The 144,179-nt window shown below is 39.5% G+C and overlaps 2 protein-coding genes, 1 non-coding gene and 1 pseudogene across 13 annotated transcripts; 2 read left to right on the forward strand and 2 right to left on the reverse strand.

The window, feature by feature from the left end:
- Positions 1-17,837: 17,837 nt before the first annotated feature.
- ATAD2 (ATPase family AAA domain containing 2) lies at positions 17,838-85,616 on the reverse strand. 4 transcript variants are annotated; one of them, XR_006212811.1, is made up of 29 exons: positions 85,055-85,616; positions 74,173-74,321; positions 69,691-69,740; positions 68,181-68,346; positions 67,740-67,842; positions 67,317-67,404; positions 65,684-65,869; positions 64,950-65,067; positions 59,063-59,170; positions 56,312-56,420; positions 55,973-56,088; positions 47,555-47,729; positions 46,629-46,717; positions 40,488-40,647; positions 39,652-39,742; positions 38,649-38,963; positions 38,139-38,271; positions 37,607-37,793; positions 36,462-36,647; positions 29,729-29,864; positions 28,359-28,555; positions 27,652-27,811; positions 24,858-24,980; positions 24,589-24,732; positions 21,923-22,318; positions 20,203-20,336; positions 19,229-19,357; positions 18,327-18,483; positions 17,838-17,988 (listed from the first exon to the last, which is right to left on the reverse strand). XR_006212811.1 is itself a non-coding variant. In XM_042972737.1 (29 exons), the coding sequence occupies exons 1-28, from the start codon at positions 85,220-85,222 to the stop codon at positions 18,439-18,441; spliced, it is 4,161 nt and encodes a 1,386-aa protein (XP_042828671.1). In that variant the 5' UTR covers positions 85,223-85,616; the 3' UTR covers positions 17,838-17,988; positions 18,432-18,438. The 4 variants fall into 4 exon arrangements, 3 of the variants coding, with proteins under 3 accessions (XP_042828671.1, XP_042828670.1, XP_042828672.1); XM_042972737.1 differs by having other exon boundaries at positions 18,432-18,483; XM_042972736.1 differs by having other exon boundaries at positions 17,838-18,483.
- LOC122235191 lies at positions 29,511-29,618 on the forward strand. Its single transcript, XR_006213317.1, has one exon. It is a non-coding gene; the product is annotated as a U6 spliceosomal RNA (small nuclear RNA).
- Positions 52,347-52,855, reverse strand: LOC107179120 (annotated as a pseudogene).
- A 10,199-nt stretch (positions 85,617-95,815) lies between the features above and the next one.
- NTAQ1 (N-terminal glutamine amidase 1) lies at positions 95,816-115,654 on the forward strand. Of its 8 annotated transcripts, none has more exons than XM_042972740.1 (8): positions 95,816-96,111; positions 97,597-97,668; positions 101,448-101,547; positions 102,631-102,681; positions 108,618-108,766; positions 109,414-109,538; positions 110,034-110,128; positions 114,126-114,214. In XM_042972740.1, exons 1-7 carry the CDS (start codon positions 96,023-96,025, stop codon positions 110,120-110,122), a joined length of 675 nt encoding a protein of 224 aa, XP_042828674.1. In that variant the 5' UTR covers positions 95,816-96,022; the 3' UTR covers positions 110,123-110,128; positions 114,126-114,214. The 8 variants fall into 8 exon arrangements, 7 of the variants coding, with proteins under 7 accessions (XP_042828674.1, XP_042828673.1, XP_042828675.1 ...); XR_006212812.1 differs by lacking the exon at positions 110,034-110,128 and adding an exon at positions 115,385-115,654 and having other exon boundaries at positions 95,829-96,111; positions 114,126-114,321; XM_042972744.1 differs by lacking the exons at positions 95,816-96,111; positions 110,034-110,128 and adding exons at positions 98,585-98,661; positions 98,842-98,915 and having other exon boundaries at positions 97,596-97,668; positions 114,126-114,409.
- The last annotated feature ends 28,525 nt before the right edge of the window (positions 115,655-144,179 follow it).

The following is a 144,179-nucleotide window of genomic DNA, read 5'->3' on the forward strand; positions in this document are numbered from 1 at the left end:
TCCTAAGAAACGCCCCTTGTCATCTTAAGCCCCATCTCCTGGTGGCAGTCCATCCAAGCCCCGCCCCCTTCATCGGAATCCCCGCCTACTGTCAAAAGAAGCCCCGCCTTGCTGAGACCAGTCTGGATTCCAGCCCGAAACCCCACTTTCTGTCAACCGCCGGCCCGCCTCTTCTCGCCTGCGGGTGCCTACCCCAGCACAAACCGCAGCTCCACCCGCTGACACCGAAAGTTCAGTTCAGCCTCACTTCGAACTGCAGTTGAAGACGGAACCACCCTTTGCTTCCCAAAGTCCTCCTTTCCCCCCATGCCTGCCCCCCTCCCCCCTCTCCCCCCACCCGCCGCCCCGCTCACGAGCCTCTCCGCTGAAGGGCTTTCTTTTAAAGATATGGTCTTCACCGGACAGCTTCAGTGGGAGCTAGTCCCGAAGAAGATGCCAGCCAAGGACCCAGGCTTTGGGGAAAACCGGACGGCGTCACCGCCCCTCCTCACCTCCGCTTCCCTTCCCCCCACCCCCCCATCCTTTTTAAAATTATGAAACGTGCAAACCAAAGCGGAGAGAAACGTCTCACCTTCCAAGCTGCTCTGCACAGATTCATGGGCCTGGACGCTCAACCCTCTGTGCTTTGACAGTAGTACTCCACTGAGCCACATTAATCCTAAAATGTGCAGTTGCTTAAAGTACAACCCTGATTGTTGAAATCGATATGCAGCAGTTTCTTTTTATTTATATGTTTTGTCTTGGAATCCTAGAACTTGGGGAAACAGAAGCAAGTAAAGCTTAATGATCTTATAAACAGAGGTACTCAACCCTACCATACTCAACATCCTGTATTTACAACAAAAATGTACCACCACTTTGCTCTCCTGGAATTAAATTCGCAGATAATGTAAACTACACAAATAAGTTCAATAAACCAGTGTATGTTATAAAGGTGGAAAAAGAGAAAGTAGTTTATTCTAAAATACTATACTAATATCTATAAAAATAATATGTGTTGCACTATGTAAATACTTTAGCCCCAGTGAGAACTACGGAACAAAAACTGCCCCCACAAAATCTCAAGACGCCCCCTAGGGGGCAGTACTGTGCCCACTGAGAAACTGCTTAGGACTTCTTTCTGAGGAAAGGAAATGCTTGAGCTACAGAAATTCATTCTTTTGTTCATACATTAAACAGCTAGGTTTTTGAGCACCAGCATATGCCAGGCACTGTGGGAGATGAAAACTGAGTCCGGCAATATTTTTGTCTTCAAGAAGACTACAGTCTAGTAACCCAGCAAAAAACATGAGCATGAAAACATCAACCAAGGTGAGAAGTGAGAAGAGATCAAGGTGGGATTCAAAAAGAGATCCCTTTAAGGGTACGGGGTGATGAACAGAAATCTCACCTTCGCTATGTCCCTCTCTTCTCTTTTCCTCTTTCTCCTCCCTTCTTCTCTCCCTCCTTCCCTTCCTTCCTTTTCTCCTCCTCCTCATCTTCTTTAGCATCAGTTTATAGAGTCACCTCCTTCTCACTAGAAGCTGTCTGCCTGGTTCGCTGCCCAGTGCCAGCAGCCCAGAGTCCTCTCAGTTTAGGGCCATGCCCACAGGGCAATTCTGTCCAGGAAAACAACTTCAATAGCACGGTGCTTAGAACAGTGTCCTTGGCTGAATTGCTGCCAATTATTTGGTATCCTTGAACAAAGCAAGACTGTTATCACCCTCAAACACACACACACACACACACACACACACACACACACACACACACACACACAAAACTGGTTGCAGTCCTAAGCAATATGAATATATGTTTAACATAGCAGATTGTGCCAGCCCACATAAATCTGTTTAGAGATCATGCTCAGAGTAACTTGTTTTTATTAAAATAAACTCATTTGTAAAAATTGTAAATATGACTGATTTCAACAGCTGTGTGGCTCCAGAAGTAAGTTTTTAGCCATGGATTGGCACAGTTAGAAGAGTCTAGATTTTTTTATGCATATGTTTTGCAGTTTGTCACACACAGTCTGCTATGGCAAAACTTCAGTACTGCTAGAGATGAAAAGTTGTCCAGCAGGTTTTAAAAAGCACAGCACTTTTGCTATTCAGAGTCTCTTCCATATTTGGAACAGTGAAAAAAATATTTGTAGGAAATGAAGAGCTTTGAATCAAAAGTTCTCAGCACTGGTGTCATCTAAAGAGGAATAGGCTTCCAACAGCACTTTTGGTAGTAGTTTCCTTCTGTTATTATTTTTCTCCTTTTTCTTCTTTTGGTGAGCAAGTCTTCTAAAAAACATATCATGAAAACAGATCAGCCTAAAAGACATCAAACAAAGACGCTTTAAGCTTTTAATTACAGGTAGGTGAACTCAAGAATTTTGACCTAGTGAAATGCTCCCACAATTCTCTCCAATGGCTAGTTCAGAAGGTAAACAAAAACGTTCTTGCTAAAGCTAGCTCAGACTTAACAAACTTCCTTTCTTTTTTTAATGTTTATTTTTGAGAGAGACAGAGCATGAGCGGGGGAGGGGCAAAGAGAGAGGGAGACACAGAATCCGAAGGAGGCTTCAGGCTCTGAGCTGTCAGCACGGAGTCTGGCAAGGGCTCGAGCCCATGAACTGGGAGATCATGACCTGAGCCGAAGTCAGACGCTTAACCGACTGAGCCACCCAGGCGCCCAAGACTTAACAAACTTTTAAAGTTAATTTAGGGTCAAGTCATTTCTTATTCCTCTCAATGCTTGCCTTGTAAAAACGGGAATGTTGTTGATAATAACAACAGTAAAAACAAGGTAGTATTCTAAATAATGCCCTCCCCATTCCACTCCTCCCCGGTTTCTGTATCTAGCATAAGACTGCATGTAGGACTATGGGACCACAGATGCAAAACAAGAAAAGCAGGAAAAACTGACTTTCCAGTATTTATTCAAGGAATAACATGCTGTTACACTTTAGTGGCTCTGTCAACGCTATCTCTGAAAAAAAAAAATGGTGCCAGTGTTACCTTTTTTGACCTAAAGTCTTAGGACACAAGTAACTCTAGAGGAACACCCAACTAAAAAGCTACAGTGGGAAGATGCAACCCTTCACTGGTTTTCAAAGACTTAGTGGAGGAGTCTAGGGCTGCGATTCCTAAACTTTAATGGGCGTGGAGATTCCCTGTGAACTTTAAAATGTAGCTTCTCAGGGGCACCTGGGTGGCTCAGTTGTTTGAGTGACTGACTCTTGATTTCAGCTCTAGTCATGATCCCAGAGTCATGGGATTGAGCCCCACATCAGGCTCTGTGCTGAGTGTAGAACCTGCTTAAGATTCTCTCTCCCTCTGCCCTTCTCCCCAACTCACCCACTCTCTCTCTATATAAGTAAGTAAATACATATATACATACATACATACATACATACATACATACATACGATACAATATAATACAATACAATACAATACAATACAATACAATACAATACAATACAATGTAGCTTCTCAGACTCTGCTCCTGGGAGAGTCTAATTCAGTAGGTCTGGGGTGAGGTCATGAATCTACCTTTGGCAGGCAGCTGGTGACCCTCACCTAGGTGACCCGTAGGCTTCACTTTGAGAAATAGTGATCTAGCAAAATGCTTATAATTGAGGAAAAACTTACTGCATTCTTGTAGAACTAAGGGTTATAAACTACCAAGTCATTATCTCTAAGAAGAGATATTCTAAAGCTGTCAGCTGGTTGGACATCAGCACTGGAAGGGAAATTCTACTTCAGTCTTCAAGAACCTTTAAATCCATTACAGACGTCCATCTTCCAGGCAAACTCATGCGACTCAGTAAACCCTGGGCACTTTAGATAGACTATTTCACCTTCCTGGTGTCTCTGTGAAGTAGTTGGTTTTGCTTGAAGTTAACATAATGAGGATGCCAAGGTTTGGAGAGGTTAAGCTGCCAGTCGGTTGCCCAGTTACCTACAAGGTAAAGGGTTTTGAACCCACCTTGACCCTTCCTAAAGTCTAATGAAGATGCTCCATAAACCCTTTCTCAGAAAGAGGGTATTGCATTAGCCAGGCTACAGTGTGCACAGAATTTGAAGGCCTTCCCTCGTGTTGAAGTCAGACAGTCTTCTTTCTGTTCAAGTCCCAAATCCTCTGCATCAGCAACTGTTGCTTCATAACAGACCACACAAACTTAGCGGCTTGAAAGCCCAAGCAGTTATTTAGCCCATAAGTCTGTGGGTCAGCTGGGTGGTTCTGCTGATCTGCGCCAGGTTTGGCTGATCTTGACTGGCCTCACTCATGCATCGTGGTCAGCAGGTGGGTCGTCTGGAGGCTGCCTGGTCCAGGATAGACTCATTCATGTAGCTGGAAGTTGGCTGATGATCAGTGGATCATCTAGGTGCTGGCCATCTAGGATGGCCTCAGTCAATACCTCCAGTGGGTGTCTGGCTATTGATCATAGGGGTGACTGAGCCACATGTGTCTCATCTTCCAGGAGAAAATAGCCTGGATTCCTTCACGTGCAAAAAGTTATAAGAAACTGAGAAGCAGTGTTTGAGACTTCTTAAGGCTAGCCTCAGAACTGACACACTGTCATTTCTGCCATAGTCTGCTAGTCAAAGCATCACAGGGCCAGCCCAGATTCCACCTCTTGAGGGGAACAGATGCAAAGTCACACTGCAAAGCCTGAAGATACAGGAGGGGCAAACAGTTGTGGCCATTTTTATAATCGATTTACCACAATAACTATATGACTCAAGGCACGTTTCTCAACTTCTATTTCTACTCATCTGCAAAATGAAGATATTACAATTGTTGTGCCCTATCTCAAAGGGTTGATAGCTCACGCAAGAGGCCTGGCTTGCGTTAATTTTTCAGACAATATTGGCCACGAGAATGCTGATGCTGTCCTCTGGGGCCTTTCTAGCCTGAAAGTCTTAGGAGTCTGCATGGCAGAGAGAGTAGGCTGATTTTTTGATGACCTCGCAGGGCAGGACTTTGGACCTGATTTTTTCTGTTGGTTTCATGCTGCCCCACTTAGTACTCTTCTGGTTGTGGTACAGAAACCCATTCAAGCTAGCTCAATTAAAGAAGCCACAGCTCCCGTTTGTCCCCCGCATGTTCACTCCATCTTTTCCTCCCTCGACTCTCCTTTTAAGACTCCTCTAGAACATGCCTCAGCCAAGTAGCCTTAGCCCTGGAATCCGATATGACTGTTCAGCTTTGTTCATTAGAGCTCAATGGCCCGGTTCTCAGTGTCCCGATTCCAAAATCTAAAGAGAGGAACTGCTTGGTCCAGCACTTCTCTTCGCAAAAGGTCGGTTTAGTCTACTCTGCCATGGCAGGAGGGGTGGGCAGTCTTGGGAGAAGGGGCAGCTTTATGTGGGCAGCAGAGGCTGTGAGCAAGAGCAGTTCCTTCAGGAGATGGCTGTGAGCCAGCAGACACAGTGATTCACATTTCCTGGACACAGGCAGCCTTCTCTAGTATTTTCAATTACCTTCCCATCAAACAGCTGAAGTACACAATTTCAAGGACTTGATAAAGATCCATCTCCTCTCTGAATAGCTCTTAATGAAGTGGAGGTAGGTGGCTCTTTCTCCCACTCACTCACCAAAAACCTACCACATGCTTTCGCGGTAAGCAGAGGTGTATTCCTTTTTTTAGGGCTGCTGTAACAAAGTGCCACAGACGAGGTAGCTTAAACAACGGAAATTTATTTTTCTCACAGTTGCAGAGGCCATAAATCTGGAGGCCAAGGTGTCAGCAGGATTAGTTTCTTCTGAAGGTTTTAACAGAGAGAGATGTTTCATGGTGGGGTTTTTTTTTTTATATGTTTATTTTTGAGAGAAAGTGTGAATGGGGGAGGGGTAGAGAGAGAGGGAGACACATGGATGCAGGGCTTGAACTCGAGAACTGTGAGATTATGACCCAGGCCAAAATTGGATGCTTAACCAACTGAGCCACCCAGGTACCCCAGACCTATTCCATGTTTCTCTCTTTGACTTGTAGATGGGGGTCTTTTTCCAGGGTGTTCTTATCATCTTCCCTTCGTACATGTCTGTGTTCAAATTCCTCTTTAAAATTAAAAAAAATTTTTTTTTTTAACGTTTATTTATTTTTGAGACAGAGAGAGACAGAACATGAATGGGGGAGGGTCAGAGAGAGAGGGAGACACAGAATCTGAAACAGGCTCCAGGCTCTGAGCTGTCAGCACAGAGCCCGACGCGGGGCTCGAACTCATGGACCGTGAGGCCATGACCTGAGCCAAAGTCGGACGCTTAACCAACTGAGCCACCCAGGCACCTCCAAATTCCTCCCTTATAAGAATACCAATCATATAGGATTAGGTGGGTTTGAGCCCTCATTTTACCTAATTACCTCTGCAAAGATCTATCTCCAAATATAGTCACATTCTGACTAGGTTAGAACTTCACCTTATAAATTCTGAGGGAGACACAATAATTGAGCCCATGACAGCATGAAAACAGTCATTACTATAAACAATGTCAATGGTAGCTGAGCCTGTTCCATTGCAACATCCCTGGTCTTATCTACAGTTCTGCTTATCGGAATGCCCTTCAGCCCCTGAGAGCATCCAGTAACTACTTATTGACTCTTTTCGTCTGTCATTTATAAATAAGCCTTCTTTAAAGCTCCAAGTCTGTGAAAAAGTGGTCATACTGTGTACTTTTGAAGTCACTTTTGAAAAAAAAACTCTGTCATCAAATAGCATTTTGTTTATACATTGCCTAAGAAAATGGTTCTCAACTCTGGTTAGACAATAGAATCATCTGGTGCTTTTAAAAAACAGTCTCCACCTCCCACCCCTGTACCCCTCACCAGTCCTATCTCCAAAGATTCTGATGATTTGGTTTAGGTTGGGATACAGGCACTAATTAAAAAAAAAAAAAAGAAGATTCCCAAATGATTCTAAAATAAAGTCAGTGTTAAGAACCATTGGCTTCAGATAAAGCTTAGGGGAGGCAAACAACTCTTAGAAAGCACCTCTGCCTGTCCGGCCCTGAGCTAGGTGCTTTGCTCTGTAATTTAATTTTCAAAATAATCCTAGGAGTATTAATGCTACATCCTCAATTGTATAGACAAGAAAACTAGGCTCAAGAAGATTGCCTTACTCAAGTCCCACAAGCTGTGGAGGCAAAGGGTTATTCAGGTTTAAATACTGGGTAGCAGGAGCCTAGATAGGCCTAGAGGCTGGTCAGGGCTTTTACACTGGAGAGACAATCAGCACAGAGTGGGTTTGAGCCCTCATTTTACCTAATTACCTCTGCAAAGATCTATCTCCAAATATAGTCACATTCTGACTAGGTTAGAACTTCACCTTATAAATTCTGAGGGAGACACAATAATTGAGCCCAAATTTTTGGCCATTTTTTTTCTAAGTTTATTTATTTTGAGAGAGAGAGAGACAACACAAGCAGGGGTGGGGGAGAGAGAGAGAGAGTGAGAGAGAGAGAGAGAGAGAGAGAGAGAGAGAGAGAGAGAGAGAATCTCAAGCAGGCTCCAAGCTGCCAGCACAGAGCCTGATGCAGGGCTTGATCCCACTAACCTCGAGATCATGACCTGAGCTCAAGTCAGACGCTTAACCGACTGAGCCACCCAGGCATCGCAACAATTTTTGGCCACTTTTTAAAAACAGGTCTGTTTTACCCTCACATTGATTCTTCCACCACAGGCTCAACAACCATCAAGGGAATATAGTATCTGTTTGTCAGAACAGACAAGGCTGTGCTGCTGTTAACAAACCCAAATAAACCTTGGTTTATTGAACACATCATGATTTATTTCTCATTCATCAAGTTTTCTTATAGCTCTCAGTGACCTCTGGGTCACCTCCTGCCAAGCGGTGGCTCAGGGATCCAGGCTAACCCCTCTTTTTGGCTGTGCCTTTTGGAATACATGTCTTCTAGTTTGCCGACGTAGGAGGAAAAGGGATTTCCACGACTTATGCAACAAGTGTTGCTGCCATGTTACCTTAACAAAAGGCATCTCTTTTTTTGGAGAACATGTTCAAGAAGATTGGAACCCATGTCTGACTCCACAGGCCCTCCTTTTCCACTGCACAGTCCATTCTTCGGTGCCATGGATGGTAAAGAAAGTAAAAGCAAACCTAAATTCTTTACTGAGGTAGGGGGCACTTTAGGCGTGTTGACATGTGATTTTGTCGTATTATACCTTTCTTGTGAGGCAGAGACCACACATCATTTTTCTCTCCTCTAATGCATTGTATGCAGTAAGTCCTTAAAAATAGTATGTATGTGCACATAAACATAAATTCAGCAAATATTAATTGGACAAGACAGACCGAGTCTCTGCCCTCATGACTACAATTAAGATACCCTAATAATAATATACTGGTTTTGTGTCTTGTCATTTGTAATGTACTTTAACTATCCCATTATCTCATTTTATTTGTGAATGTCATAAATTGAACACATCCACCAATCAGCTTGGGCTTCTCATTAATTTCTCGGCTGGTTTGTAGGTCAGATATTTTATAATCTACCTCCTCCTTACACTTCTTTCCTTCCTGTTTCATAGCTGGGTGAGAGGAATGCCTTTTATAGCCAGCAAGGTGATACACTGCCATGCTTATATTATGCACATACCCAGAGGTTCAACACCTCTTTTCTGATCATGCAGAGATATGCTGACTTTTAGCAACTTTTTGAGAAATACTTGCCCAAAGACCGTTGAGGAACAATATAAAAATATAAGAAATACGCATTTTTTCAGTTTAGACACACAAGATTTTTTCTGATTTTTGCCTCCCTTTAGATTTTGCCTTCACGTTTCATAATCAAGAATTATGAAAACAACTTTTAAATTTTTATATTTTCACTACCAAAGGAATATAATAACTTTGCAAACACTTCAAAAAAGAAAAAACAGAGGTAAGAACCCATCTACAGTTCTCCCTAACTACTATTAGCATTTTGGTGTATTTCCAGATTAGCTATTTTTAGATGAGAGAAAATGTTATCTTTGTTTCTTCTGCAAGGTTATTTCATGTAATAATATTAGAAAACTGTCATTTTGGATAGACATTTTCATTTAGCTAGTATTTCAGTGATTATATTTCATGCAACAGCTGTGAGGTGAAGGTTCGGAAGAAACCAGGGAATTCATTTGAGTGATGATGGTAAATTACATTTTCTCCCTGGTGGGGTGGGGAAGGAGACTTAGGAAAAATTTAAGTAAGAAACAGAAAAGAGACATATGCTCTGGTCCTAAATATAAAACATGTAAATTGAATGAAAAAAGTAATTACAGAACATAAGATTGGGGTAACTTATTTTTCTTCCTAAATAATTAAAGCAAAAGCTTGTGTCTTTTTTTAAGACCCTGATTTTCCTAAACATTCACCACAGTAAATAGCTATAATTAAGATTCATCACACGTAATCAGTTTCCAAATTATTTCATGAATACATTATCTATTGCAACAGGCCCCCCTCCTTCCCCCCCAAGTCAATCTTTAAGCAAGCTGAAGTTTCACAATGGTCTTTTAAACCAATATTTGTAGCTCACAGCGTCCTCATGTCCAGGGTGCCCATGTTTGGCACTCTTCGATCCAGTAAATGTTTTAGTCCCATATATTTTGGATGTTTAAATCATTTCGATTTGGCATGTGGTCTGAAGGTAGTGGTATTCCAAGAGCCCTCTCACTGCATGTTAAGTGCTGTTCTCTGACTCCCAGCCAGAGCTTGGATGTTGGCAGGGTTGATTGCTCAAATGTAATGATTTCATTTCCAACCTTTGCATACTAAAATTACATAGCCCAAACATGAAGCTTCCAGATTTTTCCTCTTGAAAACAGAATAGGGACATAATTTAACATGACTACAAAACAATTATGACAATCTTTGAAATGGGAATAAATTTGAAAATTGTTAAGCTGTCACAATACTGAGGAAATGAATGCTGATTTGTAAGGTTCAATAACAGCTGAGAAACATAAAAAACTTATAGTCGTTGTTTAGGGAATTTTCATATTTTTCTTTCACTTTATATATAAAGGGAGTGTCATAGATTCAGTTCTCCTTAAAGGAGACCCTGAATAAAGAAATGTGAGAGTAAATGGTTATGTGGAAGGCGATGCCAAGAAGTACGGGCAGGGGAGAGAAATGAGACAGGGAAGGAAGCTACAAGGATAGAGTGCAGTTTTAAGCAGTCTGGGGCTTGAATAGCCCTCAGTTTCAGGATCTAGGGCTCAACCCCAGTGGAGACTAGAGACAGTGTAGAAGACACCTCAGGAGCAAGGGAGCCGGGGTGTTATTATTCATCAGTTTCTACCTATGTCTTGTTGGCAGCTGATCCCAGGGATGTTATACTTTCTGTCACTTTCAGCCTACATCCAGCATGGATCACGAAAACACCCTTGGGTGGGGTTACAGATGTTTGCAGGAGGTTGCCAATGGCACATGCCAGAATGTTGAATGCCAAGAGCATAGGCGTAGGGCACCACAGTGTCTGTTTAGGGGAGGTAGTTAAGAACATAGGTTTCAACCATACACACCTAATAGAATCCTGCTTTTGCCACTAATGTGTGAAATTGAATAAATTACCTATCTACCCATTAAACTTGTAAAATGAAAATAACATAGAATATACCTCCTAAGGTCATTCTAAGGATTAAATAAAATACTGCATGTACATTACATACAAGGTGAGAGTTAACCATATGTATTAACTGGCTCAAATGCGCATTAGAAATTATGTCAGTAAATTGTGACTTTGTTAAGCTTTATGACAGCCTCTTGGGGTGGCTTCTGGGTTGGCACTTCCTTGTAATGGCGATTTTCTTTAACAGTGTCAAAATTATGTGACCCTGGCTTCTGGCCATAGTTAGGGGGAACATTAAGACCAATCCAATTCTTTGGTGGGGGGAACTCTGAAATCTAAAATGGAATCAATGAGGGGCACCTGGGTGGCTCAGTCGATTGAGCGTCCGTCTGGTTCAGGTCATGATCTCATGGACTGTGAGTTTGAGCCCCATATCAGGTTCACTGCCATCAGCGCAGAGCCCGCATCAGGTCCTCTGTCTCCCTGTCCCTCCCCCACTTGCGCTCTCTCAAAAATAAATTTAAAAAACACATTAAAGTGGAATCAATAAGTGTGGGTGTCTTTGTTGAATTATATTAATAGCAACTATTTTAAAAATTCCTGCAAGAGCTTGGAACAGCCCTGGTTCTCTCCACTGACTTGGTTAAGACCACCCGTGAGGTAACTTACATCTTTTCAAAAATATATGCCTTTTTTTTTTTTTAAAGTTTAGTTATTTATTTTGAGGGAGAGAGCAAGCAGGGTAGGGGCAGAGAAAGAGGGGAGAGGGACAATCCTAAACCTTCTCCACACTGTCAGTGCAGAGCCCGATGCAGGGCTTGAACTCACAAACTGAGATCATGACCTAAGCTGAAATCAAGAGTCGGACGCTTAACTAACTGAGCCACCCAGGCACCGCAAAAATATATGCCTTTTTGCTAAAGTTAGCCAAAGAGAATTTCTGTTGCTTGCAATCAAAAGAATCTTAACCAGTAAAAACCATCTGTTTTTTAAATTTAAATTTTAGTTAACATATAGTGCAATATTGGTTTCAGGAGTAGAATTCAGTGATTCAACACTTACAACACTCAATGCTCATCACAAGTGCCCTCCTTAATACCCATCACCCATTTACTCCATCTCCCACCCACATCCCTCCATCAACCCTCAGTTTGTTCTCTATCATTAAGAGTGTTATTTGTTTCCCTCTTTTCTTCCCCCTCCCTTCCATATGTTCATCTGTTTTCTTAAATTCCACATAAGTGAAATCATATGGTATTTGTCTTTGATTGACTTATTTCACTTAGCATAATATATTCTAGCTCCGTCATTGCAAGTGGCAGATTTCATTCTTTTTGATGGCCGAGTAATATCCATTGTGTGTATGTGTGTATATGTATGTATGTATGTGTGTGTGTGTGTGTGTGTATATATATATATATATATATATATATATATATACACACATCTACCACATCTAATTTATCCATTTATCAGTCAATGGACATTTGGGCTCTTTCCATAATTTGGCTATTTTTGACAGTGCTGCTATAAACATTGGGGTGCATGTAGCCTTTCAAATCTGTATTTTTGTATCCTTTGGGTAAATACCTAATAGGGCATTTGTCGGGTCATAGGGTAGTTCTATTTTTAGTTTTTTGAGGAACCTCCATATTGTTCTCCAGAGTGGCTGCACCACTTTGCATTCAACCAAGCGCAAGAGGGTTCCCTTTTCTTTGCATCCTCACCAACTTGTATTGTTTTTTCGTGTTATTAATTTTAGCCATTCTGACAGGTATGAGATGGTATCTCCTGATTTTGATTTGTATTTTCCTGATGATGAGTGATGTTGAACATCTTTTCATGTGTCTGTTAGAAAAGTGTCTATTCATGTCTTTTGCCCATTTCTTTTTGTTTTTAATGATTTTTATTTTATTGTATTTTACTTTATTTTATTTTGAGAGAGTGCAAGCAGGGGAGGGGGCAGAGGGAGAGAATCTTAAGCAGGCTCCATGCTCAGCACGGAGCTTGACATGGGGATTGATCCCACTACCCTGGGATCATGACTTAAGCCAAAAATCAAGAGTCAGATACTGAACCAAATGGGTCACCCAGGCGCTCCTCTTCTGTCCATTTCTTAACTGGGTTTATTATTTTTGGGTGTTGAGTTTGATAAGTTCTTTATAGATTTTGGATACGAACCGTTTACTAGATATGCCATTTGCAAATATCTTCTCCCATTCCGTAGGCTGCCTTTTAGTTTTGTTGGTTGTTTCCTTTGTCGTGCAGAAGCTTTTTATCTGATGAAGTCCCAATAGTTCATGTTTGCTTTTGTTTCCCTTCCCTCCGTGATGTGTCTAGCAATAAGCTGTTCCAGCTGAGGTCAAAGATGTTGCTGCCTGTGTTCTCCTCCAGGATTTTGATGGTTTTCTGTCTCACATTCAGGTCTTTCATCCATTTTGAATTTACTTTTGTGTATGGTGTAAGAAAGTGGTCTAGTTTCATTCTTCTGCATGTCACCGTCCAGTTTTCCGAAAACCCATCTGTTAATTCAACACTTTAACTGGTTTAACTGCTCTCTCTCATCAATATTTATATATAAACATAATTTTTAAATACATATACAACAATTTAATTACATGTGAATTCTGGTGTATGCATAAACATATTAAATGTGAATATTATTTTAAATATGTAAATATTCTAGAGCTAGTGAAAAACAAAATGAAAATCCCCACAATCTTCCTTTCAGTCTTTCCAGTCATTGTACCGATGAACTGTTATCATCAGTTGCAAAGCTAAGATAGAATCATTAGTTAGATGGGTTTCAATCTCATGAGAATGCCCAATATGTGAACAATTAACTGTTAGCAAACTGAAGTGAAAAATCTGTTCTTTTACAGCCTTGGAGCTGGATAAATCTAACAGATGCAACTTCTAAAAATATAATGAAGATGATTCTGTATCTTTTTGAAAATTAGATGCTATTAGCTACATCCTACTCTTTGTCTGAGGTATGGGCTTCCCTTCTCTATAACCCCCAAGGACCTCTATTTTCTGTCAGCTTTGTTATCTTCCTATCCTGCTCCTTAATGTCCTGCTTTCCTTATCCATTACCCAGTCATTAGGTCAGTTGATTCTTATTTAGTGGCATATATGGACATTATGTAAGTTCTGGATCTATAATCATAAAACAAAAATAGTTCCTGACTTAAAAAGTCAGGATGAGTTTTCCTCAGAAAATGAGGAGGTTGGGGCACCTGGCTACCTGAGTTGGTTAAGTGTCTGACTTTGGCTCAGGTCATGATCTCACGGTTCGTGAGTTCAAGTCCCACATTGGGTAGCTCAAGCTCCGCTTCAGGTAAAAACGTGAGCCCCACTTTGAGTAAAAACACGAGCCCCCACTTCAGGTGAGTCCCGCTTCTCTTTCTCTCTGCCACTCACGTTTTTTCTCTCTCTAAAAAAAAAAAAAAAAGAAAGAAAAAAAAAAGAAAAAAGAAAAAAGATAAACAAGAATTTCTCTCTCAAGAAGTCCAGATTGGAAAAAAAAAAAAAAAAAAGCCCAGACGTAGTTAAGGACTTGAATAGCAATCCCCTAAAGTTATTATGAGCAAGGTTCTTTCATCTTCTACTTCTCTGAAGCAGGGCATGGGTTCCATCTTTAAGGTCACCTCATGGTCCAAGATAGCTTTTGGAGTTCTAGCCATTTTATGTATATATTCTAGGCAGCAGGTAAAATGAAGCACAGGTCAGGAAGTGTTCTCGGGGTACCCCCTCCCTTCCTAGCAGCTCTCCTAGAAATCGTGCACACTTCCCTTTGTATCTCATGTGGTCACATGGCCACATTTTGCTTCAGCGTTAGCAAACATAATCTCCCAGGACAGATTGCTCTGGGTATTGCGATAAGCAGAGAGAATGGATATTAGGAGGCAAAATGCCTATCATTTCCTCTATGTCCTAATATAGAGGTACTTTTTATCCCCACAGTATCCCTCAGCAAGAGGTGGTTCCTCAGGTCCTAACAAAGTTAGGGGCAATCTCTCAATTGCAAAGAAGTAATGTACATGTGTGGGTGGGAGGGTAGCAGGGAGAAGACAAGTAAATCTGAAATAACATCAACTAATCCTACAGTGCATACCAATCGGGATCCCTGAAAAGATCAGTTTTAAGAAAGGCAAAAGGGGAGACAGGCCCCCAATCCTTAGGAGTGGGCTGTGCACGGTGATCTTCCAGAGTACAGTACTGAAAGGGAAAGAAGTTACTTTACAATGGAGAAACCCGAGAAACACAATTTCTGCCAGGTGGTCAAGGCCAATCAACAGCCATAAATCACATTGATAGTGTGTAACCTGATATAATCACTTTACTTTTGTGATCTTCCTCCCCCAAATCTGTAATCCCAGTCTAATCATGAGAAAAACAGGCTAATTCCAGCAGAGGGGCATCTTCCAAATATTTGACCAGGACACTCCTCAAAATCGTTAAGTCATCAAAAACATCCCCATCTATTACCGAATTGTCTTTTGGTTGGTGAGCTTTAATAATCCTTTGAGATGATAGTATTTGTACAAGAGACATGAAGGTTTTCATTTTGATGAAGTCTGATTTTTCTAATTTTCTTTTTGTTGCTAATGTTTTTTGCCACATTTAAGAAATCATTGCCAAATTCAAGGTCATAAAGATTTGTCCTCGTTTTCTTCTATGAGTTTTATGTTTTATAATTTTTTTTAATGTTTATTTATTTTTGAGACAGAGAGAGACACAGCATGAACGGGGGAGGGGCAGAGAGAGAAGACACAGAATCGGAAGCAAGCTCCAGGCTCTGAGCTGTCAGCACAGAGCCCGACGCGGGGCTTGAACTCGCGGACCGCAAGATCGTGACCTGAGCTGAAGTCGGACGCTTAACCGACTGAGCCACCCAGGCGCCCCAATGAGTTTTATGTTTTAGCTATTAAATTCAGGTCTCTGATCCATTTGTGTTCATTTTTGTACATGGTGTGATGTAGGGGTCCAAACTCATTCTTTTGCATGTGGATATCCAGCTTTCCCAGCACACCATTTGTTGAAGGGACTATTCTTCCCCTATTGAATGGTCTTAGACATCATTTTCAAAAATCAATTGACCATAGATTAATGGATTTATTTCTGGACTCTCAATTCTATCCCATTGATCTTATAGTTATCCTGTATGCTAGCATCACCTGTTTTATATATAAAACTTTGTGTTAAGTTTTGGAATTGGGAGGTGTGAGTCTCCCAACTTTCTCTACTTTTTTCAAGATTGTTTTGGCTATTCAGGGTCCCTTGCAATTATATTATGAATATAGGACTGACTTTCCTATCTCTGCAAAAAACCATTGGCATTTTGATAGGTATTAAACTGAATCTGTAGATTCTTTTGGTGAATACTGCCATTTTGACATTAAGTCTTCCAATACTTGAATACAGGATGTCTTTCCATTTATGTAGGTCTTATTCAATTTCTTTCATCAAAATTTTGTACTGTAAGTGTACAAGTCTTGTATTTCCTTGGTTAAACTTATTCCAAGGGGTTTTATTATCTCAGACGCTATTGTAAATGGAATTGCTTTCTTAATTTTCTTTTCGGACTGTTCATTGCTAGTATATCAAAATACTACTGATTTTTATGTTGACCTATTCTGCCACTTTGCGGAATTTATTAGTTCTAACAGATATTTTGTGAATTCTTTAGAAATTTGTACATACAAAATCATGCCATTTATGAATAGCTTTACTTCTTCCTCTCCCATTTGGATGCCTTTTATTTCTTTTTCTTGTCCTAATTACTACAGATTGCACTTTTAAGCAAAAAAAACCCCACAGAAAACAAAAAACAAAAACAAAACAAAAAAGATAAAATATCCTAGGCTTGCAATTTCAGCATGGTTTTGAAAGTCTGAATAGGAAACATAGACAAATTATTTCCCTGTCCATAGACAGTGTGTCATGAAAAGGACAGGAAGTATGTTCATCTTTGTAGCTAAAGTACAAAGATCATATCAACATTCCAGTGTGAACAGCATTTTAAACTATGCACAGTAATAGATTTTGTACTTGTTTACACTGGATTATCTTTAGGATATTTTGAAATAATGAAGAAATAGAAGCAAGTCTGAGAAGCAATTTTCACCTTTAAAATTTACTACAGAAGCTACACATAAAAAATGATGCATCTGGAGTTACAGAAGATGCATCTGGAGTAAGTTATAATAAGCTTTAATAAAAATGAGTATATGTGTATGCGTGTATACTTAAGTCCAGAAATACATGCTACTTTACATTTTTTCAGTGACTGGCATTGTGTTATGCATTATATAGACAGTATCTATTAATTAAGGTATCTAAATTACTGGGTTTTAAAAGGCTTAATTTAAATACAGTATGCTGATAAATCAACAAAAGGCAACTCACCTCTGAAACTTTTATTTAAAAAAAATTTTTTTTACATGGTCATTTATTCTTGGGAGAGAGAGAAAGACAGAGCATGAGCGGGGGGGGGGGGGTAGAGGGGAGGGCAGAAAGAGAGGGAGACACAGAATCTGAAGCAGGCTCCAGGCTCTGGGCTATCAGCACAGCCCGATGCAGGGCTTGAACTCCCAAACTATGAGATCATGACCTGAGCCAAAGTCGGACGCTTAACTGACTGAGCCACCCAGGCACCACCGACCCCCCTTTTAAAAAATGTTTATTTTGAGAGAAAGAGAGCAAGAATATGTGTGTGCGTGTGTGGGCACGCGTGCAAGCTGAGGGAGGGAGAGAGAAAGAGATAGAGAAAGAGGGAGGGAGGAGGGTCTGCAATATCCCAAGCACGGTCTGCACTGACAGGGCAGAACCTGACGCGAGGCTTGATCTCACAAACCATGAGATCATAACCTGAGCCAAAATCAAGAGTCGAACGCTGAACCAACTGAACCACCCAGGTGCCCCTGAAACTGTTTTAGAATTCAGAATCTCTCATAGGAGATCATTATCTCCTATTCGCCTCTAAAGAAGTTTCCAACTATTTTTACAAACTAGAATGTCTCTTTAAAAGAACAAAACAAAAGAATATGCACGGTAGTGAATAGTTTTATTGCTTTAAGGAAGAAATTTATTTTTGGTATCATTAATACAAAATTTATAATATTTATCTTTATATAATTGTATATAAAAGCTATCTATAGAATACAACCTAAACACAAACTTAGAAGGATATAAAGAGTTTTCAAATATAAAACTTTTGTTCTATTAAAAAGATATTCAACAAAGTAATTATTAATACATTTGTGTGTATAATCATAAAAATAAACCAAAAATATTTAAAATCTTTATTAACCCAAATTAGAATTATAAAAATGTTTATCTAAAAAGCATCAATTTTGACATTCATGTACAGAAGTTGTTCAAGGACCTTCCCACAAATCATGACTTGAATCCTGGCTTTTAAGTAACTGGGCAAAGAAAGCTAAAGGAAAACGAGAGATGGGAATTAAAAAAAAAAAAAAAGAATGGCAAAGACACAATGACTAAGTTTCTAGTCTGATACAAGAAACTATTTTTAGGAAGGAAAAAACTTAAAAGTGCTCAAAACAAAAAATATCAATGTCACTAATTACTCTTAAGTGCCATAAAACATTAGTTATCAAAATTACTTTTATTAAGAGTGGCCACACTTCATATGCTACAGAATTACTATTACTACAGTGCCTTTTTCAATCAAACTTTCAATATTTATCAGTTATCTCTGTAATTTATCTTACACATGTACATAAATACCAAGAAAGCTTAAATATTTTTATTTACTATTTTAATCTTTTCCTTAAAGATGCAGGATTTCATCTCGCACCAGTTATACGGACACAACAAAGGTGAATTAAATAGGAACTGAATATAAAGAATATTTGATACCAAGACATCATGATCTGGAACAACTGAAGTTTTCTACCTCTTGCTCCATTTTCTAGATAAAGAGTAAGAAGGAAAAATAGTAACTTTCAACATGAAAAAAGCTAAAGAAACATTACATCTATTTTGTCAACAACCTCAAGAATATTATTAACCCATATATGATAGTGAAAATAGAAATTTAGTTCAGTATTTAGGACTATCACACAAACTGATATCACCAATGGGACTTCATTTAAATCCCTTTGAAATGAGTCTGAGATGCATTCGTCTTATGTTAAGTTCAAATAGTTATAATCAAGGCACTAGTGTATTTCTAGGTATTAATATTTCATATTTTGTAGGTACTAACGTTACATACATATTATGCTATTTAGGTACCATGTTATACTTAGTAGATATACTAATTACTAAGTATATTATATACTAGTAGCTATACTAGTAGGTACCAGTAGTGTAGTAGTGTGTATAGTATACTATATTATCATCCAATATCTGTTTTTAAAAATTAGTACCAATGCTCACTATAAAGAGTAGGTAAAGACACAGATTGACCCATCTTAAGTCTTATCTTTAAAAGAGCTTTATATCTTCATCAATACACACACAAAATAGAGATTTTTCATGGTCTTCTAATACAATAATTGCAATGATTTTTGAAGAAACACAAACTAGTGAAGTGCTAGATTTCAAAAAGCACAGAACTTGGCTGTGTCTAGAAACAGTCCATAATCCACATATTAAAAAATGGTCTTTAAAAATTCTTATCATCTTATAATTCCTTATATAGATTGGTTTACCTGAATAAGTGCCGTTTTGTCATAGTCCATGCGATGCTGATAAATACATTGGCTGATTACTGCATATAGATTCTCCAACTGAAAAATATTGTATTCTCGACTTTTTTTAACAACAGTCTTCAAAAGATTCTAAAAGAAAACACGAGTGTTTATGTATATGAGAGATAAATTCCATGAGACAAGATACTATATTTTTGAAGATGTGGGGAATTTTTAGCATGTAAGCCAGAGTGAGGGCAGACCTAACTATCTGGTGAGACGTGGTGACACTGCTAGTGGCTCTGACCGTTAGCAACAGTTAACTCAGCATCATCGTTCTGCAATCCTGGCCTCTGCCCTGGGGAACTCCCATCCTAAAAACTGTAGCCGAGGAGGTGTCCAATTGCAACTTTAGCTAGAAATCTCTACGGACAAACTAAAATATGTCAAAGAAATCTCAAAGGTTAATAAGCAAAAAAGCAACATTTTTGCAGGGTATTTTATGGCACTGTAGGTACCTTATAAAGTGAAACAAAAAGAGCACATAAACGGTGAACTACCTCACTACTTCAGTTTTTTTTCTTATAAAAAGGCTTTTTCATATTTGCTCAATGTTTTTTCTTATGACTGGAATGGACTCACTGGGTATCTGTGATGCTTCAAGTCTGGCCCTACAAGAATATGCCATGACCCCTCAGTTAACCAAAAAAATGCCAGTAGAGTTAAGTAAAAACCAACTAAAATGCTCACTGGTGATGGCCATAAAAACAATGTATAGGATCAATAATGTAGACAAGTATGTTAAGAACTACAATATCAATACACTAGCCATCTCTAACTACTGCTTTTATGAAAGTTATTCCATACCAAGTTCATCCTTTCATAAAAGGTCATTATTTATTGCCAAATTGATAAAATATACTATTACAAGTCATTTTTGGTGGGTTATGTTACTAATCTGCACAATGAAAGCATTACGATTTCAATTTGCATACTTTTAATCGCTCCTGGTCCACAACAAGTGAGGGTGTAGGCTGGGAAAGAATTGCCAAAGCCTTTTCAACACTGATGAGTTGCTGTTGCTCTACTTGGGAACGTCTAGCTCGAGTCATTCGCAGAATGCACATTTCTAGGATGAAAAATGAACTATTATTTGGTTCACAGACATTATAATGCTTAACATAAATATTAGGCAGATTACCTAGCAGGACATATTTACTAAATACAGACACTGATTCTGGTTGATTCGCTTTACTGTAAAATTAAGATGCTGCCACTTACACACTCAAAAAAAAAAAAAAAACAAAAAGGAGAGAGAAGTACTTCTCAAATTGAGTTTTTCAAAGCATCCTCAACAGGTTGAACTATTCTATACTTAGATACAAGATTCATAGACTTTAAGAGCTAGAAGGGACCCCAGTAATCTAAGAATTGCAAACTACCACCCATAGGCCTAATCTGCCCTACGGCTATAAATAAAATCTTATTAGAACTTATTAGAACCATGCCCATTTTACATATGTATGTCAATGTTATTTTTCTAACAGAGTGGACTAGTTGTGACAGAGGCTGTATGGCTATTTACTATCTGTCTCTTTATAGAAAAAGTTTGCCTATCTCCAACCTAGAATAACCTACTCACTGATAGATAGGAAAAATGAGGTCAAGAGAGGTGAAGAGACTTTTCTAAGGTCAACATACCTAATTGTCGTTAAGAGCTAGGACAAGAACCCAAATCTGCTGATATGTAAACAAGTACCTGTACCCCATTAAATAGTATCCTTTTTAAAAAGATGATAAAAGAAAAAGAAAACTCTGAATCCACATAAAACATACTGCCTCATATAGCCAGAGGACTAACACCTAAAATATCCACACTGGAAAGGCTATATCCTAGTCCATTATGCTATGGTTACTCAAACACACTAGAACTCATTTCAAGGAATTGCTTGATAAAAGGTTTCCCTACAGCCTATAAGCCACTGGGGAAAAAAAAGTCTCATTAACATTCTCAATACTTGTTTTTGACCAAAATAAATTTTGACTCTGTTACCCCTCTTTTTGCTTTTTAAGACTAAATAACGTTTGGCTTTTCCAAAACCCAAACAAATCTACTGCTAAAGATCCAAGAAGATTCAGACAGAAGACAATTCTAAATGAATAACTTTGGGAGCAGGATCATTACAATAAATAGAAATAATCTTGGACTTAACCTTTAAGAGAAGCAGAGGAATGATGGGGGTGAGTGATGTTCTACACCACTCAGCTAGGATCACAGAAAACTGCTTCTCTTGCTTAAAAAGAAGAGGGTATCCTGCCAGTTTTTAAAAACTGTGTAGCCAAGTACTTTGCTACATGCTTTAGATGAATTCTTTTATTCAAGTCTCAAAGTATTTCATCACCTGACTACCATCAACCCCAATTTTGCCGATGAGAAAACTGAGACTGATAGGTCAAGACCTTGCCCAAGGTCACAAGCTACTAAGTAGTGGACTAGGGGTTCAATTCCAGGTCTATATGATGCCACACTATAGTTTTAGCAGTAATTTACAAGCTAAATAGCAAGTAAAGTTAATGCTAATTTGTTTCTAATTAACACCTGCATTCTGAAAGAAAAGGAAAAGGAATAAACTGAAATGGTAATCAGTCATTTAAGAACTTTGAGTGAAACATCTTTTAAAATTATAATTAGTAAGTTGCTTGAGAAAGCCTTACCTTTAGCTTCATTTTCATCAGAAATATCTATTATCTGAGAGCCAGAAGCATCTCCGTTGCAAACAATTTTATCTTTCCTCAGTTCTGTGCATGCTGTAGTTTTCCCAGATTCTTCAAGTTCATGCTCAATATCACAAATACTTGAGTTATTATTCCCCAATTCTATTTTGCTTTCAGAGGCATTTTGCTGTTTCTCGTTTTCTTCCACTGAGGACTCTCCTGTGTTTCCAGTCTCATTGTGGTCTACACTTGTGTCTTGATTTTCCTCTGTATCACTCTCAATTTTGTCATCTGTGACATTTTGGCTCTCATCTTTCACCTGTGAAATCCTCCTTCGTTTTGTTATGGTGCCTAAGTACCACTTTGACTTTTTGCGGATTTTCCTCTTCAACTGAGCTTCAAAGAATTTAAAGAAAAGAATAGAAGAACATTCAGCAATTTTCTAAAGTCCAAGTAAGTGGGGAAAAAATACCTCCTGATATATAAGAGGGTAGAGAGCTTGAGAAGCCACTACAGTCTTGTATGATTGGAACACAGAAACAAAGGTAGAGAGCACTGTAAGAAGAAGGCCAAAAGAGGGCAATCACCTGTCACTCTAAGGAGCTTGGATTTTACCCTGAATAATTTTTTTAAAATCTTGAATAATTTTAAGAAGGGCAATTATATGAATTGTCCAATGACTGTATTACAAAAATCATTGTGGGAGGAGTATGAAGAATGAAGTGGAGGAAGGGAGGGCAAGACTAAAAACAGCCTATACTTATAGTGCCTACCATATAGTGGGAACTCTTCCAAGCTTTTTTTTTTTTTTTTTTTTAATTTAAATCCAAGTTAGTTAACACATAGTATAGTAATGGTTTCAGGAGCAGAATTTAATGATTCATCACTTATCTAGAACACCCAGTGCTCATCCCAACAAGGGCCCTCCTTAATGCCCATTGCCCATTTAACCCATCCCCCTACCAACACCCCTCCAGCAACCCTCAGTTTGTTCTCTGTATTTAAGAGTCTTTTATGGTTTGCCTCCCTCCCTGTTTTTATCTTATTTTTCCTTCTCTTCCCCTGTGTTCATCTGTTTGGTTTCTTAAATTCCACATATGAGTGAAATCATAAGATTATTTGTCTTTCTCGAACTTATTTCGCTTAGCATAATACCCTCCAGTTCCATCCATGTTGTTGCAAATGGCAAGATTTCATTCTTTTTGATTGCTGAGTAATACCTTCCAAGCTCTTTATGTGTGTACTGACTCACCGAAATCCCACTTTAACCTGATTAGGTTTGCGACCATTATCAACATCATTTTACAGCTGAAGAAACTAAAGATATACAGAGATTAAACATTCTGTTTGGGCTAGAGGCAGGATACCTACACTGAAATATTATTATGCTTGGGAGATGCATCCATACTGTGGCACACACTTCCAAGTTTAGTCATTCTCACTGTTGTACAATAATTCATATTTCCCATTCTATTGTGGCTTTTTTAGTATTTATTTTATATATATATTTTAAATGTTTATTTATTTTGAAAGAGAGTGCAAGTGGGGAAGGGGCAGAGAGAGAGGAGAGAGAGAGAGCCCAAGCAGGCTCCACATTGTCAGCACAGAGCCCAATGTGGGGCTCCAACCCACAAACCAAAAGATCATGACCTGAGCTGAAATCAAGAGTCAGCCAGGCCGCTCAAAGGACTGAGCCACCCAGGCACACCCCCATTCTATTGTTGATGGACATCTGGATTGCTCCCAGTGTTGGACTATTATGAATACTAGTTCCATGAACATTCTTATACATGTCTTTTGGTGAACATAATGTATGCATTCCTGATGGGTATATAGCTAGGAATGGGTTGTTTTAAAGAAGACATTTTCCACGTCCTCAATTTCCACACACACACACACACACACACACACACACACACACACACACACACACAAAACTCATTTGACCAAGAGCATTCTGGTAGGTCACCTTTCTTGCTGGTTTGCCTTTCTCATCCTCTTTTTCCCAGCTGCCTCCTCACATTTTTACAAAAGAAGGGGTTAATCTATCTCAAATCACTTACCCCAGGATAGGCTAACCGGCAATACAATAAGGGAACATCCCAACCCCTGCAAAACACACACACACACACACACACACACACACACACACACACACGAGTTTTAAAAATTTTGTTTAAAAGCATCTGAGATCTAACAAGGCACTGAGGAATTATGGCACCGGAATCTGGGAGAACAAACGAATAACTGAGAATCTAAGATCTGAGGAGAGTCAGACATTCATGGGGCTCAAAGAACAAAAATTAGAATTAATAAGAGCCTTCCAAGGAAGGGAGGCCCTGGGAAAACCCATAGGCTTTGGATTAGTGCCTGGTGGAGTTATACCCTAAGAATAAGGAGGAAAGGGACACAAACTGGAATTTACAGAAATGAAACTCAATTTCAAATCAGTCAATCCTGCAATTAGATGAAGGTGAACTGGGACTACAAGCGGTATATCACTATAAACCTGGATGTATTTCAACAATGCAAAGTTGCCTTAATACTCACAAAATCAAGGTAATTCACCACATTAATATAAATAGAGAAAACTAAAGAGAAAGTAAATGGCATCAGTAGAGAATAAAGGCTAGTTTCATAAGTAAAAATTATCCAAGTGCACTTACCAGGAGTACTGCAAGCCACAGGAGTACTGGGTGTCTTTAGTTTATCATTCTGCTCTGATTCTGATCTTTTATCACCAACAGAAGTGGAATTTTGCTTTGGCATCACATGATAGTAAGATGGGGCGTATTTGGAGGAGCTACAACCTTATAAGTAGACATGGAATATCGAGTCAAATGTCCAGATCTCAAAATTACACGAAGGATTAATTAAAAGAACTCAATACACTAAATGAGAAGCATCTTTTTCTGATGCCAAATCATTTTCCTACCTCTCTTCTTTCTAGATTCCTGAATTTCTTCACAAAGCTGCTCAAAATCTTCATCAAGTTCTTCTTTAATTATTGCATAGGCAGTATCTCTTAAAGCACAGGCTCTATGCCTAATTAGACGATCTGAGAAATGAACAAAGAATATAATTTTAAAATTTCTTTTTAATAATTTTCCAAAAATAAACTCAACATGTTGGGCTAAAATTGTGGGGGGGGGGGGGGGGGAAGAAAAAGAAAAGAAAATCAAAATTCCTTTTTTACTTTTACCAGGAAGACTAAAAGTTACTGGAATTGTATTGTTCTGTTTTTGCTGTTAATCTAATGTTCTGGATGCCAGATTTAATTCAGCAGACTAACCCCAAACAATTTTATTGCTCTGTCCTATCTAGCTCCCTGTGAAATATCAGAAAAAAATAGAAGAATCAATCAACAGGAAGACTATATAACAACAGGACAACAACAAAAACAGCAAGGAAGGCTGTATCATTAGTGAGCCAGGGATGTAAAAGAACTTTAGAAGCTATAGAGACGATGTTACTGCATTGACAGAGAAACTAAACAGAAAGACAATTAAATAGCAACCCTATACAGGAAACGCTGGAAAAGCCCCCTAAACTCAGAGTCCAAGTACTAAAAACTGGAATATGCTTTGAGGCAGACGGCAGGTAATAACTGAATGTAAAATTGCTTGAACACCTGGATCAATTCCCTCATAAGGCAATAGGCAATATTCACACCCAGGTTAAGAGTTGACAGCAATAGCTATAATATCAGAAAGATTCCTCAGGGGATTTCTAATTCGGGCAGAGGCAAAAGTCTAAGCACTGATTCCCCAACTATGGTAGCATGAGCATCACTTGGAACCTTGTCAGAAATGTAAATTCTCAGGCCCTACCCTACATCTACAGAATCAGAAACCATGGAGATGGGGCCCTACAAGCTGCATCTTAACAAGTCCTCTAGGAGACACTGATTGCCTGCTAAAGTTTCAACACCACTGGTCTCAAGTAATTTTAGATTGTCATGATGGACAGAAGCAGCAGCAGCAGTATGACTGCAATGAAACAGAAAAAGTCCTCAGCCTTCACTGTAAATGCTTCCTTCTTTCGACAATTAAGAGGTCTTCTCAGGTTGGTAACCTGTTTCCCAGGGTTTACCTATAGAATTCTGAATTATAGGGAAATGCCTAGGGAAGATGAGGGTAAGGACTGGGAGGGGAAGAACAGAGAGCTTTTCAATTGTTGAACAAACTCTCAGTAGGTCCCTGTGCTAATCAGGCCAATTTATAAACACTTCCAATTAGAAAACAGAAAGCCAATGTACTGGGAAGAGAGTTAACAGGACTATTAAAAGAAAAACCAAAACTATCCACTGAGGGTAAAGGACACTAGCCACAAAAGAAAAATAGGAAGCTAAGAAAAAGAAGCACCTAAGAAAGAATATTTTTGGATATGAGTAAGTTTATATCAGATATATAGATAGATATATTACATATATGAACAAGTGTCATTAAAAATTCCCTTATTTTATAAATTTTATTTATTTTTTAAAGACTTTGTTTTTAAGTAATCTCTGCACCCAATGTGAGACTCAAACCCACAATCCCCAGATGAAGAGTCACATGCTCTACCGACTAAGCCAGCCAGGTGCCCTTACAAATTTTATTTTTTAATTGCCTGTGTAGGTGAGGACAGAATGAGTATATGTATAGAAAAGATCTAAAAAAGTTATCCCCAAACTTAATAGTGTCCACCTTTGGAGAGAGAAAATGGGCGACTTATTTTTTATTGAAGTGTAGTTAACTTAGAATATTATATTAGTTTCAAGTGTACAACACAGTAATTCAATATTTATATACATTATGAAGTGATCACCATAATAAATCTAGGAGGCTTGGTTTTAAAAATATAGGGGCACCTGGGTGGCTCAGTTGGTTAAGCGTCTGACTTCGGCTCAGGTCATGATCTCGTGGTTCGTGAGTTCAAGCCCCACATTGGGCTCTGTGCTGACAGCTCGGAGCCTGGAGCCTGTTTCAGATTCTGTGTCTCCCTCTCTCTCTCTGACCCTCCCCCATTCATGCTGTCTCTGTCTCAAAAATAAATAAACGTTAGGGGTGCCTGGGTGGTTTGGTCGGTTAGGCGTCCGACTTCGGTTCAGGTCATGATCTCACGGTCCGTGAGTTCGAGCCCCGCGTCAGGCTCTGTGCTGACCGCTCAGAGAGCCTGGAGCCTGTTTCAGATCCTGTGTCTCCCTCTCTCTCTGCCCTTCCCCTGTTCATGCTCTGTCTCTCTCTGTCTCAAAAATAAATAAACGTAAAAATAAATAAACGTAAAAAAATTTAAAAAAATTATTAGCAAGTATTATATATTACTTTTGTAATAAAAACTGCAATGGTCTAAACTAAGAAAATTCTTTTGAACCTTTTTTATTACAGGGTGTTTATTTTCTACTTCGAGACAACACTGATAAACAAATGAAAGAAGTGAGGTTGTTAGTGATTCTGTGTCTCATTAGAGGATACATCACGCAACAGTTAATAAATACAGGCATTTTGGCATCAAAGAAACATGCATTCAAATTTTGCCTCTGTCACTTCCTGGCAGTATGATCCTGAATAAGTTTTCTAACCTAACTTCATTTTCCTCAACTGTAAAATGAGAATAATGCTGTATTCAATGGCACTGTGAATGTAAAATGTTTATAGTATATTACCTGGCATACAGTCAACCCTCACTAAATGTTAGCAGCCCCTGTTCCTGCCCCCTCCCTGGGGAAAAAACCCACTAATGCTTACCTCCAGGATCCCTATCCGGATTGTATTCTAAAGCATTACTACAGATCAGATCAATATCACTCAAATAGTCTTTCACAGTCAGATACTTGTGGAGATCAATTTTACTGATTACAGATGAAAGGTCCATTGGTTGCTTTATCACAGTGACATAATCAGGAACCTAAAATTCAAGCAAATCACTAAATGAACTCTGAACATAAAAACACTGGAGCCTAGTTGCTCTGCCAGGCAATACAGGGGTGAGAGAATAAATCTATAAGAAGTAACGATAATATATTAGTATTAAACGTTTGACTCTATTTAAAGCTGGTTTTATTCTGTATTTACTCTTGTTCTTGGGCATCCATATCTCCAGTAATATCTTATACCTCTTTCCTTGTCCAAACGCCACCCATCCTTCAATGTCAACTTAAGATTTCACTTATTCAGCTTATTATTATTTCAGCTCATTCTAAACCGTGCAGGTTACGATAATATCATGTAGCATTAAGTCATTCTTAAATCACAAAGTTCATTGGCTACTCTCTGGAGGGAAGAAAAATGTGTTACATAGTTCTTAAGTCTCCATGTGCTTAGGGCACTACTCCATATATTCCACATAAAGGAAAGAAGTTCAGAGTGTAGACAGGGAACCACATAAACTATTCAAATATTCTCTAATAATATTATAGTTTAGAACACATTTGATCCAAAGATTAAATCAATACCTCATCAGGGTCAACAGGTTTAGTAAATACTCTGAATCGCTTGTCAATAGCAAGCCTATGTGTAACATTTCTCAAGAAAATCCTCAGTTCTCTAAATGTATCTTCTTCTTGTTCTTCTAGTCGTTTCACTTCTTCTGCTGTCAGAGGTCTTGGCTCAGGTGGTGGTGCCACAGGGAGAACCTCCAAGGCCTGCAAAACTTCACATGAATGGAAGATTTTAGTTACTACTCTCTCATCATATCAAGGACGACAAATAATTTGGTGCACACAGTAGCCAGGCTTTCAGGGGTTATCCTCCTTATAGACCCCAGGAATAGAGGATTTGAAACACTAAATTGTTACCATAATCTCTATCCCTACATCCCTTCCTACAATAATTGGTAACTTGTAATTTGGAATGCGAATTCCTAAGTCATTACCTCTTTTCCATTTTAAGATCACTTATGAGGCTATTAAAACTTTGAAAATGCATTATTTTCAGAACAAGAATATTCTACTAAAAAAAAGCTTTTTACTAGTTAATTTTTAAAGTAATAAAAAATTGTGTTATGTTTCAAATGTAACAAGTTTAATTTTGTTTAAACAGATATGTACAAGTACTCAGGATTAAAAAAGGAGTATGAGAGTGCTGCCCTAATAAACTGGCAATCTACTAAAGGAGTAAGTAACAGATAATTATCACATCTCTGTAATGTGATATTAGTAGTATGAAAAAAGTACAGTGGGTCATAATGATAGAAAATCAATTTTGCCTAGATATGTTAAGGAGTGAAAAATGAGTTACAGTAGTAGGACAAATGGGTCCTTAGGCAGAGATAGGCAAATGGGGATAGAAGCATTACTGAAAGGGAGCGAAAGAATGAATGGAATTAGAAAAGGCAGGAATATGTTGCATGTGGTGTAAAGTTAGAGTGCTTTGCAAAGAAGGAGGTGGGGGAAGGAGGGGAGAACGAAAGTGCCGAAAATGGGCTGGGGCTTTACTATGAATTCCAGCTGCAATTCTACATGGACTGGGAGTATACTAGGAAAGAAAGGCCTTGTATGCTTTAAGATCTTCAGTCTACTTTAATGGGAAGCACAGAGATTTATAAGCAGTAGAGGTATCAACCTAATGACTGAGGTTTTGAGTTTGTGTTAGAAGATGACGATGCTGTGCTCGCTTCAGCAGCACATATACTAAAAATTGGAACGATACAGAGAAGATTAGCATGGCCCCTGCGCAAGGATGACACGCAAATTCGTGAAGCGTTCCATATTTAAAAAAAAAAAAAAAAAAAAAAAAAAAAAAAAAAAAAGATGACGATGCTATTAATATTTTATTCCCACTGTCTCGGAATTATTATATATTAAACTTTGACAGAGAAACTAACCTGCTTTCTTTTTTGATACAGGAGGCTTAGCAGCTTGCTTTAGAATTAAATCTTCAAAAAATTTTGTCCGTTCTTCTTTACCAGGTAACTGGACATTAAAAATTTCTCCATAATCACGGATAAATAATTCTTGCACCTTAAAAGAGAAAATACATGCATTATATATGTGAATACACAATACTGTGTATGTATTAATCAATGCAACAGTAGGTTATTATACACATATTTTTAATAACTTGAACTATGCAATAAAGAGATGTTTTTAAAACACAGATCTTTTACGTACGCTGGAGTTACATATAAATCGTGTATGCACAGATTAGCAACTAAAAAATATGGGATCTTCTTTAAAACTCAAGACTCCGAAGTTCACATGGTAACTGACATGGCAATGTTTTATTTCCAGGGTTTTGTTGAGATCAATTAATTCACTTTCACAACCCAAAGTGAGATAGGAGAAGGAGTGGTTGTTCAGTAAAAATAAAGGCTATAACTTTGCATAGGGTATCTGGGTGGCTCAGTCAGTTCAGTGTCATGTGGACTCTTGATTTTGGCTCAGGTCACGATCTCAGTTTGTGAATTTGAGTCCCATGTCGGGTTCTGTGCTAACAGCATGGTACCTGTTTGGGATTCTCTCTCTCCCCCTCTTCCTCTGCGCATGTGTGCTCTTTCTCTCTCTCAAAAGAAATGAATTTAAAAAAAAAAATTGAAAAAAAAAAGGCTAGTGGCACCTGGCTGGCTCAGTCAGTGGAGTATGCAACTCTTGATCTTGGGGTTGTGAGTTCGAGCCCCACGTTGGGTGTAGAGAGTACTTACAAATAATAATAAAAAAAATAATAAAGGCTAGAAATTAACAAGTGCTAGTGAGGATGTGGAGAAATTAGAACCTCTGTGGTGGTATGAATGTTAAAATGGTGCAGCCATTGTGGAAAACACGGAGTTACCACGTAATCCAGCACAGAAGAACTGGGGGTAAAAAAACCACCACGCAACCTGGTACTTGTATACCAATAATCATAGCAGGATTATTCATAGTAGGCAAAAAGTAGAGATAATCCAAATGTTCATCATCAGATGAATGGATAAAAATGTGATACATAAATACAATGGCATATTACTCAGCCTTAAAAAGGAGTGAAATTTAAAAAATCTCTTTTAACATTTATTTATTTTTGAGAGACAGAGTATGAGCAGGAAAGGGGCAGAGAGAGAGGAAGACACAGAATCTGAAGCAGGCTCCAGGCTCTAAGCTGTCAGGAGAGAGCCCGACGCAAGGCTTGAACTCACGAACCAGGAAATCATGACTCGGGCCAAAGTCGGACACTTAACTGGCTGAGCCACCCAGGTGCCCCAAAAGGGAGTGAAATTTTAACGCACGCTACAACATGGACAAAATCTGAAAACATGCTAAGTGAAATAAGCCAGTCACAAAAGGACAAATACCATATTATTCCACTTACACAGATATGTAGAATAGGTAAATTCATAGAGACAGCAAGTTATTATAACAGAAGTTACTGGGGGGGTTTGGGAAAGGAGGATATGGAGAGTAACTGCTTACAGGGTATAGAGTTTCTGTTTGGGATGATGAAAACGTTCTGGAAATGGATATTGGTGATGGCTGTACAACACTGTGAATGTACTTAATGCAATGTACTTTGTCACTGAACTGCACACTTAAAAGGCGTTAGTGTACAGTTCAGTGACAAAGTACACTGCATATTTTACTGCCAAAAAAAGGGCAAAAGAGATCCCCAAAGGATGTTTCTAGCCAACCTCTCAACCCTTTCCAGTATTATTAGAGAATATTTATTCCTTGTGCGATGCTTATGCACCTTGTTTTGTGTATCTTTGACATCTAGAAGTTTACATTCATAGCTTTTGCATAACCTGATTCGCAGGGTCTTCCATGCTCCCATATTTATGAAAATGTTCCTAGTATGTTATATGAAACTTTCCTCCTGTTGTCCCAACGTCATTTATGAAATGTCTTTATTATTGTTAATTCATTTACTAAATTACTATGTAAACAAGAGTCTACCAGTGGACTATGTTACATTAATTTGTCCATGCTGGCCCAAATTCCACAGTTCTAATTTTTAATTTTGTGGTATGCTTTAATATTTGATGGTCTTAGAACCTCCTCATTGGTTTTTCAACATTTTCTTGGAAATTCAAGCACTTATTCCTTCTCTATTGAATTTTAGAATCCACCTATTTTGTTGGAATTTGTACCCTTTCCCCCTCTCTCATGGATTGTAAGATATATGCTGTATTTCTATTTTTTATTGTTAGAACTGTTAACAGAAATACCTAAGTTTCTTTTTTCTAGCAAACTGTAAGGTTAATCAATATCTAGATATCAGACAAAAATCTGAATGTGCTTTTATTTCCTTATTCTCCATTGCTATATCCTTCTTGCCATTATCAAGTTCAGACTAAGACCAACTTAGATTTAGTTTCACATTCCTTAAAAAATTTTTTCTATCACAATTTTGTGACAATAAGTTTTACTGTTTTCTTTGTTCACTGCTTCTTATATGCCACTTCTACAAAATAAAAATCCAAGACAATAATCCTTTAATAATTCTTTCAATCAAGGGTTTGAGTCATTGGTCATAGTTTCTTAGGCACTGCATATTCAAAAATATCTTTGTTTTGCTCTCTCATTCAAATGCTAACTTTGTTGGGAAGGAAATTAAGGTTTAAAATTATTTTCTTTCAAAACTTTGAAACTATAGCTCAGTTGTCTCCTTAGTAGCTAGTGTTACCAATGAGAAGGTAGAAGCAATTTGATTTTTAGTCCTTTCTAGTAGTATTTTTTCTCTCAGAAGATTTAAAAATTTTCCTCTGTACTTACATTTTCTCTTCTACATTTACTTTCCCTTCCCTATCATAAAGCCCATTAAAAAGGTGTTAGACCTGAATTGATCTCCTGTATTCTAACTTTTTTTTCCTGATTTTTCAAATCTCTGTCCTTTTGTATCAGATAGGGTAAGAATTCCCGGTGTCACGATCTCCCATCTTGCTAATTCACTCTTTATCTGTGTCTGCTCTTTTTCAAAAGCCTCACAGAGTTTTTTACTTGGGGGTGCGGGGAGTTACTTCATTTATAACATCTCCATTTGGTTCTTTTCTACAACAGTCTGTTGGTGATACATGGATATGATTATTCATTGAGCTGTCCTTCTCAAATGCTTATTTATAAGCTCCTCTTTGCCTGCCTTTGAATTCTTGACTGTCCATAGCTGTCAAGCTATTCTAGCTTCTACTCCCAGTGATTATATGAAGAAGCTAGCCTATACTAGAAATAAAATTTACCTGTAATTTGCTTTCTGAGCACAGGGTTTTCCCATTCCTCCTGATCTTGACAGCCACAGATAGTCACTGTTCTGACACAGTAGTCTTTGGGCCCAACCTCACTGCTCTAGCTGAGGATGAATAGCTTTGCTGACTTCTGCCTGGTATGGCCAGAAGTGAAGAAAACTAATTAACTAAAAGTTGTCCAAGGGCTCTTTCAATTCCTTTCCAGCATTGCCTCAGTGCTAGAAACCATTCCCATCTTGGAAAGCAGTCCTCTCATGCACATGCTTTGAACTGTGGTAACCCTCATCAATCTAATCCCCACTGCTCTTTCATGGGTTCATGAAAGTTGCTAATCTATTCAGAACATTCTTTCTCATTTTTCCCATGCTGCTAAATTGTTAAGGGTTCACTAGTGCTCATGGATATAGGTACTCTGACTACAATTCTGAGATGGACAAGCTCCAATGTAGCTAAAAATGGTACACACGGTGTTCTCATTTATTATATAGCCCAATGCTATACAGACAGTATCAATGAACCACTAAAAACTATATATAAGGCTCAAAGTGGACTTGCTTATAAATTACATTATTCATTTTTTAAAATAAGCAATCCATGGTCCTGTGCCCACTCCACCCTACCATGCAGTGTGATACTGGGATGCTTTACTCAGTTTACAATTATATGCTTAAGAAATATTACCCCCCCAAAACAGAGAAACTATTCTTCAAAGAAAGATCTTTAAGTGCAGAATTCCCACATTCTTGACAAAGTTATCTCAGATTAAACGGACTGCAGATTTTCAACCTCTCTACATCCATATTAAGAATGCTCAGCTATTTTGTCTTGTTATCAAGAGTATAAAATTATCTTTCAAATTTCAAAATGATTAACAATGTTTTAACTGACAGTGAGTACAATAAGCCAATGGTATAATGTGGCTACTAAATAGTAATTCTTTACTTTGTTAAGCAGAACACTGCTAGAGTACTTAATTCATTCTGGGTACAGCTTTTCAAAGGGAATATAAAGACATTCAGGAGAGTGACAGAATTCTGAAGAAACTAAAAATATGTGATGTGTGGCAGAGCCTATTATCAGGCCCATGTCCTCTTCTTCTTAGGCACACTGCTCTGTCATACTTCCTAGTCTCCCTTGCTGTTAGGTACAGCCATGTGAGGTTCAGCCAATGGAATGGGAGAGAAAATGATACATATCTTTCGGATTAGGCACATAAATGGGCCACTCCTTTCAGTGGGGTGGAGTAAAAGCAGGCTGCAAAGTCACGTGATGAAACTGAGAAAGTTCTCTCAGCCTGAATGTCTGGAATGACTACATGGGAGGAGGCTAAGACCTGAATGTAGTCACCTGCATAGTATAGTTAAGCGAGTGAGAAATAAACTTCTACTGTATTAACAACCCTAAGGAATATACTGTTATCACAGAAGAAATGTTTAGTGTGAAGAAGTTTGAGTCAGAGTGGGGAGATGCAAATAAACATAATAGAGCATTCGAATATACAAAGAGTTGTCATGATGAAAACAGACTTGACAGGTTCTAGATAGCACTCAGAAAACAGATAAAGAAATGGAAGCCTCTCAAAATAAGTTGATTTTTTAGGAATCAGAGCTAACGAACTGAATAGTGAAGAAAGTGTTTCACCAAAAGTGGAATATCCACACAAAAGATCAAGTATAAAGGAAGAGTCCAGAACTAAATTAACTAAACTAGAAGCCATTAAGAGTCTATAACATACACTTAATATCTGTTTCCCAGCTTGCTCAAATTCCAGCTGAATACCTCACAATTAACTATTAAAACAGGGTCATCAGGGACATCATTCTTGTCCTCGGATAACTCAATCTCATTTCCTTCTACTCTGCTCTCTACTCACTTGGCTCTAGCCACCCTGGTCTTCTTAAGCTATTTTTCTAACACATCAAACACACTTTTGCCTCAGGGTCTTTGCACTTGCTTTTCTTCTGCCAAGAACCTTTGTCCCTCAGATACCCCAAATGGGTTACTATTTTACCTTTTTCAGGTCTTTGCTCAAAAGTCATCTTCTTAGGCCTTACTTAAGACTATTTATTTAACACTGTGACCCTACCACACTCTCTTGGCATTGCTTAGCTAAATTTTTCTCCATAGCAATAGGTTAATATTATACATTTTATCTATTTATTTTTACTTTCTCAACTAAGGTGTGTGTGAGCCCTAGGAAGATAGAGAAATTTTTGTATTTTTCAACGCTATACTCCATTACCCAGAACTATGCCTGACACAGAATAAGCACTCAATAATATCTCTTTAATAAAATATTTGAATTTATCTTCCTACTCACGTTCTAAAATATGCAAACCAATTTTGTCAAAGATATGGAAAACTCATTAAATTCAGTCATTAAAAACAAAACAAACCACAGAGAAGCCTACAATATACTTATTATGTACTCTGAGAATTGTAAGGTGGAGAAAAAAGTCTCTTCATGTATTTTACATTTCACTAGGAGACAGAGAGGCAAACATAAATATTTAATGGCAAGCAGTGATAAAAACAAAATACAGTAAGGGAAAAGAGAGTGATGGGCAGAGGAGCTAATCACTATAATTGAGAAACTGATCAGGGAAGGCCACTCTGAGGTGACACCTGGGCAGAGACCTGAGAAAAATAAAGGATCACAACAGGCAAATATCTAGAAGAGTATTTCAGGCAGAAAAAGCATGAACTTTTGTCCATGGTAGCTGTCTAAACAGGCACTAACTTGAAAATACAGTAATTTGGTACAAACAAAAATTCTAAATGTGCATACTCTTCAACTAAGCTACAGTTATTCCACTTTTAGGAATGGATGCTAGAAAAATCCACATAGTAATGCTCATACAAAATAAGCTCAGGGGCACCTGGGTGGCTTAGTCATTTAAGTGTCTGACTCTTGACTTTGGCTCAGGTCATGATCTCATGGTTCATGAGATCAAGACTTGTCCCTGCTTGGGATTCTCTCTCTCCGTCTCTCTCTGATCCTCCCCTGCTTATACTCTCTCTCTCTCAAAATAAACATTAAAAAAAAAAAAAAAAGCCCAAGGATGCTCACTCTAACAGTTCAATAGAAACAAAAACTAAAAAACAACCAAAATACCTATGAACAAGAATCTAGATAAATTTGGGTACATCAAGACAATGGAAAAAGCCATGCTGCTTTTAAAAGGAATGAGACTGTGTATTAAAAAAAAAAAAGTGTGTGTGTATACACACACACATACACATATATATGGCAAGTTGCAGAATAGTATGCATTATATAACCCCGTTTTTGGAAGAGAAAAAGATTTATAATGCAGCCTTACTATACACACATATAAATACACCCACCATCCTTCCCAACAAGCCCATATATCATATGTACAGTGACTTTCCCCTCTACAAATTACCTCTTCTGGCAGAGCAGAATGGGGTTTGTCAGAAGTTGCAAGTAGTAAAACTGGAGCAAATGAAGGAATATTCTGTAACAATGTAATAAATGTGGCTTTCAGTGTTGGTCCAACTATTTCCCACCACAAGTGGATATGAGGAACATATACTATACTTGGTGCTGTTCTCTTAGCTTCACGAATCATCTAGTAGAGAGGGAAAAAAATTATATTCAGTTAAAGAGTTAGTATGTTAGTAATGCTCGCTTTTTATTGGTCTGGAACAATGTTTAACTTCCCAGAATTATTATATAAAACCCTCAAGATTTTAAAATGGTTTCCCGTTTCGGTCTTATTTTTAAATGTTTTGTAAAAGTCTTGTAAAGTTCTAGTAAGAGGCAAAAGATTTATGCGATATGAAGAGAAATCAAAGTATTAAAAGTCTTATTTTTAGGAAAACATAATTGCTTTAAGCAATTAGGAAGAAAACAGCTTAATACATCTAGAAGACTTCTGTTAAATGCAAAAATAGAAAACTTACATTTGAAAAATTTTAATATAAAGATAGCAAAAACAGAAGCAGCAGAATATCTGAGTGCTTACCATGCAGCAGTCACTGTTTTATTTATTTATTTTTTTTAATGCTTATTTCTGAGACAGAGAGAGACAGAGCGTGAGTCAGGGAGGGGCAGAGAGAGAGGGAGACACAGAATCCAAAGCAGGCTCCAGGCTCCGAGCTGTCAGCACAGAGCCAGACGCGGGGCTCAAACTCACAAACCGTGAGATCATGGCCTAAGCTGAAGTCGGTCGCTCAACCGACTGAGCCACCCAGGTGTCCCAACAGTCACTGTTTTAAATACTCTACCCACTTAATCCTCACAGCAGCCATACAAGGTAAATACTATTATTATCTCCATTTTGCAAATGGGGGAAACAAGGCAGAGATCTAATAACTTTCCTAGGTCACACAGACATTAAATGGTGGAAATGTGATTTAAACCCATACTCTTTAATGACTAAGCAATTACATATAGTTCTATTTCATAAACCTGGAGGTAGAAATCAGAAAGATAAAAAAAAAGTTCAAAACAGATAAGCAATTCTAGACTGTGTCTCTGGAAGACTGCTTCCCTTACAGCTTACTTGTCTGGGCAATAATGAATTACCTGGGCACACGTTTCTTCAGGAGATGTAGCGCTGACTCCAAAAAGAACAGGAATGTCTAAGGTATATACTGCAAATTTTTCCAAAGCGTGGATGACAGCTGGTGCCAAATGAGAACCTTGCCCAAATCCTGGCTCTCCCACTATCAATATTCTTGGTCGAAAAGACATAGGTTGATAACATGCATTTCTGAAAGAAATTAGCTGTATTTTAGAAAAAGCAAAAGTTAAAATTTTCCTCCTAAATTACCAATTTTTAACTTTCTGAAGGCAAAATTTTTGACTATATGGCTGGTCAATCCATAACAGTATGGTTCAAGTGGTCTTTGGAAAATATCAACCTCCACAGATTTTAGGACTACTTTATACAGTGTAATTTCTATTATGGTGACAACTGTAATACCAAAAAATTTTTGATATTTTAACTTAAAAAAAGAAGATCAGTTAGCATTCTTATATTTTCAACCACCATCTTTTAGTTTTTAGGAATTTACACACAAGAAATTATATATACTCATTTGCAAGGGAAATATACCTATTCAAATGAAGAAAATTAAAATTTTCTTTTGCCTTATTAAAGGATTTTTGAGAAAGCCCATTTTCATATACGGATGGAACATCATCATCACTGTATGCCAAGTCACTTTCTAGCAGAGGACAAGAAATATCTACAAAACAAAAAAATTGTACATTAGTAACTTTTCTGGATTGCAAAAAGCAAACGTTTATGTAATGCATTAGTTAGCAAATCAATGTCCATGAAATGTACAACAAAATTTAAGAATCAAAAACATTTGTGTAGATATGAATAACAAATATAAATGCACTTCAAATTCAAACAGATCTAATTAAGGGCAATCTTTGAAGTAAGTTTCCTTCAAACATCCAGGCAAGGCAGGACTAAATTCCTTTCAAGAGGCTGTTTTCTAAAAAACAAAAAAAAACAAAAAAAAAACCCACACAAAAAAACCAACCACAAAACATTTCTGGGATGTATAAAACATTTAGTTTTCCTGATTATTAAATGGCCGATCAAGTATCATACCTGAGTCTAAAGCTTTATTTGTTCTGATTTCTGCATGTGGAAATACTCTCTGCAGGGCTTCTAAGATCTGGTGAACAGTACTTTGTAGGAGTGGTTTCACAACAGTGGACAATGCCTGCCCAGGTGATGTCACAGCTCTTTGGGCAGCTGGTATCATCTTTTGCATGGCTACCTCAAAATCCTTAGCTGAGATGGTAATTGAAGAGAGATCCAACTGTAGTTTCTCACTGGTGGTATAAATTTGTGGGTAGCGTCGACGCAGAGCACATAAAGCGGCCTCAGAGCATATTGACTTAATATCTGCACCACAGTATCCTATCCAAGGCAACCAAAAAAAATGTTTTAAAGTAAATCATCATCCTATGAGCATGACTATGGTTAAAAGAAAATTAAAACTCAACATAGAAATAGAGTAAAATATTCAGAGTAAGGATAAAATCTCTCATCCACTCAGTAAACTTGTAACGGTTAATAACCATCAACAAATCAATCAACTTTTGCAAGTGAAATGTACAAACACTAAATGTAGCACAGCGGTCAAGAACAAGAGTTTTAAAAGGACAGACTAAGTTCAAACTCCAGTTTTTCATTTACTGCACATATGATCTTTGGAGAATCATTTATGCTCTTTGTTAAGAGCATCTATGTTAAATTCCTACATTAACATTTCTACATCTGTAAATTGGGGATAATGCTACCTGCAGGACTGATGTGAGAATTTCTCGAAATAACATATACAAAATACTTAACAGAATGACTAGAAAATGTAAACAGCAAAAGACAGCTATTATTATTATTGTCTAACATTGCTCTCAAATTCCCCAATAGCCAATTCATCAAATATCTCTATTTAATATCCAGGATTTTTAAAGAAAACATGCCACAAATAAGAGACCAGAAACAAACAAAATCTGTATTTCTTTAAACATAACCTTGCCCAAGACTACAACTTAATTTCTGAAATGCATGCATTTTATCTTTTAATGCCTAAAGCAATGTTTACCAACACAGTTTTCTGCTAGTTCTTCTAGAAATATGTCCAGTGGTTTAGGATTCCAATCTCTTGTATGAATCTTAAGAATTTCTTTTCGAGCCTGTAAATAAGAACAATTTTAATTTTTTTATAATAAGGCGCTATTCAGATTTGAATAATTTCAATTTAAAATAGTTTTATCTAAAAATCATAAAGAAATCAATACCTACTATAACAAAAAACAGTAAAAGTAAAAAGAAAAAGATGCACTTGTAAGCATTTAAGGAATTTATGTTAAAGAAGATTCGTATTTCTAGTGCTTAAGTTCTAGGCATCATAAATGTGAATGAGAAAAATTAATAATGATGGAACTATTGTTCATTCTGGTCTATATTAAGAATTGTTTAAGAGTACTGACAGCACTACTCATGTTTTCCTCCTTGGTTCTCAAGAGATTAAGTGGCTTTAAAACAACTAGGTAGGATTGTATGGTAGTGTCCATGCAAAAGTCAAGGCTAATAAATTGACTAAGGATTAACTGTTCATTATTAGGCTACATGCTCTGAAGCAAAATAAAGTCATATGGTAACATTCAAAGGCTATGCTCAAATTGAGAAAAATGTAAAAGTGCATTTAGGGGGGCATTATTTTAATTAGAAAAAAAAAGAATTAAAAAAATCCATATTCTTTTCTTTAAATAAAATAAAACCTCCCTAAGAATACATACATTACCTCTTTGGATGTTAATCACATTTGACTTTGCTTTAGAACATACAAAACTCAAACTTCAAATTTTCACTGTGCCAAGATTTCCTATGATAAGAGCAACATAGTCTGTCAAATTCTGAATAATGTTAAATTCCTACATCTTTGTCAGGTAGGCTGAAAAGGAATTCTCTGTCAAAGCGACCAGGCCTTCGCAAAGCAGGATCGATAGAATCCAGTCTGTTGGTAGCACCAATGACCACAATTTCTCCTCTGCTGTCCAATCCATCCATAAGAGCTAGCAAGGTGGAAACAATGGAACTAAATGTAAAAATAAACGACAAGAGATTAAACATATGATGCTGAATATATTATTCCTTCTTGTGCTAAGACTTAATATATTAAACATGTGAACACATATTCTCAGAGCATGCCATTACTTCCCACAGATTTAAAAACCTTGTAAAATAACATACTAAATGGCATGTAGAGGTTAAAATCAATGAAAAACATAAATGGTTTTTAGAATGCCACTAATGGAAGACATTTCATAAAGCGTAACTTCACATAGAACTTAAGAGTTCCTCAAAAAGGATACTTCAAAAAAAAAAATACTAGATAAACTGTATCTAAAAAGTGGTCCATTGTATACACATTATCAACAAAGAATGCCCAAATAAAATAGAATATACATAAAGCATCGAAAGAAAAAGAACTTTAATTACATTTTAATTATGGAGAGAGAATAGTAAAACAATCTCCACATCTTCATCACCCCTTTTTAATAATTATTAATGTCCTTTCAGGGCGCCTGGGTGGCTCAGTTGGTTAAACGTCCAAGTTCGGCTCAGGTCATGATCTTACGGCTTGTGGGTTTGAGCCCGGCATCAGGCTCTGTACTGACAGCTCAGAGCCTGGGGCCTGCCTCGGATTCTGCGTCTCCCTCTCTCTCTGCCCCTCCCCTGCTCACACTTTTTCTCTCAAAAATAAATAAGAATTTAAAAAAAGTTATCAGTGTCGCTTTTTTATGACTTCACCTAATTGTGTTTTTCTCCATCCAACAGATTTTAAAGAAAACCCCAAAAACTTTCCACAGATCATTTAATCCATAAATATTTCATATTAAGTACTTCATGTATTTATTTCTAAGATAAGGACTTTTAAAAACTCCCACAGTACCAGGACACCAATGGAAATGACAATAATTCCTTAATATCACCTAATATTTAATTTTCCTAATTGTTTCAAAATATCATTTCTACATTTGATGTTTTTAAGCCAAGATCCACACACCTTGGGGTCAAATGTCCCTCAATTCCTTAACAGTCCCCATTGAACCTTCTTTTTTTGCCTTCATGCCTTTTATTTGTTGGAAGAAACTGGGTCTTTGCCTTGTAAAATTTCCTTCCCACATTCTGGATTAGGCTAACTTGTTTCCTGATAGGGTCATTAACTTGTCCTATATCGTTCATATTTCCTACAAACTGGCAGTTAGATCTAGAAGCTTAATAGATGCAGGTTAAACTACTTAGGATAGCATATACGATAGGAGTATTCCATGTACTTCCTATTGTATACTCAGCAGGTACATAATATCAGTTTCTCATTTAACATCAGGGGATTGGGTTTACAAGAGGGGTTATCAGCTTACTACATTCATCCTAAACTTCGCTATCAACCTTTTTACTTTACTGTTTTTGTAGCCACTTACAATTATTGCTTAGATCAAGGTTTCTCAATCTTGGCACAAATGGCATTTGGGTCAGGTAATTATCTGTTGTACAGAGCTGTCCTTGGCACTGTAGAATGTTTAACAACATCTGTAGTTTTCACCCACTAGATACCAGTGATACATCACTCGCCTCCAATTTGTCACAATCAAAAATGTCTCCAGACATTTGTCCCATGGGGGGCAAAATCTACTCTCAGTTGAAAACCACATGGCTAGATCTACTATGTCATAAGGGGTTGCAAAATGGTGATTTTTCTATTTCATAATTTCCTCTGTATTTATTACCTATGATTTCCCTATAAAGAACAACGTTACTTCATCAATTACTCTCAATCATGGCATGAATCATAGTTACAGGACAGGAAAAAGAAATGCCTGATTCATTTTGTTTATCAATTTTCAGAGTAATGAGTCACTGTTTTAGCACCCTTTGGAGTGACCAATTAAGTTTTTATTTTTTAAAAAACGATCATTAAAAACTGACAGTTTTTATGTATTTGATGCTTTTCACTCTATTATAATCATTATTATTTTTTAAAAAAATTTCTTTTGATGTTTTTATTTATTTTTAAGACAGAGCATGAGCAGGGGAGGGGCAGAAAGAGAGGGAGACACAGAATCCAAAGCAGGCTCCAGGCTCTGAGCGGTCAGTACAGAGCCTGACGTGGGGCTTGAACTCACAGACTGTGAGATCATGACCTGAGCCGAAGTCAGACACTTAACCGACTGAGCCACCCAGGCACCCCTATAGTCATTATTATTTTTGATGCTCTAATTATCCCATCTTGGCCAACTGAAACTTTCAAAACTGACTATGTCATTCTGTTATGACCCTAGTAGTTTTCAATGGCTTCTTTGCTTCCAGGCATCACAAGATATTCCAGGCTAGTCTTGCTTATTTCCAAACTCATTTCTATTATCCACCATCTCTCCTCTAAGTGCTAGTACCACATTTTGGGTGCCAGGGGTGTGAACTGCTACTGGGTTGTAGTAACTCCTAGGCATTTTTAAGTGTTCAGAGCTACAAACTATTTTTTCTTAAAAAAATTCATCCTGAGAGGCACCTGGGCGGCTCAGTCAGTTAAGCGTCTGACTTTGGCTCAGAACATGATCTCGTGGTTCATGAGTTCAAGCTGACAGTGCAGAGCCTGCTTGGGATTCTCTCTCTTTCCCCCTCTCTCTGCCCCCTCCCACTCTTACTCACTCTCAAAATAAATAAAGTTAAAAGTAAAAAAAAAAAAAAAAATTCAATCATCATGAATTCATATTGATACTCCCAATTCAAAGTAAAGATTTTAGGGTTTTAATTTATTTTATATTTATATCCTTTCTTAAGCTAAAAATCGTATTTTCTACGGCATTCACATACTTACTTGTATTCTCTTTCAATATTATTACTAACAGATAAAAATTACAGTTTAATAATGTTCAATGTGCTAACTTTTAAAAATGCTTAATTTAACAAAAATGTTTATGCTCAGATATTTTAAATCTTTGGTTAAAAAATTGCACATTAAGTTTCTCATATCAATATATAAGCCACCCAGTTTCCCAACACCATTTACTGAAGAAACTGTCTATATTCTTGTGTACAATATCCCCACTGCATATTCCTGCTTTTATCAGAGATTAATTGATCATATATAAATGTGGGTTTATTTATGGGCTCTCTATCCTATTCTGTTGATCTATTTTTGTGCCAGTGCTATACTGTTCTAATTACCATAGTTTTGTAGCATATCTTCAAATCTGGGATTGTGATACCTCCACCTTTGCTCTTCCTCAGGATTGCTTTGGCAATCTTTGAAACTGGACCATTTTCTTACACAATTCACAAAAACAAACTCAAAATGGATTAAAGACCTACATGTGAGACCAAAAACCATAAAACTTCTTAAAGAAAACATAGGGAATAATCTCTTGGACACTGGCCTTATTAGCAACAGTTTTCTAGATGTGTCTTCTTAGACAAAGGAAACAAAAGCAAAGTTAAACTATTGGGACTGTATCAAAATAAAAACCTTTTGCAAAGCAAAGGAAGGTATCAACAAAACAAAAAGGCAACCTACTGAATGGGAGAAGACCTCTACAAATGATGTATCCAATAAGGCATTAATATCCAAAATATATAAAGAACTTACACAACTCAAAACCAAAAAAAAAAAAAAAAAAATTACCAAATAATCTATTTAAAAAATGGGCAGAGCACATTCTTTGAAAGAGCTAACACTTTTCTAAAGAAGACATACAGATAACCGAAAGACATGTGAAAAGATATTCAACTAGCCATCAGGGAAATGAAAATCAAAACTACAATAAGGTATCATCTTATATCTGTCAGAATGGTAACATCAAAAGACAAGAAATAACAAGTGTTGGTAAAGATGTGGAGAAAAGAAGACCCTCATGCACTGTTGCTGGGAATATAAATTGTTACAGCCACTATAGAAAATAGGATGGTGGTTCTTCAATAAGTTAAAAATAAAAATACCATATAATCCACTACTGTTTATTACCCCCCCCAAAATAAAAACGCTACCTGGAAAAGATACATGTACTTCTATGTTTATTGCAGCATTATTTACAATAGCCAAGATATGAAAGCAACCTAACTGTCCATCAACAGATGATAGATGGGTAAAGACGATGTGCTATATATGTATACAATGGAATATCAGCCATAAAAAAGAATGGGATCTTGCCATCTGAGGCAACCTAGAGGATGTTACACTAAATGAAATAAGTCATTCAAAGACAAATAACAAATTATTTCAGTTATATGTGGAATCTAAAAACAAAACAAATAAACACCACAGAAACAGAACCATAAATATAGAACAAACTGGTAACTGCCAGAGGAAGGGAGATTGGGGGTGTGGGCAGAATGGGTGAAGATTAAGAGGTACAAACTTACAGTTATAAAGTAAGTCATGAGAATGAAAAGCGTAGCATTGGGAATATAGTGAATATTGTAATAATGCTGTATGGTGACAGATGACAACTACACTTATCTTGTATGAGCATAGCTTAATATATAGAATAGCTGAATCATTATGTTTTACACCTTAAACTAGTAACACTGTAGGTCAACTATCCTTCAATTAAATACATGTATGTACTTGAGAAGGCATGTGCTTCCCAAATTATAATTTTTGTTGCTAAAATTTCTAATTCCTTTTAGAACTATTCCAAAACATAGTACTCAATTATTTGGTTGCAAAGTAATGGTAGTATTGTTAAATATGTTTGATCCTACCAATACAATGAATACAATATGGCTGCTGATGAAATTTGTCATATATAAAAAGTCTGTATGATTACTGTAAGTTATTGCAGACACAACTATTTTTACCATAGCACTCAACATTTTGATTTACTAAGAGCAACAAATGAAATAGTATATAGTATCAAGTCAAAGACCACCAGACTACAGTAAATATTGTTAGCTGTTAAGAAAATAAAAACCTACTTCTCACATTATTATGTCTTATTCCTCTTCATATTATTTATAATAAAAAACAATACTGGCATATATGAAGACATGTCAACATTTGCTTTAAAGTATCCAAAATTAATTAAGCAATTACAGATAATACTTGAGACAATTTGAAAAGAGGGTTCTGAAAAACTGAAGATGAACTAGGATTAAAATTTAGATTCAAGTTGAGGCAGTGTCACTAAGGACAAGTGCCCCCACCTTGGCAGTCAGTTTATCACAGAGGAGATGCAATTCTCTCGTTCTGAAAATTAAAAAGTTGGGCTAATAACTGAATCTCAAACTAGTAGTCATGCACTAAGACATATTTTGTTTGGCCAAAGCAGTATCTTAAAAAGATCTGAATTAGTTGGCAACATTTAAAAGATATTTAACACAAAAATTTGAATATAACATTTAAGAAAGTGCAAATTTATTTTTCAAGTCTGAGTCAACTTCTGCACTTCAATAATAGGTTTGGGCTAAAAACAACTGGCTATGCTCTTATGATTAGATGCTCAGCCACACTCCAAACCATAGTCCCACTCTTACTACTGGCTTGCCTCACTCATTTCATTTGCCTTACACCTCACTAGCCAGTGGACATTTAAGTTTGTATCATGAATTAAACCTGTAACCAAGATTTTTTTTTTAAACTTTTTTTTTTAATTTTTTTTAATGTTTTATTTATTTTTGAGACAGAGAGAGACAGAGCATGAACGGGGGAAGGGCAGAGAGAGAGGGAGACACAGAATTGGAAGCAGGCTCCAGGCTCCGAGCCATCAGCCCAGAGCCCGACGCGGGGCTCGAACTCACAGACCGCAAGATTGTGACCTGAGCTGAAGTCGGCCGCCTAACCGACTGAGCCACCCAGGCGCCCCTGTAACCAAGATTTTAATACTGTGCTTGTGAATACCTTGCCATGCAGAACAGGTTCATTTTTCTTTTTGTACTATATATTGGGGTTCTACCAAGAAGAGGAAACTGCTGGTTTGTGAAGTATCTTTCACTATTTTAATATTCTATCCCTTATGCAGTATCAGTACAGCTCAGAAAACAGGAAGAAAGACAGAAGTGCTATTAAACAAATTTTACCTGTGAATCTGATCTTGCCTGCTTGATCGTACAGGAGCCAGACCATCAATTTCATCAAAAAAAATAATGGATGGGCGCATCTGATAAGCCTAGAAAGCAGGTCCAGTGGTTGCATGTTAATATGAAAAACTTCAAATATATAGACTTAATATGAACCATTTTAATCTGTTTTCATTCTAACTTGCTTAGGAGAATTAATTTCTAATTTGTAAATCTAAACATAAACCTAAGAACTATATTTTAAGAACTTACATATCCAAAAATATAATGCAAACAATTTAATTTTTTTGCATTCTCCATTGGAATTATTCAAGATACATACTCCACTGGTCATATACCTTGGATTTCATATAGCTATAGTTATTGGGACACACAAAATATATATTTAAAATCAACTGCTAAAACAAGACAAAGAACAGAAGACAATGACATAGCCTTCCTCCATGTCAGGATGGGAAAACACTTAGCAAGATGCCATATTTTTTTTTTAAAGTCTATTTCAGTTAAGTTAAAGAAACTCAGTGTGTTCTATAAAGAGATTTAAAAGCATCTGCAGCAATATGCCTTAGTAGATCAGAATGTATTATCTTACAATGTGCTGTCAATACAATCTGGGATATGAAATTGAAAGCTACTCTAGGGCAGAACTAACTTTCAACTCACATACTGAGACATAACTCGCTACTGTTAAGTATGAGACTACCAGCCTCTCTCTGGATATGAGACATAAGACTCCAAAGAACTTAGATCTTATTATTCCTTTCTCTTCTTCCTATAAAACTGTCTATCATAAGTCAGTATTATCTTAATAAAGAATATTTGGTCTAATTTTTCTGAAAAGTGATTAAATGCCACACCTATCTAATCCTTACATACTTACACCCACATTGATTACAGATCTATATAGCGAAATTTTAATATCATACCTGATCAAATAGCAATCGTAGCTGTCTTTCAGACTCTCCTACCCATTTACTCAGACAATCAGCACCTTTCCTCATGAAGAATGCTACTCTTTTATCCCCTTGACTGCACTCATTGGCAAGTGCTCTAGCAACCATAGTTTTTCCAGTTCCAGGTGGGCCATAAAACAAACAACCTCTATAGAAGAATAAGTGTTATTTTAGTACATTAAAAAGTAGACTATTTAAACTAAATTAGAAACCAATTTCATGAATACAAATTAGTGAATAAAGTGAGACAACTATTGTTTCAATCCACAAAGCACAACTTAAAACCTGAAAATTAATACTGATACTACAAAATTAATATTGAAACTAAATAAAACCCTTTATTTTAAACATTTTTTAAAAAAAATTTATTTATTTATTTAAGAGAGCACGTGCACGTGTGTGAGAGGGGAGGAGCAAAGGGACAGGATCCCAAACCAGCTCCATGCTCAGCACAGAGCCCCACATGGGGCTCAATTATGACCCAAGCTAATATCAAGAGTCAGTACTTAACTGAGCCATCCAGGTGCCCCAAAATAAATTTTCTTTTAGTCATTCATCATGCCCATCATATTACTTTACCTTGCATAGAAGTCAAGCTTAAAAAGACTTGATAGTTTACTTTTGTGACATATCAAGGGAAAGAATACATTTCATCTACAACCTTTGGTCTCAGCGTCAGTAACACAACACCAAAAGTTGTGCAAGAAAACATGTTGGGAATGAACAGAAGAGAAAGTAAAGTAAAAAAAAAAGAGAGCTTTAAGAAATAATTGTGGTGTTTAGGTGGTAGAGATTAGGACAATGTAAATAATTTGACATCATTCTTGGTGACATCACTGTCATGGGGTAATCTATAATTTTTCATTTATTTCTAAAGTTATTCATTGCTCTTAGAATAGAATTCTTAAAAAAAAGGGCTATATCCATAACTCTTTTTTCAAGACTTATTTTTAGTATTTATTTTTGAGAGAAAGAGACAGAGCGTAGTGGGGGAGGGGCAGAAAGAGAGGGAGACAAAGAATCTGAAGCAGACTCCAGGCTCTGAGCTGTCAGCACAGAGCCTGATATGGGGTCCAAACTTGTGAATTGCGAGATCATGATCTGAGCTGAAGTTGGACGCTTAAATGACTGAGCCACCCAGGCACCCCTATATTCATAATTCTTGTTAGAAATGTAAAAAGTATATAGAAATAGAACATGTCATGGATTAAGTGCTACCAAAGTAACATGAAATAATCAATTTCAGATCACCATATAACTGCTCTTGAAAAGAAACACTAAGGATAAAAGCCATATATGAACGACCCAACGCTAATATCATCCTCAACGGGGAAAAACGGACAGCTTTCCCCCTAAGGTCAGGAACAAGACTGGGATGTCCGCTCTCGCCACTGTTATTCAACATAGTATTGGAAGTCTTAGCCTCTGCACTCAGACAACCCAGAGAAATAAAAGGCATCCAAATCAGCCAGGAGGAGGTCAAACTTTCACTCTTTGCAGATGACATGATACTCTATATGGAAAACCCAAAATATTCCACAAAAAAACTGCTAGAATTGATTCATGAATTCAGCAAAGTTGCAGGATATAAAATCAACGCACAGAAATCGGTTGCATTCCTAATACACCAACAATGAAGCGACAGAAAGAGAAATCAAGGAATCGATCCCATTTGCAATTACACCAAAACCCATAAAATACCTAGAAATAAATCTAACCAAAGAGGTGAAAAATCTATACACTGAAAACTACAGAAAGCTTATGAAAGAAATTGAAGACACAAAAAAATGAAAAAAGATTTCCATACTCCTGGATAGGAAGAACAAATATCGTTAAAATGTCGATACTACCCAAAGCAATCTACATATTCAATGCAATCCCTATCAAAATAACACCAGCATTCTTCACAGAGCTAGAACAAATAATCCTAAAATTTGTATGGAATCAGAAAAGACCCCAAATAGCCAAAGGAATCTTAAAAAAGAAAACCAAAGCAGGAGGCATCACAATTCCAGACTTCAAGCTATACTACAAAGCTGTAATCATCAAGACAGTATGGTACTGGCACAAGAACAGACACTCAGATCAATGGAACAGAAAGAGAACCCAGAAACGGACCCACAAACATAAGGCCAACTAATCTTTGATAAAGCAGGAAAGAATATCCAATGGAATAAAGACAGTCTCTTTAGCAAATGGTGCTGGGAAAACTGGACAGCGACATGCAGAAGAATGAACCTGGACCACTTTCTTATACCACACACAAAAATAAACTCAAAACGGATGAAAGACCTCAATGTAAGACAAGAAGCCATCAAAATCCTCGCGGAGAAAGCAGGCAAAAATCTCTCCGATCTTGACTGCAGCAACTTCTTATCGAACGTCTCCAGAGGCAAGGGAAACAAAAGCAAAAATGAACTACTGGGACCTCATCAAAATAAAAAGCTTCTGCACGGCAAAGGAAACAATCAGCAAAACTAAAAGGCAACCGACAAAATGGGAGAAGATATTTGCAAATGACATATCAAATAAAGGGTTAGTATCCAAAATCTATAGAGAACTTCTCAAACTCAACACCCAAAAAACAAAGATTCCAGTGAAGAAATGGGCAAAAGACATGAATAGACACTTCTCCAAAGAAGACATCCAGATGGCCAACCGACACATGAAAAAATGCTCACCATCACTCATCATCAGGGAAATACAAATCAAAACCACAATGAGATACCACCTTACACCTGTCAGAATGGCTAACATTAACAACTCAGATAACATATGTTGGCGAGGATGCGGAGAAAGAGAATCTCTTTGCATTGTTGGTGGCAATGCAAGCTGGTGCAGCCACTCTGGAAAACAAGATGGAGGTTCCTCAAAAAATTAAAAATAGAACTACCCTACAACCCAGCAATTGCACTAGTAGGTATTTATCCAAGGGATATAGGTGTGCTGTTTCGAAGGACATATGCACCCCCATGATTATAGCAGCACTATCAACAATAGCCAAAGTATGGAAAGAGCCCAAATGCCCATCGATGGATGAATGGATAAAGAAGATGTAGTATATATATATAATGGAGTATTACTCGGCAATCAAAAAGAACGAAATCTTGCCATTTGCAACTACGTGGATGGAATTGGAGGGTATTGTGCTAAGAGAAATTAGTCAGAGAAAGACAAAAATCATAGGACTTCACTCACATGAGGACCTTAAGAAACAAAACAGATGAACATAAGGGAAGGGAAAAATAATATAAAAACAGGGAGGGGGACAAAACAGAAGAGACTCATAAATATGGAGAACAAACTGAGGGTTATGGGAGGGGTTGTGGGAGGGGGGATGGGCTAAATGGGTAAAGGGCACTAAGGAATCTACTCCTAAAATCATCGTTGCACTATATGCTAATTTGGATGTAAATTTAAGAAAATAAAAAACAAAAGTTAAAAAAAATAAATACATAAATTAAAAAAAGAAAGAAAAGAAACATTAAGATTCCAGAAAAGCAGAAATGGTGGGAAAAATTTCACATGTGATGGATGAAATCTATTAGAAGTTAAGAATAAAATACAAAAGAGGGGTGCCTGGGTGGCTCAGTTGGTTCAGCATCTATTGACATTGGCTCAGGTTGTGAACTCGCGGTCGTGAGATCAAATCTCCCACTGGGCTTCGAGCTGAGCGTGGAGCCTGCTTGAGATTCTCTCTCCCTCTCTTTCTGCCTCTCTACCCCTTGTGAGCATGTGCACACATGCACTCTGTCTCAAAAATAAATAGTAAAAAAGAATAAAATATAAAAAATAGTAAGAAATTGACATGATCAAATGCAGAGAGAAAAAAAACAAAGCAACTGTTTAACCACCAAACAAATTGAATAAATAAATGAAAATTTCAACATACAAAAACGAAGGCAGGAAAAGAATTTAAGAATGTGTGTACTGAGCTAACAATGCTATTTGTGAGGCTGTATCTTAAGAGGTAATTGAGGATTCATACAAAGAGGAAGCAATGAGATATTCATATTAACATCTGTGACAATAATAAAAAAAAATCTACATAGTCAGCAATAGCAGAATTGATTTAAAAAAATGATACATCCACATTATGGTATATTATTCAGCTATTAAAACAGAAAGAGAACCACATGAAAACAGCAGGTTAATACAATTATAAATTTATTATAAGGGGAAATGTTTGTTGTAAGGAAGGAGAAATGAGAAAACATCGGGAGAGTTGTTTTTTTCAAATTTACTAAATTACTTTTTTTTTTTACAGTAATACAGTATTTTATTCCATTAATAACTAATATTTGAGAGCATTTATATTAATGGAACTTAATCTAAGAGAAGTTCGACTTACTTTTTTTTTTAAAGTTTATTTATTTTGAGAGACAGAGAAAGAGAATGGAAGGGGCAGAGAGACAGGGAGAGAGAGAGAAAATCCCAAGCAGACTCCGCGATGTCAGCACATGATGTGGGATCTGAACCCCCGAAGTGAGGGATCATGACCTATGGACTTACTTTTTAAGGTTTATTTATTTATTTTGAGAGGGAGGGAGAGCAGGGGAGGAGCAGAAAGAGAGGGAGAGAGAGAATCCCAGGCAGGCTCCATGCTGCCAGCACAAAGCCTGATGTGGGGCTCAAACACATGAAACTGTGAGATTATGACCTAAGCTGAAATCAAGAGTCAGATGCTCAACAAACTGAGCAACCCAGGCGCCCCTTGACTTACTTTTTTTTACATTTCAATATCAGGTATCAATAAGAGGAAAAATATGGTCAAAATTACTATGTCAAAAACTTACAATAAATGCTTGATGTTAGTCTAAATACAATTCAGTTTTTGGCATAAAGTTCTTTGGCTGCAAGGAGAACATTTGGTTTACTTCTCTAATAGGAATATCCGCATTTAATGCTGGGATAGCTTCTTCTTGGTATTTGTTCTGCTGTTGATTTTTAGCACAGTTCTTTATAATTGTATGAATGGAGTGGAGAGAGGTACTCATGATATCATGAGGTACTCTAAGTAGGAGTACATAACTATAGTAATGAGGAGGCAGACAGGCAATGCGACTGCCCTGTATTTTTGAGGCCAACAGGTTAAACCTAAGGAGTTTACTCGATATTCAGGAATAAAAGCCCACACAAAATATAGTATGAAGCCAAATTGGGAGCTTAAGAAAAGAAAAAAGCCATAAATCACTCTCTGTGGCAATGGCAATGATGAATTTTCCACCATTTTCACTGTGACTTCAGACAATCTTGGGTCCCTGAAATGACCACTCAGGCCCCTCCTGACAGCTTGGCCACCTCAATGGTGAGTCCCCTGTCCAAGCACCAACAAGGAAGCTGCAGAAGGGGTTAAAGAGGGAAAACTGAGGAACAAGCTAAGTCACAATGGCACCCCTCTTCCCACTTACTAAATTACTCTAGGTGCTTCCAATGCTTCTTCTAGAAAGCAAATGCTATTATTTAATATCAGTATCTTTCTAGTTAAAAAAAGTGTTTTTAATTCACCAATGTTTAACTGTGATTGATGTATGCTACATAACTTTTATAATGGAAAAGCAACAAAGCTTACCAATCTAAAAAAGTGTACTTAAATTAACATTTCTATACAGGTGATTCAGGAAAAGTTGCACAAGGAAAAAGGAATCAAGGACTAGGGTTTATAAAAGGGTGGGGGAATGTGGGTAAACAGGTGATGGGCATTAAGAAGGGCACTTTTTGAGATGAACACTGGGTGTCTTATGTAAGAGACGAATCACCAGGTTCTACTCCTGAAGCCAAGACTACACTGTATGTTCACTAACTTTAAATTTTAAAAAATGGGTTAATAAGTGAGATATAAACACTAGAAAGAAAAGGACCAAAATTGGGGCCCTGGGTGCCTCAGTCCGTTAAGCATCTGACTCTTGATTTTGGCTCAGGTCATGATATCATGGTTCATGAGATCAAGCCCCAAGTTGGGCTCCACACTAACAGCGTGATGCCTGTTTGGGATTCACGGTCTCCCTCTCTCTCTGCCCCTCCCTCACGCACTCCCTCAAAACAAATAAACTAAAAACAAACAAAATCACTGAGACCACCCTGATCCCTTTTACTACTCCACACAGGCAACTTGCTTGGATAGTTTACTTTCTGGTATTGCACAAGATGAGATGCTGCAGAAATTAAGTTAAAAACTCCCTACTGAAGAGGAGACTACTAACCTGTGCTCAGGCCTACTGGTAAAATTCTGGCAGCCAAGTTCATAAGCTTCCAAGAGAAAACTGGAGGATTCGTCTCTGGGGGGAAAAAAGGCCCGACTAGATACTGACTTTGAGGACTTCTGGTAAAAGAATCAGCATCCATGGGGGCGCCTGGATGGCTCAGCGGGTTAAGCCTCCAACTTCAACTCAGGTCATGATATCATGGCTCATGGGTTCCAGCTGTGCTGACAGCTCAAAGCCTGGAGCCTGCTTTTGTCTCCCTCTCCCCCGCTCACACTCTCTCTCTCAAAAATAAATAAAAAGTTAAAAAAAAAAATCACCATCCACCAATCACCCTAAGGTGAAGCCTACAAATTAACAAGCCCTACTAGTGAGCTTTTAAAAATAAATTAAATATTAACAGAAAGCCAAGGATCACTAGACACAGAAAGCCCCTAAGATCAAGAGGGATGAAAACAAGAAAGAAAAAGAAAAGTACATTAATCTAGAAAGTCCAACAATCAACTGACATGAATTGAGGGAAAAGGAAAAATGGAGCAGAAAATTATTGAAGAAGTGATACAAAAAAACCTTCCCACAAACCAGACATTTTTCCAGACCGTAAAGGTATATAATAGCACAATGAAAGCAGGAGGGGAAAAAGATGCATCAGCAGAGTGTGGTTACATGACCATCCTCAAAAAGAAAATAAAAATAACCTCTTGTGCACTCTTTTTTCTTAAGATATTCCCAGGTTGTACTCCATCAAAACACAGCTGTAAAAAAAGGTTGTAGGGCACCTGGTTGGCTCAGTTGGTGGAGCATGAAACTCTTGATCTTGAGTTTGTGGTTTTGAGCCCCATGTTGGGTATGTAAATTAAAAATAATTTTTTAAAAATCTTAAAAATAATACTAATACTAAAAAAGGGGTCTTAGTTGAATCCAGGAAGCAGGGAATCCAGCACTAAAAGATACATAAAGGAAATCTCACTGATGGTGATGAGAAGTCCCAAAGTTTAGTTGTGCTACAAGACTAGGAATAACCCATATGGATGGAAGCAAGAGAACAAAAGCTCCAACAAGATGTGTCTAGAAAAATGAGGAGTCAATAAATTATTTGATATGTTTAACTATACTGAAGAGTTTTCTCTCTAGCAAACTCTGTGGATGAACTGATAAGCACATATAAAATTATTTTAAAAACTCTATAAAGAGCAAAAAAAAACCGCTCACCCACAGGCAAAGAGTATTAACGCTGAGGGGAAAGAGCAAGGTTGTAAAAAAGAGAATAGTCATGATATACTATATATGGCTCAGCTGTAAAAAAAAAACATTTACATTTACATAATCATAAAGCACACACTGAAAATTGATTCAACACTTATATTTGTGCATAAAGAAGCTACTGGGAGCATATGAGGACAGGAAAAAAATGTGTATATATGGAGAGTGGGGAAAGCAAAAGAACCAAATAGTCACTATTCATGTTAGAAGCCTACAGAATTCTGTCTAAAACAGAAAAAAACAAAAATTACAGTATAAGCATATTATTTAAATCTATATAGGTAAATACCTAACAGCTAAAGGAGTTGAAAACAGTTGGCTTTGGAAAGTGGGAATTGAACTGGAGGAGGAAGAGTAGAGGGAGGACTACTGCCACTACCATTTTTTCGTTTGTAAGACTTACAGTACTTATATGACTTAAAATTATGTATGGGGTGCCTGGGTGGCTCAGTCGGTTAAGTATCCGACTCTTGATCTGGGTTCTGGTCACGATCTCATGGTTCATGAGATTGGGCTCTATGCCGCCAGCACGGATCCTGCTTGGGATTCTCTCTCTCTCCATCCCTCCCCCGATTGCGCGCTCTCTCTTAAAATAAACAAAACTTTAAAAAGTATTAAAAGTATGTACATATATTACTTTGATACAGACCTGAAACAAAATTGTAAAAGTGAAAGAAAAAACTAAAAAGTATAGGAGAAATTTCAGTAAATATATGAAAAGCATTGGAAATTATTTTTCTTTTCGTGGAGGATCAATTTTGAAACCATTTTTCAAGTTAAATATTAGAAAAGTAAAAATATTCGAAGTACCCAGAAAAGCACAATAAATTACTGTAGACCTAAAACATTTCAATGGAGAAATGTTATCTTTCTGGACAACAGCAGCACAGCCCACATTTTGGCTAAAATAAAATTATTAAATTACCTTGGAGGTTGAATTTTGAATTTTTCAAAGACTTCTGGATAAAGTAATGGAAACACCACCATCTCTTTTAGAGCTGCAATATGATTAGACAGGCCACCAATGCTATCAAATCGTACCTGATAATGGAAGGGAAACATGGACATTCTCAGATTTGGAATCAAAATTAAAATATCACTCCATTTCTATACTAGGCTCAACCTATACACAGCCAACTGAGTAACAGCATTTTAGTTGCAGCCTGAAAAAGTCTGTAAAGTTTCGGATTTAAAGAAAAATTGGTTAAACTTTAAAACTAAATTAAAACAGTATGTAACTTCAAGCATACAAGATCGTACTCACTGAAGAATCTAGTTGCATTGGATCAACATCTGCAAGACTTGCTCCAATCTTCATTCTATCTTTATAAATTCCTTTTAATTCATCTTTCCGAAAATTTAGTGGGAGGCACCTATTTTTAAAAAATTAAAAAGAAACACCCATTAGGGTGTTGGGTAGCTCGGTTGAGCATTCAATTTTTTTTTTTTGTTTATTTTTGAGAGAAAGAGAGAGAGACAGAGGGTGAACAGGGGAGGGACAGAGAGAGAGAGAGGGAGACACAGAAACCAAAACAGGCTCCAGGCTGCTCCAGGCTGATGTGGGGCTTGGACCCACAAACTGTAAGATCATGACCTAAGCTGAAGTCTGGCGCTTAACCGACTGAGCCACCCAGGCACCCCAAGCATCCAACTCTTGATTTTGGTTCAGGTCATGACCTCAAGGTTGTGGGATCAAGCCCACTTTGGGCTCCATTCTGGGTATGGAGCCCACTTAAGATTCTATCTCCCTCTACCACTCATGCTCTCTCTCTTAAAAAAAAAAAAAAAAAAAAAAAAAAGACAATAAAAATAAAACACCTATCAGTTCACTTTCTCCCCCAAATTCTATGTCAGAATATGGACATTTTTCCTAAAAATTTAAAAACAAGTTGGGGTACTTGGGTGGCACAGTCAGCTAAGCATCTGACTCTTGGTTTCAGCTCAGGTCATGAACTTGTGGTTTGTGAGTTTCAGCCCCCGCATCAGGCTCCATGTTGGCAACATGGGGCCTGCTTGGGATTCTCTCTCCCTCTCTCTGCCTCTTCCCTGTTTGTTTTCTCTGTCTCTCAAAATAAATCAATGAACATTATAAAAAATAATTTAAAAAATTTAAAAAGTTAAATTTCAATCAACAATCAAATTATGTATTTCAACTTCACTTTCTTTATAGGTTGAGAACTTTAATGTTAGAAATATTTATACCTGAAGTTTTATTATTAGAGATATACAGTCAAACGAAGTACCAGTGTTCAAGATGCCACAGCATCGTAAAGTAATTCATGGTTAGCAATTCAGACTGTATCAATATACTTTATAATGATTGTGCTTAACATATACAGAGTATTTACTACTTGTCAGGCTGTTTTAGGTGCTTTATATGTAACAGTCCATGAAATCCTCAAAACAGTCATTTATTGAGTAGCTACTATTTCTCCTATTTTAAAAGAAAACTGATGGGGTGCCTGGGTGGCTCTGACTCTTGGTTTTGGCTCAGGGCATCATCTCGCAGTTCATGAGTTTGAGCCCCGCATGCTGACAGCATGGAGCCTGCTTGGGATTCTCTCTTTGCCCCTCCTCTGCTTATGCTCTCTCTCTCAAAATAAATAAAAAAACCTTAAAAAAAACCTGAGGCACAAAAAGATTAACTGAAATGCACAAAGTCACAACTGGTTAAGTGTCAGTTCCTGGACTCAAACCAAAGCAGTGTCTCCAGACCTGCAATAACTCTGCTACAGTACCTCTCAGCAAAATATTCATAGTCCACCAAGCATCTTGGATCCACATCAACCATCTCAAGCAAGAATGAATCACTACTTTCCTAACTACTTTCAAAAACAGTTACAGTAGATTATAAAAAATACACCTAGAAGTACCTGCTTGTTTTATAGATGGAGAGTGGAAACTGCTTATGTTAGAGGTTAAGACACGTTGGAATGCCTAAGAAAAGAAATACAACTGAACACAAGTAAAAGCACACCAAACTCACCCCAAGTGACAAGTCTTGGTATCTCCAGACTCCACAAGGAATTTATACTGTGAAATCTAAGATGAACACGTTTTCAATTGTGGCTTTTTAAAAGGTATTTCTCAAATAACTTATTTATTTATTTATTTATTTACATTTATTTATTTATTTTCAACAGAGCATGAGTGGGGGAGGGGCAGAGAGAGGGAGACAAAGAATGTGAAGGAGGCTCCAGGCTCTGAGCTGTCAGTGCAGAGCCCAGTACAGGGCTTGAACCCACAAACTGTGAGATCATGACATGAGCTGAAGTTGGACGCTAACTAAGTTATAATTCTTAATAGAAATATAACTGCATGATATAGAAACTACAGGATTAGATGTACATTTCTATGAATGAAGGCAAAGAAACATCAGTCTAAGTAATACAGGTTTTCGATGATCTAACTCACTGCTGCCAACAGAAATGAAATATAAGTCAAAGATGTAATTTAAAATTTTCTATTAGATACACTAAACAAAGAAAAAGTAATAATATATTTCACTTACCCAACATATCTAAAACATACCATCTCAATATGCAAAATAAATATTTAAAAAACTGAGATATTTTACATTCTTTCTTATACTAAGTCTTTGAAATCCAAGAATGTGTTTTTTTTTTTTTTTTACAAAATTTTACAATATTTCTCAATTCAGATTAGGTACATTTCAAGTGCTTAATAGCCACATGTAACTAGTGGCTACCATACTAGGGCAGAGCTAATGTGGTAAAAGAATAGAGCTTCGGATACAAGCAGAGAGAGAGGGAGAGAGAGCATCCCCAGCAGGCTCTGTGCTGTCAGTGTCGACCTGACGTGGGGCGCGATCCCATGAACTGTGAGATCATGACCTGAGCCGAAATCAAGAGCCGGATGCTTAACTGACTGAGCCACCCAGGTATCCCAAAATTTTAAATTTGGTCAAGCTGTATCTGCTCCCAAATTATTCAGCCTTCTCACCACTTACAAAAAAATAGCTTATAGTATTAAAAAGCATCAGTAGAAGACTTACCTGTTGATAGCTCTATTGCGGCTCCTTTTCCTCCGTCTCTCAAAGTGCTGTTCATCTTCAGAAGAGGAAGACGAAGTAGAGTCACTACTGTGGATTGCATGCCTTCGCCTAAAGTAAAGAGGAAAACTGAAATCATGACGAAGGAGGGCAGGAAAAACAGAGGCATAAGATGCAAACATCAGAATTACCTAAGGATCCAAAAAGATTTATCAAAAAATTAATACATTTGCTGAAGCAATGAAGTAGGCTTTGATGGTTCAATCTTTTGGAGGGAATAAAATACATGGATAACTGAGAGGAAGGGAAAGAGATAGGTGGCTGTGATAGAGCTGACAATCAAATGTTCGTTATGATAGAATATGGTCCAAGCAGAATGACTTCTTAGTCTTGATGTAAATCAGTTACCCTCAAAGAAAAAGGTGGGAAAAAGAGGATATTAAACTCTTTGGGACTATAACTTCAGAAAGCATTTTCAATATTATACCACATATAGCTTCACATTTGTAATATTATACTCTATATGATTTCACCTTTTGAAATGTCAATCTTAAAAGGAGAACAGGAGAATTTTTATGCAAACCAAAAAGGATCAAGAAGAGTTTAAAAAATACTAGGAATACAGTGAGAAATAAGATGACCTTTTATCTACAGTACCATCACCTGTAAATTTACAACTTCATTTACTGCTGTGTCAATATGGATGTATTACTTAACCCATATAAGCCTTAATTTTCTCACAAAAAGGAGGTAAGGATATAATCAAATTCTTAGGCTGGTTGGTAGTACTAAATAAGACACCAAGTGCTACAAATACTGAAAAAAAATTTCAATCACTTCTACCTTTGCATTTGTTGCAAAACACCCATAGGAAAAACAAAGAATCCAGCTGGGAAAACCTTTAATCATTGGCTCAGGGTCTAGAGCTTTTCCTGAGTCAGAGTGCAATCACAGTAAGTAGATATTTCCAAAAATATTAAAGGTTCACAGTCTATTATTTCCATAACATAGGTGCAGAATCTTATACTCTGAGAATAAGTTTTTCCACTATTCACTTACCAGGATCTGAAATGTCATAAAGATGGGGGGGAGGGGAAAATGGGTGATGGGCATTGAGGAGGACACTTGTTGGGATGAGCACTGGGTGTTGTATGTAAGCCAATTTGACAATAAATTATATTCATTAAAAAAAATGAAATGTTGTAAAGGAAATTCAGTCTCTATTTGTCCCACTTACTATGATTATTCATATGTTCTGCTATTACACATTTGACTAGGCAGTGCTGGCCCAGACACTCCTAGAGATGTTAATGTTATACATTACCTTTGTAATTCCCCCTTCACCCCAGTCTGAATTATGAAACACAAATGGCCCCACAGGTTTTGGATAAGGGGTTTCTCACAGATATTTAAATGAGAAAATAATCCTCCAATGTCCACCTCCCCAAACATGCCCAAGACTATTCTTATGATTGGCTTGAAACTAAAACTATCTAGTACAAGTCTGCAATTTTATATGAAAGACTAATTTATTTAATATTACCATTAATATTACAAAACAACTCTAACCTGGAGGCACATAATTCACATAACTGTAAGTGAATTCCGTATGTATTCACATAATGAAGACTAACTTCACAATAAAAAGGACTAACATTTATTAAATGCTTCTTGTACCAGATAGTAGATATATTATCCCACTGAATCTTAATTAAAGCTCTGGACAAGTACATATCAGCAGGCTCACTTTAGAGTTGCAGCCAATGTGACTGGCTCGTAGTTTAAATAACTTGCTTAAAATATTAGAATTAGGCAACGATGGTGTCAGAACTCAAACCTTTGTCTATTCAAAAAACCCACTTTCTATATACACTGGTAATTTCCAGTTGTTTATTTCACAAACCAAAAGAATTATAAGCAAACAACAAAACCTGTGGACTGAAATAAATTTTCCAATGTTTGAAAAGGAATTAAAAGAAAATTTTTTTGTTTATTTTTGAGACAAAGTGTGAGCAGGAGTGGGGGATGGGGGGGGGGGCGGCGCAGAGAGAGACGGAAACACAGAATCCGAAGCAGGCTCTAGGCCCTGAGCTGTCAGCACAGAGCCCGACATGGGGCCTGAACTCATGAACTGCGAGATCATGACCTGAGCTGAAGTCGGACGCCTAACCGACTGAGCCACCCAGGCGCCCCTGAAAAGTAGGGCTTTTAAGCATTGTAGTTATAACAAAGACATAGAGCACTCAATACATGCCAAATAGTAGTTTAAATGCTTTTCGTGTATTAACTCATCTAATTCTCACATTACTGTGAGACAGCTAATATCATTCTCATTCTATGGGTCAAAAAACTGAAATGAGAGGTTAAGTAACTTGCTAAAGGTCATTAATAAGTGGTAGGGCTGGGCCTGAAACCTAGCAGTCCTAGTCATGGGTCCAGGGTTTTCACAATTACTCTATACTGTAGAAAGGCCATTTTTTCAGTTTTAAAGAGATTCTAAACACCCACACCCACACTCACTCTTTATTTTTCATTTTACTAAAACTGTTTGAAATTCTGGCATAGACAAGTGCTGGACCAGCACTGTGAACTTAATCAGTGTTTAGAGTTGCCAGTTCTAGCACCTTGACACCAGGTAAGGGGCACTCTGGAATACTGGTGAAGCAACGGTACTAGGTTACCTTCAGGTTCAAAGGGATTGGGCTTGTTCCAGAAATTGCAGACGGAAACTAACGAATAAACCTTAGATGAGTAGAGGTGAGTAATCATAAGAAAGAAAATCCTGCTTAAAGGCAGCGTTCCTGAACCTCTGTTATGGTAAGCACGCCAAAAAACCCTTGGAAGATCCTGCACTGTGGCTGCAAGGTTTTTCGACCATTTGCCATGGGTACCGAGAGCAATGCCCAAATGATTCTCTGGATGTGTGCTCTGGTCCCATGCCTAAGTAGGTGAAGTAGGACATGAATATAAACAGAAGGTGGTCTCTTTAAGAAAAAGTAAAAAGGCTGAGCAAAATGACCATTACAGTGTTAAAGGGGAAGAGATGTTCATATCACCTTGGTAAGAGTGTTAGGGGGAAAAAAAAAGGTTTAAAGGGCTACATTCAAAAGGTCAGATAATATTAACAGTTGAGATGTGGAGAAATTGGAACATGCATACATTGCTTGTGGGAAAGTAAAATAAAGCAGCCATTCTGGAAAATAATTTAGCAATTTCCTGAAACAGTAAATATAGTTAGCATTTGATCTAGCAATTCCATTTTTAGGTACATACCTAAGAGAAGTGAACACATAAGTCCATACAAAAAGTTGTTCACAAATGGTCATGGTAGCATGATTCACAAAAAGTAGAAACAACCCCCAAAATATGGTATATTTATACAATGGAATCTTATTTGGCAATAAAAAAGAAGGAAGTACCGATACATGCTAAACGTGGATGAACCTTAAAAATGTACCAAGTGAAAGAAGTCACTCACAAAAGAGTCCACGTGTATGAAATACTCAGAATAGGCAAATCTACAGAGACAGATAAAAGATTAGTGGCTGCTCAGGGCTGTGGGGGATGGAGGGACTGGAGATAACTAAAGAGTACAGGGTTTCTTTCTGAGGTAAGAAAAATGTTCTAAAATCGTTTGTGGCTATAGCTGCACAACTGTGAAAACCCCTTGAACTGTACATTCTAAACAGGTAAACTATATGGCATGTGAATTGCATCTCAATAAATGTGTTATCAAAAAGAAAAAAATTTTTACAAAGCTATCAAAACCAAAATCAGTCATTAAGTCAAATAATGTGACTCAGGGTACAATTTAAATATCTTAGTTCATACTTTAATTTAAATGTGTCAGAATGAATAAACAAACAAAAAGCAGAATCAGACCAATAAGTACAGAGAATAAGCTTGATGGTTGTCAGATGGGTGGTGGGGGGGTGGGGGTGGTAAGGGAGGATGGGCAAAATGGGTGACCAGGAGTGGAACATACAAGGCTTCCAGTAATGGAATGAGTAAGTCACAAGAGCAAAGGTACAGCATAGGGAATATATCGTCAGTACTATTTTAATACCGCTGTTACGGTGACAGATGGTAGCTACACTTGTGGTGACCAAAGCATAACATATACAGTTGCTGAATAACTATGTTGTAAAATTGAAACTAATGTAACATCATGTGTCAACTACATGCAAATAAAAAATAAATACATAAATACATAATAAAATAATAAATGTGTCAAATCTTCCACTAGTCTATGAGATCTGAGGGCAGGAATCCTGACTTAAGTCATTTTTATATCCATAGTGCTTAGTACATGGTAGTACTCAAACATTTGTTAATTGGAGAAAAAAAAAGTCCTGCACCCAAAGAAGTATGAGACACTTTACATAAATAAACGGTAGACTCTGTGAACCAAATATGGGAACCTGAGCACCAAAGGAGCAAAAAAAAAAATTCCTACCTGCTGCAAGATCCATTATAGGTGGTGACTACAGAGGCAGTCATTAAATACATTACTTCCAGAAACATATACCCATTAAAAATGGAAGAAGAAATTTAATCTCAAAGGAACTGCTGGCCTTTTTCACTTCTGTTGGATCTAGTAGAGGTTTATCCTTTAAGTCAGGCAACCAAGACAGCTGCCCTGGGCCTTATGCTTGGTGGGGATTCCAGGGAACGTTACACTTTACCCCCCTTTTCTGCAGATCATTAGATTTCACTATCAAAATACTGGTCTTTAACAATATTCCAAAGGGGCCTATGAAAAGTAATGATAGTGTGGCCTCCTTTCAGGTGCAGTTTATCTTGGGCAGCTCTGACAGTTGCCCTCCTGACCCTCCATCCTTCTGGGCTCTGGTTTTATGGAAAGGGATGATGAAACAGGAAATCTAGGATGTACGCTTGTGATTTTGACACTCTGAAAATGAAATTAGAAGACCTAGGGACACAAGCAGTATTTCATATTTTTCCTAGAAGAATGTCAGTATTTACAAAAGTGTTGCTTTCAGTTATTAGTCTGCTTCTATGAGGAGACTTCCAAGAGCTGTTCAAATAGTTGAAGTCTCATAGGATTTCAGTCTCACCTCTGAGGAAATTAATATTAGAAAAAAGTACCATTTCCACACAAATGTCATTTTTTCCCCTGTCTCTTTAATCTTCACCACGAGCTCTCTCATTCATGAACTACTATAATGTTATTATTACCCAGAAAGTTTTAATGAATCAGAAAGCCTTTTTTAACTTGGGAAAATGAGGAAATAACAAGAACTACCTCTTTGGACTTAAATATGACAGACAACCAGCAAGTGTTATGATGTAGAAGGAAAAGAAACCCACAAATAATTTTAATAGTCAAAGAAAATTAATGTTTCTTACTATATGAGAAAAAAATTTTTTTAAAGTGGAAATAAAACCTCAGGGAAAAAACCAGATCCAGAAGAGGATGGTTAGCATCGTGAAAAGTCTAGAAAGCTATGTAACTTAGAATGTTTGTCACAGTAAGAAAATATGTCTGTGATACTATGTGAAATAGTAGACTTAACCTACACTCTAACTTAATGTGAAGATTAAATAAAACAGTCTATGTGAGATGCTTATTAACACCAAGCCAGGAATACAGTAAACACTGAAGCAAAGGTAGCTCTCTATTAGTAAAGTGTGGAACAACGAAATAAACTACCTTACCATGGTAGTTACTAACTACCTAGTAATGGAAGCAAAAGCAAAAACTAGTCAGTGGTAGCAGGGATAAGAGCACTACAGGCATAGAGAGAACTCTCCAAGATACAGGATTCTAGAATTCTATCTGGATACATCCAGTTCTAAAACTCTAGAATCCTACCTATCACAGCCACAATTACGTTGTTATAAATCAATCAGTACTTCAGAACCAAACCTGTTCATTCGTTTACAATAAGGACTTCTTGGTCCCGCAGAAGATAATCTATATCTTGGTCTTGCAGGAGAAGCTGGGCCAGTGTAAAATATGTTGGGCTTTCTCTGGTGACGAGGTTCTAAAAAGAAGAATTATAGGTATGTGACATATTAAGTAGTTATGAAGATAATTTTGTTCTTCATCTAAATACTTACAAAGGTGCTGCCTTCCATGAAAATACTAGTACATATCTACCACAGACTATTTTACTGTCCACGTTTAAAGTCATTTATGTCTGCAGGGTTGCTATTGAAAATTATATAAAGCACAGACACCCACCCAACCAAAACACACACTGGCCATAAACAACCATTATGATTATACTGATGCATAACAGCTGGTTATCAGCCCTGCATATATATGCTCATTAGGACTGAAACACAACTGTAACATAAATCAAAAGCAGTCTTATTTACACAAAGTGAAAAAATAAACTAAGTTGAAAGCTATAAAATCTAAAGTAAGTAAAGACAGACATGAAATTTCAAAACGGCCCAATTATTTGCTTTGGTCAAGGCTAACATCTAACTTTCTTGAAGTAATGACTTCTTGCACATTTAGGATAATTTAAGAAAGACAACAGCCATGGATATTCTACAAAATGAAAACATGAAAAATAAGAGCAGAGGAAAAGCAGTAAAGATAAAAGTAATATAATTACATCTTCTCCTAGGACAAATATATGTAACACTTACTTTCCAATGGAGCCTGGTAATAAACAGTAGCTTTTCTCTGTCTAAGATAATATCGTTTCTGATTATCTTCTTCCCCATCTTCTTCATCTTCATCGTCATCATCTTCATCGTCATCATCTTCATCATCTTCGTCATCATCTTCACCGTCATCTTCATCTTCTTGGTCTTCACCCTCTTCAGATGATTCTACAGTTAAGAAACATTTACTTTCAGAATACTCACCAAAATGTTAACAATTTTTAATAAAGGGGAATTGAAAGAGAAAGAGACCCTCCTTTAAAAATTTACTTCTAGATTGCTCATAGAAATGATTCTTTCGCAGCATTAAATGAAGATTTTAAAAAATGAAGTAAATTATAGAATTAAAAATAACTAGAGGAAGGAAAAAAGGAAATAGGGAAAGATGTTTAAAGGCTACTGTCAGTAGTACCAAACTAAAGTTTATGGTATTGCTGCTGATTTCATTAATATAAGTGACTATGCTTAAGTTTCCAAGTTAATTTAACATGTTGACAAATTAAAGTATCTCCTCACTTAGCTTTTTCCTTTAATTTTTTCATTTTTACTTATTTTTAATTTTAATTTTTTAAGTAGGCTTCACGCCCAGTGCAGAGCCCAACACAAGGGCCCGAACTCATGACCCTGAGGTCAAGACCTAAGCTGAGATCAAGAGTTGGATCCCCAACTGACTGAGCTACCCAGGCACCCCAACTTTTGCCTTTTAAACTTAAGTTTTAAATTCCATCCAGCCCTTCTGGCTGTCACTGAGCTACACAGAGCATAACTCAAATATCTACTTACAAAAATGTAAAACACCTCACCAAATATTTAAAATCCATTTCAGAAAACCGGTTTTCACTCAAGAAAAGTTCTAATAAATTACAGTTGTAATTCCTAACAGAAGAGCAAAACTTAATTTTAATCACCTTTCAACTAAAATTGGTAGAGATGTGTTGTCTATAATGCATTATATAAGCAAACCAGGTTTATTTGCTTTAGATTTGTAGATTTCAAGTACTTTCCCAAACAAAACACACTATCCTTTTAAGCTTTCCCCTGCCCTCACTTTTATTTCATTTTATTTTTTCTTTTTTTTTTTTAATTTGAGAGAGAGAGAGAGAGAGAGAGAGAGAGAGAGAGAGAGAGGGAGAGAGAGAGAGAATCTTAAGCAGGCACCATGCTCAGCACGTGACCTGAACCGAAATTAAGAGTTAGACGCTCGGGGCACCTGGGTGGCTCAGTCAGTTAATTGTCTGACTTCGGCTCAGGTCATGATATCGCAGTCTGGGAGTTTGAGCCCTGCGTGGGGCTCTGTGCTGACAGCTCAGAGCCTGGAGCCTGTTTCAGATTCTGTGTCTCCCTCTCTCTCTGACCCTCCCCCATTCATGCTCTGTCTGTCTCTGTCTCAAAAATAAATAAACGTTTAAAAAAAAAATTAAAAAAGAAAAAAGATGCTCAACCAACTGAGACACCCAAGCGCCCCTCCCCTGTTCTCACTTTTAAATTATGACCAATCCTTTGATCTCTCGCAAAATACCAATAATGTCACAGCTTCTGAATAGAAGAGCTGAGCTATATTCTACTAAATAAAAAGTGCTGAAATTCAACCCCAGAAGTAAAACAAAAGACTAACCCACACTGCCTTCTTGATTGTCAGTTGTTTCCTCATCAGTTCTTTGAATACCTTTTTGTTTTCCTCTTGTGTACATATTAAGATTCTCCTAAAAATGTTTAAACAGAAACCATTAACATTTAGCATATTTATTTAAAAAATTCAGTAGGACCTTCCTATCTTGCTTAATAAAATGAAGATATTTATAGCTATAAACTGTTAAAACTCCAGCAGTATCTAGTAACTGATCAAACAAATGCTGAACAGTTTAAAGATGTTGAAAACAATGAATAATTTACCAAAAATGGATAGGTACTATAGAAAAAAGGTTAAATTGGAGATCACTAAATCAGCTGTGAAACAGGAGGAGATATTCTTTTTTACTGAAGTGTAGCTGACACACAATTTTGCATTAGTTTCCAGAGTGAGGAAGGAAATATTTACTTCTTCTGTTTCATTAAACACTCCCAAGTCTTCAAGTTCCCTCATTCGCTGTCTACGCATCTTCTTCATGTCATCCATTTTTTGAAGTACAGCTTCAGCAGTGCTTTAAGAAAATTGACATAAATATAAGCTAAAACTGTAAAAGAGTGGTACAGTTTTAAAAGCTTGATTTTTCTCCCATTATATTTTTTAATTGCTGGGATTTTAAATATCTCTATACAAGGCACTGATTTACCTGTGTAAAAATATTCTATAATTTTTTTCCAAGAATTTAAAGATCTATATAGAATCATTCAAAGTCCTCTAATAATCTTTCTCCCTTTTGCTTTACACAGCTGAATGCACTCAGGCTAAACACTCAGGCTAGTTGAAATTTATGATCCTTCCCCAACAACAAATTATGCCACCTAAATCATCTTGATATAAATAATTTTTACTTACTTTGTTATAAGTTTGTCAAACAGCACAGATTGGTTCACACTACTGTAACGACTTCGAATCCTACAACTTCGGCGAACTTCAACATCACCATTCTCTTCATGCAAGCGTTCTTTAGTTTGAACAATGTTTCTAGTCCTCAACGACCGAGTAACCGGAACCACTTTGTCTTCAAGATGTGTAAATGAAAATAAATGGAAAGATTTTAAATAATGGCATTTATAAAACAGTTCTAAAATGAACAATTGAATAGCTACACTTTCATGTAACAAGATCATAATATCTTGAACTGACCTATCTTAAAAATATTAGGAAACAAAAATAAAGTTACAGCATACACCTACCATACGATCCAGCCATTCCACTCCCCAGAGAAAAGGAAAGATATATAGTACAAAGATTTGTGTTCAAGGCAGGTTTCTGATAGCCCCAAACTGGAAACAACCCTAATGTCCACCAAAAGATGAATAAACAAATTGTGGGAAATAACCTAAGTGTCCATCAATGGATAAATGGATAAAGAAGATTGTAAAAATATACACACATAAAAGAATACTATTCAGCCACGAGAAAGAAGAATATCCTGTTGTTTGGATATTCTTCCAAATACCCAAGGTCCATGGATGGACCTTGAGGGCATTATGCTAAGTGAAAGAATCAGTGAAAGACAAATACTGTCTAATATCACTTAAATGTGGAATCTAAAAAAAAGCCAAAATCGTAGAAACAGATTAGGATGTTGGTTACCAAGGCCTGGGAAGTGAGAGAAAAGAGGCAATGTTGGTCAGAATACAAATTTCCAGCTATAAAATATATAAGCTCTGAGGATTTAATGTACAGTATAGAGATTATAATTAACATATATTGTATTATATACTTCGAAGTTGCTGAGAGTAGATCTTAAATGTTCTCACCACAAAAAAGAAATAGTAATTATATGACATGATGTTGGTGTTAGGTAAAACTATGACAGTAATCATTGTGCAATATATAAATGTACCAAATTAACATTTGCTGTACACTTTAAACGTACACAATGTTATATGTCAATTATATCACAATAAAGCTGGGGGAAATACACAAATTGTGGTATATTCATATAACAGAATACTCAGCAAGAAAATGCAACAACATGGATGATATTCAAAAGTAATTATACTAAAAGAAAGCCAGACAAAAAAGAGTGCATACTGCATAATTTCATTTACATAAAACTCTAGAAGATGCAAACTAAACTATAGTGATAGGAAGCAGACTGGTGATTGATCAGGAATCTTGGGGTGTGGAAAGCCTGGAGAGGAGCTGGGGGTATGATTATAAAGAGGCCTGAGGAAGTTTTTGGCAGTGATAGTTATCTTTACCATCTAATTGTGGTTTCACAGCATACATTTGTGTCAAACCAAACAAACTGTATACTTTAAATATGTACAGTTTACTGTATGTATCTCAATACATTTGTACACAAAATATGAACTACAGGTTTTAAATCTGAAATGACTTTAACATTATTTACCTTCTTTGCACTCTTCTTTTTTCTTATCAGCCTGCTGTCTGGCCAATTGCCTATATAAAAAAAAATATTAAAAATTTTAAAATAATTGACATAATTTTAAATCCCATATTTTATGATAACTAAAAAATAGGGTAAAAAGTTAAATCAGCTTAGAGAATACTAAGATACGTAAAAGGCTAAAAAACACTGAAAAATAAAAATCTTTAGAATATCTATGCTCATGTATGTTTAGTTACGGCTAAACAAACTCTGAGAAGCCTGTTGTGAAATGCAATGATACATGCATGAACTCTTAAACAGAATTAATCAAAGTATCTTAGTTAAAACAAGAAATTATATCATTAACCTAAGTATTGGGGTATAACTGAACTGTAAGTATTGAGCAAAAACAAGACAATGTGTTTTATATCATAGGAATATAGTTATTGCACATCCTTGAAATATTTGTAACTATAAACAGAACTAATGTCCCTTAGTGATATGTTAATTTCCTTCTAAAAACATTTGCTGGCTACTAACTTTATGACCTGCATTATCATTCACCTGCAGAAACAGTCCCATTTATGAATCAGATATCCCACTTACAAACTGGCAGACAGAATCTACTGAGTTGGAAATTAAACACTTTCAAAGGCTTAAAAAAAACAAGTACCCTCCCCTAATATTTTTTCCAAAATCCACTGAACAAACAAAACAGTTTATCTCATTAACTTATTTTTAGGGACACAATTTTCCATACCTAGATAGCTACATCTATTAATCAACCTATATGTCAAGCTATTTGCAAGTGGGCTGGTTATACACATGGGATTTCAAATGTGACATTTTAAAATAAAGTGGAACCATCTTATCCAAAAGTTAAATCATGTGTCCTCACAATAATGTAAGTCATCATGAACTCATTATCTCTTTTGGTAAGAACCAAGAACAAAATAAAAACATTTGAGCAATCCATCAACAGGTCAGGGCTAGCTTGTTCACAGGCTCATAGACATTTCTCATAAAAGAACCCCTCCCTCCATACCATGCAGGTCTGCACTTCCTATTAGTCCCTATTAAATGCTAGAACACAATGATAAAACAATGTTCTGGCCCCCTCCTCTCCTCTCCCTCCTCTTTCTCCCTTTCTCACCTCCCTTCCTCCCTCCCTCTCTTTTTTCTCTGCCTGTTGGGGAATGGGAGCACCTCTCCCCTTGCAGGGGTTGATAAACTTTTTCTTAAACAGTTAGATAGTAAATATTTTAGGCTTGTGAGTCATAGTCTCTGTCACAAGTACTCACAAAAACAATTCTAACAACGAAGCAGGAAAGCAGCCATAGAATGAATGGGCATGGCTGTGTTCCAATGAAACTATTTACAAAAACAGGTGTCTGGACTTTTCTCAACTCCTGCGAATCTGATAAAAGCTACAGATCTTTTCTACCTAGAAAACTGCATATACACATACAAGTTTATATCTTCTTTCAGAGGTTTCATATGCCCCCTGAAAACTATGATTATTGGACCATAATCAAGAACTACAGGACCAAAGAAATAAAGATCCTGCCCTCAAGGTACAGTTACTCAAATCTTTCTATATTAGTCTAACAGTCTTAGTCCCCTGGTCTTTGAACCTCAGAGAGAAAACAAAAGAGATGGAGGGACATAGAAAGAAGTAAAGAGATTACTACACTCAGGCAAACTAGCAACACAAAAAGGGTCACCCTGGTAAGAAACAGGAAACTACATAAAACAAAATTCAACAATACTGTAGGCCACTTTATCTAAGTCTTATAGAAACAGATCCTGATGTTATCACTATGTAAAATAAGTCTTTGTAATAATGATCTTAATTCAGAGATTATATAAGATAGAAATTCTTCCCCTCAGAAGGCATATAAATGGCCAATAAGCACATGGAAAGATATTCAATGTTATTAACCATCAAGGAAATGTAAATCAGAACCACAATGAGATACTTTCACACCCACTAAAACGGCTAAAACCAAAAAAAGATGGACTATGACAAGTGTTGACAAGGATGTGGAAAAACTGGAACCCTGATACACTGTTGGTGGGAATGTAAAACGGTACAGCTGCTTTAGCCAACTGTTCAGCAGTTCCCCAATGTCCCAGCAATTCACTCCTAGGTATATACCCCAAATAATCAAAACCCTATGTCCACACAAACTGAACACGAATGTTCACAGTATCATTCATAACAGCCACAAAGTAGAAACAATCCAAATGTCCATTGTGCAACAGAATCTTATTCAGGAATAAAAAGAATGGAGTGCTGATGGGTACACAATAAAATGAACCTTCAAAACATACCAAGTGAAAGAAGCCAGACACATAAGGCCATAAATATGATTCCATTTACATAAAATGTCCAGAATAGGCAAATCCATGGAGATGGAAAGTAGATTAATGGTTCCTAAGGGGCCAGTGGGGAGGGAGAAGGAGGTGGGAGATAATATAACAGGATTTCTTTCTGGGGTGGTGAAAAAGTTCTGAAATTGGACAGTAAGCGATGGTGACACAATATTGTGAATATTCTAAAACCACTGAACTATATATTTTAAAATTGTGAATTTTATGGTATGTGAATTATATCTCCATAAAGTTATTATTTAAAAACAATCTGAAAAGACAGGAATTCAATATATTTTAGAAGGAATCAAATTTAAAAATACCAAGTCACTCATCTTTAATTCTAGATTAAAAAAGTACCTATTTTAAAACATTCCTTTATACATTTTGAACATAAGGTCCAGCACAACTTGAATAAGGTACAGATTTTTTTAAAAGATAAAGACTTTAAGGACTTCCAACATTAAATTTTTTTGACTATGTACAAGCCAAACAAGACATAGATTTATTTACATTTTATACAAATAAAACTATGAAACTGAACACTAACAAAAATATTAACATGAGGTTTTGCTGAAATAAAATAGCCATTTGCTGTGTGAATATGGTACAGACTGCTATCAGTTTCTCTTAAATTTGGTTTGTTTTATGTCATGACTCAATTCATCCACTTCTCTTTTTGAAGTATTCCAAACCTTCATTTCAACAGCAGGTCATGACATCACATCCATGGCTTTCTCTTCAAAGCATCATTTATGTATTATGGTCAGACTCAGTTTTTATCTCATGAGCCTGAGATAATTCAAGCAGTACTAGTTACTGCCAACTAGTTGTAAGCACAAATGTAGGGCCTGAAATTTTATGACTATTCTCTGCAAGGTAGCAATTTAGATGATCCAGAATGTCAACTTTTACTTCAGATCATGAAATAAATTTTAAAATTCTCACACAGAATCCATGGGCCACTCCCCACACCCCAAGAAGACTTGAAGTTTCAGAAATACTGGGGTAGTTTAAATTGTATTTCAATCCTGTAAGTTGTACATTTCTCCCCCCACTTTAGCATCTCTGAAATTAGAGATGGGTCTTAAAATTGATGGAATGTTTAACTTTCGGTGTTTTTTTTCTCTTTTACTGTCTCATGAAATAATGAGTGTTTAAATTGCTGCTATCTTGGATCCCATGAAATACAGTAGTAAACATGCCATAAATAATGGATGAAAAAATGGATGCAAATTTTAAAATGTGTAATGAAAGACTATTTAAACAACAGTAGCAAAAAAAATAGTAACAAAAACAAATTTAAAAGGGCATGATGTCATTTATCTGGAAAATCTGCTACATAAAATAATCAAAATAAACTTAAGAGGAGGGTTCTAGTCCTATAAGTCATTATGAGAAATTTATGAGAAGAATTAATATATAAAACAATTATTTCATCAAAAGAAATTTATTCTAATTAGCACTTTCCCGCTCATTTATGTTAGGCCCACCAAAGTGGGAGGAAAAGTAAAGGTTTTTAGCTAATTAAATTTAAATCTGCCCCTAACCAAACAAATCCAAGTTCCCTGAATCACCTATCTAAATTCACTAAAACTAATTCCTTGAGTATTAAAATGGAATTCATGCCACCTACCTCAGGGTTCTTGAGAAATGAAATTTAAGTATGTATAAAGCATCTAGTCCCCTTAGACAAGTAAAAAAAAAAAAATCATGTTCTGTCTCCTATGTGACTGCTCTAGAAGCATACTAACACAAATTCATAAATAACTCAAAATTGATTTGCTTGATAGCAAGCAAACAGAAATATAATTCCTATTTTGAATAAAGGCTTTGTATAATTATGAACAAAACCACATATCATAAACAAGTTAAAATGAAAAAGTCACAAATATACTCAAATAGTTTCAAGCAACTTTGTCAGCTGCACTCACACATATCACAAATACTCTCTGTGAACAAGAAAATAAAAACAAACCTGGTACATATTAAAATTTTAATTCAATGATATTCATTTGTGGTAATTTCATTTCGTCTTGATGATTGGTCAAGAATACACTTAAAAATTAAATGCAAATCCTAAGTTACTTTAAAACTATTTTGAATTGGAATTCAACCATCTTGTATTACCTTGTAAAATGCCTTCCATTAGCACGTTTCTCTGTTATTTCCATATTCTTATCAAAACTAGAATCTGATGAATTCTGTGCATTTTTTCTCAAAGACCTTAAGGCACGCGTCCGGTGGTAGGTTTCAACTTCCTTAACTGAAGACCCATCCTTTAAGAAAAATTAAGAAAGCCATCTAAGTTTTTCTTCAAACTCTCTAGTTAAACTCCTAAGAGTTTTCTTTGATTACAAGTTTTTAACAACTGCTTTTTGTGCAGAATCATTCTGCATCTCCCCAAGAAACTACAATAGTATCTAAACAATCATTTCATGATAAACAAATACCAGCAAATTTCATGATAAACAAATACCAATATCTATGAAATAGCTAATATAAAATTTATTGATGGTTTGTGGCTCTATTTCATAGCAAGTACTCCAGGGAATAAAGTATATAGTTTACAACAAATGCTCCTTTTAGGCTATGGAAATCAGAAAGACCCACACACAAACCATTGCCTGTCATGCAACCACTGGCAGCAACTTTAAGGTAACTGGACCATCAGAACTATAATTTGGGCTTGGATGACAAAAGGAGTTATTACCATCTCTTTCACAGTTTCACCCAGATGATGCAACACTTGAATTAAAAAATTGTTTATGTATGTTAATCTGTTATAAAAACCATAGTGCTCTACGTAACTTTATTATTGCTCAATAGACTAGAGTTTCTCTTAGTGAGCTGCTTTATGAGCTACAGAGCTTGTCATGAAGTATTCAAAAGTTCATACATATCTCTCTGAAATCATATAAAGGCTACTTTCACATAAAAATAAAAGGCCAAAGTACCTAACAAGTCTCTAATTACATGCCATACTACTCTGAAGATTGGTAATTCTAGAAAAACAGGCAGTATTTTTAAAAACCTGCAACATTAGTGTACCCCCAACCCCTTAGGCTGGCTTTACCCAGTCATTTCATTTTGTTTTATCAAGACATTTGATCATTTAATTTTGCTTTGAGCACTGGTTCACAAGTAAAATAAGGATATGTAAACCACAAGGATTTGTGTTAAGAATTAGGCGGGTACTTCATAAAACGTTAAGTGATACCACTTTTATCAGTGTACCTACATGTAAGGATGGTTGAAAAAGGAATACCTTACACTTTTAAGTAGGTGTCTTATTTTTAAAATGAACAGCTACATCTTAGATGGGTATAGTATAACAAGACTTTCTAAGAAAAATTTTATGGGAATCTATTTCCAGATTCTCAACTTCCATATGTACTTAAAAAAAAAACAAAACTGATTTGCGTGAAGGCATCCTCTTCCATTTACCTTTCTCTCATTTTACAAAAGAAAGTCATGTCTCTCACCCATTCTCCATCGTACCATTGTGGACTGCCTCAAGGCCTTAAAAACCTTCCTAAAGCCAAAGAAAAACACTAGTGCAGGTGTTAAGAAAGTGAATGACAAAGCAAGGCAACAAATCCTTTGTTAGGTAAGGTAGTTTCTAATTTTCTGCTTTCAACAAAACTGAAAGGAGACCTAATCAAGCTAAGAGACCATGAAAAAAATTTTTGGGCTAGTGTTTTTCAGCATACAAGCCAGAAAAACCGAGTGGCACTGCTAAACTCCCTTCATTACTGTCTACTTACTTATGTGAACAATGTTTCTCATTTCTCAGTGCTTGCATTTATAAAAACAATGAAACTAATGACAAACATGATCTTCAGCAGTAAGATTCTTCCACAGATATATGGGTGGGGGGACTTCAACCACATGAAATCCTAATGAAATCTTACTTTCTATGTTTAATCATTTTTAATCAAAACAGGTATGTTTTTGCTGTTTGAATCAATTGAATATTAATAGATTGTATTTCTTATAGCCTTGTGATCACAAAAAAGTGTAAAACACTTCGAATTTTTACAAGTACAAAAGGACACTTAAATTACTTTTAAGTACAAAAGTATATCAAGATAAAATGCTGTGGGTTAAGTGAATTGAGAATACAAATTAAAAGAGAGGAAAAAAAAGAATTAAGATAAAATTTCTGGCTGTTAAAGGAATGTGTTTATGTATTTTTTTAACGTCCAAGACAAATATTAAATAACTACGGTTTTTAGATTCCAGTGGATAAAAAGACCGATGTAGTAGTTTTATTTTTTTAATGTCAGCACTGTAGGATGACAGAAATGATCCCCTTCCTAACTACTTAAACCAATCAGGATGGGATAAACCTTAGATAGCAAAACCATTTTAAGGGAAACCTTTAAAAGTACAAGAGAATACAGAGAAACTCTTAGAATAAAACATGGGCAAAAACTTTCATAACATTGGATTTGACAGTGATTTCTTAGATATGACACTGAAAATACAGATAACTAAAGAAAAAGATCTGGAATTGATCAAAATTACAAACTTTTGTGCCAAGGATACTATCCACAGAGTGAATGGAAACCCATGGAACAGGGGAACATATTTACAAATCCAATTAACTGACAAAGGATTGATATCCATAATATATAAAGAACTCCTATATTTTAACGACAAAAAACAATAAAAGAAATGGGAAGAAGACTTGAATAGATATTTCTCTAAAGAATATATACAAACGGCCAATAAACACAAAAAGATACCAAACTAGTCACAGAGAAACACAAAGCCAACCTACAAATGAGATGTCACTTCACACTTGCTAGGATGGCTATTATAAAAAAGAGAAAATAAGTATTGGTAAGTATGTGGAGAAATTGGAACCCCTGTACGTTGGTGGTAAGGATGCAAAATGGTACAGCCACTGTGGAAAATGATATGGCAATTCCTCAAAAAATTAAACACAGAATTACCATATGATCTAGCAATCCTGCTTCTGGGTATTTACTCAAAAGAAGTGAAAGCAGCCATTTGTATACTCATATTCACTGCAGCATTATTTACAATAGCCAAAAGTAGATGCAATCCAACTGTTCAATGATGAATGAATTAAAAAACTGTGGTACTTACAGTAGAATATTATCCAGCCTTTAAAAAGGAAGCAAATTTCAATACACTGCTATAATGTGGATGAACCTGAAGACATTAGGCTAAGTAAGATAAGTCACAAAAGGACAAATATTGTATGTTTCCTCTTATGTGAGGCTCCTAGGGTAGTCAAATTCATAGGGACAGAAAAGAATGGTAGTTCCTAGGTGCTGGGAGGAGGGAAGAATGGGGAGTTACTGTTTAATGGGTACAGAGTCTCAGTTTTAGAAGATAAAAGATTCTAGAAATGGATGGTGATGATGGTTGCAGAACAAAATGTACTTTAAGGCTACAAAACTGTACACTTAAAAATGGTCAAAATAATATTATGTTATCAATGTTTTATTACAACAAAAAAAGAAAGTAGTATCATCATACTCCTGAAGATAATAAAAAAGGTTTGTTTCCATAGGAAAAAGGGAGGGAGGTGCTAACTACTGGGAAAAAAGATTCCCTGAAAAACTTGGAAGACTCAATTTTGTAAGTGGTATAAGTCAATCTTTGATTTGCATAGTGAGTAGCTTCGTTCATACTCCCTAAATAAGTGCTAGGCATCAAGAAAAGCTTTCCTTAACTGTTTGGAGAAAAAACAAAACAAAACAGATTCTTGGGGAATCACCTACATAGAGGTACATAATGGGGAGTTTTAAAATATCAGTTTTCAAAAATGTTTCTTACAAAAACAATATAAAAATAAAAGCAATACATGCTCATTATAATTGGAAAATGAAGAAATGCACAAAGATGAAAACATCACCTTTAATTCCAGCTACCCAGGATAAATGTCAACCTTCTGGTGTATTAACTATTCTTTTCCTATGCAAACATATTCACACAATATTTAAATTGGACTATTATTTATGTTTTGTAACTTTTTTCTAGTAACACAAAACATTTCCCATGCCCTGAAATACTATTCTAAAAATCTTCTAAAATGAATGACTAGTATTCCAGCCATTACATGAATCAATTTAATAAACTGCTTAATGAATTATATTTAAATTATCTGCAATTTTTCGTGTTATAAATACTTCCAGATGGATTATCTTATAAACATCTGATTTCCTAAGGAAACTAGCACAGTTATTAAATCAAAGTCACAGTTTAATATAGCTTATCAAAATAATTCTCAAGGGGTAAGTTAAATGCCAACTGTGCATTAACATTTGATGATAGAAATGAGTACTTTCACTTTCTATTTTTTACATTTTACAACATGTATTACTAGAAAAAAATTTTCTAAGAAGTAAAAAGCCAAGAGAAAACGTGCTGAATCTGAAAACTAAACCTGGAGATGTAATGTCCTCATTTATTTTTTTTTTTAAATCTACTTAAATAATGAGAGCACTGATAGTTCTTTAAAGTAGAGTTTTAAAAGAGGAAAAAAATATTTTGTTAAGATTTTTCAGTCTCTTATAATCTTGCAGAATCAGTAAGTTAGTTCAGGGAAGAAGCAACAACAGAACAAAAGCTTTTCCCCAAAGTAGATACAACTGCGTAATAGAAATATTCTAATATGTTTTCCCACAAAAGACCAAGCTCATCCAACCTTTAAATTCCTAACAAAAAATATGTATGTGGGTCAGTTGGTTGAGTCAATTCAAGTCTCAATCCAACCACTGAAGTGTAAACAGGATTTTTAAAATCACAGTCAAAATACTGACGTAAAATGTATTCATCTAGACATAGGACCCCTTGAAAGCTTGATCAGCATATTCTAATACACAATGGTATACATGTTATACCTAGCATAGCAGTGATATCCCTCCTAAGCTTCATCTTTTTTTTTAATGTTTATTTTTGAGAGAAAGAGGGAGGGAGGGAGAGAGGGGAAGAGGTGGAGAGAGGGGGAGAGGTGGAGGGAGAGGGGGAGAGGGGGGGAGAGGGGGGGAGAGGGGGGGAGAGGGGGAGAGAGGGGGAGAGGGGGAGAGGGGGAGAGGGGGAGAGAGGGGGAGAGAGGGGGAGAGGGGGAGAGAGGGGGAGAGGGGGAGAGAGGGGGAGAGGTGGAGAGAGGGGGAGAGGTGGAGAGAGGGGGAGAGGTGGAGAGAGGGGGAGAGGTGGAGAGAGGGGGAGAGGTGGAGAGAGGGGGAGAGGTGGAGAGAGGGGGAGAGGTGGAGAGGGGGGGAGAGGTGGAGAGAGGGGGAGAGGTGGAGAGAGGGGGAGAGGTGGAGAGAGGGGGAGAGGTGGAGAGAGGGGGAGAGGTGGAGAGAGGGGGAGAGGTGGAGAGAGGGGGAGAGGTGGGGAGAGGTGGAGAGAGGGGGAGAGGTGGAGAGAGGGGGAGAGGTGGAGAGAGGGGGAGAGGGGGGGGAGGGAGGGAGGGAGGGAGGGGGAGGGAGAGGGAGAAAGAGAGAATGTATGTGTGCACACTAGCAGGAAATGGGCACCGAGAGTGGGAGACAGAGAACCCAAAGCAGGCTCTGTGCACCATCAGCACAGAACCCAATGTGGGACTTAAACCCAAGAACCGTGAGATCATGACCCAGGGAAAAGTTGGACGCTCAACGAACTGCGCCACCCAGGCACCCCTCTCCTTAGCTTCATCTTTAAATAAAGGTGTGTGGGGTCCAGTCTTCATCATGAATCTATTCCACAAGCTCCAGCAATTTGATTTCTACCTCTTCAGCTCTTAAAATAGACCTAAAACTATCTCCCAATAGCTAAATCCAATGGACTCTGCTCTACTCCACTGACTTCTTTGGAGTTGATCACTCCCTTCTTTAAGTGCTTTGATCCTTTGGTTCACATGATACTTAAAAAAAAACAAAACACCATAATTCATTCCCTTCTCATCCTTAAAATACAGCCATTACTGCGGATCTTCTTAAATATATTTGTGTTTTGCTATGTCTTCTATTCAGCTTCAAGAATTCAACTATCACTTCTATACAGGTTGACTACCAAAGATATATAGTTCTAACTTCTCCCCAAACTCTAGCATACTCCCAAGGGTCTACTGCACACCTCTTTCGCTGGAAACACTGCCTTCCCTCTCTATCCGAATAACTCTCAGATTTCTTGCAGTATAATTTGGCATTTTTCTCTCTGTTCCTTCTAGTATCACTTTAACTTAGCCTCTAGTTTTCTCTGCTTTGGTTTATTGTATTAATAGTGTACCAATTAGGAGCCCAAACTCTTTTTTTAAGTAGGCTTCATGCCCAGCAGAGAGCCCAGTGCAGGCCTTGAACACATGACTCTGAGATCAAGACCTGAGCTGAGATCAAGAGTCAGATGCTTAAGCAACTGAGCCACCCAGGCGCCCCAAGAGCCCAAACTCTTAAAGACAGACTGTCTAGGATTGATTCTTGGCATGTCACTTAGAGCTGTACAATTTTGTCCAAGTTACATAAGGTCTTTGTGCCTTGGTTTCCATATCTGCAACGAGGATAATAATAGTTACTTGATAAGGCAAATGTATGTGTGTATATTACGTACCATGCCTGGCACGTAGCAAGTGCTATGTGTAACTGGTAGCTATTAATATTATAATATTTTAACTGGTCTTCCAAACTCCAGATTTGTTGACTATAATCCATCTTTTTTTTTTTTAAGTTTATTTATATATTTTGAGACAGACAGACCATGAGCAGGGGAGGGACAGAGAGAGGAGAAAGAGAATCCCAGGTAGGCTCCACACTGACAGTGCAAGACTTGAACTCACAAACTGTGTGATCATGACTTGAGCTGAAATCAAGGGTCAGATGCTTAACCACTGAGCTACCTAGGCACCCCAATTATAATCCATCTTAAACACTATTTTATCAGATTCCTGTTCCAAAAGTTGCAACTTCTAAGCATAAAATCAAGGGCCAGTCTTTAACAGGAACTAACAAAAATGGACTACCTACTGTTCCTTCAAAACAAGTATACTCTCTTGAATTCAGAGCAGCCATGTCATTCAACTTCAGGGTGCAACATTCATTGCAACATGTCAAAATATCCCTATTCATGCTTTGGGATACTTCACTAAGCTGTACACTTTCCATTTTTCTGTGTTGTGTTATACTTCAAGTTTTAAAAACTCTTCCACATGTTGTACATCAGTGTCACTTGCAGTACTTTTCAAACTTTTATATAAACAGACTTTAAAAGTACCTTCTACATACCACAGCACGTTTTATTTTACCTAACATATAGAACAAAAATGTAAACACAAGCTAAAAGTAATGTATAATCATCTACCTGCTACTATCTATGAGATACTATCCCCTACTATTAGCAAGAAACAACCCTAAATTTAGTGAATCAAAGAGCCTCGGAACTGTGAAAGCACAGAAATAGGCAATGGCTAGTCTGACTCTGGGGGAAAACGAAACCACAAAAAGGGCATCTGAATGGGTGAAAATGCTAGATCTTGTGATCCAAATACGATGAAAATAAAAGCTTAAAAAACAAAAAAAAATTTAAACAAAACTTCAGAGAACACATACAAGTCAGGAGAAAAAAACCCCAGCTGAGTGAGATAATATTCAAAATGTGAATATAGAATGTGGTTTTAAATAGGTGACTATTAAGTATCTTCAGAAACCGAAAATAAGGTCAGCTTCTGAGATGAGATGAAAATACAAGTTAACAAATTAATATGAATAAATTTAATCATCTTTAAAAGTAACTTACCCTAAGAAATGATCTGTCAATAAATATGTGGCTGAAAAGACAAGAATACCTAAATACTCAGAGTGATCAAGAAGTTAAGTTTCTGAAATGCACGACTGATGTCAAAAGCAACCTGTAATAGAACCAAATATATTGAATGTAAGCCCCCAAATTAGAAAATATTCCAATCACAAAGGTATGTTTCATTTTTGGTATTGGTGGGCTTTGTGAGGATGAATACATTAGCCCTTAGGACTACCCTTTTTTTTTTTTTTTTGAGCCAATCCCATGCTAAGTAACCCTCAGAATATAATTTGGTCTATGGAGAATTTATAGAAGACAGGAATACTATGGCTCAAAAAGGCATAATCCCTACTAGAAATCCTGGCCTGGGGAAAAAAGTCCTTTTCATTCTACCAAATCCATCTGAGTGCTAATTATTCAACCACCACATACCACTGATATGGCAATTATGGCATATAGTTCTGTACATTGATGTGTTAGGTGTCCTCTGCTAGACTAAGTTCCTTCAAAGCAAGGACAGTCAACAATAAATATTTATTATGTATCTAATACACTCTAGGTTCTATTCTAGGTCCTGGGAAAACAATGCTGAACAAAAGGTCAAAACCCTGAACTGTACAGAGTTACATTCTGATTTAGCAAGACACAAAATGTTTTAAAAGTAGAAAATTAATAGAATATGTCAGAAAGTGATAAGGAAACATAAAGCAGAGTAAAGAGAGAGATGAGAGTGATCTGTAATTTTATTATTTTGTGTGTGTGTTTTTAAGTAGGCTCCATGCCCAATGTGGAGCTTGAAAGCATGACCCTGAGATCAAGAGTTATATGTTCCACTGACAGAGCCAGCCAAGTACCCCAAGAGTGGCTTGTAATTTTAATAAGGTGGTTAGAGTAAGCATCACTGAAAAGGTGAAATTTTAGCAAAGACTTGAAAGAGACAGGTTCTCCTGTGTAGAACCTGGAGTGACATCGCTTATCATAAAGGTGAATTTGAGCAAGTTATTTTAGTCTCTCTGCCTCAGTTCTCTCATCTGAAAAACAAAGATTATCATATCAACCTCGTAAGAGGATTGAGTTAACAGTTGTGAAATTCTTGGAACACGTTAAGTACTATAATTTCTGAGATTCTTTTTATTAAAAAAAATGTAAAAGGTAAAGCAATGGGTCATGCAGATATTCAGGGGAAGAGTACGCCCAACAGACGGCAGAGAAAGTATAAAGGCCCTGGTACTCAAGGAGCAGGTTGAGCAGTGTAACTGGCATACATTAGGTTTTGCAAAAAGGAAAATGGGAGAAGACGCCATCATAAAGAGAAAGGGGCACCCAAACTTTTAAAACTTTTAGAGATTTTTGAGCAGAGAAGTGATCAACTGCTTCTGACTTTTACAAAGATCACTCTGGAAGCTATACTGAGAACTGATGATTGTGGAAGAGGATCATTACACACTAACTAGGGTGGAAAACCAGGAGGCCAGTCAAGAATCTATTTTAACAACCCAGGGAAGAGATAATGGCTTGGGGCTACTATGGTGAGAATGGAAGAGCTGAGAAGTGGTCAGATGCTGATTGTATTTTGAAAGTAGAGCCAACAGAATTTACCAATTTGAAATGAGGAGTCAGGAGTCTCAGGTTTTTGGCCCGAAGAACCGGAAAGATGGAGTGAGCATCAAAATGGACTGTGGTCTTAATTGCTGACAGTGACTGAGTCCTAACTATATGCCAAGTGTTCAAGTTATCTCCTTACATGCATGATCACACTTAGTCCTCACTACCCATGTGGTGAGTATCACCTCTTAACAAGCTTATAAACCTGATTATTACTAAGCTGAGATTCAAAACTAACAGTTGTCTTAAGCACCTGTATTACTTATGTTCAATACGTCATTACAACCACAGGATCTAGCATTTTCAGAAGACAATAAATATTCAGTAAGTATTTATTGAAATAATTAGATTTTCTGAACACAGGTTAATAAGTGACCCAAGTTCAGCGCAGAAGTGTCTGGCCTCCTCAGATCTCAAGCTCTGTCTGTGATTGAGAAACAGATCCTGAAAGTCAGGAAAAAAAAATTTTTTTTCAATTCAGAATCACAACTTCAGAGATTAAACAGACTTTTTCACTCCCCTCCGTAGAGGAACAACTAGTACAGGGTGCCTACAAAAGATACAGATAACCAATCTCATACCGCGATCACTCCCTTAACTATGTTTTGTCACTCTCTCCCCCTTGGCCTCTGACTTTCCAGCTCCTAACCCTCTCTCTGGTGCTATTTTTCTCGGCCCTATGTCTACCCTCCCTCAAACAGAACTAGACTACTTCCTGCTGCCTTAAGTTTTCTAGTGTTGCTTCCTTAACTTCTCCACCCTTTTGTTAACGCTGTCTCCTCCACCTGCGCCTCCTCCAGAGGCTGCCGCAGGGGGGTGGAGGGACCCTCTCTCCTGGCCTTAAATCTACACATCGAAAATCCAGATCTCGAAGCAATTCTTTCAAGACGACTTTATTGCTCCGCCCCCTTGGAAACTTCCCCTATAGACATCGTTTATAACTGCAGCATGATATAACAGAAAGGGAAAGAAAGGTTTTGGAGGCAGAGGATCCAAGTTCCAATTTTAGATCTACCACTTACTGGCTACCTTCTAAAGTCCATTTTTTTCGTCTGTAGGATAGATAGGCATAACTACCCATTTTCATGGAGCTGTTACGACGCTTAAGTGAAGAAGGTGTACGTGAAATGTTGGTCTCCGTCCCTCCACATTATGCAACCTGGTGTTATTCGCTGTGCTATTACCGAACCTCTCTGGATCGCAAATGAAGGTCTGGGAACCTGAATGACCATCTTTCTACTCCTGTGGCCCCTAAAACATCTATTGTGCATCCAGTAGGGCGTCCGTAAACGCGTGCGAACCTAGGGCAGGCGCCTGGGCGATAGGTTAGGGAGATGGGTGAGATGGGGGTGGGGGCAGCCCGACAAATCAAGGTTCCAGAGGGCTTCGGTTTCCTCGTTCGCGAAATGAGGTAGTGTCGAACTGCTCAGCCCTCTTCTACACGGCCCAATCTCTTGCCCCGACCCACACCCACCGGGGCTCCGATCTTAGGAAGCCTTCCATTTTACTTGTCCTCCGCAACATTCCTCCCACCCCCCACCCCCCACCAACTGTCACCCGGACCGCGCCGCCCACCCCCAAGCCCCACCCGGACAACCGGCCGCGGGCAGTCCCGCAGGCCCGGCCCCAGGGGCCCGCCCCGGCCGCTACTCACGCCCGCCGCAGTAGCGGTGACGGCGGACTGCTCAGCGGCGCGGGCCGAGCGGAGCCGCCTGCGGCCGATCTGCTCCAGGCTGAGGAACTCGTTGGACAGGTCCAAGGGGTCGGTGGCCGAGGAGGCGGAGTGGCTGTGCAGCTCTAGGCTGCTGCGGAGGACCACCATCTTCCCTCTCGCCTCGCCGGGCGTTCGCGGCGGGAGACGGGGTCCAGTCGGTGCGGCAGCCGCACAGGCTCTTCCGCGCTACGAATTCTGGCGCCACAAGCGCCGCGCCAGCGGCCACAGCGCGCGCACCCGGAATCCCTCCGCCTCCTGTCCCGCCCACGCCGCCTCACTAAAACGGCGGACTCGAAACTTTCCGCCGATCCGCTGGGCGAAAGACTTCGGGCCGAAGTTGAGGAGGACCTGCACCGACAGTGACCTGGACATGAGCGGACGGTGGCGGGAGAATGCTGACTTCTTTTTTTATATAGTTCCGGCTCCCTGAACTCAGCGGAGGGAGACGGCCGGTAGCTGCACGAAGTCCCGTTTGGAATTTTGGCGCGTGGATGTCAAGGGGGGGTGGGGGTTAGGGAGGCTCCTCCGGTCCTGATTGGCTGGCAGGGGTCTGGCGGCTCCTCCCAGCCCCGCGGGTCACCTGCCTTCAGCTTCCCGCCACGCAGGATTCAAATGCAAAATGCTGAGTCCTTGACTGGAGCGGGATAAAGCCCTTGGCTTAAACAGGTTTTGACTTTGATCCTTAAGAGCTTTTTACAGATAGCTTAACCAAAACAATTTACCTAGCAAAAGAAAACAGAAAGGGACCTAAAAGCTAGCCTGCAGAGTGCTACAGTTGAGGCCAAAGATTCTCTACCCAGTGCTGCCGCATTCCAACTATACGCTCTTGAGTAAACTATTCCTTTGTGAGTCTTAATTTTCTCATCTGTAAATTAACTGTAATAGTAATAATAGTAATAATAATAATACCTGTGGATTTAAGATATTCTACTTTAGAACCGTGTTTGCACATAGGAAGAGCTCAATAAATGTTTGCTACTATTAAACAATTACAGAAAATGGCTTCTCTAAGATACAGCAGTTACTTGACTACTTTGAAATAGATAACATGCTGAATGATCAGAATGTGAGAGAGGAGTTCTGGTGAAACTGAAAAAAGCTTTATTGATTTGGATAACTACGTTTCCTTAATTCGACACTTATTAAATATTTATTGACAATCTATTTTGTGCCAGGCAGTATTCTAAACACCGGGGATGCAGCAATGAATAAAAAGAACAAAAATGCCCTCGTGGAACTTAAATTCTGGTGGAAGGAAAAAGACAAGAAACTAAGTAAATGTTTGTTACTATAAGTGTTGAAAAGAAATATAAAGTAGGGAAGGGCAAGGGGAGAGGGAAGCGTGCAATTTTAAACAGGATGATTAAGGAGGGTGTCATGGATAAATGTAAGCAAAGACCCGAAGAAAAGGAGAAGAAGGGAGAGGAGAGGGAGTTAGACACCAAAGAAGAAAGAGCCTTTATGAGTAGATCCTGAAGGGCTGTGGGCCTCAGCTTTAAGATTTTCTCCTTTTTATTACAAGTGACATGTAAAGACATTACAGCATTTTGAATAGAGGGGTGACCTTTTCTGACTTCTTCAAAGAATCCCTCTGGCTGCTACATGGAAAATGCAATCTTTGGGTTTATTTAAGCTAAAAAAAAAATGTTTATCTGAACTTCCGATTTTAACGGCTGTCCTGTATTTTTATTTGCTATATTGGGCAGCCCTCCTTAGGAGGCCACTGCAGTTGTTCAGGCAAGAGATGATGGTGACACAGACCAGTGTTAGAGCAGTGGAGGTAATTAGTTGAATTCTGGGTGTATTTGAAGTCAAGAGACAAGTGAATTTGCTGATTAATTGGATTTAGGTGTGAGAGAAAGCGAGGCATCAAGGATGACTTTTTATTTTTTGCTTTGACCTAATGGAAAGAGGACGCTGCACTTAACTGGGATGGAGAAGCAAATTTGGAGGGAATGTCAGGAATTCCTTTTGATGCACGCTTAAGATAGACAAGTTATTATATATTATCTATGTTCTGTACTTAAAATTTGGCCTTTGAAAAAGTTTTCACACATATATGCATTATGCTTACCACAGCATTATTTGTAATGTCGAAAAACTGAAAACGGAAAGGTCCTTCAGTGAAGCCTCACTTAAGAAGGATGTTATACAGGGGCATGTGGGTGGCTCAGTTGGTTAAGCCTCCGGCTGACTCGTGGTTTTGGCTCAGGTCATGATCTCACAGTTCATGAGATGGAACCCCACAGAGGGCGCTGTGCTGACAGCAAGGAGCCTGCTTGGGATTCTCTCTCTCCCTCTCTCTCTGCCTGTCTCCTGCTTGTGCTGTCTCTGTCTGAAAAATAAGTAAACACTAGAAAAAAAAAAAAAAGGATGCTATGCAGTCATTAAAATTATGTAACTCTGTTAATTTAATTCTATAAAAAGTTGGGCACAGTGCATTATAGCTTGCTAAGAAACTGCAAAGAAGCATCATACGGTTCCATCTTTGTTTTAAGAAAGTATGTGCGTGGGGGTGCCTGGCTGGTTCAGTCGGAACATGCAACTCTTTTTTTTTTTTAATTTTTTTAATGTTTATTTATTTTTGAGAGAGAGAGAAAGAGACAGAGCATGAGCGGGGGAGGAGCAGAGAGAGAGGGAGACACAGAATCCGAAACAGGCTCCAGACTCTGCGCTGTCAGCACAGAGCCTGACTCAAGGCTCGAACTCACAAACCACGAGATCATGACCTGAGCCGAAGCCAGATGCTCAACCGACTGAGCCACCTGGAACATGCAACTCTTGACCTTCGGGCCCCATGTTGGGTATGGAGATTACTTAAAAATAAAATCTTAAAATGTGTGTGTGTGTCTGTGTATTCACATTGGAATAAAAACCAGAATAAACTATAACAAAATGTTAATGGTTAATTTCTGGATGGTAATACTATGGTTGTTGTATAGTTTGCACTTTTCTCAATTTTTCTGATTTTGCAGTAAATATGTGTCACTTTTATAATAGAAAAAACGTTTTAAGGTGATTGTTTACCCAGTATAAATGGAAGAGAAAAGAATATTTAGAGTAGCATAGTCTACCCTTATGCGCACTTTTCTTTATGCATGTTATACCTCAATAAATATTTATAAAAAGAACTTCCACCCAAAAGGCATATATGCATTTGTGATTGTGTTAGATATCATCAGATTGACCTCCACAGAAATTATAGCAGTCATTTTAGTTCTTTTAAAATAAGTAAAGGGGCACTTGGGTGGGTCAGTCCATTAAGTGTCTGACTCTTGATTTCAATTCAGGACATAATCTCACAGTTTGTGAGTTTGGGCCTCTCATTGGGCTCTCTGTGCTGACAGTGCAAAGCCTGCTTGAGATTCTATTTCCCTCTTTCTCTGCCCCTCCCCTGCTCTCTCTCAAAAATAAGTAAACATTTAAAAGATTTATAATAAAATAAGGCATAGAAATTTAGAACACCAAGAGATAGAGACAGCTAAAGGTTTTTCTCTGTTCCTTTATTCTCTCTCCAACAATATTAAGAATAACCACACTTGCTTCAGCCTTTGGCTGGTGTAGTCAGTTGAACTGTGTACCCCAAAAGGAGATGTCCAAGCCCTAAACTCCAACACCTGTAAATGTGACCTTATATGGAAGTAAGGTCTTTGCAGATGTAATTAAGGACTTTGAAATGAGATCATCCTGGTTTATGGTAGACCCTAAACACAGTGACTGGTATCCATTGTGAGAGAAAGGAGAGGGGTGTTTGACACATAAACACACACATAGAAGAAGAGAATGTGAAGATAGATATAGAAATTGGAATGATGCATCTCTAAGCCAATGAATGCTAAAGATTTCCAGCAACCACCAGAAGCTAGGAGAGTGATGCAGAACAGATTCTCCCCCAGAGCCTCCAGAAGGAACCAACCTTTCTGACACCTTGATATCAGGCTTCTGGCCTCCTGAGAATTAATTTCTGGGTTTTCTTTTTTTTTTCTTTTTTTAAATGTTTTACTTATTTTTGAGAGAGAGAGAGAGACAGAGACAGACAGAGTATGAGTTGGGGAGGGGCAGAGAGAGGGAAATACACAATCCGAAGCAGAGCTCTAGGCTCTAAGCTGTCAATACAGAGCCCAGTGCAGGTCTCGAACTCATGAACTGCAAGGTCATGCCCTGAGCTGAGGTCAGACACTTAACTGACTGAGCCACCCAGGTGCCCCTCTTTCCTTTTTCTTTTTAAAGCCACTTAGTTTGTAGTAATTTGTTACAGCAGCCTTAGAAAACTTATGGGTTGGTCTGGAATTGGTCTTTGGCAGGTGATATTTCTTTCCTTTTAATTTTAGCTATTGTAGAAAGGAATTACTTGATTTAGGAAAAAAGGGGCAGTGGAAACATGTTCTTTCCCACAGCCCCAGACTGCTTACAGAGGATCAAGTGTTTTTACCTCACATGTGAAAGAAAAGAGGACTGAGGTAAGAGCTAAGCATAATTCCATTACCTCATTTTCAAATGAGGTTATAGGTGGGTCCCTTTCTGTTCTTTGGTAACAAAGTTACAAAGTAAACACCAACTTGGACAGGGATTTCTTTCAGTAATGTTGTAAATGTGACCTTACCCAATTCAATAGCTAATCTCATTGATTTCTATTAAAAGAAAAAAACATTAATCACATAGAAGCGTGGGGGGGGGTCATAGTTGCCATTTGCCATTTTTTAACTACTCTGAATTTAAACAGACACATCCACATCTATTTCAGAGATTTTGAGTGGGTCTGGGTTAGTTAGGGTCCCCCTCCTTTTATGGAAATCCTACGGGGACAGATACTTCATTTCCCTGTTAACCTGGCAACTAGGACTCAGGCATGTGACCTCAGCTCAGTCAATGGACGGCTCCCACCTCAAACATTCATTGCCTCTTGAAGGAGTGACCCAAAGATGCAAGGGCAGAGATTATTCATGCAGCAGCAGATGGTACAGAGACAGTGGCATTAATGGTGGCATCCTAACCAGCCGATTCTTGGAATTTTGGAGAATTAGATCAGCGTGACCTGGCTGTGCTTCCTCTCCTCCAAGCCCTGCCCAACCTCCCTCTTTCCTATCCTTCCAGTACATTTGATTTCTTGTTTCAGTTAGCTAGAGATGATTTCTGTCATTTGCAAACAAGAACTCCGTCTGGTATAGAGGCTTCGAGTCAGAAGGTAAAATTTGACCTGTGGTTTCCGACAATGGACACTGACGAAAAGAATATTGGGAGGCCATGTGAGACACCCCTTTCAGATCTGGGGGATAGAGGGTTGGGAGAGCGGGTATGCAGGCACAGGAAGTGAGCTGGGAAGAGATCTCATAATTTTGTGATGTGGTTTTCAGACTTTTCTCTTTATCAGCGTCCCCTGAATATACTTAAACTTCTCAGTTTTCCCACCTAAGGTGTGGTACACAGCCCTGAGTCTAACATCACAGGCACGGGCTGGGCCTTGCAGAGGGCCCTGGGATTACTGCCTCCTTCCCACCCCATTCTAAGTAAGATGAGTGAGTAAATAGTAGTATTGCGTTCCAACCCAGCCCAGCTCCTCACCCCTAAAGGCGAGGTGCCCCCCCCCCTTTCCAGCTCCCCCTGTATATTGCCACCTTAGTTAGCACTTTATATTGAAATGGTCCCTTTAACACAGGAAAGTAGTAATCAGAAAAAATAACAATGGGAACTCCAGGGGTGGGTTTTTCTGCCTATTTCTTTTTTAAGTTTATTTATTTACTTTGAGAGACAGCGCAAGCAGGGGAGGAGCAGAGAGAAGGAGAGACAGAATCCTAAGCAGGCTCCTCGCCATCAGCACATAGCCTGATGCGGGCTCAAACTCATGAACCGTGAGATCATGACCTGGGCCAAGATCAGGAGTCGGATGCTTAATCGATTGTGCCACCCAGGGGCCTTTTTAATTTAATTTAATTTAATTTTATTTTATTTTATTTTTTTCAGGGGCCTTTTTAAAAAAATACTCAATGTAAAAAAATGTGATATTTAAGTATAGGTGTATTTCTTTCTCTTAGTAAAAAAAAATTTTAATGTTTATTTATTTTTGAGAGAAAGAGAGAGCATGAGCAGGGAGGGGCAGAGAGAGAGAGGGAGACCCAGAAACTGAAGCAGTCTCCAGGCTCCAAGCTGTCAGCACAGAGCCCTACACAGGACTCCAGCTCAGGAACTGCAAGTTATGACCTGAGCCAAAGTCAGATGCTCAACTGCCTAAGCCACCCAGGCGCCCCTAGGCCTATTTCTTAAAACCAAAACAGCAACATAGGGGCACCTGGGTGGCTCAGTCAAGCGTCTTTTTTTTTTTTTTTTTTTTTAAGTTTATTTACTTATTTTGAGAGAGAGCACAAGCAGGGTAAGGGCAGAGGGAGAGAATCCCAAGCAGACTGCCAGCACAGAGCCTGACATGGGGCTTGAACTCGTGAACCCTGAGATCATGACTTGGCTTAGCCAACTGAGCCACCCAGGTGCTCCATCTCTTGATTTGGGCTCAGGTGATGATCTTACAGTTCGTGAGATTGAGTCTTCCATCAGGCTCTGCGCTGACAGCAGGGAGCCTTCTTAGGATTTTCTCTCTCCCTCTCAGTCTGCCCCTTCCCACTTTGTGGGTTGGGTGTGCATTCTTTCTCTCTCTCTCTAAATAAACAAACATTGAAAAAAATAAAAGCAATATAGTGACATGCATCAAGAGACCTGGAAAATATTTAAAGCCATTGGCCCAGGAATACCACTTCTAAGACTCCATCCTAATGTTATCTGAGGCATATACCAAGATTTATGTACAAAAATGATAAGTGCAGCTTTATTTACAATAGGATCTGAAACTAAATATACAAAAGTAGGGGAAAAGTTAAATGAACCATAGTCTGTCCATGGAGCTCTTTGTGTTGAAAAATTTGACTTTTAAGACTTTATTTATTGACTTAAATTTTTTAGAGAGAAAAAAATGGAAGGGGGGCGAGAAAGAGACTCTTAAGCAGGCTCCATGCTAAGTGTGGAGCCCAATATGGGGCTCGATCCCGTGATGCTGGGATCATGAACTGAGCTGAAATCGAGTCGGTTGCTCAACTGACTGAGCCACCCAGGCACCCCAAGACTTTATTTAAAAAAAATTGTTATTACAAAGTAATACAGTTGGACAACATGGGGCTTAGGGGCACCAACCCCAGTGCAGTAAAAAATCTGCATATAACTTTTGACTCCTACAAAACATAACTACTAATTGTCTTCTGTTGACCAGAAGACTTATTGATAATATAAACAGTCAGTTAACACTTATTTTGTTTATTATAGTACTATATACTGTATTCTTATGATAAAGTAAGAGAAAAGAAAATGTTAATTAAGAAAACCGTAAGAGAAAATACATTTGCGGTACTGTAAATACTGCGTATAAGTGGACCCACACAGTTCAAACGTATGTTGTTCAAGGGTCAACTGCACATGTAAAAACGTCGAAGCAGCACAGAAATGTAAAAAATAAAGGTACAAGTTGCTCTGTGTGATTGCTATGAGGAAAAGGAAGTTTTCTCTTTCCACTGGGGTTGCCAAGCCTGGAAAATACGAATATGGGGCTGCCAGTGGCCGTCCTCCCCACAGCAGGAAGTGAAGTCACCTCAGGATGGAGCCGAGCACTGAGAAGCACACTGTGGGGAAAGAAGACCTGGGGAAGTGGATTCTGCTTCCGGTCCCTTGAGACCCTGGTTTCTGCAGCTCATCTTTTGACTCTGAGAGCCACTTCAGTGTCCTTCCCATTAAACAAGCTAATAAACAGCCTTTCTGCCTTGACTCCTATCTGAATGAGTCATGACTGATACTGGGCCAGCTGCTTTGTTAGAATCAAATTATACGGTTTATGCTATAATTCTAGTCTAATGATCAATTAATTCTTTCAACAGCATGCGATGAGGTCCATTTGGCATGAAATGGGCTTGGTAAACCTTAACTAAAGGCCCCTAAATTATCACCTCTTCTTCATGGTCACAATTCATCCTGGGAATAGGCATCAAGTTCACAGAGTATAGCATCTGGAATACATATTTTTCCTTTTTATGAAACTCAAGACAGCAAGTATTCATATTTAGTCTTATGTCATCTCCTCCAACATATTTTCTCCAAGATCCATAATAAAGGCTTTGGGGTCATAATCTAGAGTGCTTTCAGTATGCTGGGATGTATCTCATCTGGGTCCAAAGATTTGTAACCCTGAAGAGTTGTAACCCTTGTAAGGCAAATTGGTGCTTTCTGTCCCTGCACCTATCTTTAATTTCCTCTCACCACTGTTTCCCTTATTCTTTACAGCCTGAGGGTCATTTTCTTTGATAAAGAAGAGAGAAAACACAATCAAAATAGACTGTTGGTTTTCTTTCACTTACTTGGTCCCTTATCACAAGGTCCCAGGTGATAGTATTATCTTTCTTTTTCTTTTCTTCTAGCTCTTAATATTGAGGATTAAAAATACCTCCTCCCCCAATTTAAAAAACTCTTTTTGTGGTTAAACCTCAATGTATCATGTGCTGCCTGCTTCTTGATCTCCCCTTTCACATCTGTGGCCCTCTTACACTTTCCTTTGTTCTGTGTCCTTTTCTGTAAAACACAGCCCTTTGGTATCCTTATTTCATTGGGTTTTGGGTTCTTTGAGTGCACTCTTATTTCTTCCTCATCTAGATCATTGGAGTTTACAGGTCAGAATCTAGTTCTAAGCATTAGAACCTTATTCCTCTGAAACCATATTGCTTTTTGATAGTCTCTACTATGAAATCACATGAATTTTAAAAATGATCTATATTTTTAATCAAAAAGTTCTTACTTAGAAAGCTTGAAGCGTATAGAAGCATAAAGAAAGCACATTGTAGCAGAGACTCCTGGCTCTTCTTTACCCCCTTCTCTATTGTTTGCCCAGCTACTCAGACTTCTCTGCTCTCTGGTAGGCAACCCAAGCCTTCTCCAACCGGGTGCATACCCCTTTCAAATTTATCTTTCTTGAGTACTTGTCCTCAGCCCTAGGTACCATAGTTTCCTTATGTCTTTTGGTTTCACTTTTATCATAGTTAATTCTTGAAATTCAACTTCCTTTAAGTAGAGAAGAGGGTAGAGGGAGCAATCACCAACCAGTGGTGTAGGGATACCTTAGTACTCTGGGAGCCAGCTGGGGTAGAAGGCTCTCAGAGTGCGTAGGGGGAATGGAAGGGTTGTTGTCTTGAGTTTCATAAAAAGGGAGGCTTGGTGAAGGACTGATTGCTCAGCATGTGACCGACCGTACTAGCCACAGGTAACTGTGCATAGGCCATGAAGGGCTTCTCTAAGAAGTATGGGCAAGTGGCTGCCTGCAGGCCTCACAGGGGAGGGGACTGGTTTCTGTGTGAAGAGGGCTGCAGGAAGGTTATTGCCAAACTAAAGCTGTAAGGTCACAGAGGCCTGAGCCCAAGGCTGGGGCAGACTCCACTGGATGTTCTTAGGACCACACTCCACAAACTCTTCTACCCTCCCAGAAACTGCAGAAAGCTTCTTCCTCCAGCACACTTTACTGAGAAGGCTTACCTTGGCGCCTACTTTAAAGGAGAAATGCTTAAAGGAATTCTGTTATTTATCATAGAGCCTATATTGAAGGGTGTATTCAGAGCAGAGAGGCAATAAATTGATGACTTACCAAGGACTTATGCTCAAAGTCTTTAGGATTTATGTATGGGCTTTTGAACTCATGAGACTGGAAAAACCTGACTGCACATGGCCTATAAACCAACTAAGAATTTCAGTTTTCATAATGGGAAGTACCCTGATCAGTTACATTTGTTCATTACAAATATAAGACCATTCAGAAGGCTATTAAGTATAAAGTGATAAACTCATCATAAACACTGTTGTAATAATGTGGTGCCTTTCCTTCCAGATTGCCAGCAAACATGATTAACACAAAATGAATGCCATAGGAATTCTTTTTAAAATTTTTAAAACTTACTCTATCAAGGGATCAACGTATCTTCTGAGTCAATACACATAGTTCTATTAAAATCAAATGTTACAACACGGTGAGATTTGGGGGTGCTATTCCTCTCTAAAACCGTCCGATGCGGACATATTTGGAATTAACTCCCCCTCCTTCCCCCGGCTTTCGCGGCTTCTAGGATAAAACTGCTAAAGGTTCGTTTTTCACATACACGGTTCTCTCATTTCACTTGCTTTTCCGCATCTCCTCTGGTTCCTCCACAGCCGGCAACCTCAACCCTGGGTTGGAAGAGAGTTTCACACGCCTCCGGGACACTGTGGAAGCCGAGTTCAGGATAGGGCGATTTGCAAACTCCACACCCTCCCCGGACTCCTGCAAGACACCCGCAGGCGACCTCTGTCCTCCCCAGCTGACCGGATCCTCAGGGTTACCGGCCCCCAGAGCTCGCCCGGCTCCGCCCCTATGGACCCGAGCTCCCCCAAGGCCGCTCGCCCTTGGTCCACCCACCTGCTCTGGCCCCGCCTACCCGGAATTACACAATCCTCCGGGTCCCGGCATCCGCCCACTGGATATCCACGCCTTTCACCAGCCCCCCGCCCCCGGGATCCTCCCACTTCGCTCTAGCTCCACCCCCCCGGAAGAGCTCGGCTTTTCCCGCCCGGGCTCCGCCTACCTGTATCTGCAAAACCCGCGTAGCCTCGGGCTCCATCCACCCGGAACTTGCACCTCCCTCCTCAGCACTGCGCGCCCGGAACCTGCGTCGCTCGCTCCGCCCAGACTCCGCCTACCCAACCTTGGCTCCACCACCCGGGAACTGCACCAGCTGCCCCGGGCTCCGCCCCGAAAACCCTCGCGGCCTGGCCTGCGCCGGCTCCTCCCCCGAATCCTGCACAAGGGGCTGGTCCAGTGGGTCCGCCTCTGGCCTGTCCCCTGGCCGAAGCCAGCCTGCCATGGAGGGGGATGTCCCCGCCGCTGCAGCCGCCTGCTACCAGCCGGCCAGCCCCCCGCGGGACGCCTGTGTCTACAACAGCTGCTACTGGTGAGGGGGCGCGGGTGCAGCCCCCGGCGTCTCCCTGGCTCTCTGGGTCTTGGCGTCGCAGCCAGGCCCCGCCTCCTCCCGGCTCCTCCCCGGGGGCTCTGGGCCTCGACTGGCGGGTTTTCTGGCTTGGGGGATGAAGGGAGAGGGAATGGCAGCTCTCGTCTCTTGAGTGTAGACTTTGGATGGTGGGGGTGGGGTGGGCGGAATTCCCAGGAATGGTAGGGTCGGTGGTGCATTACTAATGCCGGCGCTTTTCGCTTGGCCGTTTCTCAGCAGATCTCAGGGTTTGGGGGCCTGGAAGGGGAGGTGGAGGCGGAGGGTGGAGCGTAGAGAATCTTTGCAAATTACTCCGCTCAAGCCTTTGTGGTTTCACACTGATGGGAAAGTCATTTTAATTTTGGAAGAGAGTGGAAGAACGGAGATTTTGTAATAACTTTCCCAAGGTCGTTAGCTAATAGCATCCAGGAATCCAGTTCAGGCCTTCTTGTAACCAGAAACCATGAGCTTAACCACCATGTTGTCGTTATCACACCCGTTACATTTACATAGCATTTGCTACATGCCAAAACATTGTTTTGTTTATGTAAACTAATTCATTTGAGTCCCACAATTATCCTAGGAGGTAGCTACTATTGTTACCCTATTTTAAAGATGAGAACACCCAGGCACAGAGGGGCGCAACTAATTTGCCTAAGGCCACATATCTTGTGAGTGAAGGAATGGGGGTTTACCTGCAGGGTTTGGCTCTGGAGTCCACACACTATACCCCTATTCTAGGCCACCTGTGTGGCTGAATCACCACTCCTACCTTTGTCTTTTCCACTCCCACACCTATCCTTACCTTCCCCGAGTAATGACTTCTTCCCCAACTTCCAGTCTCTGCAAAAGAAATCTTAGGGCCATCTAAAATTACCTTTCCCTCCTTTAGCTGGTCATCAAACCGCCATCACCAAGAGTTTAGCGTTCGTTCAGCTCTGACTGCATGTCAGGGCCAATGCTAAATGTTTCCCTCCATGGCTAGGAGATAGGTTTTATCATTTACCTCATTTTACTAATGAAAAGACTGAGCCACAGAGAGGCTGTGTCCAAGATCATACATCTAGCAAGAGACAGTGCTGAAACTGGAACTTCTGTAATAGAGGAGTCCATGCTTCTTCCATATATATATATATATATATATTTATTTATTTTTGAGAAAATGCACATGCAAGCAGGGTAGGGGCAGAGGGAGAGGGAGACAGAGAATCCGAAGCAGGCTTGAAGCTGTCAGCACAGAGCCCAATGCAGGGCCCAAACCCACGAACAGTGATCTCATGACCTGAGCTAAAGTCAGACACTTATCCAACTGAGCCACTCAGGAACCCCCAGGAGTCCATGCTTCTTAGTTACTGCACTTTGTTTCTGTCTTACCTCTCACCTGAATCCTGTTCTTGTCCCTAATGCCCACTCATTGTTTTATGTATTCAGTCAGTAAATGTTTTTTAGGCAATTGGATCGTGTGATGCACCATTTTAGGCCCTTGGAATACAGCGATGAACAGAGTAGACAAATTCCCTGGTAAGATCTCATGGTTCTTCTGTTTTGGTTCAGGGAAAGCAAGCAAAGCCAAGTAAACCATATTTGGGTGGTGTTAAGTGTTACTAGAAAAATAAAGCTAGGTAAGAGACAGTGATTCACTATTTCATAATGGATATTTAAGGAAAGCATTGTTGATAAAGAGGTATTTGAGCAGAGATCTGAAGGAAAAAAGGGTGGGGGCTTTGTGCATTTGGAAGAAAATCATGGCAGGCGGGGGAGCAGTTGGTGCAAAGGCTCTGGGAAGAAAGTGTGCGGGAGTATTCTAGGAACAAGATGTCTGGCACAATTGGAGTGAAGCCATCTGGTGGAAGAATGGTAGGGGGTGGGCTTCTCTTCAGTAGATTTCTCCTTTAAGTTCCTTTAGCCATTGGCCCCGGGCCCTCCTTGGCTATCAGGGGCCTGTTCAGGTCCTTCCTTACAGGCCTCTGCCCAGATCTGTCCTATCCCCTCAGGTCCTGAACCTTAGCGGGCTTCACACTGCTGAAAGCCTTTCTAAATTCAGATGAGCCCTAGATCGCCTAGGAGCTTGTAAAGCATGCACATCATAGGGCTCCACTCTAGAGAGTCTGGATGTGTGAACTCTACAGTGGAGGAGTCTTAACGCTGGTTCGTTGATCCCATTTCGAGGAATACAGGCATAGACGATTTTGTCTCCTGAGCATTGCAAGTCCTTTAAGATCTGGTCACCATGTGTTTCTCCAAACCCATTTTGAACCTGCCTACTGGGCTCTACCCCAGGGTTTCTCAGCCAGGGCTTTGTCGACATTTTGAGCTTGCTAATGTTGTGAGGGGGCTGTCCTGTGTATTGGAGAGTGTATAGCAGCATCCCTGGCCTCCGCCCACTAGATGCCTGTAGCACCCTCCCGCAATTTGTGACAACCAAAAATGTCTCCAGATAGTGCCACATGTTCCCCGGGGAGCAAAACTGCTGCTGGTTGAGAACCGGTGTTCTACCCTGTCAGAACCTTTCAGGTAGGTTCTGCCGTGAAACCTTGAAACAAATGCCTCTTCTCTGCTTCAGTTAGCTTCTGTCAATTGGTACTTATCTGTTAAGACTCAGCTTAATGCTGATAGTGGTAACCAATATTAGTATGGCACTAGGTTCTTTACAGAGCACATCTGATTCTGTTGTGATTGTTTTGTATTCTTCAGATGTTGGCTGAGTGCCTGCTGTGCCCCAGGGGTCCTTTCCTTCTGCCTGCTTCTCTGATCTCAGCCCATCACCGGTAACCCTTGCAGAATCTTATTTTAATGCTGCTCTGTTAGACTTTCTGCTACCAAAATAATCATCCAGTAGGTTGGAACATCATTATCACCATCCCCCCTCTGCCCGTTTTTAAAACCAGTCAAATGGATGCTAGGGCTCACACCCAGTCTGCGCTCTTCCTGTTCCAACAGCAACTCTCAGCATTTCCAAGTATAAGGCCCTCCTTTTTAATTTTCATTTATTTAATTAAAAAAATTTTTTTTACTGTTTGTTTATTTTTGAAAGAGAGAGAGAGTGCGAGCAGGGGAGGAGCCGAGAGAGAGAGAGAGAGAGAGAGAGAGAGAGAGACAGAATCCGAAGCAGGCTCCAGGCTCTGAGCTGTCAGCACAGAGCCTGATGCGGAGCTTGAACCCCGAACTCCTGAGCTGAAGTCGGATACTCCACCGACCGACCCACCCAGGCGTCCCAAGGCCCTCCTTTTTAAATTTTTTTTTTTTTAACATTTATTTATTTTTGAGACAGAGAGAGACAGAGCATGAACAGGGGAGGGGCAGAGAGAGAGGGAGACACAGAATCGGAAGCAGGCTCCAGGCTCTGAGCCATCAGCCCAGAGCCCAACGCGGGGCTCGAACTCACGGTCGGTGAGATCGTGACCTGAGCTGAAGTCGGACGCTCAACTGACTGAGCCACCCAGGCGCCCCCAAGGCCCTCCTTTTTTAAGCGTCAGATGTTTCTTGAGATTCTCCTACATGATATTAATTGTACTTTTGAAAAAAAAATTGATGATAAAAAAGGACTATAGGTTCAATAACTCTTAACATTTAATTTTTTTCCTCCGTGTGACATTTACACATATTTGAAAAATAAAAGACAAAGTATGTCCAGCCGTATACGTATTCAGCCTGCCAACAGTTCTTGGGGTATACATGGATTCTCGAAGTCTTTGTGTTAATTCTTTGCCCATCCTTGGGACTGGGAGTGGGGGAACAAACAAGGAGAAACCACTGACCTATACCTCCCCAATCTTCCTGTGTGCCTCAAAATTAATGACTCCCTCTTCTATGCATCTTTTATGGCCATCTATGATGCTTGCTTATTTATGGATCTGTATGTCTCCTCTCACTGTCTGTGAGCTCTAGTTTATCATTATATCCTCCAAGCACTTAGCACAGTGCTTTTTACATCACAGGCTCTTGAAGATGTTTGTGAGCAACTCCAGAAAACAAATGTCTTCTGAAAACTTGGTCTTAGAACATCCGGGTTTAAGAAAATTTAGTTAATACATGGTTTATGTCATATCGAAACAGTACATTTTTGCTATTCCATACTACATATCCTATGGAAGTAGTGAGTGGCAATCTCCTGTTTTTACCTCTATCACTACTTTTTCTGTGAGATTTCTTAGGTATTTTAGAGAAAAAATCATAGGAAAAAAAACACACTCAGTTTTAGTACTTTACATGGAGTTGTATGGAGCATTGAGACAGGTAGACAAGGTCAAAACTGTGAATTGAAAGTTTATATTGCCATAAAATGGTGGCATTCATCAGTGCCATTCATGCCTGCCTTCATTTTCAGGTAGCATGGTGTAGGTGTTTGGAAATTAGGCTTTGACAGATTGAGTCACAAGTATGAGCTGAGTACTGAGGTAGCTCATTTTGAACAAAGGTGCTGTGTGGCTCATTAGGAAAAGATAGCAATCCTGAGGCTGAGCTATGAATACTGACAACAATGACTGTTTTTGTCTGTGTGGGCGTGTGCCTGTGGCCGTCAGGATGGCTTGGTTTCATGCACGGGGCATTGATTTACTTAGGTGGTTCTGACTACTGCTTTAAATATCTGAAGACCTGTCATGTAGAAAAGAGATTCACCTGGGGCAGAAGTATAAGAAGATGGGGTTCAGCACAGTATGAGAAAGAACTTTATAAAAGTCAGGGCCTGACTTGTACCAGAGGGCCGCAGGGAATACCGCTCACAGTCTCCCTCCGAAAGAATTCCTAAGCATATCACATAGCTGCCCCTGGTCTTTTCTAGCCGGAAGCCCCCCTACCCAGAACACTCATCCTGCCCCATTCCTAAGGGGAGCAGTGAACCAGTGTTAACTAAGATTTGTCAAGAGTTTATAATGTGATGTGATTATCTCCATTTTACAGATGAGAAAAGCAGATACTCAGGTGAAGATGTCTAAAGTTTGTTACCTCGTAAGTGGCAGAAAATTCCATAAGTGGAATCCACTTGTATCTCAAGTCCCTGGACCCAAAACTTGTGGAGTATTGATGCAGCATTTTATCAGTTGTAAAATGCCTCCATGTGCAGAGCAGTGCTGGGGCAGGTAATGAGCACTGTGTTAGCAGAGAGGTCAGCACACAGTTAGGTAACACCTTGTTGAGGGTGTTTCAGAGGAGGCTCAAACATCAGCCCTTTGCTGGATGAAATCGTGTTTAAAATCTCTTCCAACTGTTTTATGTCCTCGTCAGTCTTCTGTTCAAATTTGAATGACACGGAGCGTTATTGTTTAATTATATTGATCAAACTATTATTTTTGTTTCAGTGAAGAAAATATTTGGAAGCTTTGTGAATACATCAAAAACCATGACCAGTATCCTTTAGAAGAGTGCTACGCTGTCTTCATATCTAATGAGAGGAAGATGGTAAGTTGGTGAGTGATTGCAGAAAGAGAACAAGAGATTTAGAATGACAGTAGAAAGTCAATATAGTATGGGGTTAGCACCGTCCTAAAATCTGCTCTATAAAATACAGCAAGATTTTAAAGTTTGTTTTTGGAGAGAAAGAGACAGTGCTAGCTGGGGAGAGGAGCAGGAGAGGGAGACAGACTCTTAAGCAGGTTCTGTGCTGAGCATGGGCTTTGATCTCATGAGCATGAGATCATGACTGAGCTGAAATAAAGAGTTGGAACCTTAACCAGCTCAGCCACCCATCTGCCCCTAACATTTATTTTTGAATGAGATATTTTTTCCTTTCAGAGCACAGTTGAATTGGAAAAGTTTAATCACTTATTTGTAGGTCAAGAAATAGATGATGGTATATTTACATAGATTAAATCCCTTTAGGTATTAGGTTAGAGCTTTTAAAATTGCTGAGACTAGAACCACATACTGTCAGGTTTGTCTCTGGAGTGTAAATAAACTAATGGTAAACTTACATGAGGTATTAAAAAAGCAAGCCTTTAAAAAAATAAAGGAAGCCCTTAATATTTTGTGAAGTACTTTTTTTTTTTTTTTTTAAAGATCTGATTTTTTAAGTAATCCCTGTACCCAGTGTGGGGCTCGAACTCACAACCCCAAGATCAAGAGTCATACGTACTACCATTTGAGCCAGCCAGGAGCTCCATAAAGCACTTCTGTAAGCATCATTTCATTTGATGCTAATGGAAACATGGTGAAGTAGGCAGGGTTCAGATAGTTGGCTCCATTTTATAGATGAGGAAATAGAGACCCATGGAGGTCCCCTGAATAATGATGGGAAAGCAAGACTTGAATCTGCCGGCCTTCTGATTCCCAGTTGAGGCCTCTTTCTGCTTTCCAAAGAACATCAGATAATTAATTTTTTGCGTTTTCATTGTTAAAGACACTTGGAAGGATTTAGATTTCTTCTTCATTCTTTTACCTTGATTGTTTGTTGCTTGGAAATATTTTTAATTTATGTATTGCTTTAAAGAATTCAGTAGTGGTTTAACTGCAGTTGTGGCTTATGAAATTGATTGTATTTTATAGATACCTATCTGGAAACAACAAGCAAGACCTGGAGATGGACCTGTGATCTGGGTAAGATGGTCAATACAGAAGCCTCTGGTGCATTAGTACTTGTAATCCCTGAGGGGTTTGGTAAAGCAGAAGTGACAGGGCGTTAGAGACTGGCTCTGATAATTATTAATAATTGACCTTTTGGGAATAGATGTTATTTTGTCTAAGGTAGTACTTATAGACATGTTTTCATTTAATTTTATTATTATAGGGAAGATTTTATTTATGTATTTTTTTAAGTTTATTTATTTATTTTGAGAGAGAGAGGGAGAGGGAGGGAGGGAGGAAGGGGCAAAGAGAGGGGGAAAGAGAGAATCCCAGGCAGGCTCCACACTTTCAGCAGGAGCTCTGTGTATCGCTTGAACTTATGAACCATGTGATCATGACCTCAGCTGAAATCCAGAGCCAGATGCTTAATCAACTGAGCCACCCAGGCGCCCCTATAGGCAGATATATTTGTGGTCTCCTAGACTCTTATTCATTATACTGGAAGGAACTTTAGCAATATCTAGTTCAGCTGCACTTTAGAATTATCTGGATATTGTGTTAAAACAGTAGGTTTCTGGGGGCGCCTGGGTGGCTCAGTCGGTTAAGTGTCTGACTTCAGCTCAGGGCATGATTTCTTGGCTCATGGGTTCGAGCCCCACATCGGGCTCTGTGCTGACAGCTCATCCTGGAGCCTGCTTCATATTCTGTCTCTGTCTCTCTCTGCCCCTCCCCTGCTTGTGCTGTCTCTCTCTGTCTCTCTCAAATATAAATAAACAAAATTTTTAAAAATGTACGTTTCTGATTTAGTTGATCTAGATAGAGAAGGGTTCAGGAGTTAGTGTTCTTAGCAGACTCCTAAGTGACCATGCATGACTAGCATTTGAAAAACCCAGATCTACTCCAGCCGTTTCATTTTTCAGGTGAAGAAATGAGCCCAGAGGCCAAAGTGAGAAGCTCAAGGTTATCTAGCTGATCAGTGGCAGGACTAGGTCTTAGGCCCAGGCCCTTTATAGTACACATCTATGTGTTACATTAACCTATCCCCTGAAGAATTGATGGGGCTAGTAACATGAAGATAAAATAAAAGAAAAGCTTGTTTCTGATACTTATTTAAAATAAGGTATCATTCGAATTGGCATCATTTTCCTTTATTTAACTTGTATTTACTGAGTGCCTGTTATATGCCAGGCACAAGATAGGCCAAAATCCCTGGCCTCACAGAGCTCACATTCTTGCCTCCTTCACCAGCGGGTGGTTTGCTGCTCTAACATTAAAGCCAAAATCCAGTTTTGGCCCAGTTAATCCAGTTAAGGCCCAACTGGGGTTGACTCCCAGTACTGCCACTGGTGGCTGTGTGAGCTGGACATGTTACTTGCCTTCCTTGTGCAGCGTCCTCCTCTGGTTAGTGGGGTAGGGAGTCTTTTAAGTGAGATAATGCGTGTAAAGCATTATCCTGGCACGGGGTATGGTGTCTGGTTCTGGTGCTCGAGAAGTGTTAGCTTCCCTCGTTAGCAACGATGGCTACAGGACCCCTGTTGTACACTGTCCATCGGCCCTAGAGGTCGTCTCCATCGCTGAACCACTCAGCTGATTTTGAGTCACGGTCTTCTCCTTTTAGACAAACTTGAAGAGAAAGGGCCTGTGGTCATGTCCCCCTAACCCAGCATCTCACGGCAGCCCAGGGTGGCGACTCCTCTTGTAAGAAGTCCCCCCCCCCCCACCCAACATCCTCTGGCAGATGTATCTTTGCTGCAAGGCTGTCTTGTTGTAGGAAGTGGGTAGGCGGCCCTGAGTGGGTGGAGACACCCAGTCCCAAGAAGCGGATCACCTTCTATGTGGGCTTCCCTCCCCGAGCCCAGCTTGGTCTTTTCCGGGCATCTGGGCAAGCGCTGAACCCAACTCGGAGAGTGAGGCTGCTCCCGCTTGATCTGTATTCCTTGACTCCACATCTGTGCTTATAAAGGCGACTTGGAGTTGAGGCCTACTTTCCTTCTCAAGTTCATCAGCCATCTGGGATGTAGGAATGTGGACCCAAACTAAGTGAGAGATTGTGGGTATTCATTGCTTATACGTTTCCACAAGCTGTACTTTGTTGCTGGAACACTGTCCCCTCAGGCAGGACTCAACAGTGGCAGCCTTTCCTCAGTGAAACTCTTCCTTGGCTGTTGGGCCCCCCTCCCCTCTGTTTCTTGGTTGGCTTTTATAAATTTTTTTTTTTTTTTTTTTAATTTGAGAGAGAGAGAGCTGGGGAGGGGGGCAGAGGGAGAGAGAGAGAGAATCTTAAGCAGGCTGCATGCTCAGCATAGAGCCTGACATGGGGCTCAGTCCCATGACCGTGGGATCATGACCTGAGCCAAAACCAAGAGTCAGATGCTCAACTGACTGAGCCACCCAGATGCCCCCATCTTGGTTAGCTTTTAAAAAGTTTTTACTTACATAATCTCCTTAATTGTCTCAGCAACACTGAGGTGGACAGTGCACTTAGCTCCATTTTATAAAAGAGGAAGGGGAGGGGCCAAAGTTTGACCAGAATGTCTTCGCCTGCAAGGCTCCCTGCTGTCTGCCATCATCACACTGTCCCTCCGGTAGCACTTGGCTGTTTCACACTCTGCTGTGGGGACTCCTCGGGGTCAGGACTTACCTTTCTCATCTTTGCATCTTTGATATTTCAGTAGCACTGTTAACTACAAGTAAAAGGGAGTATGCACTCTTCAAAACCCCTGTAATATGAGGTAGAAGATGTCAAGAGAGAAACAGATTTGGGACAAGGCCAGAGACTGCTTCTGGCAGGAAGTAGGAGACCCATGGGAAGTGAGCATGTGAGCGGGCACTCGAGGGATGGATATGGGGAGAGAGGTGGAAAAGTTTGCTGCAGAAGGATGGGAATAACACATACACAGCCAGGTGTGGGCTGGAAGGTGGGTTGCTCCTACTTTATTTCTCTGGAGGGCAGGATGCATTAAGGGGCGTGCAGGGCAGAAGCGTCCATTTCTGATGCTATTTCTGCTTTATGAAGATAGCATTGGAGCCAAAGGAAGCTCTTAGGCTTTGATGGCACAGCATCTCCAGTCTTAATTAATCACCCCCTCCCCTCCATAGGGTCGATAAAACAACGTTTGAGAAAGTGCTCTTTAAGCTCCGAAGTACTAGAAATATAAGGTGGTGTTACTTATGTGGTACTAATGTGATTGAGCTTTTTATCTCCCAGTGCTGTTCTCTATGAGAGCGCTTTTCTTTCAAGGGACTCAGAGCATCAGACTGCCCTCCTGCCCCTCGATAACTTCCCTGACATCCCTTCTAGCCATTAACTGGTGTTGGACAGTGCCCACCGTCTGGGAGTGAGGGATACACCATGGCTGAGCCACAAAGGAGAAGCTGTCTTCATCTTTCCCCTAAATGGCTACAGATTAGGGCTTGGCTGATTTAGCAACATCGTATAGTCCTTCTTTCCCATTCTAGGCTAACCCAAGCCATCCCCTTTGTTAAGTTTGGAGGATATCCTTGCATACTTTTTTCTCAATGCGTATACATGCATGTGTACTTCAGAATGTACATGTGTATGTATACACAGAACTTTTTATTTTATTAAAATCCAAGTTAACATATAGTATAATAATGATTTCAGGAGTAGAATTTAGTGATTCATCTCTTACGTTTAACACCCGCTGCTCATCCCAAGTGTCCTCCTTAATGTCCATCCCCCCACCAACCTCTCTTCCAGAAACCCTGTTCTCTGTACTTAAGAGTCTCTTATGGTTTGCCTCCCTCTCTGTTTTTATCTTATTTTTCTCTCCCTTCTCCTATGTTCATCTGTTTTGTTTCTTAAGTTCTACATAAGAATGAGATCATGTATTTATCTTTCTCTAACTTATTTCCCTTAGCATAATACCCTCTAGTTCTGTCTACATTGTTGCAGATGGCAAGATTTCGTTCTTTTTGATCACCAAGTATACTCCATTGTATATGTATACCATATCTTCTTTATGCATTCCTCAGTTGATGGACATTTGGGTTCTTTCCATACTTTGGCTGTTGTTGATAGTGCTGCTATAAACATGGGAGTATATGTGCCTCTTCAAATCAGCATTTTCTATATCCTTTGGGTAAATTCCTAGTAGTACAATTGCTGGGTCATAGAGTAACCCTATTTTTAATATTTTGAGGAACATCCATATTGTTTTCCAGAGTGACTGTACCAGTTTGGATTGCCACCAGCAGTGCAAAAGGGTTCCCCTTTCTCTGCATCCTTGCCAACATCCGCTGTTTCCTGAGTTGTTAATTTTAGCCATTCTGACAGATGTGAGGTGGTATCTCATTATGGTTTTGATTTCTGTTTCCCTGATGGTGAGTGATGTTGAGCATCTGCATTCTTTCACGTATCTGTTAGCCATCTGGATGTGTTCTTTGGAAAAGTGTCTATTCATGTCTTTCGCCCATTTCTTCAGTGGATTATTTGTTTTTTGGGTGTTGAGCTGGATAAGTTCTTTATAGATTTTGGATACTAACCCTTCATCCGATGTCATTTACAAATATCTTCTCCCATTCCACAGGTTGCCTTTTAGTTTTATTGATTGTTTCCTTCACTGTGCAGAAGCTTTTTATTTTCATGAGGTCCCAATAGTTCATTTTTGCTTTTGTCTGCCTTGCCCCCAGAGATATGTCTAGTAAGAAGAAGAACCTTGCTCATCTGAGGTCAAAGAGGTTGTTGCCTGTTTTTTTCTCCTCTAGGATTTTGATGGTTTCCTGTCTTATATTTAGGTCTTTCATCCATTTTGAATTTATTTTTGTATACCCATAGCTTTTAAAAAATAATATGTAGTACATATATGCAGTTTATTTTTCCTATCCAACTATGTAGCATACCCTTTTTTCCATTTTCTTTTTTTTTTTTTAAATTTTTTTTTAACGTTTATTTTTGAGATAGAGAGAGACAGAGCATGAATGGGGGAGGGTCAGAGAGAGAGGGATACACAGAATCTGAAACAGGCTCCAGGCTCTGAGCTGTCAGCACAGAGCCTGACGTGGGGCTCGAACTCACGGACCGTGAGATCATGACCTGAGCCAAAGCCGGACGCTCAACCGACTGGGCCACCCAGGCGCCCCCCACCCCCCCTTTTCAAAATTATTTTTATTTTATTTTTGAGAGACAAGAGAGCATGAGTGGGGGAGGGGCAGAGAGAGAGGGATACACAGAATCCGAAACAGGCTCCAGGCTCTGAGCTGTCAGCACAGAGCCTGACGTGGGGCTTGAACTCACAAACCGTGAGATCATGACCCAAGCTGAAGTCGGACACTCAACTGACTGAGCCACCCAGGCGCCCCCACTTTTTTCCATTTTCTACATAAATTTACCTAATCTTTTTAGTAGCTGCGTTGTGGTTTATTTCTCTCTGGTGGACTTTTGACTGTTTCTGAATTTTCACTATTATAAACAGTGCTGCAGAGATTTTCTTTGCATATATACCTTTACATGCATATGGCCATTTTATCTGTTGGATGGATTCCTAGAGGTAAACTTGCTAGGTTAAAGGGTATACATTTAATATATATGAACATTTTCAGTACTTATTTAAGTGTTCCGTATCACCGGATGTTTAGTCTTTTTTTTAGGGATTAGCATTTGCTTTATTTTGCTATTATAAGAAGAACTGTGTTTTGTATTCATTTTTAATGGTTTTATATATATATATATATATATATATGTATATATATATAATGCATTTTATGTTTTATATATATTTGTATATAATATATCTTATATATATATTTCATATGTACCATTTTAATGGTTTTATATATATGTGTATATATAAAAATATATGTATATATATGAAACCATTAAATGGTATATATAAAATATATATAAATATATTACATATAAAACATAAAATCCATCATTACTGTAACCTATAACACTGTATTCACGATGGTGAAGTAACTTGGTTAACTTCAGCAACTTTTATTTCTAGGATTACCATGTTGTCCTGCTTCATGTCTCAAGTGGTGGACAGAGCTTCATTTATGATCTTGACACTGTCCTGCCATTTCCCTGTCCTTTTGACACTTACGTGGAAGATGCATTTAAGTCTGATGAGGACATCCATCCACAGTTTAGAAGGTGAGGAGATTTAGGATGGATTTACCTACTTTCTGAGGTTAAACCTTGACAGTTGTATGGAGTGTGTGTGTGTGTGAGGTTTTGTGGGGTTTTTTTGGCATTTGTTTCGCACAGATCACTTGTTTTGGCATCACTATTGAGTTGATACTTGAAAATGATGTGCTACACAGAAGATTCAAAGTGTTTTGAAGTTTTAAAGGTTGTCCAACATATAAAGGTTGACATCTTTTAAAAATGTGTGTGATGAGATCCAAGGTGTCTTCTGAAAGCCAGTTTGGGGATTTCTCTCATGTGTGTGTGTTTGTGGGTATGTGTGGGTGTGTGGGGTGTGGCCTTAATGATGACACAATTGAGAGGTCTGTGATGGTGGTGCCTAAAGGTTATGCCCCTTGTCCCTGGCATACAATCGAGTAAATAAAGACAACTGGATGTATTTCTGTGCCTGTGTAGTTTTTTTATTTCAGCTGATCCTTTCTTGTGGCTTCTTTAACAGGTTATAAAGCTGCATCTATATTTGTGTATTACTGGTAGTACAAAAATGCCTGGGTACTTTCATGTATGTCATTGAAAATGAGTCTGTATAAAAATTGAGTTAGAATTTCACTGGGAAACCTTGCTAATGTAAATGAATGTTGCTTTATTTGCAGGAAATTTCGAGTGATCCGTGCAGATTCGTATTTGAAGAACTTTGCTTCTGACCGATCTCACATGAAAGATTCCAGTGGGAACTGGAGAGAACCTCCTCCATCATATCCCTGCATCGAAACTGGAGGTGAGCCAAAGGTGCCTCCTCAGAGAGGTTTCCGGTCACCATGCACATCAGCATCGCCCCTTAACCAAGGACAAAAATTGTGTGTTGGTATTTGTATGAAACTCCCTGAGTCGTAAGAAGATGAGAGGGAGCATAGATGTGCGTATCTGTTAGATTCAGGAATCGAAGCCCAGAGAACGGGACTGGAAGGCACAAGACCTCACGGCAGAGGGGAGGTGTGCAGGAGCAGAACCATGATACTTGCACACCACCAGAGTGCAGGTTGGTCTGCTGCCAGGACGCTGGGCTTCAGGAGGTCTGTGGGCTTGTCCTTCAACACTGGAGCTAGTAGCACCTTGCCTTGGTGGGGTTTTCTGTTAAGGTGACAGCAGCCCCTAGGGCATCCTTGCGGTATGTGAGATGTCATTTCCCTGGCTCTCTGATAAGACCTGCAGTAGAAGGAAGGGAGAGCCAGCAGATTTTCTTGTACCACTCATCTCCTTTATGTGCTTTTAGGCATCAGTCCAGTTAATAATTTTCTGAGATTTAAGGAGATAAAGAGTTCTTCACCCTGTTCCTGTTGTTTGGCGTTGGCGCGAGCTTGAAACATTGTAAGTAATTCGCACTGTCGCCATTTCTTGCGGAGGCCATCCCGTCCCGTGGATGAGCCTTCTGTGTGAAATGCTCTTGTCAGCTGTGCAGCGTGCCAGAAAAATAGGGCAGTAGCATTCGGAGCTCAGCAAGGAAGAAAGTAAATATAGTTGGTGTATCTGAACACCAAAAGAGGATTCAACTGATGTTTGAGGCCCTCTGTGAAAGGCTGTTACGATTTTAAAAATTTATCTCAGAGCTGCTTTTTGGTCCGCCAGCCTGCTTCCTAGTCTGGGCGTCAGAAATGGGATCGCTCCTGGGTTGGGAGAGGGCATCACAGGTCTTCCTTCTAGTCTCGGACAGCCTGTCATATAGGCTGTGGTCTGGGACAGTGTGCCTTCAGCCACCCCCCGTTTCTCTTCTAGACGTGAGCACCGATGCAGAGCCAGCCCATGGCAGGCACTCAGTAAACACCAGCCCGCCAGCCCGAGCCTCTTCCGGTCATTCCTTTCGGTTTCGATGACTGCTGCCCAGTAGATGCTATTTTGTGCTGGCCGCTTTACGTATTAGCTTAGTTTTTACCACAACGCAGGCCAACTTTAATTTCCTCACTTGATAGATGCATGCATTTAAGTGCATTAAGGTTAAAGTGAGCCCTTTGCCTCCGATGCACAGCTGGGGAGGATGAGGAGGGGGATGGTGGTGTCTCTTTCTGCCTTGTGTGTAGTTAGTTCATCAGGGACCTCCTGAACTTGGGGTGGAAACAAAAGAATCTGCTCTGAAGTGTGGGGTAAACTGACTGGTTTTTCATGTCATAATTTAACCACACCGTGATGTTCTGTCAGGTGGTAAATTAATTACTTCAAATCCTGTGTTTATCAAAGGAATGTATTTGAAGTTAGGATAAGTGAGATTTACGTGTAGCTAATTGGTAGTGTTTTATAAAAAATCAGGATAAAAAATGGTTCAAGAAAATATCCAACTTTGGAGTGTGTATGTGGCTCAGTTAAGCATCTGACTGCGGCTCAGGTCATGATCTCTTGGTTTATGGGTTCGAGCCCCACATGGGGCTCTGGTGACAGCTCGGAGCCTGGAGCCCACTTCAGATTCTGTGTCTCCCTCTCTCATGTGTGTGCACACACTCTCTCTCTCTCTCTCTCAGAAAAAAATTAACGTTAAAAAAAATGTTTTTTTAAAGAAAGTGCCAAATTTTAATGCATGTTTTAGGAACTTTAATATATATCAGCTTCACTCAGAACCCTGAGTTTAGTTGTGGAATTAACTCTTATGACTTAAAGTTTAGTACATTTGATATGTAGAATATTGGGATAATATGTTTAATAGTTTCGGTGGCCATGTGTCTGCAAGATCGCTGTTTTCTTTTCTTTTAAAAAATTTTTTTTTAATGTTTGTTTATTTTTTAGAGAGAGATAGAGCGTGAGCAGGGGAGGGGGCAGAGAGAGAGGGAGACACAGAATCCGAATCAGGCTCCAGGCTCTGAACTGTCAGCACAGAACCCAGCCCGATGTGGGGCTCGAACTCACGAGCCATGGGATCATGACCTGAGCCGAAGTTGGATGCTTAACCAACTGAACCACCAGATGCCCTGTCTTTTTTTTTTTTTAAGTTTATTTATTTTGAGACAGAGTACATGGGGGGAGGAGCAGAGAAAGGAGGAGAGAGAAAATCCCAAGTAGGCTTTGCACTGTCAGTGCAGAGTGCAGGGCTCGAACCCAGGAACTGTGAGATGACCTGAGCTGAAATCAAGAGTTGAGTGGTTAACTGAATGAGCCACCCACACACCCCAAGACCGCTATTTTCAACTCCGCGTTTAATGTGTTTTAAAGAAAAGATCTCTTTTTTTTTTCTGAGGAGAAGGAAACTGAAATTCACGGTCATATAGCCTTGCCCTGAAGAGTCAGTTCCAGCACTAGCCACTGATGTCTCAGTTTTAAAAGACATTTTCTTAGGCTGAACTATAGAGTACACCAAATTTCCCCCTCTCTTTCTAAGTCCTTTCCTGCCTCTGGTCCACATACACTTCTCATCCTCCCGCTTCCAAATGTATGGTAACACTGGCTACTTTGAGCCAAGCTGGAGGACCGGTGTTAAGTAAACGAACAGAAATGTTGTAGTGCCTCGTGGGGAGATTAGAGGCAGACGTTTATTTGTTTTGCCTTGATCTTTAAAAAATTTTTATTTTTGGGGCGCCTGGGTGGCCCAGTCGGTTAAGCGGCCGACTTTGGCTCAGGTCCGTGAGTTCAAGCCCCGCGTCGGGCACTGTGCTGACAGCTCAGAGCCTGGAGCCTGTTTCAGATTCTGTGTCTCCCTCTCTCTGACCCTCCCCCATTCATGCTCTGTCTCTCTCTGTCTCAAAAATAAATAAACGTTAAAAAAATTAAAAAAAAATTTTTTTTTAATTTTGTTTTTATACATTGATCTTGTACACAATGAATGGTTGCAGATAGTAGTCATTTTTTCTCTGATGACATTAAAAAGTCTTAGAAAACAAAACAAAAAAAGGGAGGGAGGGGAAAAACTCTTAGAAAACAAATACAGATTTTTTTAAAAGTAGTTTGTTAAAAAAGTTCGCAGACTTACTGGGCTCTAATGGAGTTTGACACCTACCCAGGTCAGCAAGAACTTCCGCCCCATCTCACCTGACAGATGCCTGTCTTACCTTTATTTCCAGTTGCGTTCCTAGCTGTCTGAGGACTTCAACAAAAGTTGTTTATTTAGCTTTTTCATTATAAAGGTGTTAGCGAATCTGTTTCTAGTTTTCTATATCCTAAGTGCTTGCTTTCATTTTTAAAGATACAGTGTTGGGTAACGTATACTAGATTTACATGTTTTTCTTCTGTCAGTTCTTTAAAGACGTCTCTCTTGTTTTCTGCATGCACAGGCTCTGATCTCTTATTCATTACTCTGAATGTAGTGTGTCTTTTTTTCTCTGAATATTTTTTAAGGTTTTTCGCTTTATCACTGGTTTTTAGCAATTTGATTATGATGGACTAGTGTAGTCTCCTTTAGGCTTATTCCACTTGAGTTTTTTGTTTTTTTTTAAGATCTTTAGATTGATGGATTTATAGTTTTCATCAAATTTGAGAACATTTGGCCGTTATTTCCTCACATTTTTTCTGACCCCTTTTTAAGTTCGTGTCCTTCAGCTACACATTGGTTAGATGGCTTGGTATTATTCTCAGAGGTCAGTAGGTCTGGTTGTTTTTTTCATACATTTTATGTATGTGCTTCATTTTGAATAATTCTTTTATTTTGTTGCAAATTCATTGTTCTTTTTTTTTTTAATTTTTAAGTTTGTTTATTTAGAGAGAGACAGCATGGGTGGGAGAGGGGCAGAGGGAGAGGGAGAGAGAATCCCAAACAGGCTCCGCACCATCAACACAGAGCCTGATACAGGGCTTGAACTCATGAAACCATGAGATCGTGACCCAAGCCAAAACCGAGAGTCAGATGCTTAACCGACTGAGCCATCCAGGCATCCTGCTCTTATCTTCTGCATTAACTACTTTGTTGTTAACTTCATCCAGCACATTCTTTTCATTTTACATATTTTATTTTTTTTATGTCTAGACATTCCATTTTGGACTGATTTAATACCTTTCATTTCTCTCTCTCTTCATTATGCTCCTGTTTTTCTCCAGCCTTTTGAACATAGCCCAGGATATTACATTTAGTTGTCCCGTCTCCTCAGTCCCCTTCAATCCCTGGCAATTTCTTTGTTTTGTTTTGTTTTGTTTTGTTTTCTTTCCTTTTACAACTTTTCCACTTTTGAAGAGTCAGTTATTTGTAGAGTGTCCCTCACTTTGGGTTTCTGTGATGTTTTGTCATAATTAGATTGAGGTTATGCATTTGAGACAAGAATACCACAGAAGTGATGTTGAACCCTTCTCCATCTGGATAATTTTCCCTTTTTTTGGTCTTCTGGGTTGTTGTATTGCTGTTAAGCCAATAAACCAATTGTGTTTTCAGTGAACATTTCTTTCATGTATTTTTTAGATTCCAAAATGAACCTGAATGATTTTATCAGCATGGATCCTGAGGTAGGATGGGGAGCTGTCTACTCCCTGTCTGAATTTGTACATCGGTTTGGCAGTCAGAACTACTGAAAGGGACATCTGGATGTAAACTATGGAGAAATTCTAGGACATGAACAGTCCAGTCCATCTCTTCATTTGGGACAGCAAACACTATGGTACATTTGGCTTGGAATTATATTTTCTTCTTTTAATTCAGTTGAGTTGAAACATGAATGAACAAAAAAATTAATAAATAATTTTTTTGAGGGGTGCCTGGGTGGCTCAGTTGGTTAAGCTTCTGACTTTGGCTTAGGTCATGATCTCATGGTTCGTGAGTTTGAGCCCCGCGTCGGGCTCTGTGCTGACAGCTCAGAGCCTGGAGCCTGCTTTGGATTCTGTGTTTCCCTCTCTCTCTCTGCCTCCCCTCCCCCACTCATGCTTTTTCTCTCTCTCTCTCTTTCTCTCTCTCTCTCAAAAATAAATAAACATTAAAAAAACTTTTAAAAATAATAATTTTTTTGATATGTCAGATTGAAACTTGATGCAGTGTCTATTTGCTAAGAAATTCCAATGCTCATTTGTTAAAACATGTGACCACTCATGCCAGTCATTCCTTCTGTTATGATATAGATGCGTGTATTTCATGTCTGTTTCGGATGTTTCCTTCCTCTCCCATTGCCCTGTCAGCTCCTTGAGGGCAGGGTGGTGGCTCATTGCTCTATGAACCTCTAATGCCCCCAGCAGGTGCCCATAAAATGTTTGCTGGTGATTGTGCTGCTGCTTGAAGAGGGCTGATACTGTGAGCTGAATCAGCAATAAGTATTAGTCTTTTTGGACTACGATGTTCTTCAGAAAAGACTGCAGCCCTCTCAGGCTTGAGTGTTACTTGGCCTATTTATACATGTTTTTAAATAAAATTGATTTAAAAGTAATTTTGTTTTGAAGATTTTGTGTTGATGATCTGAGATAACCAAGAGTGTCTCACTTGTAGATGGGGACCATTGCTTTAAAATACATGCATCAATCTCCCTTCTTGAAGGTGTTTTGGAAATTTGGCTTTCATCGTATAATTCCACATAAAAGATGTTTGGCATTAAACTGGCATGGCATATAGCACCAACTTGCATGCGTGTCTTTATGATTCTACTATAACAATGAGCGATTTCTTAAAGCAAGGATGTCTAGGTTTTTGGTCTTAGACGAGTTTGCTGCTTATTGAGAAACTTTCATTTAATGTAGATCTTCTGCCTTGTGCTGTGGAGGGACAGCTCAGTTGTCACGAATCAGTCAGAGGAAATGTCATGTATCCGTTTGGTACAGCTGACCAGGAGGATTCTGGGAGAAAGTGAATGAACCTTTGGTAAGAGGAATGCAAACACAACCTCTTAAGTTATTTTATAATTTAGAACCAATTATAGACCTCGCACTTACATATCTTTATTTGACTTTTCGATGGTCACTTAAAAAGCATGTGGCTAAAATGATGGAACTACTTTGTCTTGAGCAGAGAATTTCAGAGGGACCAAAGATTGTAATCAGATTTACAAATTGCATTTTTGGAGCGTTTTGTTTTGTTTTGTTTAGTTTTGTTTGCCAATTTATGAGCAGGTTTCCAATCTGGTATTCATAGCTGTGTCTAGTACAGACCAATCAGACAATGTGTGTGTGTAAGTTTAAACTTCCCAGCCACCTTTGTCTTGAAATTGAAAACCCCTTCTAGCCAGTGTTGGGAGCAAGGCTTACAGTTTTAAGCCTGTTAAAATGTCTAGTGGTCATAATTTTGAGTTGTTAGGAGGAATAGAGAACGTTTGTTGTCTTTTCTACTTACCACTCCTCATTTCTACAGCTCCCTTTGGGGAATTCATCTTTGTACATTTCATGTCCTTGTGGCCTGTAAATGCAGGTATATAGCTTAAGCGGGGCCAGGCTTGGAGCCCACTCTGGACAAGTCTAATGACCTGTCACAGTGTTCTCTGGATTTGCTGTATTGATGTCCAGAGAGAGAAAAAAATCTCTCCCTGAGGAGTGCTAAACTAGGGGACTGGGAGCTTAGGGCATCCTGACTGCCTCCGAAGGGCCCAACTGCAGAATGCAGCCCCGCAGAGCTGAGAGCAGAGCAGGAGCCCTGAGGGCATTTCGGAGCGCCTGGATCTTTCTGTGCTTCAAGTCGGCCACAACTTTTGAACTTCCCAGTTACATAAACTAGTGGATTCCTTTTTCTCTTCAGCTTGTGTGAGTTGGATGGCCATTAGTTTTAACTGAAAGGTGAGTTCCCTTTCAAGACTTTTCTTGAAAACTGTCAGGAACTGTATTTTTGTCTTTCTATGCTTAATGTTTCTCTGAGGTCAGATTAGCTTTTCATTACACTCAACATGTGAGAGAGAACTAAATAAAATACTGATAAATCCTGTCTGTTTGGAAAGAGGAACTTTCAAGAACAGGGGAATTTGTAAGAATTTGTAGAATTTGTAAGTTGACTATGAAAATAAGAGAAATAAGGCATCTCTGAGAATCTGACATGGGATGGAGCAGGGAAGCACCATAGAAAATGGCTCCTAGGTCAGTAGAACTGACTATCTGATTGGAGATAGTTTTTTAAGCAAGACTATATCTTTCAGAAGAGGGGTTGGTTTGCAATGGAAGTAAAAACCTGTTTTGTATATGTGGTTTTCTCAGTTTAATTTTTATTTAAAAAAATAGGTGGTGCATGCACATTGTACTAATTCAAAATATATAAAAGTGTATAGTAAAAAGTCCTCTGTGCTTCAATCTTCTGATCTCTCTATCCAGAAACAGCTCATTTTCAGTTTCTTTTGTATTCTTTCAGGAATTTTTATGCCCATGTATGCATGTAGGTATTATATATTAAGTTCTGGTTTTTTTCCTCCCCACAAGTGGCACCAGTCTAAACATTTTTCTGCATTTTACTTTTTAAAGTTAATACACTTGGATATTTTCTAATCAGTACATGTTGAACTTCCTCATTCTTTTTAAGGGTTGCATTGTATTGTGTGGTATGCACAGCCCATAATTTCCCAGTCCTTTTAAAGTTGTTTTTAGTCTTTTGGTATGACAAAACTGCTTGACAGAATATTTTTTGTCTATGTGTCTTTCTAACAGTTGTCGAGATAAATTTTGAAAGTGTAGACTGCTAGTTGTCCCATAGTATGCATGCTCCTTTTTTTTTTTTTCCTAAAGAAGGGAATAGTAAATAATATCTATAAAGGGCCAAATAGCAAATACTTTAGACTTTGCATGCCATAAGGTCTTTGCCATAACTGCTCAACTTTGCCTTTGTAACTGGAAAGCAGCCATAGACAGTATGTAAACGAATGGATATGTTTGGCTGTGCTTCAGTAAAACTCTGTTTATAAAGCCAGGGGACTCAAGGATTTGACCGTTGGGCTATAATTTGCTGTCCCTTGTTCTAGAGTAAGCGTTGTAGCTGGTGTGTGGCTGCTTTGCCAGGGACTGCAGTTCCCAGTCTCCTTTGCAGCTAGCTGTGGCCACGTGATCAGGTCCTCACCATTGGATTGTAAGGGGCTGACTTGTGAAACACTGCCTACCCAGTCCGTCACACCTTTCCCCCCTACTGATGAATGGTTGAGGACTAGAATGATCTCAGAAGCTGTCCATTGAGGATAGCAGAGCACCATCAGACTGGATTCCTGAATGCCCTATGAAGCTGAGCCTCATGCCTACTTGAAAAGTATATTGTGGAACTGATCCACAGAGACAAACTTGGGTGTTTCTTTAAGTCACAGAATTATTGGCGAGTCTTGACTTAGCAGTTTAGCTCTCCCTAAATAATACAGTGCCCATTTAGGCATTTGTAACAGGGTATTTTTTGACTGGGTCAGAAATTGTGATATTCTGTGTGGAGTCAGATCTTCTGTGTGCTTGTGCAAGCCACCCTCTAAGTGTCCTACAATGTGTGTGGAATTATTGCCCTTCACAGAATGTTCAGGAACACTGAAAACAGATGTCCATTAGTACCTCTTGTTGTGCGTGTGGTTCGGAGCCTTGTGGGAAAGAAGCCACATGAGCCCTGTTCTCATATATGGTTCAGATATGTTCGGGACCGTCTGATAGCCTAGGAGCTCTGAAAACAATCCTTGCTAGATGAGAGACAAACAGGTTCCTGAGAATAACACCTGAGTGGGGGAGACGTGGCCAAGTGGCTCCGACTGGATGATGAGGACTGGAGGTTGGAGGGATCTCAGGTGGCAGTTGAAAATGTGAGGCATGCCTCCCCATTGCTCCCCCTTCGCCGTGCACTCTGGCCCTCCCTCCGCCATCCTCTTGAAAGCCCTGTCTTTGGGGAATGAAAACAAGGAACTGTCCATCGGGGCCCAGCATGGCTCCATGGGAACCTTGGAGGGAGCTGGCCTTGGGCAGAAGGAGATCAGCAGTCTGACAAAGGTTGGAGTTTTGGCGGTTGAATGGTTGGCTCAGAGCATCGGAGCAGCAGTGTGATGTAGCCTGAGGCTGTGGCTCTGCTTCTCTGAACCCCTGTTTCACCATGACTTTGAAGTAGAAAATGACCTTACATGGGACTCACAGGCTAGTGGGGGCTTGAGTACACGCCACTTGTAATGGTGAGCACCCCTGATGGGTCGCAGAAATTCCTAGTGGAGAATGCTTTTCTAAAAAGCTGGATTTAGTGAAGATGTGTTGAATTCGTCAAGGTTTGGGATTACTATAAATGTAATGGGTTTGTACTTGTGGTTGGAAGCCTGGGACGTACCAGACACATCCCATTAAGGGAAGGAGTCATACTCATTTGCCTTCAATAAGTTTTGGAGAACAGAGTTAGAAGTTACAAGGAGGTAGTTTCCCTTCCTCTGTCCCTGCCTCCTTCTCTCCATCTTCCCTCCATCCATCCATCCATCCGTCCATCCGTCCGTCTGCCCATTTACTCCAGGTCTATTGCATGCCTACCACTTGCAAACTTGGGCCGTGACAAACGGGACAGAACTGTCTAAAAGAAGACTGATGCAGAGTGCTCATGTTAAGGGACAGAGGGCTGCCACACCCCTCTCATTAGCAAGTAAGCGGAGAGCCAGCCTTTGTGGAGCCTGTTCCACAGAAATCTTTTGGTAAAGACTTGGCACTTAGAAGATTGCACTTGAACAAATATGTAAGCCAAACTGAAGAACTGTCCTGTAATTACTTAAAAGGGCCTTAAGGAAGGAAGTGTCTGTTGTAGTACAGGTGGTATAGAACCAGAAAATTTGGAAATATATGAAGACCCTAGGATCAGAAAGAAAAGTTGAGCCTGGACCACAATTATTCACTTAGTAACCCCTGGTTAGGGGTTATCGTCAGTTCTCTAGCGAGGACTTGCTGAAGACTCATATTGGCACCTGCTGCTTCTTCCGTGTGGTTGGATGTAGGTGTACGTGTTGAGTATACAGTACTCATTCTGGAAGTTAACGACGGTCTTTGCAAGCAAGTCCTGTCACCATAGAACACTTGAGATAAAGAAGCTCTCCAGTTGTAACTGCAGTGAGTATCCTGGTTGAGTACTGGAGCTATTACAGTCCGGTGTCCCATGCTCACAGGGCACAAGGCGGGCTAAGTAGTCCCCCGTATGAAATTCTCTTGCCGTGTGAGGCACGTGGTGGATGCTCAATAAACATTTCCTGAAGGAACAAATGTATGTTTCTGAGGCTCTCTACATGTGTTTCTGTTAGCAGTGTTCATTATAAAGTCAATGAAATGGTATGTAGTTGTGTACCCAAAACATTGTAGCCAGTTGGTTAGATTGAATTTGGTGTGGGACACACAACTTTATCACCTGAGTCATTTTCTCTTGATGAAGAAATGACAAGAATGCTCTGTGGGTATTCTTTTGCCCTTTGTCCCTCTGTGCTCCCCCACCAGTCTTGTTTACACACTGTCTATGCCATTTCTGAGAGCATTCAAAGTATTCCCAACTAATTAGAATATTCTGTCAAGAGATCTCTTTCCCTGTGTGCCACTGCCGAAGAACTTAGAGAGAAGGGATGATATTCCTGTATTTCATACTGGTTGAAACCACAGGGTAAATTTAGCCTGTTGTAACATAGCAAGGGTGCTGTAGTCTGAACGTCTGTGTCCCTCTCCCTCCCCCCAAATCCATATCCCCCCCCATGTTCATGAATTTTATTTATTTATATTTATTTTTTTACTTCAGTAATAGAATTTAGTGATTTATCACTTAACATGTAACACCTAGTGCTCATCCCAACAAGTGTCCTCCTTAATGCCCATCGTCCATTTAGCCCATCCCACCCCTGCACCCAGCAGAAAACCCTCAGTTTTCTGTATTTAAGGGTCTCGTATGGTTTGTCTCCCTCTCTGTTTTCATTTTATTTTTCCTTCTCTTCCCCTGCGTTCATCTGTTTTGTTTCTTAAATTCCACATAGGACTGAAATCATACATTTGTCTTTCTCTGACTGACTTATTTCACTTAGCATAACACACTGTAGTTCCATCCATGTTGTTACAAATGGCAAGATTTCATTCTTTTTGCTCTCCAATACTCCATTGTGTGTGTGTGTGTGTGTGTGTGTGTGTGTATAAATATATATAAAAATATATATTTAAAAAAAATATATATACATATACATATATGTATATATATGTATATGTATATATATGTATATGTATATATATATATGTATATGTATATATATGTACACACACACACACACCACATCTTCTTCATCCATTCATCAGTCGATGGACATTTGGGCTCTTTCCATACTTTGGCTACTTATTGTTGATAGTGCTGCTATAAACATTTGGGGTGCATGTGCCCCTTCGAATCAGCATTTTTCTATCCTTTGGTAAATACCTACTCGTGCAATTGCTGGGTCCTAGGGTAGTTCTATTTTTAATTTTTGAGGAACCTCCATACTATTTTCCAGAGTACTGAAACTGGCTGTACCAGTTTGGATTCCCAGCATCAGGGCAAAGGGTTCTCCTTTCTCCGAATCCTCACCAACATCTGCTGTTTCCTGAGTTGTTAATTTTAGCTATTCTGACATGTGTAATGGTGGTATCTCATTGTGATTTTGATTTGATTTGTATTGTGGATTTGATTTGATCACCACTGATGATGAGTGATATTGAGTATCTTTTCATGTGTCTGTTAGCCATCTGGATGTCTTCTGTGGAAAAGTGTCTGTTCTTGTCTTCTGCCTATAGGTTAAAATCCTAACCCACAAAGGTGATGGTATTAGGAGGTGGGGGCCTTTGGGAGATGATTGGTTCATGAGGGTGGAGCTCTCATGATCTCGGTTATTAGCACTTCTATGAAAGAGATCCCATAAGTGTCCCTGGCCCCTTCTCATATGAGGACACAGTAAGTGTGCAACCTATGACCTCTACCTGGCCATCTAGGCACCCTGATTGGACTTCTAGTATCTAGAACTGTGAGCAGTAAGTCCTTGTTATTTTTAAGCTGCTCAGTCTGTAGTATTTTGTTCCAGTAGCCTGAAATGATTAAGACCAAGAATTCCTAACCTGGAGTCCCAGCACACGTTGTGTGTGGTTATATGAGCACATTTTTCTGGAGAGAGGACCAATAGCTTCTATTGCCTATTTATTCATTTAAAAATATTCATTAGTATTTTTACTTACTGAGAGGTCACTCTCTGCCAGGCTCCAGGTTAGATGCTGGTAACCAAAACCAGAATAGCACCTACTTTCCTGTAGGCTACTGGCTGATGGTGGAGACTGACGTCAATCAAAGAATTATGTAAATGACCAGTTACAACGTGCAACGTGATGTCAAGGAGAGGCATTAGTTCCGTGTGGACATATAATGGGAGAAATAGCCTGTTAAAAGGGGTTGGGGAGCCTTCCTGGAGGAAATGCTTCATCCGTTCAACAGATAGCTCCTACTCTGTGCCAGGCACTGTTCCTGCCCCTGTGATTCAGCAGTGAAGAACACAAAGCTCCTGTGCTCATAGAGCTGACATTCTGGTGGAGAAGACAGACAGAGAACATATACTATGTGTGGAAGGATGGATGCTATTTATTGAGTTTGGGAGCAGTTTGGGGGAGGGAGATCAGGGGTTTCATTGTGGACATGTTAAATTTGAGATGCCAGTTGGATGTCTAAGGAGAGGTCAAATAGGAGTTGGATAAAGGAGTCTGGGGTTCAGGGGAGAGGTTCAGGCTGAGAATATACAATTGGGAGACATCAGATGGCATTTAAAGGCACAGGGCTCTATGAGATCATGGAGTCACTGAGTATAGATGGGGAAGAGGTCTGGGGATTTAGCCCTGGGGGCTTTTACATTTAGACATCAGGAGACAAGGAGGCACCAGAAAGGGGACAGAAAGGATGGGTTGGGGGAGGAGGAGAAAGCAAGGAAAATCCAGAGGAGATGTGATTCCAGAGGAAGAGAAGAATCAGTGACATTGGATGTTACCAATCAGTCGAGTAAGCTGAGGACTGAGGGGACTGTTGACTTTGGCAACATGGAGGTCTTCAGAGCAATTTCAGTGGCATGATGGGGATGGAAGGAATTGAATGGAATCAGGAGAGAACAGGAGGAAGGAGGCAGAGTACTGTGGGAAAGGGAGCAGAGAAATGGGGCAGTGCTGAGCTGGGATGGGGGTCAAGGGAGAGACTGCTGTGTCCCTGGCCCTTGTGCAATTCTTCTTTTATGAACAGAAGAAACATTTCTACCCCTCCAAAGAGAGCTCTGCTGACGTCAGAGACCTGTGCTTCAGGTCTGCTTCCTCTCCCGCAGGGCTAACACGACTCAGCTTTCGATCTGGGGGTTATTCCCTTTGACTAGATCTGTCCCTTGGCTCATACAATCTTTCTTGGGCATTGACATGGCGGAAAGAATGCTGGAGGGCCTGTGGGGGTATTTCATCCAGGTCAGGGAGAAGCCTTGGGCACTAGCCCTAATAAGACCCCCTGCTTTTTTATCTTGTCTCCCTCCCACCTTGTAATACATTCTCCACAAAGCAGCCAGAGTGGTGTTTTAAGAATATAAACCAGAGGGGGCGCCTGGGTGGCTCAGTCGGTTAAGCATCCAACTTTGGCTCAGGTCATGATCTCACAGTTTGTGCGTTCAAGCCCCACATCGGGCTCTGAGCCTGGAACCTGCTTTGGAATCTGTGACTCGCACTGTCTCTGCCCCTCTTCGACTCACGCTCTGTCTCTGAAGAAATAAATACATATTAAAAAAAAAAAAGAATATAAACCACAACATCTCACTCCCAGGCTTTACAACAACAAGCAACCACCACCACTACTCTCCAATGGCTTCAACATGAACTTAAGATAAAATCCACTGCCCTTTCTGAGGCCCTCAAGGCCATGTGTGGTCTGGACTGTGGCTGCCTCTGTGATTCCAGCTCCATGACTCCCTGGTCCATTCCCCATCCTGCTGCCCCAAGAGGTTTCTGTTGCAGAGCGTGCTGAGCTCATTCCTTCCAGAAGGTCCTTATGTTCTGTTTGCCCAGACTTGCCCCTTCTTTCCAGTACCTTCTCTGGGCTGACTGCTCCCTGTCATCTAGGTCCTAGCTCCAAGTCTGCTAATTCAAGTTGCTCGACCCATCAAGGTCACGTTGCTTCATTACTTCTTTCCTTCATAGCAGTTGTCACTAATGCAAATGACCGTGTGTATATATTTATTTAAAAGCCAGTTTCCTATCTCCTTCCACCAGACTGTGAGCTCTAGTTCTGCCTTATTCACACTCCCATGTCTGACCCTGCAGGTACTCAGCAAGTATTCTTCAACTGTTTCAAGAAGGAGCAATTCCTGTTATCAATGGAGTCAGGAACGTCAAGCCCCCCAACCACCGGGTCTCTAGATAATGCCAGAAAAATGCTGCTAAATTCTGGCTGTTTGGATTCCTTGCTCTGACTACGTTCTGTTCCCTTTTTAGATGATGCTGTCCTTTTCCACGTGGCTTTCTTTCCCAGACTCTCAGCCCTGGCCTTCCTCTTTCACTTCTTGGTCTGGACGGTGCATCACCAATGAGTTCTGCAGGTGGCCAGGACCGTCGTGAGGTGATTTATTAGCGTCAGCCACATTCTCAGTGGGCTTGTCACTCCAGCCTATTACAAATGTATGTGGAAAACACCTTGTCTTGTGTCTGACCGTGACAGTGGGGTTCAGGTGATGTTGTTCCCCTTTCTTCTGAGCTGACCACACAGTCTGACACCAGAATGGACCATCTCATTCACCCTCTCAGCCAAGAAGAATGGGACTTTGGCTGTGAGCTATGGCAGGCATCTGTTGGGGCCAGGCTTTTAATAACATCCATTTGTTATCAAGGGAGCAGTTGTAGCTGAATTTCACTTAGAGTCAACAGGCAGTCTTTCCTGAGGTTTCCATGGGGACCTGGTGTTTTAGAGCAATTTCTGGGAAGAACATTGGAAAAAAATTGAGGGACAAAATGTTAGTACACTCACACTGTTCTGGCACACACTGTTTCTAGAACCATGGGCGATAGAGAAGTCACTTCCCACTCAAGGCCCACAGGGTGCACAGCTGTGTGTGGTCTCTTTAAGGCCAGGTGTAGAGGATGTGTAGTTCTTGCCCTCAGAGTATAAGAAAAATCAGGTTTCACTTCGTAGTCCCCAGTACAGCTGTGCTTTTTGTTCCTCACTTGCTGTGTTACCTTGGGGAAGCCACTTAACATCTCTGGGACTTGGATGCTGCGCTTAAGAAGGTTACTTTCTGAGATTATGTGTGTGTGTGACAGAGACAGAGATACAAAGAATGTTTCATACTCTGAAAGGTAAAGTGTTTTAAATTGTTAACTAACACGTTGCATGGCTAGTATGTGCAGTATATATTTTTTCTTAATGTTATTTTATTTTTTTTTCTTTTCTTTTTTTTTTTAATTTTTTTTAACGTTTATTTATTTTTGAGACAGAGAGAGACAGAACATGAACGGGGGAGGGTCACAGAGAGAGGAGACACAGAATCTGAAACAGGCTCCAGGCTCTGAGCTGTCAGCACAGAGCCCGACGCGGGGCTCGAACCCACGGACCGTAAGATCATGATCTGAGCCGAAGTCGGACACTTAACCGACCGAGCCACCCAGGCGCCCTCTTAATGTCATTTTAAAGTGATTCTTTTACTTTCCCATTCTCTTAGCTCTGTCACTTAAATGACTTTGCCATCTATTGGACTTCTGTGCATCATGGAAGCTTAAATCAATTTGGTTCAACCTCTATGGAGGGTAATCTGGATGGATATATATTTATTTATTTAATTAATTTTTTAAATTTACATCCAAGTTAGTTCGCATGTAGTACAACAATGATTTCAGGGGTAGATTTTTTAATGCCCCTTCCCCATTTAGCCCATCCCCCCCTCCCACAACCCCTCCAGTAACCCTCTGTTTGTTCTCCATATTTAAGAGTCTCATGTTTTTCCCCCTCCCTGTTTTTATATTATGTTTATTTCCCTTCCCTTATGTTCATCTGTTTTGTATCTTAAAGTCCTCATATGAGTGAAGTCATACGATATTTGTCTTTTCTCTGATTGACTAATTTCACTTAGCATAATAACCTCTAGTTCCACCCATGTAGTTGCAAATGGCAAGATTTCATTCTTTTTGATTGCCAAGTAATACTCCATTGTATATATCTATACCACATCTTCTTTATCCATTCATCCATCGATGGGCATTTGGGCTCTTTCCATACTTTGGCTATTGTTGATAGTGCTGCTATAAACATTGGGGTGCATGTGTCCCTTCGAAACAGCACACCTCTATCCCTTGGATAAATACCTAGTAGTGCAATTGCTGGGTCGTAGGGTAGTTCTATTTTTAATTTTTTGAGGAACCTCCACACTGTTTCCCAGAGTGGCTGCACACGTTTGCACACCCACCAGCCATGCAAAAGTGCATCCTCTCCAACATCTGTTGTTGCCTGAGTTGTTCATTTTGGCCATCCTGACAGGTGTGAGGTGGTATCTCAGTGTGGTTTTGATTTGTTTTTCCCTGATGATGAGAGATGTTGAGAATTTTTTCATGTGTCCGTTGGTCATCTGGATGTCTTCTTTGGAGAAGTGTCTATTCATGTCTTTTGCCCATTTCTTCACTGGAATCTGTTTTTTGGGTGTTGAGTTTGAGAAGTTCTCTATAGATTTTGGATACTAACCCTTTATCTGATATGTCGTTGCAAATATCTTCTCCCATTCCGTTGGTTGCCTTTTAGTTTTGCTGATTGTTTCCTTCGCTGTGCAGAAGCTTTTTATTTTGATGAGGTCCCAATAGTTCATTTTTGCTATTGTTTCCCTTGCCTCCGGAGATGTGTTGAGTAAGAAGTTGCTGTGGCCAAGGTCAGAGAGGTTTTTGCCTACTTTCACCTCTAGGATTTTGATGGCTTCCTGTACATTTAGGTCTTTCATCCGTTTTGAGTGTATTTTTGTGTATTGTGTAAGAAAATGGTTCAGGTTCATTTTTCTACATGTTGCTGTCCAGTTTCTCAGCACCACTTGCTGAAGGGACTGTCTATTCCATTGAATATTCTTTCCTGCTTTGTTAAAGATTAGTTGTCCATATGTTTGTGGGTCCCTTACTGGGTTCTCTGTTTTGTTCCTTTTATCTGAGTGTCTGTTCTTGTGCCAGTACCATACTGTCTTGATGATTACAGCTTTGTAATACAGCTTGAAGTCTGGGATTGTGATGCCTCCTGTTCGGTTTTCGTTTTCAAGATTGCTTTGGCTATTTGGTGTCTTTTCTTTCTTTTTTTTTTTTTTTTAATTTTTTTTTACATTTATTTATTTTTGAGAGACAGAGTGAGACAAAGTGAGAGTGGGGGAGGAGCAGAGAGGGAGGGAGACACAGGATCGGAAGCAGGCTCCAGGCTCTGAGCTGTCAGCACAGAGCCCGACGCGGGGCTTGAACCCACAGACTGTGAGATCACTGAGCCGAAGGTGGATGCTCAACCTGGGACTGAGCCACCCAGGCGCCCCGGAGTCTTTTCTGAGTCCATACAAATTTTACGATTGTTTGTTTCTGCTCTGTGAAGAATGCTGGTGTTATTTTGATAGGGATTGCATTGAATATGTGGATTGTTTTGGGTAGTATGGACATTTTAATGATATTTGTTCTTCCTATCCAGGAGCATGGAATATTTTTCCATTTTTTTGTCTTCTTCAGTTTCTTTCATAAGCTTTCTATATTTTTCAGTGTATAGATTTTTCACCTCTTTGGTTAGATTTATTTCTAGGTATTTTATGGGTTTTGGTGCAATTGTAAATGGGATTGATTCCTTGATTTCCCTTTCTGTCGCTTCATTATTGGTGTATAGGAATGCAATCGATTTCTGTGCATTGATTTTATATCCTGCAACTTTGCTGAATTCATGAATCAATTCTAGAAGTTTTTTTTTGGAATCTTTTGGGTTTTCCATATAGAGTATCATGTCATCTGCGAAGAGTGAAAGTATGACCTCCTCCTGGCCGATTTGGATGCCTTTTATTTCTCTGTGTTGTCTGAGTGCAGAGGCTAAGACTTCCAATACTGTGTTGAATAACAGTGGTGAGAGTGGACATCCCTGTCTTGTTCCTGACCTTAGGAGGAAAGCTGTCAGTTTTTCCTCATTGAGGATGATATTAGTGTTGGGTCTTTCATATATGGATTTTATGATCTTGAGGTATGATCCTTCTATCCCTACTTTCTTAAGGGTTTTTATCAAGAAAGGATGCTGTATTTTGTCAAATGCTTTCTCTGCATCTATTGAGAAGATCTTGTGGTTCTTATCATTTCTTTTATTGATCTGATGTATCAGAATGATTATTTTGTGGATATTGAACCAGCCTTGCAATCCAGGTATAAATCCCACTTGGTTGTGGTGAATAATTTTTTTTAACATATTATTGGATCTGGTTGGCTAATATTTTGTTGAGGATTTTTGCCTCCATGTTCATCAGGGAAATTGGTCTATAGTTCTCCTTTTTAGTGGGGTCTTTGTCTGGTTTTGGAATCAAGGTAATGCTGTCTTCATAGAAAGAGTTTGGAAGTTTTCCTTCCATTTCTATTTTTGGGACAGTTTCAAGAGAATACGTATTGACTCTTCCTTAAATGTTTGGTAGAATTCCCCTGGAATTCTGTCCCTGGACTCTTGTGTTTTGGGAGATTTTTGATTACTAATTTGATTTCTTGACCAGTTATGGGTCTGTTCAAATTTTCTATTTCTTCCTGTTTCAGTTTTGGTAGTTTATATGTTTCTAGGAATTTGTTCATTTCTTCCAGATTGCCCATTTTATTGGTGTATAATTGCTCATAATATTCTCTTATTATTGTTTTTCTTTCTGCTCTGTTGGTTGTGATCTCTCCTCTTTCATTCTTGATTTTATTTATTTGGGTCCTTTCCTTTTTCTTTTTGATCAAACTGACTAGTGGTTTATGAATTTGTTAATTCTTTCAAAGAACCAGATTCTGGTTTTATTGATCTGTTCTATTGTTTTTTGTTTTTTGTTTTTCTGGTTTTGATAGCATTGATTTCTGCTCTATTCTTTATTATTTCCTGTCTTCTGATGGTTTTGGGTTTTATTTGTTGTTCTTTTTCCAGCCTTTTAAGGTGTAAGGTTAGGTTTTGTATCTGAGACCTTTATTCCTTCTTTTGGAAGGCCTGGATTGCTATATACTTCCCTCTTATGAACACCTTTACTGTGTCCCAGAGGTTTTGGGCTGTGCTGTTATCATTTTCATTGGCTTCCATGTACTTTTTAATTTCCTCTTTAACTTCTTGGTTGGCCCATTCATTCTTTAGTAGAATGTTCTTTAGTCTCCAAGTATTTGTTATCTTGCCAAATTTTTTCTTGTGGTTGATTTCCAGTTTCATAGCATTGTGGTCGAAAATATGAATGGTATGATCTCAATCTTTTTGTACTTGTTGAGGGCTGATTTGTGTCCCAGTATGTGATCTATTCTGGAGAATGTTCCATGTGTACTGGAGAAGAATGTGTATTCCGCTGCTTTAGGATGAAATGTTCTGAGTATATCTGTTGAGTCCACCTGGTCCAGTGTGTCATTCAAAGCCATTGTTTCCTTGTTGGTTTTCTGTTTTGATGATCTGTCCATTGTTGTAAGTGGGGTGTTGAAGTCTTCTAGTATTATGATATTATTATTAATGAATTTCTTTATGTTTGTGCTTAATTGATTTATATATTTGGGTGCTCACACATTTGGAGCATAAATGTTTACAATTGTTAGGTCTTGGTGGATAGACCCCTTAATTATGATATAATTCCCTTCTTCATCTCTTGTTACAGTCTTTATTTTAAAGTCTGGATTGTCTGGTATAAGTATGGCTACTCTGGCTTTCTTTGTTGACCATTAGCATGATAGATGGTTCTCCATCCCCTTACTTTCAATCTGAAGGTGTCTTTAGGTCTAAAGCAGGTCTCTTGTAAACAACATTTAGATGGATCTTGTTTTTTTAATCCATTCTGTTACCCTATGTCTTTTGATTGGAGCATTTAGTCCATTTATGTGTAGCGTGAGTACTGAAAGATATGAATTTATTGCCATTATGTTTCTTGTAGAGTTGGAGTTTCTGGTGGTGTTCTCTGGTCCTTTCTAGTCTTTGTTGCTTTTGGGTTTTTTTGGTTTTTTGTTTGTTCTTTTGTCTTTTCTCTCCTCAGAGAGTCCCCCTTAAAATTTCTTGCAGGGCTGGTTTTGTGGTCATGAACTCCTTTAATTTGTCTGGGAAACTTTTGATCTCTCCTTCTATTTTGAATGATAGCCTTGATGGATAAAGAATTCTTGGCTGCATATTTTTCTCATACGGCACATTGAATATATCCTGCCACTCCTTTCTGGCTTGCCAAGTGTCTGGGGATAGGTCTGCTGCAAACCTGATCTGTCTTCCCTTGTAGGTTAAGGACTTTTTTTCCCTTGCTGCTTTCATGATTCTTTCCTTGCTTGAGTATTTTGTGAATTTGACTATGATAATGCCTTGCTGATGGTCGGTTTTTGTTGAATCTTATTGGAGTCCTCTGTGCTTCCTGGATTTTGATATCTGTGTCTTTCCCCAGGTTAGGAAAGTTTTCAGCTATGATTTGCTCATATAACCCTTCTACCCCTTTTTCTCTCTCTTCATCTTCTAGGACCGCTATGATTCTGATGTTCCTTTTTAACGAGTCACTCATTTCTCTAATTCTTAAATTGTGCTCTTTTGCCTTAGTCTCCCTCATTTTTTTGTGCTTCATTAGTCTCCTTAAATTTCTCCTCTATATTTTGTTTGCCTTATCTGTTCTGCCTTATCCATCCTTGCCACCATGGCATCCATTCAAGATTGCAGCTCAGTTATAGCATTTTTTATTTCATCCCCACTAGGTTTTACTTCTTTTATCTCCACATAAAGGATTCTAATCTATTTTTGACCCAGGCTAGTGTTCTTATTATCGTGGTTCTAAATTCTAGTTCAGACACCTTGCTTGTATCTGTGTTGATTAAGTCCCTGGCTGTTGTTTCTTCCTGCTCTTTCTTTTGAAATGAATTCCTTCATTTCATCAATTAGAAGGAAGAAAAGGAATTAATAAGATAAAAATACAAATAAAAAAATTAAAATTAGAAAATTAAAAACAACACACACACACACAGAAATCAGTTACATGATCCTAGATCTTATGTGTGTTTTGGTCTCGTTATTGAAAGGAGCTTGATAGATGAGAGAAAAAAGGGGGGGGGGGAGGAAAAATAAAGAAAAACTAGAAAAAGAAAAAAAAGGAATATGTTTGAAAATTTGAATGAATACAATGAAAATGAATACAATGAAATAGAATGAAATGATGGAAGTGAAATAAAATTTGAAAAATTTACAAAAAAATTAAAAATATAGTAGAAAAAAATAAAAATATTTTTAATAAAAATTGAAAATAAAAATAAATTTTTTCTATTTCTGTATTCAAGAAAAAGAAATGAAAAAGGAAAAATGAAGGAATATTGAATAGATGGACCAGCGAACAGACTGAAATATGATAGAAATTACATCATTTTCCCCTGGAAGTCTGTGAAGCGCGTTATAGTCCATAAACTAAGCAGGGGAGATTTGTGGTGTTCCTGAAAAACGAGATTGGCCCAGTTGGGCAGGCCTTAGCGTAACGGCTCGGTTTTCCACTAGATGGCTCTGCTTAGCTTACTGGGGTAGATTGTTCTGGCGCTTGTAGGTGTGTATGCACATGCGTGGGAGGGGTGAAAATGGCGTCAGTCTCTAGTATTGGAACTCTCCCTGACCAGCAGTCGCACACCCATCCTTCTTCTCTGGCTTCCATCCATTCCCCGCTTTTACACCGTCTGTGACCAAGCCGTCAGGTTGCCAGGCAGCACCTCCCTCCTGAGTTTTATTTCAGACGCGGCTGTGTTTCCCGACCCCTCACTTCTGAGGGACCGCGGCTTTGACCCCGCTCAGATCCTCTGCGGGAGGGTCTCACCAGCACCGGCCGGATGCCGGCCGCGCCCAGGAACGTTCGCGGGACTGCCGCTGCCGATGCCCAGAGACTGCGGCCGGGTGCCAGCCCGCCCCAGAAAACGTTCACACGATCGTGTAGCGGCAGCGTTTCAGGGATTATGGAAAATCACAACACGCATCTGTCACCGGGCTTCTCCCTTAATGACTTTGTTCCAGCACCAGCGAATGTGGTTCTCGGGTTTGCTGGTACCGGGTGGCTGCACAGCCTCTACTAAATGTCTTTCCAGCAGTGGAACCGCTTGTCCCCATGTGGCCCAAGGACCTCCCGGACCCGAGTTTCAAATTCTGCCTTCTCCCTGTTTATAGAGTCTTAATGGAATTTACACCCTCTCTTTTCTCCTTTCTCCTTTCTCCCTTTTTAGTTCAGTCCCTGTGGCTGTTTCCACTTTTCCACTTTCTCTCCAGCTGCTTTTGGGGGGGGGGTGCTTTTCCCATATCCTCCCTCCTCCCCCCCCCATCTTCATCCACTCTCCGCAGGCAAAAACAGCTCCCTGCCCTCCGCGGCTTCTCTCTCCTCAGTTCACCTCTCTGCGCTGAGTACCTGCTGAGTTCTGTGGTTCAGGTTCTGCAGATTGTTGTGTTAATCCTAAAATCAGTTTTCTAGGTGTGCAGGATGGTTTAGTGTTGATCTGGCTGTATTTCATGGATGCGAGTTGCAAAAAAAAACTTCCATGCTGTTCTGCCATCTTTGGATATACATATGTATCTGTATATGTATGTGTGTGTGTATATATATATATATATATATATATATATATATATATATATAAATGTTTATTTAGTTTGAGAGAGAAAGAGTGTGTGGGGGAGGGAGGGGCACAGAGAGAGGGAGACAGAGAATCCCAAGCAGCCTCCATACTGTCAGCGCAGAGCCTGATGCGGGACTCGATCTCACAAAATGTGAGATCGTGACCTGAGCTGATACCAACCAACTGAGCCACCCAGGTGCCCCCGGATATTTATCTTTAAAAATGACCCATGAATATACTCTTTGACTTAGGTAATTATCAGGTGGGAATTTATCTTCCAGGTATACTGCACTTATGTAAGAGACGGATAAACAAAGTTATTCATTATGGCATGTGGATAACAATGCAAGATTGGAAACCACCTGTAGGCTTGTTCGTTTGCTGGGGACTGATGGAATGAATTATAATGCCGCTGCAGAGGAAAATATTATGAAGCTGGGAGAATCAATGAGGAACTTGTTCTTTAAACTGAATGGTGATGTTTTTATTTATTTATTTATTTTGAGAGAGAGAGAGAGCACAAGTGGGGGAGGAACAGAGAGGGAGAGAGCGAGAATCCCAGGTAGGCTCTGCACTGTCAGTGCATAGCCCGATATGGGGCTTGAACCCACGAACTGTGAGATCATGCCCCTGTGCCGAAGTTGCACGCTCAACCAACTAAGCCACTCGGGTGCCCCATATTATTTTATATGAACTTATATTCTTTGCAGTAGTTATTTAGTAAAGTCAAGTTTAAAAAGCAAAGGAAACGATGTGTATGAAAAGAGAAAAATACATATGTATTTGCCAGTATTTGTACAGATTATCTACAAGAATATCCAGTGTCCAAGAGAAACTGGTAATATTGGTTGCCTGTGGAGAGGACAACCAGGTGGTTGGGTCAGGCAGTGAGGGAAACTTCATTGTGTACCCTTTTCTGTTTTTAAGAGTTGTTATCTCTCTGAATATATTGATTGTTAGAAATATATTTAAAATAAAAAAAAAAAAAGGTGGTGCCTGGGTGGCTCAGTTGGTTAAGCGTTGACTTTGGCTCTGGTCATGATCTCGCGGTTTATGGGTTCAAGCCCTGCATTGGGTTCTGTGCTGACAGCTCAGAGCCTGCAGCCTGCTTCGGATTCTGTGTCTCCCTCTCTCTCTGCCCGTCCTCCCGCTCATGCTCTGTTCCTCTCTGTCTCTCAAAAATAAATAAACATTAAAAATCCCACACAACTTTCCCCTCACACGTTTACCCACGTAACTTTTGTTTTGTCTTGTTAAACAAACATAACTTTTAACAGGTAGTAGCTTCAGGTACTCTCTGTAGTGAAAGTTGCTTTAACCAATAGCTGGAAAAATCAGGATGTGTGGTGCATCCTTAGAGAGCTCGAAGGTAGTGTTTGCACGAGGAGAGCCTGAGGAATGAGGAAACAAGCCCCGAGTGTTCTTCCGTTATACAGCTCTTAGCCTTCTGGTCTACAGCTCTAACCTTTGATTTTGCCACCTCAAGTGCAGGTGAGGTCGCTAAGCAGCTAAGGAGCCGTTTGGGTGCTGGTAAGGCATGTGTTTCTGGGCCGTATGTGGCTTTGAGCTGCACTTTGGGTACAGAAAGGCTCAGGAGGCCCATGAGCTCACGCAAAGAGAAAAAAATCTCAGTAGTTTTCTCGTTTTAAGAACCTTGACACCTAGAGGAAAGCCATAATGATAGCTAACATTTACTGGGCACTCATTTTGTACCCGGCATTGCTGAAAGCTACCTATAGTGCATAAAGTTATTATCTTTACAACACGCCTATGAAGTAGGAATTGTTATTATCCCCATTTTTCAGATGAGGCAACAGACATGGGAAACTTGCCCAAAGTAGCACAGTTAATACGTGGACGAATGTGATTGGACTCAGGGTCTGACTCCAGAATTATACCTCATAAAATGAATGCAGGTACATTAGAAGAAATCCAAAGGCAAAATTAGGGCACTGTTCTTGGAGAAGTGGGGTGAATTCTAGAATTGAGAACCTGAGGAAGTAATGGGGTGGCCTATCTTGGGCACGTGGGGTGCCTTGACTACTAGAGAGCCTCGAACCACAAGATGAGCTTTAGGGTTTAATCCTGTTGAAGAAAAGAGGCTGTGGTGGCAAGCTCTTGAGCAGGAAAAGGCTGTGGGAAAACCAGCGTTTTGCGCAAGTGTCCTTTGACTGTAGTTGGCAGGTTGGGGTTGGCAGAGGAGGGAGAGGGGAGCCCGGGGGGGAGAGACTTCTGCAGACAAACTAATGGCGTCAGGACTAGGGACGGTGCTGTGGACGTGGGAGGATGGATCTGGGCAGTTTCTTCCTGAGGATTTGGTAGGGTTTGTACTAGTGGAAGGTTGAAAAGGAAGCAAGGAGAGAATAACACGGTTAGCATGTTCTCATGCAGGGATGGGTCATCGAGGAGGTCCTTTATCCCTATTTTTACATTCTGGTTCATTCAATGCTTCTGCCAGGAACTCTGCTCAGGGCTTTCGTGGTCTATCACTTGTCTGCCTGAACAGTTCTTCTGGAAGGCACGGCAGATGTTGCCAATCCCCACCTCGCCTATAGTACCCAGCTCCCCCTTAGTCTTCTTTACTAAGGGAGGCATGTAAGCCTCCACAAGAGGCTTTCCCTGGTGCTAACAGGCTTGGCCGGAAGTGTGGAAGAGTTCATATGCCCCGGAGTAGGCTGTAGCAGCTGATGTGCGGGAGTTGGTGGAGGAATGCTTCGACTTTCTCGTTCCTCAGAGGCTGCCATTCTTGCGTGAGGTGCTGCGGGTCTCCTGGGGTCCCCAGCAGAGTTGGTCTCCAGCTGCCCACGTGGCATACCTGCTTGGCACCTGCTCAGAAACCTGCTTCCTTGCCTCTCCTGACTCACCTCCCCACTCCTTGCTGGTGCTTCCCAAGATCCCCTCTCAGATAAACCACTTACACCCTAATCCCTGGCTCAAGGTCTACTTTGGGGGAATCCAACCTAAGGCAGTTTACAGATGACACTATCTAGGCCCAGAGAAGTGATTTCACTTGTTCAAGTTCACACATCAAATCTGTAGCAAATCTAGGGTTTTGATCCAGGTCTCCTGAGCCCAGCGGGTTCCTGATCTTATTGTCTGCTAGACCATGTTTAGTATTTGCTATAATGCCTCCCTGTTTTTGCTTGGGTTTTTTTTTTTTTAATTTTTTTTAACGTTTATTTATTTTTGAGACAGAGAGAGACAGAGCATGAACAGGGGAGGGGCAGAGAGAGAGGGAGACACAGAATCCGAAACAGGCTCCAGGCTCTGAGCTGTCAGCACAGAGCCCGACGCGGGGCTCGAACTCACGGACCGCGAGATCGTGACCTGAGCATAAGTCGGCCACTTAACCGACTGAGCCACCCAGGCGCCCCTGTTTTGTTTTTTAACATAGCTGGCTTTGCTACTAGAGTCTGGCCTAGTAGACTCTAGTATACACTCATAAAAGGCAGGAGCTATGGTCTTGGTAATTTTGTACCCAAGACCAGCCAGAACTGTGTCTTTCAGAGACTAGATGCTCCATGAGGATTTGTTGAAGAGATAGAGCAAGAGATAGAGGGCAGAAGAAAGAAGAGTAGGCAATTGAGTGCATGACCTTGGGGAACAAAAAAGAGATTCTCCTGGCATCTTGACATGGGACATGAGAGTAACTTACCTTGGAGGGAGACCCTGATTGGATTGTCAGAAGCAGAAGACGGAGAGGAGGCATAATGGTGAGCAGAAAAATTGGTGGAGAACTCAACATGTCCATTTTCTTAAATATCACTTATGAGGAAATGTAACTGGTGAAATAGTTCTTTTCAGTGCATGTATCCCTGAAAAGGAGTTTTTTAAGTTTTTAAAACTTTTTTATTATTTTTAAAAATCTAATACTTTATTTTTCATAATTTACATCCAAGTTAGTTAACACATGGTGCAACAATGATTTCGGGAGTAGATTCCTGAAGCCCCTTACCCATTTTGCCCATCCCCCCTCCACAACCCCTCCAGCAACCCTCAGTTCTTCATATTTAAGAATCTCTTCTGTTTTGTCCCCCTCCCTGTTTTTATATTATTTTGCTTCCCTCGTCTTATGTTCATCTGTTTTGTATCTTAAAGTCCTCATATGAGTGAAGTCATATTTGTCTTTTTCTGACTGACTAATTTCACTTAGCATAACACCCTCTAGTTCCATCCATGTAGTTGCAAATGGCAAGATTTCATTCTTTTTGATTGCCAAGTAATACTCCATTGTATATATCTATACCACGTCTTCTTTATCCATTCATCCATCGATGGGCGTTTGGGCTCTTTCCATACTTTGGCTATTGTTGATAGTGCTGATATAAACATTGGGGTGCATGTGTCCCTTTGAAACAGCATACCTGTATTCCTTGGATAAATACCTACTAGTGCAATTGCTGGGTCGTAGGGTAGTTCTATTTTTAATTTTTGAGGAACCTCCATACTGTTTTCCAGAGTGGCTGCACCAGTTTGTATTCCCACCAGCAGTGCAAAAGAGATCCTCTTTCTCCGCATCCTCCCCAACATCCGTTGTTGCCTGAGTTGTTAATGTTAGCCATTCTGACAGGTGTGAGGTGGTATCTCATTGTGGTTTTGATTTGTATTTCCCTGATGATGAGAGATGTTGAGCATGTTTTCCATGTGTCGGTTGGTCATCTGGATGTCTTCTTTGGAGAAGTGTCTCTTCATGTCTTTTGCCCATTTCTTCACTGGAATCTTTGTTTTTTGGGTGTTGAGTTTGAGAAGTTCTCTATAGATTTTGGATACTAACCCTTTATCTGATATGTCGTTGCAAATATCTTCTCCCATTCCGTCGGTTGCTTTTTAGTTTTGCTAATTGTTTCCTTCGCTGTGCAGAAGCTTTTTATTTTGATGAGGTCCCAAGAGTTCATTTTTGCTTTTGTTTCCCTTGCCTCCAGAGATGTGTTAAGTACAAAGTTGCTGTGGCCGAGGTCAAAGAGGTTTTTGCCTGCTCTCTTCTCTAGGATTTTGATGGCTTCCTGTACATTTAGGTCTTTCGTCCATTTTGAGTGTATTTTTGAGTATGGTGTAAGAAGTGGTCCAGGTTCATTTTTCTGCATGTTGCTGTCCAGTTTTCTCAGCACCATTTGCTGAAGAGACTGTCTTTATTTCACTGGATATTCTTTCCTGCTTTGTCAGCGATTAGTTGGCCATACGTTTGTGGGCCCCTTTCTGGGTTCTGTATTCTGTTCCATTGACCTGAGTGTCTGTTTTTGTGCCAAGGAGTTTTTTTTTCTTATTTATTTTTTGCTTTCAACTTTCCAGTTAGTAAGCATAGCTTTGTAAGAAAAACGTCAGATGGTTTCTTACCAAAGATTAAAGGCTACAGGTCAGGGCAGTATTTTTCAAACTATGCTCTACAAGGCAGTAGGACTTCCAAGAAACTCTCTCTTAGAAGCCTCCTCAAGAAGAGGTTAATAGGTCATAGTAATTGATTAATACTTACTGGACTCTAATTCTTAAGGGGTGGGCCATGCCCTAGGCTATTCTTGCTCTGCATTATCTCATTTAATTCTCCCAGTTACTCTTTGATAATAAGTGCTGTTATTATCCCTTCTTCTGAAGCTGATGCTCAAAGAGGTCACACAGCTAGTAAGTGGACAAAGTGGGATTCATTCTCAGGGCTATTTGACTCTAGAGCCCATGCCTTACACAGGCAGGACTACAGTTACCCTCCTCCCCACCTATGTCCAGACAATGCCTTCCCACCACCAGACCTGAAAGTCCGATTTTGACACCATGGAGAGCGAACTGGGGGATGGGAACTACACTATTGGTTGCATATTGGGAGAAAGCACATCAAAACGTGCCACCCTGTGATTGCCTTCTGTAAAAGTCTTGGAGTCTTGCTTTCCCACTGGGCAGAGGAGGTTTTAAGTGCATTTTGATGAATGCCTTCTGCTCTCTTGTTGTACACAAGGGGGAGCATTTAGCACAGAAATGGGAATAAGATCACTGCAGGGAGTGAGTATTCTTGCTCTTTGCAGGAAAAGAGTTCTCCCTCTCTGTTGATCACAATTGTTTGATGAACCACTTGAAAGCAAGTTGTAGACATCAGGAGACTTCAGCTATAAATACCACAGCAGGATTTCCTAAGAACAAAGTCACTTTGCTACATAATAAAGATATTATTTTCATGTGCAGGAAATTTAACATTGATGCAGTGATATTATTTAATACACATTCAACGTTCAAATTTCTCCAAATATTCCCAAGATGCCCTTTAGTGCTTTCCCCCCACCCCCCAGTTCAGAATCAACATTTATTCTCATCATATCATGGTCATTTTCCCAAGATACTTTGCTGCAAAATGTTTATAACTTTTACTGGCTATTTAATATTCCATGGAGTGGATTTGCCATGATTTATTAATAAATTTCTCTTTGGCTATTCCTATTACAAGTGTAACATGATGTTAAGTGGGGCTTTTCCTCCTTCACGTTTGACTCAGGCACCAATTCAATAGATATCAGATTCCAAAGTGAGGGTGAGGCTGAATTCACCAAGTTACCCTTTGATAATAAGTGCTGTGGTCATCCCTTCTTCTGAAGCTGATGCTCAAAGAGGTCACACAGCTAGTAAGTGGACAAAGTAGGATTTCACCAAGAGTCAAAGGTCAGGTTCCCCAGGAGGCTCTGTGATGGAGACCTGTGTACAGGTTCACTGGGAAGTGCTTGGGGATCAATACCTGTGGGGGAAAAAAGGAAGAGGCTGGTCACAGGGAATAGTCACACTTTGATGCGGTCACTGCAAATGTCTCAGCCCCTCCACCAGCTCTGAAGCTGAGATGGTCTTGCAGAGGGTCCCCTATTGAGGCAAGGAGGCCAGGTCTTTATGCCTCTATGTGGACCAGTCATTGGGTGCAGATTGCCCCTGGGAAGGGGATGTGTCCTTGGAACTTTCTTCAACTGAGAGCAGTTTTCAGAGAGATTCGAGTGGGAGTGAAGGCTGTAGTCCTGAGGGGAGGTCTGGCCAGACACCAGAGCATCCACTACACCAGGGGAATGTTCACGAGCCTGTTGGCTAAGTCCTTGACCTCTGCAGCCAGACTGAATACACAAGCAGTCAGTGCATCGCATGCTGTGACTCTTCCCTTCCCCCCGCCCAGGGGAAAGGCCTTCTTGGAAAGTGTATGATGGGGGTTTCCTTAGAGCCACATATGCGTTTGAAATATATTTTCTACAGTTGGGGGCAAAGAGAACTGGCTGAAGTGGCCTGTGGCAGCAGGGTGGGGTTTGGTCCTGCCCTCCCAGGCTCTGTTGGGGCAAAGGATGAGAGAATGCTTCCTGGGGCTCAAAGGTGGGCCCCCTGCGCCAGAGCCATTTTAAAAAACTTAAAAAAATTGTTTAAGACTCAAAACAAGTTGCAAAAATAGGGAGTTTCCATGTGCCCTTTGCCAGTGATAGCTTTCTCCAGTGATAGCATCTTATTTAACCATAGTACATTTTCTAAACTAGGGAATTGACATTGACATTGGCATCATACTATGAACTAAGTTATAGACTTTACTTGGGCTTCATCAGTGTTTACGTGTACTTGTGTGTGTGTTACTGTGCAGTTTTATCACATGTACAGATTTGTGGATTTATGTAATCACCACCACAATCAGGGTATGTAATTGCTCCGTTACTATGAAGAAACTCCCGAATACTACACCTACCCCTGCAACCCCTGTAACTTAGTATCTGTTAACCTAGTGGTCAATATAACGAGTGGTCTATTGTTCTCCCTCACTGTAATCTTATCATCTCAAGAGTGCTATGTAATGACATCAAGCAATATGTAACTTTTTGAGATGGGCTTTTTCCACTTGGCATAACATCCTTGAGTTCCATCCATGTTGTTGCATGTATCAAGTTGTATAACTTAGTAGCATGCAATTGTATACCCACACACTGTTTATCCATTCCCAAGAGGGCCAAGAGGACCCTCTGGGAAGGTGAGAGGAACGTCAGGGATGAAGTCAGATCAGGGATGAAGTCTGAGTGGAGAGGAGTACTAGGGACCAGGGCACAGGAGCAGTGGCAGCTGGGATAGACTGCTTCTCGCTTGTCCTGAGAACTCAAACTAGAGAGGTCCCCAGAGATGGTGATCTCCCAAGATCCCATGTGGAATGCCCCAAACAAGAGTTGGAAAGCCCAGTGAGCATGAAGTCAGCTTGCAGCACTACCCATCACAAGCCAGTGAGAGTATTTCCAGACGTAACCACTTACCTCTTTGCCTTCCATCCATTTTGACGTGGTCTTCAAGACAGCAGCCAGTGAGTGACAGAGGGAATGTGAAGGGGGGTGGGAGAGAGAAGTTGACTGCATATGAGCCCCCGCCCCTTTCCCTTGTGGCTCTCGCTGAACTGCTGGCTGTAGCTCAGAAGTGGGAGAAATCTTTGGAATGAAACCTGAATTGTTGGCTAATATAATGAATGTCACAACACGTTGAATTACTACTCTATTAAGACCAAGTCTGTGACTTGATGTGGCCATCAGACTGTCATTACTTGAAAGTGACCAGAGGGGTGCCTGGGTGGCTCAGTTGGTTAAGCGGCCGACTTTGGCTCAGGTCATGATCTCGCGGTCCGTGAGTTCGAGCCCCGTGTTGGGCTCTGTGCTGACAGCTCAGAGCCTGGAGCCTGTTTCAGATTCTGTGTCTCCCTCTCTCTGACCCTCCCCCATTCATGCCCTATCTCTCTCTGTCTCAAAAATAAATAAAAATGTTAAAAAAAGATTAAAAAAAAAAAAAAGAAAAAGAAAGTGACCAGAGCAGGCAGGGTCCTGTGACAGTTGGCATCTAGAATCAAGGACAACCTCCTTTCTTCTTCCTAGTGTCCCCACAAACTGAATACATTTTAATGGGATGGTGGGAGAAAAATGACAAAGTGTGCTTTGAGAATGTCCATGCAGCAGTACAGAAATAACTTGGAAATAAATGTCTATGCATAAGCCTTTTTTTTTCTTTCATATTGTAATTTCCTTAGAGCAAATTCCTGGGAATGGGGTTAATAGGTCCAAGGGCATGGATATTTTTATGGTTTTCAAAACAAATTGCTAAATTGCTTTTCTAAAGATTTCTGCCGATTTATATTCCCACCAGATACCGTATGAAAGTTTCATCACATATTCAGTGGTACAGGATACTATCATAAGATTGTTAATGTAATGAGTTTTAAACGCTATTTGATGTTTGGGGCACCTGGGTGGCTCAGTCGGTTAAGCATCAGACTCTTGATTTTGGCTCAGGTCATGATCTCACTGTTGGTGGGATTGAGCCCCACACTGGGGCTGTCAGGCTCCATGGGGTGGAGCCTACTTGGGGTTCTCTCTCTCCCTCTCTCTGCCCCTCCCCTGCACATTTGCTCTCTCAAAGTAAATAAACTTAAATAAAAATGCTATCCGGGGGCACCTGGGTCTGACTTTGGCTCAGATCATGATCTCGCAGTTCATGAGTTCAAGCCCCGCATTGGGCTCTGTGCTGACAGCTCAGAGCCTGGAGCCTGCTTCAGATTCTGTGTCTCCCCCTCTCTCTCTGCCCCTCCCCTCCTTGTGTGCGCTCTCTCTCTCATCAATAAATATTAAAATTTTTTTTAAATGCTATTTGATGTTGGAATAATTTTTAAAATGCTTTTTGTTATATGAAAATTTTTTGCATTAGATGTTTTATCAATCTCTTTAAACTTGGCATTAATATCTTGAGTATAGAATATTGCTAAAGGTCTGATTTTATAAATTAATCACTGGATATTCATATGCAGCTTTGTCGAGGGGCTTTCCTGGAGCACTTAGAAAAACAGCAAATTCTGTAGGATTTGTGAGCAAGGAAGAAAGGGAGAGGTGAAGGCCAGAGGATCAGTGAATGAAAACAAGAGACAGGTTTAAGAGCTGTAAGCGAGAGGTAACAAATGAAATCAAGGGACCAAGAACAAGGAGGTGGCCATGAGGTCAGGAAGTGAGTTGAGAAAGGAGCTTGGGAGACAAAGATTGTGGAATAGCCTCCAAGTAAGGTAGTAGGGTAGGGAATATGCCTTTCCCCCACCATGTATCAATGGATTAAAAATTCATGTATGCGTATGTTTTATATAACACAAAATTTATTATCTTAATGAGTTTTACGTGTACAGTTCCATGGTGTTAAGTATATTCACATTGATTTGAAACAGATATGCAGAACCTTTTTATCTTGCCATGGGAAATTGTTTACCTGTTGAAGAACAATACCACTTACTTCCCTCCCCTGGCCTCTCATGGACACCATTTTACTAATTGTTTCTGAGTCTGAACTACTTTAGATAACCTGATATAAGTGGAAGTGTGTAGTATTTGTCCTTTGGTAACTGGTTTATTTCATGTAGCATAATGTCTTTGAGTTCATCCAGGTGGTGTAGCACTTGCCATAATTTCTTTCTGTTTTTAAGGCCGAATAACATTCCATTGTGTGTATATACCACATTTTGATTATCCATTCATCTATTGATGGATATTTGGGTTGCTTCCATTTCTTGGCTATTGTGAATAGTGCTGCTATGAATATGGGTGTGCAAATAACTCTTTGAGACCCTAATTTTAATTCTTTTGTATATATATCCAGAAGTGGGATTTCTGGTTACAAGGTATTTCTATTTTAAATTTTTCAGGAAACTTCATAACGTTTTCACAGTGGTTAAGCCATTTTACAGTCCCACCAACAGTGCACAAGAGCTCTAATTTTTATTGTTATTTTCTGTTTTTTTGTTTTGTTTTTGAATATTAGCCATCCTAATGGATGTGAGGTGATATCTAATTGTGGTTTTCACTTGCATTTCCCTGATGATTCATGATGTTGGGCACCTTTTCATATGCTCATTGCTATTTGTATATCACCTTTGAAGAAATATCTAAGTCCTTGTCCATTTTAAAATCAGGTTATTTGATTTTTTTGTTGTTGAGTTGTTAGAGTTCTTTATATATTCTGGATATTAACGCCTTATCAGATACATATTTTCTTCTGTTCCACAGGTTGAATTTCACTCTGTCGATTGTGTCTTTTGATGCACACGAATTTTTAAGTTTGATGTAGTCCCATTTGTCTGTTTTTGCTTTTGTGGCCTGTGCTTTTATTCTCGTATCTAAGAAATCGTTGCTAAGTCCAATGCCATGAAGTTTTTCTCCTGTGTTTTCTTCTAGGAGTTTTACAGTATTAGGTCTTATGTTTAGGTCTTTATTCTATTTCAAGTTATTTTTTGTACATGGTGTAAGATAAGTGCCCAATTTCATTCTTTTCCTTATAGATATCTGGCATCAACACTAACACCATTTAAAAAAATTTTTTTAACGTTTATTCATTTTTGAAAGACAGAGACAGAGCACAAGCAGGGGTAGGGCAGAGAGAGAGGGGGCCACAGAATATGAAGCAGGCTCCAGGCTCCAAGCTGCCAGCACAGAGCCCAACACGGGGCTCGAACTCACCAACCACCAGATCATGACCCGAGCCTAAGTCGGATGCTCAACCGACTGAGCCACCAGGCGCCCCAAACTAACACCATTTTTAAAAAAATTTTTTAATGTTTGTTTATTTTTGAGAGAGAGAGAGAGACAGACAAAGTGTGAGTGAGGGAGGGGTAGAGAGAGAGAGAGGGAGACACAGAATCCGAAGCAGGCTGCAGGCTCTGAGCTGTCAGCACAGAGCCCGACGCGGGCTTGAACTCACGAACCACGAGATCATGACCCGAGCCTAAGTCGGACGCTCAACCGACTGAGCCACCCAGGTGCCCCAAACTAACACCATTTTTAAAGAGATGGTTCTTTTCCCATTAAGTGGTATTGACAACCTTGTCAAA

The sequence above is a fragment of the Panthera tigris genome, chromosome F2, assembly GCF_018350195.1.
Source record: "Panthera tigris isolate Pti1 chromosome F2, P.tigris_Pti1_mat1.1, whole genome shotgun sequence".
NCBI classification, from domain to species: domain Eukaryota; kingdom Metazoa; phylum Chordata; class Mammalia; order Carnivora; family Felidae; genus Panthera; species Panthera tigris.

Excerpts from the sequence above, each read along its gene's own strand:
- ATAD2 (XM_042972737.1), bottom strand. The coding sequence starts at position 85,222 with ATGGTGGTCCTCCGCAGCAGCCTAGAGCTGCACAGCCACTCCGCCTCC. Across the intron at positions 67,405-67,739 it reads TGTTTAATGAAACAGAAGAA|GAGAATCTTAATATGTACAC; the intron begins GTAAATATTTCC and ends AAACATTTTTAG. Across the intron at positions 36,648-37,606 it reads CTGAAGAAACGTGTGCCCAG|ATGATTCGTGAAGCTAAGAG; the intron begins GTAATTCATTAT and ends CCTCTCTACTAG.
- NTAQ1 (XM_042972739.1), top strand. The coding sequence starts at position 96,023 with ATGGAGGGGGATGTCCCCGCCGCTGCAGCCGCCTGCTACCAGCCGGCC. Across the intron at positions 96,112-97,596 it reads GTCTACAACAGCTGCTACTG|GCAATTGGATCGTGTGATGC; the intron begins GTGAGGGGGCGC and ends AATGTTTTTTAG. Across the intron at positions 108,767-109,413 it reads ATCCATCCACAGTTTAGAAG|GAAATTTCGAGTGATCCGTG; the intron begins GTGAGGAGATTT and ends CTTTATTTGCAG.